Source organism: Esox lucius, chromosome 8 (assembly GCF_011004845.1).
Source record: "Esox lucius isolate fEsoLuc1 chromosome 8, fEsoLuc1.pri, whole genome shotgun sequence".
NCBI lineage: Eukaryota > Metazoa > Chordata > Actinopteri > Esociformes > Esocidae > Esox > Esox lucius.
Window position 1 is genome coordinate 26,439,674 of NC_047576.1, and position 107,367 is coordinate 26,547,040.

The 107,367-nt window shown below is 42.6% G+C and overlaps 1 protein-coding gene across 4 annotated transcripts; it reads left to right on the forward strand.

Annotated features, from left to right (window-relative positions):
- The first annotated feature begins 3,014 nt into the window (after nt 1-3,014).
- On the forward strand, nt 3,015-91,493 carry adcy1a (adenylate cyclase 1a). Of its 4 annotated transcripts, XM_034293877.1 has the most exons (21): nt 3,022-4,028; nt 8,090-8,239; nt 13,353-13,471; nt 27,700-27,811; nt 35,189-35,316; nt 45,267-45,425; nt 46,899-47,040; nt 50,928-51,083; nt 56,999-57,190; nt 64,764-64,861; nt 65,085-65,169; nt 66,095-66,184; nt 67,032-67,309; nt 67,446-67,572; nt 67,980-68,096; nt 69,744-69,890; nt 70,503-70,601; nt 71,013-71,127; nt 72,476-72,600; nt 89,781-89,896; nt 91,203-91,493. In XM_034293877.1, the coding sequence occupies exons 1-21, from the start codon at nt 3,408-3,410 to the stop codon at nt 91,207-91,209; spliced, it is 3,183 nt and encodes a 1,060-aa protein (XP_034149768.1). In that variant the 5' UTR covers nt 3,022-3,407; the 3' UTR covers nt 91,210-91,493. The 4 variants fall into 4 exon arrangements, with proteins under 4 accessions (XP_019904937.2, XP_034149768.1, XP_034149767.1 ...); XM_034293876.1 differs by lacking the exon at nt 91,203-91,493 and having other exon boundaries at nt 89,781-90,607; XM_010872438.5 differs by lacking the exons at nt 89,781-89,896; nt 91,203-91,493 and adding an exon at nt 72,726-77,340 and having other exon boundaries at nt 3,054-4,028.
- Nucleotides 91,494-107,367: the final 15,874 nt, after the last annotated feature.

Consider the following 107,367-nt stretch of genomic DNA (forward strand, 5'->3'; position numbering starts at 1 on the left):
GTGACAGTACTTCTTTTGATCCACAGTTACATGGAGCTTAGATAATCTGTATTACCATTTTGAACCACATGAGATTACGGCGTGATCCCAGACAGCAGCTCTGTATGGAGATATGGTAAACTACTCTTTTTTTCTTTCCACAAATTGTGTACCCTGTCCTGACTGCTAAGACATTCCTGTATTTTACTCTAAAATAAATGAATAAACACCACATGTAAAGTGTCGGTCCCATGGTCCATGAGATGAAATAAAAGATCCCAGAAGTTGCTCACGAAAAAGCACATTTCTAGGAAGACCCTGAAAAGTGCATCTCTAAAGTCACTGCCTCATGGTTGGCTGCATGATTGCAAGGCCAGGGTTTGAATCTTGCCCGTGGATTAGCCTTGGGTCTCATGGAGGGTGGTGCAATTGACCAGCACAATTTGGTTGCCTTTCATGCTCTAGTGCCCTCAAACTCAGGTCTGGAGCTCACAGCCAGTTCCACTTTTTTATTGTAACTCTCCAATCTGCAACTTATTTAGACCTGGGTCACAAGGTGAGTGCATTTATTGATGAGGTGGAACAGAAAAACAGCAGGCTCTGGACCTCAGAGGAGACGAAGTGAGTACCCCTGATCTAGTGACTCCTCGTGGTCTCTTGGGCAGCTGTTAGCTCATTAGAGGTGGTAGCAAGATCATTACTGAGGTGCACCATGTTTTTTGCACAGTGAAATGCTGCAGATGTAATAGATTTTGAAGGAGTTTGCATTCGGAATGATGACTGCAGGAATGTCAGTGAGCTGTCTTAAGTTACTTCAGTGAATTTGACAGTACTTCCAACTGGCCTCACAATCAGAGACCACCATGTAAACACACCAGGCTAGCACCTCTTCATCCAGCATCGTCATCTGCATGATAATCTTAATCCAGCCACCTGCACAACTGATTAAAATGTGGATCGCCGCAATAGAAGAATTATGGCCAAAACCATTGGGAACCGTTACAGGATAGCTTATCTGCATTCCTGTCATCCTCACCAGGCTCTTGACCTGACTGCAGTTTGGTGTCATAACTAACGTCAGTGGTGTCATAACTAACGCTCAACTTTGATTGCCACTGGCAAGCTGGAGAGGTGGGCTTTTCACTAATGAATCCCGGTTTCTACTGTAGCAGGCAGATGGCAGACGGCGTGTGTGGTGTGGGCGAGTGTTCCGGATATCAGCATTGTGAACAGTTCCCCATGATGGTGGTGGAGTTATGACAACAAACACATTTCATAGATGGCAATTTGAATGCACGGAGATACCAACAACTTCAAGTTACAGCTAGATAATGCACAGGCCCTTGTCAAACATGTCTGAACAATTACTTGAAGTTAATAATGTTCCAGTTCTTCCAAGCCCTGCAAATTCACCAGGTTTTCATCCATGAGCAGGTTTAACTGTAGTTCAGTGAAATCTTTAAAATTGTTTACATTTTTGTTCAGATTTTTTCCTATCGGAAAAGGTAAACTCTCTGCTGTGGTGGTAGGCATGGAATGTAACCTTCAGCAACCTGAGAACCATGCAATGCTACTGGATTTCCCGGTGTCTGTGCCCATAGGCGGAAAAACTAACAGGTCTGTGAGAGACGGAATTATTTTACTGGTTGGTAGGTGATCAAATAGGTGTCATGCAATAAAATGCAAATTAATTACTTAAAAATCATTCAATGTGATTTTCTGGATATTTGTTTTAGATTCCGTCACTCACAGTTGAAGAGTACATATGATAAAAAGTACAGACTTCTACATGCTTTGTAAGAGGGAAAACCTGCAAAATCGGCAGCGTATCAAATACTTCTTCTTCCCACTGTATAGCCTACTGATTGGTCCAAGGTGGGCAATATACTAATTGAAATTCGTTTGAAAGCTCCCAAGTAAGTCGAAAAAATATGAAGTAGTCTATGCGTCTGCTGTAAGTCGCTCTCGATGAAAGCGTCTGTTAAATGATTTAAATGTAAATAGTTGTCATGTACACAATAGCCTATCCTAGGTTGGCCACTAAGGTGGTACTGCATCATTCCTTTTCTACGCTGTTATGTACATTTACAGTATAGTTTCCTACATTTGCCATGTCAATTTGACAGTTTGTTTTACCACTGCTGCTTTAATGTAGAGTATACCGTTTATACCCGTTGCAATTTAAATGTTGCAGTATACCGTTCCACACCGCTGCCATGTTAATTTGGAGTACGCTATTTATTTGAGCGACGTACATATGTTACTTAGCATGATCACTATTTCAACCAAGATAACACACAATGAATGCACACACATACACACTGAGACAAACACAGGCTTTGGGAGAAAGGGAGGGAGGGCATCCCTGCTCTCCTAGTACAGTTAACATGGAAGGCCAGGCAGATTAATATAACAGCCACCTCATGACTGATCTCCACGCGCGTTGTGCGTCAAAATCCATTTAGTGGGCCGTGATATTCAATTCAGCCCCCTAGATCTGCGAGAATTGAGTAATATACTCGCCTGTGTAATCCCTAACACCTGCCTTGGAGACAATGGGGAAATGACAAAAGGAAACAACAGAGAAACAATTCCGATTTTGTAACGGTTTTTAAAAGATCACAAGTGTACTCACGGGTCTCGCGAGCTAATTTTAGACTGGAAATACATTTGTCAGTGGGTATATATATCTAATCTATCCAATCATCTATCTATATCAATCTATTAATCGCTCTCTGTGTATGTGCGTGTGTGTGTGTGTGTGTGTGTGTGTGTGTTTGTGAGGGAGGGAGGGAGGGAGGGAGGGAGAGAGAGAGATATGGAGCCTGTTGTGCGTTGGTGCTTGTTTATTAAGGCAAGATGGCTCTATTTAGGACCAGCTCGACATGTTTTTGTCAAATAAAAATATAATTTTCTTTTGATCGTCTTTGTCTTTGGGAGAGGTGCCTTGTTTAGAAGTGTGCACTGCGCAAGCGTTATCCCGTTGAACCCCAACCAAATGAAACGTGCAGGGATCTCCCTCCTCTCCGGTACCTCGACGTTACCCATGTCTGGGGCCAAGCTGAGACGGCGCGGCAGGTGGTCCACCTTCAGAGAGAAAAAGAGAGAGTGAAGAGAGAGAGTGAGGGGGAGGGAGAGTTGAGGGGAAGGAGGGACGTAAAGAGTGAGAGAGGAAAAGGCGCTCCAGCAACGAACATTGGTTCAGGCTACTTTCTCGACGACAAAACAGTTAACCTGTCGATAGCAGCGCGTGCAGTGAGGATATTAAATTGCCAGCTCCGCTGTCACTCCTGCTGACACCACCTCCACTCAAGCTCGTGCCGCAGAAATCAAGTAGGGGTAGTCTATGCATCGGCTGCAAACGGCAAATGAAATTCCTGAAAAAAAGGACCGACGCAAAGTCTGTGCGCGCGCGGTAAACCCGCTTTATGAATGGCCCGAACATGGAAGAAATTCCGTTTGAAAGAGTCCAGACCCAGCGGAAAGAGGGTCACTGTCCGGCCGCCGCGGGTACAACCATCGGCGCCATCGCATGTGAGGACGAGTTCGACAGCAAAGAGCTCGAGTCGCTCTTCCAAAACTACAACCTGAAGCTGGAGCAGACCTCCACGCTCAAAGCACTGGCGGTGCTTATTGTGGCCGCTTCGTCGCTTGCGCTGATGGAGCTGCTTTCCGGTCCTAGGCTCACGGTGTCCAAGGGCTCGCACCCGGTTCACTGCGTGGTGTTCGTTTCGCTCTTTATTGTCACCAATGTGAAGTACTTGCAAGTGACGCAGCTTCAACAGATAGCGAAGCTCGCGTTGCTCTTTAGCTTTACCTTCGCGCTCCTATGCTGCCCGTTCCCCCTTGCGCTTGGCGCAGCCGGCGTGGAGGCTCCTGTCGCCCCTGAGCAGGGTGTATGGCAGCTCATGCTGGTCACTCTGGTTGCGTACCTGCTGCTGCCGGTGCGGACGCTGCTTGCGGTGCTTTTCGGTATGATGGTGGCGGTTTCCCACTTCATTGTCACAGCAACATCGGTTACGGACAGAAAACACAAGCTCTGGAGACCGGTAAGACCTCGCTCTGTACTCCTAGTCAGGCTCTCATTAGAACCCCCTGATAGTCGGGGGTATTTCAATTAGAGGGATTTCTATCGACTTAAACCCGTAACCAGCCCTGCATAAGCAAGTCCCACACTTTTCTTTTTGTTTGTTGGTTCAGTTGAATTGTTGGACTGTTCACTGTTTTTACTGGCTGGTGTTTTGTAATGCTGTTGTCCGTGTTGGGGAGAAAGGCCGTTATACTTTCCCAGGTACGCTTTAGTGTTCCAGCTACACGATCCTCCGACTATTAAACTACAAACAGCGGGCGCTGACCACTCGCTCTTGTGCTGAAATCCTCAGCGGAGGGTATGCGCCTCATATAGCTTTTCAGTCGTCTAATATTATACAATGCAAAATAACACAGACATGTACACATACAATGTAAACCACTCACAGTCTAAAAGATATATATTAGGGCCTTTTGAATGCATTCTGGTTGTGGCCCCCTTTTGATGGTGGAAAGAAAATGTTAGTTTGAAATAAAGTGTTCTGCAATTAGACAATTTTTGCTTTGCTTAGTGTACATTGACAGCCAATTCCCTGCAATTGTATACACATTGCTATCAAAAACCATTTCATAAGAGGGGAAGGCAGAGCATTCAATTGAGTCTTCCCTTGTGGGGAGTAGGCTACAAGTTTAGGCTGCTGGATACACTAACTACCAATCTGCAAATGTTAGCTGAAATTACTAATTGAGTGACTGTTGAAAAAACGGCTGATGCACACCCACATTTCTAAATATTTTTATACCTGGTTTACATTTTCCCCACAAACATATTTAATGTGTCTTCTTATGTGGCTGGTGGGCCCTGATTTATATAAAAACAAATTCAAAAACAAAATATATTTTTTCAGGATTTATTCATGCATAGGCATACATTGGATTATGATGACATCATCATATCCCTGAGTATAAATACTTGGGCCTAAGGATTAACCATAGGCTTTTCTTGTCAAAGCATATTTCTAGTTCCTTAAAAAGTGCCTGCGTTTCATACTAGAATCACCAAGACAAATTACCCTTGATAGTACACAGAAATGCAAATGTCTACACTCACTACTGTAAGTCATTGTGATTAAGAGCTCTGCTCTTTAAATGTAAATGCAAATATTGCAAGTTTGTAAGCATTCTAAATGATTACAGAGTTGCTAATCAGGCCATCAAATTTGAATTTGAATTATTTATAAAAATGTACTGATTGATCTGGAGGGTGTATATACTGTACATTCTTTAGTTAAACAATACTGTATTGACTGTAAAACATGTTGCTTGTCCATCCAATTGCCCACCCATGCAACACCTTCAATTAAACTAATTGAACACATGCAATCACAGACCTCAACTGAAGTCCAGATTCAATGACCTGATTGTTGCCAGTGTTATCACATTCAAACAGAGAATGCAGTGCAGTAACCACCATAAAGTTAAGTGACAAAGGGAATGGAGCAGAACTAAAAAGGACTTTTCACATCTACTGCTTGGCTATGCCTATTGAAGGATCTCAACTCGTTCTCTCATCATTTTCCATTACTTACATTTTGTTATATTTTCAATTGCAAGATGAGTAGTGATCAGTGTTAGCAGGATTTGCTATAACAACGTGGAGGTAAAATTATTCAATACAACCGAAAATGGGACATTGTTCGGACAGTGTTATTTACTGCCTCAGGGTTTTTTCTAACAAATCGCAGGCACATTGATCAGTACTCCATATCATAATGCTTTTGTGTTTATTACATGTGCACACAACACTGCACTGTTAAATAAATAAGTCTGTCCTTCTATAACGAGAACCAGGCAAGCCTAGTTCAGCCAGCATTCAATAGAAAGTGTCGCTATTCTCAAGATTCAAACCCGGGTCCCCCACGTGAAAGGCTGTGTCATTAACCACTACACCACGGAGCTGTACATTTGTGGGGTGTCAGTATAACCTCTTGTCCCTATCCTGAACCAGTTAATTGGCCATTCGTGAATGACATTGATACAGTTAAACTGACTAACATTCCTTACTAAGTTTACCTCTACCACAAATAGCGTCCATGAATGGCGTTTGCCACTGGCCGTTTTCAGAGTATTAGCCAGTAATAAGCTTTACCGGAATCTACTAACTTACTGGAATAGTCATAAGAATTGAAAAATTGCTAGCGAGTCTGCCAAAGCTATTTAGTTTCATGGCATAAGAACATATTTTGTTCTTTCATGGCAAAACGACACCTTTTTTTTCCATTTGTGACTGACATTTATACAATAACTATCAATAAAGGCAACGATAACTACATTTTTCATCAAGTGAAAAGATGAGAGAATCGTGGAATCTACCAGAAATAATTAATAAACGTCACTGCTCTCAATAGATTTCGAACTTAGGTCTTCCACGTCTAACCACTACGCAATGGCATTACAAGTTTCAGCAGTCGCTAGACTCCATTGAGGATTGTGTTACACTGACTAAAATTTCTTATTAAGTTTACCTCCACCATAGCGCCTATGAACTGTATTGCTTTTGCCACTGGCCGTGAACAGCTTATTTGCCAGTAACAGGCTTACTAGTATCTACTAACTTCCTAAGAATAATCATAAGAATTGAGCAATTGCTAGCAAGACTAAAGATGGACTTTTCCATGCCAGAAACAGTCGCAATATAACCGTATACAGTTTAAGTTAAGGCTTACTATAACGTAACTAATGTATATTGTAGCCAGCAAATGTTTGTCTATCCTGACCCAAAAGCATGCACGGATGCGTACTTCAAATATCCACCAGAACAGTCGCAACATAACCGTGAACTGTTTTATTTCCGGCTTGCAATAATGTACATACTGAAGGTTTTAGCCAGCAAAGTTTTCGTCTATACTGAGTAATTCATAATACATACTTTGCTTTGCCTGCGAGGAGATACGAACTCCTGACCTATAGTTTACAGTATTGTTTATTTAACAAGGTGTACTGTGTCAGTCAGTCACTCAGCCAGTCAGTCAGTCAGTAAGACACATTCGCTCTTCTTGGCAAAAATGCACGCATTGTTATCCTATAATATTACGATATACCAGACACAGTTACAGGGTTTGTTAACTTTAAAGATTTTTTCAATCTCAGTGAACTGTGTAACATTTGCCTTCTATTATTTCTCACTTTGCAACAGAAGAATGACCCTTACTCTAACGTGTGACCGAAAATATAAATATACATTAACCCAGCACCACTACTAAGCCTTAAGTTCACTACAGGCTTAAACTAACCACCTGTTAAACCATTTAAACCATTTAAAAGTTCCCTGAAGTATCCCATTTAGCTAAGAATGCTTGACTAGCAAACGTTTCATAAGGAAATCCAGGGTTCCCTGAGTCACTGCTAATTATGAGAATGTATTATCCAATCTGAATGGCATTCATATCTACATTAAACTGAAAGCTAATCATTATGTTGTTCAGATGTCCAATTACTGTCATGGTGATACAGGCAACAGAAGGTTCTTTGGGATACACACTGTGGTCTTCCATCAATATTCGTGTATCCTCTTCACTTACAGACAAGTAGCTGACTGAACATAAAGAGCCTTTTAAGTGGGCTTCATTTATACCACACATACAGACAACTAGGCTGCATTTGAAATGGGTCAGTTGAAGTGGTTTTGAATAAGCATTTTGATAGATTTTATTTTAATTTGCAAGTTGACTTTGGGATCAATGTGGTTTTTACAGTTCATAAATGAAAGGAAATATTATATACATTTAGACAGACTGGATGAAGGAATGAAAAGCAGATCAGAAAGACAGAAAAAAAGAATGTTAAGCAATTCTTCATTTGAAATCTATTTATTTTGTACTGAGAAATCACAATACTAAGGAAATCACAATTCAGCCTTCACATTAAGCAAACACACACACAAACAACAAACAAACAAACCAGTTTAAATAATGCTACATTAATAACTAATGGTAACAATAATAACCCCTCCTAACCCACCTCCTTACCCAACCCCCCCCCCCCCCCCGGCATGTCTGTTCCTGTCCTGTGTGATTTGCAGCTGGTGGCCAATGCTGTGCTGTTCACCAGTGTCAACCTGTCTGGCGTGTTTGTCAGGGTGCTCACTGAGCGTACCCAGAGGAAGGTCTTCCTACAGGCTAGGAACTGCATAGAGGAGAGGCTCCGACTGGAGGATGAGAATGAGAAACAGGTGAGTTAGAGGCTCTCATGGCTGTAAAAAGTGTCACTATTTTAATACATGGAAACACAATATTGTATAGAGAGCTTACACAAACAAATAAACAAACTTGCAGCAGACTAAGTCACAATCACATACAAAGAAAAGGCAAGTTGAGCAAAGCTAGCGTTGTGGCTAGCAAATACAACCCACCACCCCAGTGGTGACTAGGAAGACAAATCTATCAATACCCTAAACAAGGACAGGGCTATGGTGCATGCTAACCAAACATACTGTCATTAGCCCCTCTAATCTAACAGGGTTAGGATAGGGTAAATGAACACAATAAATGAACCATGTTGTTCTTATCAGTTCTCATGCATGTTGCACATAATACTGCTTACGGACCTCAAGTTCAGAAATGTGTCAGACAGTGTTTCATTATTTTTATTATTCTCCGATTATACATACTAACCCAAACATTCCCAGTCACAGATTAAGCCAAGTCTTAAAAATATCTATAGGAATTTAATTTTAATCGTCAATGGCACTTTAATGTCAATGGAAAATATATAGTATATTGTTTTAATTGCTACTAAATTATCATATGATATTTTTATTATAATGTACGTGTGTTCTGGGCAGTTCTGTCCTAGCTGTGTGAACGCCATTCTTAACAGAAGGTGGTGATAATCTGTCTATTAGGCCAGCTGGCCTCGTTTGTGAGACGCTGCTTCCTTTATTACTTTTAGTTTCTCCCCAGTCAACCTGTCTTACTTTTACAGATCAGATTCAAATGACATGAAGTCAAGGTTGGAAGCAAAACGGCCTATCAGAGGGCACAGGTGTTAGTGCAATGCAGTTAAATGAATGACATTATGGACAGCCGGGTGAATAAAATATGACTAGTGAGCTGAAACTGTGACGGTATCCATAACAAGGTTAAGATATATATGGTGCATTTCTGGTGAAAGCCAGTGTTCTATTAGTGAGTACAATGAACCATTTCCTCGTAATTTCCCTTCTTAGTCGTTGGTCAGACACACACACACACACACACCCACAGATGCACACACATGCATTCATTCAGTCAGCTACTCCCCCACGCCCATCCATACCCAGAGACACACACATTTGTCTTTCTATCCTTGTGTGAATCTGAGACCTGACCCTACCACTGACTCTAACCCTCAACCCTAAACATAACCAATAATTCGTAAAACTAAAACATTCCCCTCAAATGAGGACACAGTTTTCAGTTTTTCCTGTCTTTGTGAAGACACCAGGTCCCCACATTTACATATAGATGTGAATCAAAGACTGACATACATATATATACACACACAGACACACAGACACACAGACAGATGTAGATTAGCAGATGATGTGTTGTTTTCCCATTCTGGAGTTTCAGGCTGAGCTTTGACAGGTAATTATTACACAGGCAGATTGCTTTCATGACATCCACACACTGCCTGCTTAAGGTCACCATTTTATCTAGGTACTAAAATACGTAAAGCACCCTGATTAGGATCTTCAAACAGCAATGTGTCATGAACATCACTGTCATTCTACTCAAAATAGCTGAACCAGTCGGCCAGTTTGCTCATTATAGTTGAACCAGTCTACTGTTTGTCTCATAATAACTGAACTAGTCTTCAATTTGGCTCATAATAACTGAATCAGTTTGCCATTTGACTCATAATAACTGAACCAGTCTGCCATTTGGCTCATAATAACTGAACCATTCTGCCATTTGACTAATATTAACTGAACCAGTGGGATATTTTGGCCAAAATTAAAGTATTAGAATGCCAAATGCTATGTCTGGCAAAACAATGTACTGCTTATCTCCTGGCTAATGCCATCCCTATGGTGAAGAATCATGGTGAAAGCATCATGCTACGGGGATGCTTCTCAGAAAGAAATGATCATACTCATTTCTTTATCATTTCATTTAAATATGTATATATACAAATATGTATATATACACTTTTTACTGTAACTATCATACGTTACTACAATTTCATAGTTCCACAAAAAAACAGTAACTGTAATTCGTTATCAAATATAGTGTAATCGGAAGAAAATTATGATTACTTTTGGATTACTTAAATTGAAAAATAATTGGTGCGCGAAATAATTATGACACGTTGTATGTTTGAGTTTATTATTTAATGTTATAAAAACGTCGTTATTTGAACCAAAACATGAATTACGCGCCTCAGTTGTGTGCGTGTGATCATCATGCGCGTAAAGGTGGACGCGCATAACCAGTTTAGTGATGGAGGAAGCGCTAGTTTAAATCTCTCCGGATTGGGTTGGTTGGATGGCTGGTAAAAACAGAGTATATTATATGACAGAGTCATATAACATTTTATTTAGTTATCTAGACGCATAATTCTCAGAACAATGATAATTCTCAGAACAACAATAGGCCTACCTGGTGTTATATCTTTTTCAAGTTTCAAGGTTTATTTGTCAAATGCACCGAACAACAAGTCCAGGACGAGCTGCACCGAATAACTTTTACAGGAATTATTTAATAGATTAGGCAACAAAACAGGCTTAACCCAAAATCTAATGATGAACGGGGATCATTAGATTTTAGGTTATGCTAAGATAAGAAGTCAGATTCTGGAAGATCGAGGTCTATTGGATTAATTGGGTTTCTAAACCATTGCTTTTTACTTCAATATGACTGGGCTAAATCTTTACATTACACGCTAAATGTCGGTCAGATAATCAATCATTCCATTTCTAAATGCGCTGTAGCCTACACAACCCATAAGGTATAATGCAAATTCCGTTTTTTGCCAGCTACGTAAACTCTAAAATTGATTGATCCTGCAACAGGTGTTCAGTTGGTTTTAGACTGTTCCTATTTGTTTTCCAATGCCTCTTAATATGAAAGTTATCTAAAAGTAATCAGATTACGTTACTGAGTTTGAGTAATCAAAAAGTTACATTACTGATTACAAATGTGGACAGGTAACTTGTAATTGTAACTGATTACATTTTAAAGGTAACCTACCCTGTATATGTTTGTAGTTTCTCCCATCGTTCTGCCCAGTTCTCCTACTCAAAGCCATGCTTCATTGCTGCCACTCCAAGCAGACTCCAGTTGATGTTGAGATATCTCCCAAAGCGCATCCAATGTAATTCTGGTTCATGTCAAGCTGCTCGTTCAACCAGACAGGTTTTACTGGAATCTACATTCCAAAAGGAAAGCACTCTATCGCCTTCTATCTCGATTGAGCTCACCGCTGCTCGAGCCGCCACAAGGAGTCGCTAAAGTGCAACAAGGAAACCAAATGTTTTTACTAAGACCAGAACACGGATGTTGCTGGCAAAATCCCCCACCCTCTGTGGGACTCCTGGGCTAATCCATAAACATCAATGCATTCTATTTAAAATTTTAACAGCAATATAAATGGTTCATCTACAGTTCATCTGCATTGCAGATCTTGTTGCTACTGATGTGGCAAAAACAAAGTTGTTGTGCATTCTTTGTAGTGCAGTCATGGAGGTACAGTCTTTTATGCCCTTTTCTCTTATGGTATATCCTTGTGGGTCCAAACAGTTTGTGCTTTAGCTAACTCTCCTAGTAAGATATTAGCATTGGCTACATCGCATCCAACATGGGTCACATGGCCAGCACTCATTGTGTCTCAGAGTGGGAGGGCTGCTCTAGGATTCCTTCCACCCGTCCGTTTATCAATATCTAAAAACAACAAAGCACTCCTACTTGAGAAATTCTGTGATGACTAGTAGTGTTGTTGAGCTCCTGGTGGCTGTTAAGGTCAGGACTGGCATCATTCGTTAAGACCAGAGAGGAACTGGAGCATGCTGGGATTAATGTCATACTAAGTTAGGGCAGACCATCCCGGACCGGCAGACCATCCCGGACAGGCAGACCATCCCAGACTGTTCTGAAAGCACTTTACTGTTCTATGTCTGTGTTCATAGTAGTCTATATTTGGGCTTAACATTTTGCTTGTTGATTAGGATTCCCATTAGCTCTTGCTCATACCGCAGCTACTCTTCGTGGGGTTCTTAAAGAAAAATAACATGACATAATGCATTGATAGACAAGAACAGCACAAAGACCGGGTTACATTAGTTTTGTAAATGCATGCATATTAGCAACATTTAGAAACGATAGAAAAGACAGATCTTATGAAAGAAATAGCTGCATTTTGGGAGATGCTACCCAACTTGTAAAAATTAAAGAATCCCATTAATATAAACTATATTAAAGATCATAATCAATTGCATTATGAGAGATCAAGTCAATGGATTCCAGACATTTTGATATCAAATTATTTATTTTATGAAATTTTACATGGCAGCAATTTCAAAGCCCACTTGACCCTTTTTATATTTTTTATTATATTGAATACTTGCTCTCCCTTTGGGGTGGGACCACCAAAAGACAAGATGTGCCAAAACAAAGAGCTTAGTAAGGAATGTGGTGTTTGAGCATTGCCTTAAGGTAGGGACAGGCAGTTCCCCTTGCTCCTCTGTAGACAAGCACCATGGTCTTGTAGTAGATTTAATTGTCAACTAAGTGCCAGTGGAGTGCATGGAGGAGCAGGGTGACATGGGAGAACATGAGAAAATGAAACACCAGACAGGCTTGTGCCTTTGGATCAGTTACAGGGGTTTGTGCCCTACCAGCAGTGAGTTGCTGTGTAATCCACCCGTATGAATGTTTTGTAGCATCCACCTGTTGTGAACATCAACACATTACTATTCATTTTCTGAATACAGAAAATATTAAACACAGGACAATGGAACAAGATAGGTGACGATTTTTTACGTGACTGGCGAGTTAGTTTGATTATTATCGAATCAAACACCAAGAGTTACTATAATTAGACCCTTGTTCCATCTCTCTTTTCATGTTGTTGCCTTGCACTGTGTGTAATCCTCAGCAACATATCTGCTCTGATGAACCCATGGACCAAAACTTTGACCCATGTACCATTTCCCAACGTTCTCCCCTGGGTGTTGAGTCATCGTTTCATACTTTTTCCCAGTTGTAAAGCCCGGGAGGTAGCACGCATAACTAAACATTTTGTGTTTAGTACACTGCTCTAACCAGGACCCACTCTCCCTGTTGGCTTTTCCCCTCTTGCTTTAGGAGCGCCTCCTCATGAGCCTGTTACCCAGGAATGTTGCCATGGAGATGAAGGAGGACTTTCTGAAGCCTCCGGAGAGGATCTTTCACAAGATCTACATCCAGCGTCATGACAACGTCAGGTACGTAAGTGAATGAAACTATGTGGGATAAGAACGTCTGTCACGGACATGCGTTAGGGCGTTTGATGTTGTCTTGTTCTTCATCCACGGCGGCGTCACGCGATCAGACTGGCCGATCAGCGCAGTGTACATTCGCAAATGCTGGATCTGTATGACAAGTCGGACCAGGGGAAGTCAAGATGGTGCCACTGTCTGCGATATATCGCTCGGGGCTTCCAGGACTCACGTCCCTCACCTAAATTATGGGAACACTACATTTCAGTGTCAGATAGATTAAGAGATCTCAGTCATATGGTCGATATCAATGATCTTGCATATGTTTAGTCTTGGTAGCGTATGATTTTACCAATTTATCTTTAAGTCACAAATATCCAGATTTTTATGCATTCATGTGCCGGTTGGCCACAGTGGCGTTTGACCGGGGGAAAAGGGGTACTAAGTATATAGGGGCCTAACATGTAGAGGGGCACTCAAAAATGTTTGTATTTTGAATAAAGAGGAGTGGGGCCCTCAGAGACCTCCTATGTACAGGGCCCAGAATAAGGAGGGTAGGGGCCCTCAGAAACCTGCTATGTACAGGGCCCAGATTAAAGAGGGGAGGGGACCTGTGTACAGGAGATGTTGCTACACCAGTGGGTGGCCATTTTGTTTTTGGTTCTAATATGAATTATTTTTGGTTATTCAGTACCACTGGAGGAGCATTTCAGTTCTTCCACCAAGTACATGTATTTATTGATTTAAAATGTTATACATATTTATGTATTTATTTATTCTTTGTCTTTTAGGCATGCAATGATGATACATATTGGGGTGAAACGTTTAGTTAGGTTAAGCTGTTTTGACTGGACTACAGTGTTATATGCTGAAAGTACTGTTTTTGGACACTTTACACCCAACTGGCAATGTTCTGCCTAATAGGTAGTTACAAAATGACTATGTTTGTAGTAGATCTTAAAATTGAGAAGTTGCAAGTGGCAGATGAAACAGATTGTGAATATCTGAGCATGATTTGTTCACGAGGAATGTGTGTGCAGGGAGGTTGCAGTGTTAACAGATACTTTTGTTGACAAGGTTGTTGGAATGTTGTTTACAAGGGACAGTGGGGAGGTGTTATATTAGGTAGACCACCTCCATGACATGCCATGAATGCATTGAATTGGTATTTAAAACCTTTTATACAGGCTAAGCGTTTCAGGCAGTGACTGTTTATTTTACACAACCCAGGGCTGCTTTACAATATGTCTTTTGGACACCAAATATGCTTTGGGTTTGGCTCAGTCTTCAGAGCACGTTTTTTAGTGAATGGAAATAAATAGCATGGAAACGTTTAGTACTTGTCCATTTTCAAATGAGCTTTTACAAAACAAACCATATTTGGGCACAGCTTTAAGGGAAGTGAAAGACAACCATGGCAGTAGGTTGTGAACATAACAGTATGTTGTTTTTAGAAGTTACACAATTAGACAAGGGATGTGTCTACCAATGTCAGACAGTAGACTCAAATGAAAATGCCTGTTCCTCACGATCACAATCACACAAGCCTGCCTGTCTCCCAGACTGGCCAATCACAATCACACAAGCCTGCCTGTCTCCTAGACTGGCCAAACACACAAACCTGCCTGTCTCCTAGACTGGCCAATCACAATCACACAAATCTGTCTGTCTCCGAGATTGGCCAATCAAAACACACAAGCCTGCCTGTCTCCTAGACTGGCCAATCACCATCGCACAAGCCTGCCTGTCTCCTAGACTGGCCAATCACAATCACACAAACCTGCCTGTCTCCTAGACTGGCCAATCACAATCACACAAACCTGTCTGTCTCGTAGACTGGCCAATCACAATCACACAAGCCTGCCTGTCTCTATTTTTCGGGAGAGGAGTCACTTGCGTTTATGGAATATAATAACCGCAGCAACCTACTAATACTATTTGGTTTGGGAAAATCTGTATCTGTAGGCAACATATTTGTAACTTTGTGGATGCAGCAAAGTCAACATTATGCCAATGACTCAGCACCCCTGCTTCCCGTCTTTGTATTTTAATCTATATACTAAATCAATTCTATGGGAAATATAGGAGAATGGTGCTGGCGCAACACATACTGACACACACTCCTCTGACTTTCTCCTCACTCACTCCATACTACTCAATCTGGCTTACTACCTGATAGTTAGCAGCAGGTCACAGTGAAATTATAAGACAGATCTTTTTAAAAAGCAATGCCATGGTGGCCAATGTTCAATTTAGAAGCAACCCAAAAATCTACCTGAGACCAATATAGTTTCAACTGCAATGTGGTTTTCAAAGTAGCCTGATTTTAAGAAATATGGTGGACATAGCAACAGTGAGCCTTGATCCTGTGCTACTTGATTGACAGCTCACATCTACACTGCACTGTGGACTGCCAAATCCCTGTGTTCTCAGTGTGCACTGAGGAATAAAGCACAAAGCACTGTGTAAAAGTCCTAGGTAGCTGAAATAGTATTAGTTCGACTTTCAGGTGCCTAAGAATTTGTCTAATTGAGTGCTAAGTGTAAATACAAATAAATACTGTGCCCTTTCTCGATTATCGATTATTGATTATTGATCATTGGTAAGATCAACACAAATCCATTAAATTATCATTGTTTATTAGGTTGATCTTCAATTAATCTTTAATTCAGGCGAATTTGATCAAATTGAAAACTGACTGTTAACCAACCATTTTTTCAAATAACGTGTGTCAAAATTTAGACATTGTATACATAGACGTTGTTATTATTAACCAAATCAAATAGTAGGATTTTCAAATTTATATATATTGTTTTCAAGTGCATCTGAGTCACAAAGCTTTTAAGATGTCATCCTTGATTGTTTTACTTAATTATAAATATGAGGTTGTGCCAGACAAAAGCCCCTACTCTAATCAAGAAATATGTCAGCCTTCAAGAGTTTGTTACATGGTATTGCAGTTTTGATTGGAATGAGGTTGTATGGACATTGATCTTGGTGGGCTAGCTATCAAATATGGTTGTCTGGCCCACTTGGCTCTTTGTGGCACCTATGAGCTGATACAAGGTAGAAGACCAGAGAATGCATTCCCTCTGGCGCGTAAGGTTTATAGTACAGACTTCCTGCTTGAGCGAGCTGCGTGTTAAGAACTAGAACGGCATTGCATTTGCTTCAGAGGGCAACAAGTGAGTGTAGATATTGTGTCACGGCTTAGGTTGAGGAAGCAAGGAGGAACCGGAGAAGGCGTGGCGGATGAAGGTTTTTATATATGAATAGAAAAAGATAAACAGAACGAGCGTCTTTCATAAACGCATACAGCTTCTGACAGTGGCAGAGAACAATCACACACAAAGACAGGGGGAGCAGAGGGAACATATATACCGGGGGAAACAGCGATGATGAGGAACAGGTGCACTAAACGAGACACAGGTGAAATGTATGATGAGACAGTGGTGTCAGAAGGCCGGTGACGTCGACCGCTGGGGCCCGCCCGCTGCAGGGGGAGGTGAACCAGCAGAGGTCGCAGTCGTCACAGTACCCCCCCTCTGACGCGCGGCCCCAGCCGCGCGACGACACCGGCCCCGGGGCCGACCCGGGGGGCGCGGAGCAGGGCGATCCGGCCGACGCTGATGGAAGTCGCGGACAAGGACGGGAGCCAGGACGTCCTTCACCGGAACCCAGCTCCGCTCCTCCGGGCCGTACCCCTCCCACTCCACGAGGTACTGGAGGCCCCCCGCCCGGCGCCTCGAGTCGATGATGGAGCGGACAGAGTACGCCGGGGCCCCCTCGATGTCCAGAGGGGGAGGGGGTACCTCCCGCACCTCACACCCCTGAAGGGGACCATCCACCACCGGCCTGAGGAGAGACACATGGAACGAGGGATTAATACGGTAGTCGGGGGGAAGGTGTAACCGATATGTTACCTCGTTGACTCTCCTCAGGACTTTAAAGGGCCCCACAAACCGCGGGGCCAGCTTCCGGCAGGGCAGGCGGAGGGGCAGGTCCCTGGACGAGAGCCAGACCCGGTCGCCCGGCCGATACACCGGGGCCTCCCCGCGGTGGCGGTCCGCAGAGGTCTTTTGACGGCGGACAGCGAGCCGGAGGCGGGATTGTACTGCCTCCCATGTGCCCGCTGCCCGCCGGAACCAGTCGTCCACCGCAGGGGTACCGGTCTGGCTCGGCGTCCAGGGTGCCAGGACCGGCTGGTAGCCCAGTACGCACTGGAAAGGCGTCACGCCCGTGGAGGAGTGGTGCAGAGAATTCAGTGCATATTCTGCCCACGGCAGAAACTCTGCCCACTCCCCCGGCCGGTCCTGGCAGTAGGACCGGAGGAACCTACCCACTTCTTGGTTTACCCGCTCCACCTGCCCGTTGGACTGGGGATGGTAGCCCGAGGTCAGGCTGACCGAGATCCCCAGGTGCTGCATAAACGCTTTCCACACCCTGGACGTGAATTGGGGACCCCGGTCAGACACGATGTCCTCGGGCACCCCATAGTGCCGGAAGACGTGTGTAAACAGGGCCTCCGCGGTCTGTAGGGCAGTAGGAAGGCCGGGCAGAGGCAAGAGGCGGCAGGACTTCGAGAACCGATCCACAACGACCAGGATGGTGGTATGGCCCTGGGAAGGGGGGAGATCAGTCAAAAAATCAACAGAAAGGTGGGACCATGGTCGTTGTGGAATGGGCAAGGGGTGCAACTTGCCCACAGGTAGGTGCTGGGGTGCCTTACTCTTGGCGCACACCGAGCAGGAAGAGACGTATACCCTCACGTCCTTGGCTAAAGTGGGCCACCAGTACTTACCGGCCAGGGCGCGCACTGTTGGCCCGATGCCAGGATGACCGGAGGAGGGAGATGTATGCGCCCAGTAGATGAGGCGGTCGCGGACAGACGCCGGCACATACGTACGGCCCTCAGGGCATGTGGGCGGAGAGGGCTCGTCGCGCTGCGCTCCGGCGATGTCCGCGTCCAGTTCCCATACCACCGGTGCCACGATGCATGACTCCGGGAGCACAGGAGCATCATCCACTGGCCTCTCCTCCGTGTCATGCTGGCGGGACAGCGCGTCAGCCCCGATGTTCTTACTCCCCGGCCTGTAGGTAAGAGTAAACACAAACCGGGTGAAAAACATAGCCCACCTTGCCTGGCGAGGGGTCAGCCTCCTCGCTGCCCGCATGTACTCCAGGTTCCGGTGGTCAGTCCAGACGAGGAAAGGGTGTTTAGCCCCCTCTAACCAGTGCCTCCACGCCGACAGGGCTCGAACCACGGCCAGCAGCTCACGATCACCTATGTCGTAGTTCCGCTCCGCCGCACTGAGCTTCTGGGAGAAGAAGGCACAGGGACGGAGCGTGTTACGACACCCCGTCCGTTGGGAGAGGATGGCACCGAGCCCACAATCGGACGCGTCCACCTCCACGATGAACTGGAGCGACGGGTCGGGATGGGCCAGGACCGGAGCGGTGGTGAAACGGTGTTTCAGTTCCACAAACGCCCGCTCCGCCTCCACGGTCCACCGCAACCGGGTCGCCCCCCCCTTCAGAAGGGAGGTGATCGGAGCCGCGACCTGGCTAAAGCCCCGGATAAACCTCCTGTAGTAATTAGAGAAGCCTAAGAAACGTTGCACGTCCTTAACCGTGGTTGGGGTCGGCCAATTACGCACGGCATCAATGTGAGGCTCCTCCATAGCCACACCTGCGCTGGAAAAGTGATATCCCAGGAAGGACACAGACGACTGGAAAAACAGACACTTCTCGGCTTTCACGTACAGGTCATGCTCCAGCAGTCGAGCCAGCACTCTGCGCACTAACGAGACATGTTTGGCGCGGGTGGCAGTGAATATCAAGATGTCATCAATATACACTACCACTCCTTCGCACAACAAGTCCCGGAATACGTCGTTGACGAAGGACTGGAAGACTGAAGGAGCATTCATCAACCCATACGGCATCACTAAATACTCGTAATGGCCGGACGTGGTACTAAAGGCAGTTTTCCACTCGTCTCCTTCCCGGATACGCACCAGGTTATAGGCACTCCTGAGGTCTAATTTGGTGAAAAAGCGGGCCCCGTGCATCCTCTCCACCTCCGCAGAGATCAAAGGGAGAGGGTAGCGGAACGGAATGGTGATCTTGTTCAGCGCCCGGTAATCAATGCACGGGCGCAAACCACCGTCCTTCTTTTTCACAAAAAAGAAACTCGAGGAGACCTGTGACTTGGAGGGCCTAATGTAGCCCTGTTCCAACGTTTCCGTAACGTAGGCGTTCATAGTCTCCGTTTCGGTGCGGGACAGTGGATACACGTGACCCTTCGGGAGTGCGGCTCCGTCAACGAGGTCTATCGCACAATCCCCCAGCCGGTGTGGTGGCAACACAGCAGCCTTGGCCTTGGAGAAAACCGTAGCCAAGTCCCTGTATTCGGGGGGAATGGGCACGGCGGGAGCACTGTCTGGACTTTCCACCGAGGTCGAGCCAACGGAAACACCCAAACACCTACCCTGGCACTTCCGCGACCACCCCGACAGACGTCGACTAGACCAGGAGATGACGGGGTCGTGTAGGGACAACCAGGGGAAACCTAAAACGACTGGGAACGTGGGTGAGTCGATGACGTGAAATGAAATGGTTTCGCTGTGTCGGTTGTCGGTAATCAGGAGGAGGGGAACAGTGCAACTCGTGACCAGACCTGACCCTAGTGGCCGGCTGTCTAAAGCTCTCACGGGCAGGGGGGTGTCGAGGGCCTGGAGGGGTATGCGTGACCGCAGGGCAAAAGACCTATCCATGAAATTCCCAGCTGCGCCTGAGTCTACCAGCGCCTTACACCGGGAAAGCCGTGGAAAGCCGGGGAACCTAACAGGGACAGTGCACATAGAGAGGGAAGAGGTTAGTGGCGAATGTGCATGTGCTACCTGGGGTGACGCGGAAGTGCCATGCCTGTCGCCTCTCGACTCAGGGAGGGAGGTGCGGTGTGGTGCCGTGGTACGGCCTCGTTGTCCCTTGGAGGCACTCCGCACCTGCCCTCCCCGACATCTGCCCGGCAGTGCAGCCGCCCCCAATTCCATGGGGACGGCGGTGTCGGGTTGGCAGGGTGGAACGGACGGGCCTCTTCCGGGACGTCCTCGGGCAGCCAGCAGGTTGTCGAGACGGATGGACATGTCAACCAGCTGGTCGAAGGAGAGGGACACGTCTCGACAGGCTAGCTCCCTCCGGACGTCCTCGCGAAGGCTACAACGGTAGTGGTCGATTTGAGCCCGTTCGTTCCACCCTGATCCCGCTGCCAGGGTCCGGAACTCCAGTGCAAACTCCTGCGCCGACCTCGTCCCCTGCCGAAGGTGGAACAGCCGTTCACCCGCCTCTCTTCCTTCGTGCGGGTGGTCAAACACGGCTCGGAAGCGGCGGGTGAACTCGGCGTAGCTGCCCTGGGTGGGCTGCTCGGTGTTCCAGACGGCTGTGGCCCACTCCAGGGCTTTTCCGGAAAGGCAGGAGAAGAGCGAGGTGATCTTCTGTGCCTCGGTCGGCGCAGGGTGCATCGCCTGGAGCGCGATGTCCAGTTGCAATAGGAATCCCTGGCAGCGGTCCGCCGCCCCGTTGTAATCCCTAGGCAAAGGGAGATGCAACGGCCCCATGGCTGGTGGCGAGGCTGGGGCCGGCGGAGAGACGGCCGGTGTTGCGGGGTGCTGCTGGCTCAGCTCTAGGCGCTGCACCGCTTTCAGAACATTGTCCATCGCGGCGCCTAGGCTGGCCAGCATTGTTGAATGCACCTGGACCGCCTCCGCAACACCGACCTCGCCTGTAGCTCCTTCGGGCTCCATATCCTTGCTGTTTTCTTGAAGAGGTATGTGATTCTGTCACGGCTTAGGTTGAGGAAGCAAGGAGGAACCGGAGAAGGCGTGGCGGATGAAGGTTTTTATATATGAATAGAAAAAGATAAACAGAACGAGCGTCTTTCATAAACGCATACAGCTTCTGACAGTGGCAGAGAACAATCACACACAAAGACAGGGGGAGCAGAGGGAACATATATACCGGGGGAAACAGCGATGATGAGGAACAGGTGCACTAAACGAGACACAGGTGAAATGTATGATGAGACGGTGGTGTCAGAAGGCCGGTGACGTCGACCGCTGGGGCCCGCCCGCTGCAGGGGGAGGTGAACCAGCAGAGGTCGCAGTCGTCACATATTGCAGGATCTTATAGTAATAAATGAAATGCACAGAAAAATATCACACACATACTTTACATTGTTGAGTTTTAAATCATTCCTTTAATTTCCCCCCACCTGCCTCCACCAAGTCAGTTTCGGCTAAGCAGCAAAGAAGGTAGAAGAGTAGGAGTGGAGTGCAGGTGTATATGGCAATCAATCAGTCAGAGTCAAGTGCAGCACTCTAGTCAATTGCTCTCCTATCCTCTTTTCTCTGCACTTGTCAAATGAAGGGCACTATATAGGGAATAGTGTGCCATTTAGGACACTACCTATATTCTCTGCTGAGTTCCCCACCTGAGATCTACATCTCTGTCAAACTCCCTTTTACCGTCAGTGCCTCAGAAGTTCAGCATTTTAGGTGAAATGGAAAAAGAGTGCCTGTGATGCAATTTTACACTTTTTGACATTAACAGGGGAAACACCCTTTTTCAAAATCTTAACTCCTCTAAAATTCCTGGATTGTTGAACAGTCTGAAAGATAACCTCCCCCTACAGTTTTTGTTATTTTTGTCAACACCATAATGTGGGAGATTTAGAGTGTGTTTTTACGGCATCACATCAAAGCAGCTGCCCAGTGCTAAATATTCCTGAGGAGTTTGAACTTCGACAGATGGACAGATTAAGGAAGGATGTGTTAACCAATCAGTAGTCTACTTACAATAATTTTTTTTGACTCACATTATTATATTTTTCAGGTATAATATAAAAAAAAAGTATTATTTCAAGTAACAACGCTACAGATGTTTCTTTTGTCAGCCTTTTTACTAAATCTGAAATTCCTACCCAATCATTTCAGTAATTTTCTTATTTTTGAGTGGATTTCCACAACAGTGAATAGAAAATCCATCCTAAATTGCACAATTTCTATTGGTCAACAGAAGGCGCAACATTCTGTTCTCAAATTGAAAAGCTGCACACTCCCTCTGTTCCATTGGCATCATTTAGACACGCAGTCACCTCTCCACAAATGAGCAATGGCAGACAAATGAAAGCAAATTCCCTCTGGCATTTCTTGGTTGCTAAAATTCTATAATGTTCAATTCATTTCTGTTAAAGTGAGAATAGAACTGAATGGTGTAGGGAATTGTTGTGTCATCTAAATAATGTTATTTTTAATTGAAATATCTAAAAACTGTTTTTGGAAGCCGGTACACCAAAAGTAAACCTTGCAGAGTAACTGAGAGAGTTGGTTTGAATGCATTGCTGCTGTAATTCAACACATTTCTATGACCTAGACACAAATTAGGGATATCTACTTTAACATTGCCCTGGCCAATTTTACCACACCAGTCCACTTCAACCACAAACCTTGTATTTCATCATTCAGTCAAAAACAAAGTATTTGATAGAAATATTATATATGTTATATATGCACTTTTAGAATGAAAAACCATTAGACCTTTCTCTAAGGTATTGTCTTAGTTGTAAAGTTGATGCTCATTTACTGCATTTTTCTGTTTTTAAAACCGCACAAAATACTATACCATGAGTTTATCATTGTATGCAAACAAACAAACCTGAATGAAGCTCACCAATGATTGTACAGTAATATAACATTCACATTGATTATAACATACTTGCATTTCTGTACTAATATCAGTGATGTAGTGATAATTGGTCAACTATAAACTCCAGGAGACCATTGAAGTAAGACAAAACATTATAATAAATGGACTTTGGACAGGAGGACTTTGGACAGGGACAGCAACGAGTCTTTAGAGGCTCATACTCCTGACATGTGTTGTATTCCAAGATCTCATGTCCTCCTAAGTATAAATGGAGCAGGAGACAAGGAAAATATAGAGAGCGCATTCCTTAGATTAACAAGGATTTACAAAGAAGCAGGAGAACTGACCCTACTCTCCTGGCACAATAATATAGCAGCGTAAAACCTTGGGGCTGAGACAGGGGGGTCCAGTGACACTATGGCCCTATCCGGGGGAGGCCCGACAGGCAGGAAGTTAATCCACCCACATTGCCAAGCATCAATCAAAGGGACACCATCCAACCATAACCACCCTGAGGGCCGAGTATTGCCCAGAGTTCACTCCCAATGCTTGAGGGCTGCAACGGAGAAACAACAGTAAGCCAGTGACTCTGCCCCCGAATGGCGTTAGGGAGAGGGCATCCCAGTGACAATGAGAGCCCACCTGGCAAGACAGAAAGGGTGGACAGTATCAAGCCTTTCCGTTCACCTTCACACCCCTGGGCCAGACTGCACTTAATCATAGACCATATACAGTTAGGTCTGGAAATATTTGTACACCGACACAATTTTCATAATTCTTGTTCTGTACACCACCACGATGGATTTTAAATTAAACTACTGAAGATGCAGTTGAAGTGCAGACTTTCAGCTTTAATCTGTGGGTCTTTCTGCGTTAGGTTTTGTCTTCAGCAGGTGAAAGGCATGGTCGATCGGGTTGAGATCTGGTGATTGACTCAGCGCTTGCAGAATATTAAATTACTTTGCCTTAAAAAAACTGGGTTGCTTTCGCAGTATTTTGTGAGTCAGTGTCCATCTGTAAAGTGAAGCCCTGTCCAATCAACTTCGCTGAATTTAGCTGAATCTGAGCAGACAACATATACACTTCAGAATGAATCTGTCTGCTTCTGTCTTCTGTCATATCATCAATGAACACTTGTGACCCAGTGCCATTAGAAGCCATGCATGCCCATGCCATCACACTGCCTCCACATGTTTTACAGATGATGTGGTATGCTTCGGATCATGAGCCATTCCAAGCCTTCTCCATACTTTTTTCTTCCTATCATTCTGGTACGGGTTGATCTTAGTTTCATCTGTCCAAAGAATGCTGTTCCAGAACTGAGCTGGCTTTTTAGATGTTGTTTGTCTAATATGGCCTTCCTATTCAATTTCTATCTTGAAGCTTATGAATGGTTTGCACCTTGTGGTTAACCTTCTGTATTTGCTCTCGTGAAGTCTTCTCTTTATGGTAGACTTAGATAATGGAGAGTGTTCTTCACTTGGCTGGATGTTGTGAAGGGGTTTTTCTTTACCATGGAAAGGATCCTACGATCATCCACCACTGTTGTCTTCTGTGGACGTCCAGGCTATTTTGTGTTGCAGAGCTCACCAGTGTGTTCTTTTTTTTCTCAGAATGTACCAAACTGTTGATATGGTCACCCCTAATGTTCTTGCTATCTCTCTGATGGATATTATTTTGCAGCCTAAGTATGGCCTGTTTCACGTGCATTGAGTGCTCCTTTGTCCGCATGTTGTGGGTTCACAGCAACAGCTTCCAAATGCAAATGCCACACCTGGAATCAACTCCAGACCTTTTACATGCTTAATTGATGAAGAAATAACAAAGGAATAGCCCACACCTGTCCATGAAACAGCTTTTGAGTCCAATTACTTTTGGTCCCTTAAAAAATAGGGGGTTACATAGCTGTAATTCCTAAACCCTTCCGCTAATGTGGATGTGAATGCCTTCAAAAATTAAAGCTGAGGGACTGCACTTTAAGCATATTCATTATTTAACTGTAACTTGAATATATTTTGATAAACAGCCAAAATAACAAAACTTGGGTCAGTGTCCAATTATTTCTGGACCTAACTGTATACTTTTGTTCAGTAATTATACCTTTTTGTTTGCATTTTTAGGAGATGACTGTAGATGCAACATGTCTGTATATAAATGTGCATGCAGGCAATGTGCAAGTTGATGCAAACTCAGAATATATCAAATTGAATTACAAATATTGGACAATGAAAATACATATTGCCAGACCAAATAAATGCTTAACTACGAAATTGCATTATAGCCTGAAAATTTTAAGCAAATAAAATGTGGCCTACACATCAAACAAACTATTAAAATATACAGGCCATCTACACTCACCTAAAGGATTATTTGGAACACCTGTTCAATTTCTCATTAATGCAATTATCTAATCAACCAATCACATGGCATTTGCTTCAATGCATTTAGGGGTGTGGTCCTGTTCAAGACAATCTCCTTAACTCCAAACTGAATGTCAGAATGGGAAAGAAAGGTGATTCAAGCAATTTTGAGTGTGGCATGGTTGTTGGTGCCAGACGGGCCAGTCTGAGTATTTCAGTATTGCTCACTTACTGGAATTTTCACGCACAACCATTTCTAGGGTTTACAAAGAATGGTGTGAAAAGGGAAAAACATCCAGTATGCGGCAGTCCTGTGGGCGAGAATGCCTTGTTGATGCTAGAGGTCAGAGGAGAATGAGCCAACTGATTCAAGCTGTTAGAAGAGCAACCACTCAACTCCACTACAAATAGGAAAAAGAGGCTACAATTTGCACGAGCTCACCAATATTGGACTGTTGAAGACTGGAAGAATGTTGCCTGGTCAGATGAGTCTCGATATCTGTTGAGACATTCAGATGGTAGAGTCAGGATTTGGCGTAAACAGAATGAGAACATGAATCCATCATGCCTTGTTACCACTGTGCAGGCTGGTGGTGGTGGTGTAATGGTGTGGGGGATGTTTTCTTGGCACACTTTAGGCCCCTTAGTGCCAATTGGGCATCGTTTAAATGCCACGGCCTACCTGAGCATTGTTTCTGACCATGTCCATCCCTTTATGACCACCATGTACCCATCCTCTGATGGCTACTTCCAGCTGGATAATGCACCATGTCACAAAGCTCGAATCATTTCAAATTGGTTTCTTGAACATGATAATGAGTTCACTGTACTGAAATGGCCCCCACAGTCACCATATCTCAACCCAATAGAGCATCTTTGGGATGTGTTGGAACGGGGGGCTTCGTGCCCTGGATGTGCATCCTACAAATCTCCATCAACTGCAAGATGTTATCCTATCAATATGGGCCAACATTTCTAAAGAATGCTTTCAGCGCCTTGTTGAATCAATGCCACGTAGAATTAAGGCAGTTCTGAAGGTGAAAGGGGGTCAAACACAGTATTAGTATGGTGTTCTTAAGAATCCTTTAGGTGAGTGTATGTTTACCCATGTCATGCAAATATTATTTGCAATGCATGCGTTCATACAATGCTTTATTGTAACACATGATAAAGCACTGTATAGTTGGCAGATGGGAATTTTTTTTGTGGGACAATGCCGAAAGAACTTACCAGTAGCCTAGTCTATATCCACCCCCAAATAACCCATTCTCTTATTACCTTAAGCCTTTTTCTGTTCAACACAATGAAACCCTGTAAACAGGCTAACGTGCAGCTGCTGCCACATGGCCTGTGTGACTTGAGACATCTTTTCTCTGTTTTCCTCAACCTATGATTACGGCACCTCTGTTTTCTCAAACTTATTTGGCACCACCTTTCCAATTCTTTCTGATGGTGAACGGAGAGGTTTTGTCATCACACCGTGTCCCACTCTCTTTGATCTGCATTTGGTTTTGAACATGAATTTGAGCAACCTCAGCTCATCCAATCAGATGATCAGGCTGACACGTCTTTGAATGGAGGTTGCTTAATATGGATTATTATAATGTAATTAAAATACTCCCAAATGCCAACGTTTCAAAACAATAAAGTCATATACGAATTACACATCTTTTTTTTTGCGGTGGGGAGCAGCCAAGTATTTTCCCTCCCTTTGGATTTGCCAGGATTGCCAGGCGGCCAATCTGCCCAAAGTCACCAGCATTTCTAATAGTGTAGCGAGAGCACATACACACAAGCACACATCTATAACACCTTGTTGTACTAACCATCTGTGTTGTGGACAAACAGCTTAGGGGATGAGTAGCTTTTAACATACTGTTATAACTAAACCAACACTGTCTGGCTAAATTCATTTGATGTTCTCTTTCTTTCATCCCTATATATTAGACTGGGAGCAAGTCCAATCTCGTGTTTCTTAAGCAACGAGAAAGTGTGTTCACATTCTTCAATCTAGCTTCAGACTTGTCAACTTGACTGTACACTAAAAAGTAAACACAGGGCCCTTGGGATTTGACTAGACATTTTTAGGTCATCAGTGTTTTGTAATATGTTCTAATTTGTATATTTCCAAGTTGAATCTCCCATCTGTTTCTCTCTGTCTCCTCCCAGTATCCTGTTTGCAGACATCGTAGGGTTCACCAGCCTGGCGTCTCAGTGCACGGCCCAGGAACTGGTCAAACTGCTGAATGAACTCTTTGGAAAGTTTGACGAACTGGCCACAGTGAGTCCCTCCCAACCTGAGTGTATCTGTCTGCATGTCTGTGGGTCTGTGAGTGTCTGCGTCTGCACGTGTGTGTGCCTGTGTGTGTGTGTGTCGGCCAAGGCCCCACCCTTTGCTCAGACCTTTCGTGTCTCTCTTCTAGGTTTGTGGGGTGAAGTGGGAGAGAGCTGGGTGATGCGGGTTTAATTGTATGTATGTTTGTATGTACTGTAAGTGTGTGTGTTTGTGTGTATGGGTGTTTGTGTGTATGTTTGGATGTACTGTGTGTGTGTGTGTGTGTGTATGTTTGGAAGTACTTTGTGTGTGTAGGTAGGGTGTGTGTGTGTGTGTGTGTGTGAAGGTAGGGTGTAGTGGGAAGCTGTTATCCTTGACACATGCAGTATTAATATGATTACAGTAGTCTGGCAGTAGATAGTGTATCACACTCTTAATCTGATTTCCCAGCCCACAGCTTTAGATAGGCTTACTGAACTACACCCAGAATCTACACCATACATTACACTGTCTCCATCGTTCTCTCTGTCTGTCACACACAAATACAATATGCAAATACACTCCCACACCAATGCGCACACGCAAGCATGCCTCCTTAATTTCCTCCAACTGTATTTCTGTCTGTACTTGTTCTGTGCCCCTCTCTTTAGAATAATTTTTCATATCTCCATATCTCCTTCTCCAATTGTCTTCTATCAGATTATTCTTCCATCTCTGTCACTTGCTAATTTCCTTTCCTCCTTGACCTTTTTATCTTGCCCTTTCTCCCTCTCCCTGTGGCCTGAGACCAGCCTGCCAATCGATACATTTCCTGAGGTAATGAAGTAGGAAAATCCTTCTCAGTTTTGTGGGATTTGCATTTTTGCACTGAAAAAAGTTTGACCGTCAAGGCTGGAATTGAGCTAGATTTGTTTATTTTAAATCTGTTCAAGTATTCAAACAAATCAAATGATTGTGTCTCAATGTAGTCAAGCTATGAAATGACTCAATTTAACTCTCACTAGATCACATTTAGACCCTCTCCTCAGGAGAGTTTAAAGTGAGCAAGTCTACACAGTAAACAGTAGTGTTCAAAAACCCATTATTGCAAAGTTCCAAACCTTATTGATTGAATCAACATATCAGCCCATTTTCAATGCAACAAACCATATTAACTTTTCTAAATTGTGCCTATGATTATATATGACTATAATTGAAACCTCCTGAATATTCAAACCCACCAAACCCAGCTTTTATAAATAATAGAATACAATAGGTACAAAATTGGGGTTGTGGATCATCAGTTTTTCAATGGTTATGTCAGTCGTTTGTTAGCTGACAAATAGCCATGCACATTTTTAGAATAGATGTTAATCTGCCCAGCCATCTAAACTTGGAGTAATCTAGGCTGAAGACTGACCAGGCACAGCAGAGACACTGACCTCCAGTGGGCTGCCATTGATATCGTAGTAACATTGCATAAGCCATGTAAATGTGTCTACAACTGTAGACATTTTCCTATTTGTTGTTTAACTGTAAAAACAAATTTCAAAGATCTCTGGACACGCTTACAGAGATGATACTTTTCCTGTAGTTCTTGACCAGGTTTGCACACACTGCAGCAGGGATTTTGGCCCACTCCTCCACTCCTCCTACAGACATTCCCCAGATCCTTCAGGTTTCGGGGCTGTCACTGGGCAATATGGACTTTCAGCTCCCTCCAAATATTTTCTATTGGGTTCAGGTCTGGAGACTGGCTAGGCCACTCCAGGACCTTGAGATGCTTCTTACGGAGCCACTCCTTAGTTGCCCTGGCTGAGTGTTTTTCGGGTCGTTGTCATTCTGGAAGACCCAGCCATGACCCTTCTTCAATGCTCTTACTGAGGGAAGGAGGTTGTTGGCCAAGATCTTTGGCCCCATCCATCCTCCCCTCAATACGGTGCAGTCGCCCTGTCCCCTTTGCAGAAAAGCATCCCCAAAGAATGATGTTTCCACCTCCATGCTTCACGGTTCGGATGGTGTTCTTGGGGTTGTACTCATCCTTCTTCTTCCTCCAAACACGGCGAGTGGAGTTTAGACCAAAAAGCTCAATTTTGTTCTCATCAGACCACATTACCTTCTCCCATTCCTCCTCTGGGTCATCCAGATGGTCATTGGCAAACTACAGACGGGCCTGGACATGCGCTGGCTTGAGCAGGGGGACCTTGCGTGCGCTGCAGGATTTTCATCCATGACGCGTAGTGTGTTAATAATGGTTGCTTTGGTCCCAGCTCTCTTCAGGTCATTGACCAGGTCCTGCCGTGTAGTTCTGGGCGGATCCCTCACCTTCCTCATGATCATTGATGCCCCACGAGGTGAGATCTTGCATGGATCCCCAGACCGAGGGAGATTGACCGTCAACTTGAACTTCTTCCATTTTCTAACAATTGCCCCAACAGTTGTTGCCTTCTCACCAAGCTGCTTGCCTATTGTCCTGTAGCCCATCCCAGCCTGTGCAGGTCTACAATTGTATCCCTGATGTCCTTACACAGCTCTCTGGTCTTGGCCATTGTGGAGAGGTTGGAGTCTGTTTGATTGAGTGTGTTTGAATTCGTTACCTTTTATACAGGTAATGAGTTCAAACAGGTGCAGTTAATACAGGTAATGAGTGGAGAACAGGAGGGCTTCTTAAAGAAAAACGAACAGGTCTGTGAGAGACGGAATTCTTACAGGTTGGTAGGTGATCAAATACTTATGTCATGCAATAAAATGCAAATAAATTATTTAAAAATCATACAATGTGATTTTCTGAATTTTTGTTTTAGATTCCGTCTCTCACAGTTGAAATGTACCTATGATAAAAAATTACAGACCTCTACATGCTTTGTAAGTAGGAAAACCTTCAAAATCGGCAGTGTATCAAATACTTGTTCTCCCCACTGTATACACACACACACACACACAAGGTTACATCATGTATATAGTCTTGTGTCTGACAGAGTGTCAGTAATCAGTCCTGTCTTAAGAAAGAGAGAGAGAACATATACTGTATAGGGAGGAAGGGAGTTGATTGAATTTAAGAGTCTTAGAAGAAAGAGATGTAGTATCACACTTACCTGCCAAAATAAAAGGAAACATTAGGATAAGTAAAGGATCCAAAGTATGAAATGCACACCCCACCATGCGTAGTGACAAAGTCTAGGCCGGCACAGCTATAGGTTTGTTAGAGATCTCAGCTTTTTTTTCCTGAATACTATTTTTGCATTCAGTTTTTGCCATAAGTGGTCTCTAACTGACTGAGTGACTGAGTGACTGATTGACTGACGGACTGCCCCTTGTTAAATATCGTAGTGGTTAGAGACGTGGACCTGCAGACTATAGGTCCTGAGTTCGTATCAACTCGCAGGCAAAGCAAAGTACACATTATGAATGATTCCGTATAGACGAAAACTTCCAGTGTCTTCATTATAGTAAGCCTGAAATAAAACAGTTTACGATTATAGTGCGACTATTTCTGGTGGATTTTCCAAGTACACATCCTTGCATGGATTTTGGTTCATGATAGACAAACGCATTTGCAGGCCACAACAAAGGCTACAATAGTTACGTTACAGTGAGCCTTAACGAACACTGTATACGGTTATATTGCAACTGTTTCTCGCATGGATATTTTCGTATTCAGTCTCGCTAGAAATTGCTCAATTCTTATGATTATTCCTAAGACGTTAGATCCCAGTAAGCCTATTACTGGCAAATAAGTTGTTCAAATGGCCAGTGGCAAAAGTTAACAGTTCATAGACGCTACTTGTTGTGGAAGTAAACTTAATAAGAAACGTTAGTCATTTTAAAATGCTCAATAGTGTTTAGCGACTGGTGAAATGCGTAATGCCGTGGCGTTATGGTTAAAGACAGCGCCTCTCTTGTGGAAGGCTCAAGTTCAAATCTATTGTGAACAACAACATTTATTTTAATTCCACGATTCTCTCACTGTTTCACTTGATGAAAAAGTTTCTTATTGTCACCTTTTTTGATAGTTATTGCATCAATGTCATTCACGAATGAAAGAAAAAAGTAAGTTGTTATGCCATGAAAGAACAAAATACATTCTTATGCCATGAAATGAAATAGCTTTGGCAGACTCGCTAGCAATTGCTCAATTACTATTCCAGTAATTTAGTAGATACTGGTAAAGCCTATTACTAATAAGCTGTTCAAACGGCCAGTGGCAAGAGCTAACAGTTCATATACGCTATTTGTGGTAGAGGTAAACTTAGTAAGAAACGTTAGTCAGTTTAACTGTATCAATTTCATTCACAAATGGCCAAATAGCTGTAAAAACGGCCAGTGGCAATAGAGGATTTGCTCATAGACACAAGACGCTATACTGACACCCATTGAACATAGAGCTCTGTGGTGTCGTGGTTAACGACACAGCCTTTCCCGTGGGCGACCCGGGTTCGAACCTCAAGAAGGCAATACGTTCTGTTGCAGTCCGGCTGAACTAGGCTTGCCTGGTTTCTTGTTTCAGACAGTGTACACTGTGAGTTAATGCTAGCAGAGGGAGTTGGGAGAGCTAGAAATTTGTGGGCTGGATGATCGCACCAGAACATGTGCCGTGGAGGTCTGCTCTAAGGCACAACGTGATGCAGAGTGCCTGGATTCATTTCCTGGCTGTTGTATGTTGGCTGTACACCAGAAACTTCATGTGTTATTATTAACCTGTTACTAACGAATAATGGATCTTGTAGATAATCAACATTTAGTATGTGAACAACCCAGTTTATAATTATATACATCTCAGGTGATATAGAGTATAAAGCATTTTAAGATAATTTCATCACTAATGTAAATAATCACACTTGACAATAGGTACTAGTGTCTAATAGATGTAATTTCCGACTGAGTTAGTATTCAAACTTGGTGATGCTAAATTCTGACAGTGTTGCTGATGTTAGTTTCTAAGGAAAAGTCATGACCCAAAATTAGTCTATGTTACATGCATTTCATATATAAAAAACAGAATTACAACATAAAATATTTTACTGGTTGTTTAGCGTCTGGTTGGTCCTCAATTTCATCAGAATTTCTGCCAGGCCATCCACCCAATCCATACCTTGGTAAGTTGTGTCCATCCAAGGCCTGTAAGAGTCAATAAATACAAGTGGGCTGAGTCGTCAGGCAGAATCCCGATTAGCTGGACAACCAGGTGAACTTTTGGTCAGGGACACGGTACCACAAGATTCAACAAGAACACAGTAATCAATGAGAGCATTCCTCCCCACTTTGCCATGCACAGGACCTAAATGGTCTCTGACTGCAACCACTCTGTGACCAGAACTGGTTACTATGCCTTATCCAAGTCATGGTTAGGAATATATAAATACACAGTGGCATGTTTGGGATTAGTGAGAGGTAGAGGTTTGAGGGATCAGTATAAGGATAAGTGGCGTACTTATTTCAGGATTTTTAGCCCTGCAGTGTTCTCAGCAGTTGGGGCCCAGAGTGAAACATCATGATCTACAACACTGATGGCCAGAATAGGGAACACAGGGCGTGGCAGTGTACCTGAAGAGAGGTTGAGATAGGAATGACAACATTCACCTGCATTCCCCAGCTTTTACTAAATGTAGGCTGCTGTTACTGTCATAGTCATGTTTATTTATTTGCCCTTCACCACGCTTGGCATGCAAGTTCTTCGTAGAACCCCTGAGAGAAAGTCAGTTTGAACTTTTCTACTCTAAAATGAATGAAATTAAAATGAGGCTTGTGTTTGTAAAGCAACTGGGATTCAAGCTTCAAGTCTCAGAAAGACAATAACCCTGTCTCGTATTGGACCCATCTGTCAGGTTGATATTCCCTGCTGATCACCTTAAAACAATAAAGTGCAGAGGATAAAAGGAATGGAACATTTAAATGGAGCCATATAGAGTCAGGTCAGGTACAACTATTAGTAATAGAATAAGCCCAGATATTGGTTTTATTGAAAAAGGCATGTATGATATATGTGGACTACATACGTGCATTATCAGCCTGTTCATCCTTCAATAAGTTATGGATATTTATATAACAGAGTAGATCTTTTTTTTTAAGTCTGTGAGTGTGAGTTTGTGTTAGTGAGAGTGAGAGTGTGTGTTGTAGCAGCTGTGGTCTAATTGAGATGTAGTCCCTGTCGTGTTTGGCCGTTAGGCCAGGAGAATTTCAGTCTCTAAGCGTGTCTGTCACAGCCGCTAAGCCTGTCTGACTTTTATACGTGACACACACACACACACACACACTTGCACTGAGATAATGATCCAGGTTGTGATTTCTCATATTCTTCCTCCCACGCCGGAATTCTTCTGCTCCTGTGAGCGGAAAACTGGAGCATCTCTTTTCCTCTCCTCTCTTTTCCTCTCCTCTCTTTTCCTCACACTGCAGTTGCCATTCATTGCTTGTGTGTAAGATGGGTGCCTGCAGGCTATCCCAGTTCTCTTTTCTGCAGATTTGCGTACCTGCTTTCATGAAGCCATATGTCTGTGTTTTGTGTGTGTGTACAGTAGTTGTGTTTTTGTGTGTGTGTTGTTGCGATTCTGCACAATCATCTGTGTGTTTGCACCTCAGTGCGTACGTGTGTGTTTATTTGATGCTGGTAAATTTGTGCTCTGTGACAAATAGCTCGTCTCAGTGGGAATGTGGGGGAGGGATTCTACTTCAAGACCATGTCAAAGCAACTGAGTTGGAACACACGCACATTCATATAGACAGCAACTCTATTAATTCATGTTTAGAGTGTCAGACTAAAATAAACTGAACTGTACACTAATTAAACCTGTGCATTCTCTAGAAGACAGTGTTATTTGTGAACTATCATGGAAGCACTGTGATTTTTAGAAACGTCTTTGTACTTCCCTAGACTTGTTTAGGCAAGGCATTCTGAAAACCCCTCCCTCCCGCCGTCTCGTGGTCTTCCTCCCCATATTTCCAGTGTTCTGTCTCTCTTGGTCTTCCTCCCCATATTTCCAGCGTTCTGTCTCTCTTGGTCTTCCTCCCCATATATCCAATGCTCTGTCTCTCTTGGTCCTCCTCCCCATATATCCAATGCTCTGTCTCTCTTGGTCTTCCTCCCCATATATCCAATGCTCTGTCTCTCTTGGTCTTCCTCCCCATATATCCAATGCTCTGTCTCTCTTGGTCTTCCTCCCCATATATCCAATGCTCTGTCTCTCTTGGTCTTCCTCCCCATATATCCAATGCTCTGTCTCTCTTGGTCCTCCTCCCCATATATCCAATGCTCTGTCTCTCATGGTCTTCCTCCCCCTATATCCAATGCTCTGTCTCTCTTGGTCTTCCTCCCCATATATCCAATGCTCTGTCTTTCTTGGTCCTCCTCCCCATATATCCAATGCTCTGTCTCTCTTGGTCCTCCTCCCCCGCCCCTCTCTTTAGGAGAACCACTGCAGACGTATTAAGATCCTGGGGGACTGTTACTACTGTGTGTCAGGTCTGACCCAGCCCAAGGCTGACCACGCCCACTGCTGTGTGGAGATGGGCTTGGACATGATCGACACGATCACGTGAGTCTGCACTGACCACTTGAAACGGGACTCATGCTATCTAGCAAGAGATTGTCATTATACCCAGGTCACACAGTCAGTGAGACGCGCGCGCACACACACACACACAGTCAGTCAGTCAGCGAGGCTGTGTTTCACAGTGTTGATAACATCCTCCAGAACAGGGAGCAGAGCAGGTGTTTTGCTGTCGTGTTGTTTTCTTGTCTTTCTGTTGACTGAAGTGGATGTCCCTGTTGGAGCTCCTTATCACCCAGGACAGTTGCTACTCTCCTCCATCTATTTTACGTCCTACTCTCCTCACCCTCCCTCACACAAACTCTCTCCTCCCCCTCCCTCACACAAACACTCTCCTCCCCCTCCTTCACACAAACTCTCTCCTCACCCTTCCTCACACAAACACTCTCTGCTCCTCTCCCTCACACAAACTCTCTCCTCACCCTCCCTCACACAAACTCTCTCCTCACCCTCCCTCACACAAACTCTCTCCTCCCCCTCCCTCACACAAACACTCTCCTCCCCCTCCTTCACACAAACTCTCTCCTCACCCTTCCTCACACAAACACTCTCTGCTCCTCTCCCTCACACAAACTCTCTCCTCACCCTCCCTCACACAAACTCTCTCCTCACCCTCCCTCACACAAACTCTCTCCTCACCCTCCCTCACACAAATTCTCTCCTCACCCTCCCTCACACAAACACTCTCCTCTCCCTCCCTCACACAAACTCTCCTCTCCCTCACACAAACACCCCCCCCCCCCACTCACACAAACACTCTCCTCTCCCTCCCTCCCTCCCTCACACATTGACCTCACCCTAGCCTCACACAAATACACTTATCTTCCCTCCCTCACACAAACACTCTCCTCCCCCTCCCTCACACAAACACACCCCCCCCTTCACACAAAGTCTCTCCTCACCCTCCCTCACACAAACACTCTCCTCTCCCTCCCTCACACAAACTCTCCTCTTCCTCACACAAACACTCTCCGCTCCTCTCCCTCACACAAACACTCTCCTCTCCCTCCCTCACACAAACTCTCTCCCTCCCTCCCTCCCTCCCTCACACAAACATTGACCTCACCCTAGCCTCACACAAATACAGTTATCTTCCCTCCCTCACACAAACACACTCCTTCCCCTCACCCACACAAACACACTCCTTCCCCTCCCCCACACAAACACACTCCTTCCCCTCCCCCACACAAACACACTCCTTCCCCTCCCCCACACAAACACACTCCTTCCCCTCCCTCACACAAACACACTCCTCTCTCCTCACTCAAGCACACACCTCTTTTTTTCGTCACTCAAACACTCCTCCCTTACTCAAACACACTACTCTCTACTCCCTCACTCATACACAATTCTACTTTTTCTCGGTGACCGTCGTCACTGTGACTGATGAATAGACCTGTCTCTATATCGTATTGTCTTTTTCCCCCCTCCCCATCTCCTTCCGTCTCTCTTCCTCCCTCTCTCACCTCCCATCCCTCCCTTTACCTCTCCCGGTTTTCTGCCTCTGGAGGATTTGCATACTGATTTGGAGGAGAGGCTGTGGTGGAAATTGGCCCGCTTTATCTCCTCAGACAGAGAATGCAGACACATGCACCCACACGCATTTGAAATACTTTAGTAGAATGCACAGATCACATTAAAATCCAGAAGATTCTAAAAGTTTCTAGGTGTTGGATATCATTACACTTATGTCTTCCCCGTATGGCCAGGCTGCCCATGGCCACTGACACAGAACAGTATCTCACTCGTTGCTTTGGTTTTAGAAAGGCCTGCAGTCTAGAGCCTCCCAAATGCCGGAATCACACGACTACACCGATAACCAAGGCTGTTCAGGTGTGACACGAGTGGCTGGCCAAGTGAATGTAGGCTTCTTGTAGCAGCCAAATGGGCAGCCAACTACCAAGACAAGCACTTCCTCCTGGCCTCCCCTAGAACAAACATTTCTGGCTTTTACCCAGGAAAAACAACTACCATCAGCATCAAACCAGGCTTCTCTGTCAGCTGTATGAGTGCTATTGGTGGTCATGCATGTCAATGTAAAAGTCTTTATATAAACAGCAAGAGACTCTATTCCATTTCAGTAAGACACAAAAAGGATTGGTTCGTTTTTAGTGTACCAGAGCGCTAGATTGTGTTTTGTTGGTAGAAGCTGTACACCATAAATCACAGAACACAACTGATTAAATATCCAGGATACTGGAATGTTTGGCCTCTGGTTGTAAAAGTAGCGTTTTCGAGTCAAAACAGACCCCCAAAAAGGTGCCCTAGACTGCAACTTTAAGAAGAATCCTGTTTAATCATACCATAAAAGGAGGCAGTTTCTGTATCTTCGTATCGCTGATAATTAATGTATAACCGAGTGTCAAAACACTGGGTCAAAGGTCAAAATCTGAAACACTGGGTCAAAGGTCCAAATCTGAAACATTGGGTCAATGGTCCAAATCTGAAATCAGTATGCTGAAATAGGCCCAAGACATAAGAATGTATGACTGCCCTACGTGTCACAACTGTGTTCACGTGCATTTTGTTAAAATAGAACACCAATATTGACATTCCATAATAGAAGTGATTAACTGTAATCAAAAGCAGGCAGAATAAATCACTGCATTCATATTGTATTGAAATCAATAGAACTGGGTCAATAAAATGTGACAATGTATTGTTTGAGCTCCTTTAACAGATAAGCCTGAATAAGTTTGGTATACTGCCTGCACCAATCCATTGAAAAGACCAGAGAAGTAGACTGCACCAATCCATTGAAAAGACCAGAGAAGTAGACTCTAGTCACATGATTTCGATTCGAGTGCGACTCGAGTCACATATTTTTGCGACTTGAGACTTGACTTGATAAAAAGAGAAAACACTTGCAACTTGACTTTGAATTGATGCCTATGCCACTTAACTTGGACTTGAGCTGTATGACTCGAGGGACTTCCCAGCACCTTCCTCGCATCCTCTCTCATCTCTGTCTGCTCGCGGTGCCCAACGCTCAGGGACCTAGTGTTCCAAGTGCTCAACATGCACCCATTGGGTGAGTGTGGGCGGGATAAAACAACAAGACTTCACTAGTTTCACTTTTCTCAATGTCCCTCAAACTAGACCTAGCATTCAGCTGTCAGCGTTAGGTCATCAATTCGGACGTGATTGAGAACTCGCTATCATGGCATCTGGATGGGTTCTGGTAATAGTTCCATTTGGATTTGAGGATTTGCGGAGGAAAATGCTTTGCCTGTCTAGCTAGGGAACGTGTGTAAATGTCAGAATGAGATACTGTTAAAATAACGTTAGCGAAACGGGGAGATGGGAAACTGAATTCTATTCAAGGAATTTCCTGGTAATTAGTTAAGTGGCAGCTTGATTCATGGAAGGTTATATAGTACGTTCCTTAATTATCATTATCCTATGAGATTCCTACGGCATCTCCTAATTTTTTAAACTATATATTTCTGGTATTATCTCGAATTTACTAGCATGCAATGGCTCTCCCTAGCATTTTAGTTATTAGTTTATGACATCCTTAAATAGGCTTTCTATTAAAAACATATATATGACAAGAAATAAATACATAAAGACAACCTTCTGAATAACATTAGGTTCCTATCAGCTAATTCAAAAATGTAACAACAAAAACAGATTTGATCATCTACATCATATAACACAACGTTTCTTAACATAATGACTTGATGACATGAAAGTAAAAATTAGGGGCTTGTGACTCCATCTGAAATGTGGAACTTGGGTAGGGTGACCAGACGTCCCGGTTTCAAGCTGGGTGTCCCAGGTCCCGACAAATATCTGTAAAACACTATAATGTCCTGTTTCCGACATTCACTACCAAATTGTCCCGCTTTTCACCACAATTATAATAATACTGTAATGTTTCCACGTATGAGTGGGAGCCAAACAAACAACTGTGTAGAACTGCAGAGCAAAGCAACAATTCTCATCAAAGCCCTTCGTTCCACCAACCACAAGCACGCATGATGACCAACGTGTGCAAAAGCGCATACATGTGCGCGTACATTAACATGCGTTTACACAAGGGTCCTGATTTTGGGATTTGAAAATGTGGTCACCCTAAACTTGGGGCTTACTACAGAATTGCCCATCATTACACTTAGGACTTGACTTGAGACATGGAGGTTAAGACTTGAAACTTAATTGTGACTTGCAACAATGTGGCTTGGTTCTAAGTCTGGAAAAGTCCCCCTACTATCAACTCGTATCTCTGTGAAGAAATGTTTATTGTACATGGTAAATGAGGAAAAAGAGACAACACTGGATCATTTCAAAGAACCCAGCATACTGTACATAACGACAGGGGTTGGGATTCATTTGAGTGTTAGTTTGACCCTCAAGTCCAAGTGGTATAAAAGCAAGAAAGATTTGTTGCAGATCTGGGATCTTAATGTGACCCCTTTTGAATGATTGACTCCACGTGGAGACTAAATGAGATTTGAGGGTTTCTGTTGTGTTTATCTGAAACCGCAAAGTCGATTTAATCTAATTTGCATCTTATCAATCAATCAATCAAATGTATTTATAAAGCCCTTTTTACAACAGCAGTTGTCACAAAGTGCTTTACAGAGACACCCGGCCTTAAACCCCAAGGAGCAAACAACAGTAGTGTTGAATTTCACTTACTTGTGGATCAGGAAAATGTTGTGTAACAACAGAGTGGTCAAATGAGTATGACAGATGTAAGAAGAAGTAGAAAAAGCATCCACATTGTTTCTCTCCAATATGACCAGGAAAATGAAAGCAGAGTTTAGCCATTGGCAGGCTGGTGCTAAACCAAATATTACTGTTTTCAACAATTGATTTTGTGTGGTCTGGAAGCTTCTATACTATCATCATCTGTATACTGTGGTTGTAACCTTTGGCCCACCACACAAACATTAGCATAATATAACAATGAAATGTCAAAATAAATACATGTTCTGATATAGGATGATAATAAAATAAACACACTTTTTTGCAACCACCACACAAAATGCTTCAGAACCCAATTTAACTGGGTGCTCTAGATGAGAGCTTCCTCCTTGCCCACTGTTCGTTACAGGATTTAGCCACACCTCCAAAATCATGTCATCACCACACCTCTCATGGAGCTGTGGTATATGAGACAGTACAGGTGCTGGTCATAAAATTTGAATATCATCAAAAAGTTTATCATCAAAAAGTTGATTTGAATATCATCAAAAAGTGAAACTTGCATAATGTATACATTCATTCAACACAGACTGATATATTTCAAGTGTTTATTTCTTTTAATTTTGATGATTATAACTGACAACTAATGAAAACCCCAAATTCAGTATCTCAGAAAATTAGAATATTGTGAAAAGGTTCAATACTGAAGACACCTGGTGCCACACCCAAAAAACCTGCAAAGGCCTTTAAATGGTCTCTCAGTCTAGTTCTGTAGGCAACACAATCATGGGGAAGACTGCTGACTTGACAGCTGTCTGAAAGACAACCATTGACACCTTGCACAAGGAGGGAAAGACACAAAAGGTCATAGCTAAAGAGGCTGGCTGTTCACAGAGCTCTGTGTCCAAGCACATTAATAGAGAAGCGAAAGAAAGGAAAGATGTGGTAGAGAAAAGTGTACAAGCAATAGGGATAACCGCACCCTGGAGAGGATTGTGAAACAAAACCCATTCAAAAATGTGGGGGAGATTCACAAAGAGTGGACAGCAGCTGGAGTCACAGTCAGTGATGGTTTGGGGTGCCATGTCATCTGCTGGTGTTGGTCCACTGTGTTTTCTGAGGTCCAAGGTCAACGCAGCCATCTAACAGGAAGTTTTAGAGCACTTCATGCTTCCTGCTGCTGACCAACTTTATGGAGATGCAGATTTCATTTTCCAACAGGACTTGGCACCTGCACACAGTGCCAAAGCTACCAGTACCTGGTTTAAGGACCATGGTATCCCTGTTCTTAATTGGCCAGCAAACTCACCTGACCTTAACCCTATAGAAAATCTATGGGGTATTGTGAAGAGGACGATGTGATATGCCAGACCCAACAATGCAGAAGAGCTGAAGGCCACTATCAGGGCAACCCGATCGACTCCATGCCACGCTGCATTGCTGCAGTAATTCAGGCAAAAGGAGCCCCGACTTAGTATTGAGTGCTGTACATGCTCATACTTTTCATGTTCATACTTTTCAGTTGGCCAACATTTCTAAAAAAAATTTTTTTTGTATTGGTCTTAAGTAATATTCTAATTTTCGGAGATCCTGAATTTGGGATTTTCATTAGTTGTACGTTATAATCATCACAATTAAAATAAATAAACATTGAAAATATATCAGTGTGTGTGTGTAATGACTGAATATAATATACAAGTTTTTTGAATGGAATTACTGAAATAAATCAACTTTTTACATTTTGAGGACCGTGACGTCACACGGTATGGCGCAGCCGGGGCCCCACCCTGGAGCCAGGTCCAGGGTTGGGGCACATATGCGAGCGCCTGGTGGCCGGGCCTTTCCCGTGGGCTCACCACCTGCAGGAGGGACCATAAAGGGTCGGTGCGCAGAGGATTGGGCGGCAGTCGAAGACGGGGGCCTCGACAACCCGATCCCTGGACACGGAAACTAGTTCTAGGGACGTGGAACGTCACCTCGCTCGCGGGGAAGGAGCCTGAGATCGTGCGTGAGGTTGAGAGGTTCCGACTAGAGATAGTCGGGATCACCTCCACGCACGGCTTTGGCTCTGGAACCACACTCCTTGAGAGAGGATGGACTCTTCACCACTCTGGAGTTGCCCATGATGAGAGGCGGCGGGCTGGTGTGGGTTTGCTTATAGCTCCCCAGCTCTGCCGCCATGTGTTGGAGTTTACCCCGGTGAACGAGAGGGTTGTTTCCCTGCGCTTACGGGTCGGGATAGGTCTCTCACTGTTGTTTGTGCCTACGGGCCGAACGGCAGTGCAGAGTACCCAACCTTCTTGGAGTCTCTGGGAGGGGTGCTGGGAAGTGCTCCGACTGGGGACTCCATCGTTCTACTGGGGGACTTCAACGCCCACGTGGGCAACGACAGTGACACCTGGAGGGGCGTGATTGGGAGGAACGGGCCCCTGAGTGTTCAGTTATTGGACTTCTGTGCTAGTGACAGTTTGTCCATAACGAACACCATGTTCAAGCATAAGGGTGTCCATCAGTGCACGTGGCACCAGGACACCCTGGGCCGCAGGTCGATGATCGACTTTGTTGTCGTTTCATCTGACCTGCGGCCGTATGTCTTGGACACTCGGGTGAAGAGAGGGGCGGAGCTTTCAACTGATCACCACTTGGTGGTGAGTTGGATCCGATGGCGGGGGAGGAAGCTGGAGATATTGAATCCGAGTGGACCATGTTCTCCACCGCCATTGTCGAAGCGGCCGCTCTGAGCTGTGGCCGTAAGGTCTCCGGTGCCTGTCGAGGCGGTAATCCCTGAACCCGGTGGTGGACACCGGAAGTAAGGGATGCCGTCAAATTGAAGAAGGAGTCCTATCAGGCCTGGTTGGCTTGTGGGACTCCTGAGGCAGCTGACGGGTACCGGCAGGCCAAGCGGACTGCAGCCCGGGTGGTTGTGGAGGCAAAAACTTGGGCCTGGGAGGAGTTCGGTGAGGCCATGGAGAAGGACTATCGGCTGGCCTCGAAGAGATTCTGGCAAACCGTCTGGCGCCTCAGGAGAGGGAAACAGTGCCCTACCAACGCTGTTTACAGTAGAGGTGGGCAGCTGTTGACCTCAACTGGGGATGTCGTCGGGTGGTGGAAGGAGTACTTCAAGGATCTCCTCAATCCCGCCGTCATGTATTCCATTGAGGAAGCAGAGGATGAGGGCTCAGAGGTGGACTTGTCCATCACCCGGGCTGAAGTCACAGAGGTAGTCAAGAAACTCCTTGGTGGCAAGGCACCGGGGGTGGATGAGATCTGCCCTGAGTACCTCAAGTCTTTGGATGTTGTGGGGCTGTTTTGGCTGACACGCCTGTGCAACATCGCATGGCGGTCGGGGACAATGCCTCTGGGATGGCAGACCGGGGTGGTGGTCCCTCTTTTTAAGAAGGGGGACCGGAGGGTGTGTTCCAACTACAGGGGGATCACACTTCTCAGCCTCCCTGGGAAAGTCTATGCCAGGATACTGGAGAGGAGAATACGGCCGATAGTAGAACCTCGTATTCAGGAGGAACAGTGTGGTCCGGGCCGTGAAACACTGGACCAGCTCTATACCCTCTACGGGGTGCTGGAGGGTTCATGGGACTTTGCCCAACCAATCCACATGTGTTTTGTGGATTTGGAGAAGGCATTCGACTGTGTCCCTCGCGGCATCCTGTGGAGGGTGCTTCGGGAATATGGGGTCCTGGGTCCTTTGCTAAGGGCTGTCAGGTCTCTGTACGACCGAAGCAGGAGCTTTGTCCGCATTGCTGGCAGTATGTCAGACTTGTTCCCAGTGCATGTTGGACTCCGGCAGGGCTGCCCTTTGTCGCCGGTTCTGTTTGTAATTTTTATGGACAGAATTTCTAGGTGCAGCCAGGGGCCGGAGGGTGTCAGGTTTGGGGACCACACGATTTCGTCTCTGGTCTTTGCGGATGATGTTGTCATGTTGGCCCCTTCAAGACAGGACCTTCAGCATGCACTGGGACGGTTTGCAGCCGAGTGTGAACCGGTGGGGATGAAAATCAGTACCTCCAAATCCAAGGCCATGGTCCTCAGTCGGAAAAGGGTGGCTTGCCCACTTCAGGTTGGTGGAGAGTGCCTGCCTCAAGTGGAGGAGTTTAAGTATCTAGGGGTCTTGTTCACGAGTGATGGAAGGATGGAACGAGAGATTGACAGACGGATCGGTGCTGCTTCTGCAGTAATGCGGTCGATGTATCGGTCTGTCGTGGTGAAGAAAGAGCTGAGTCGCAAGGCGAAGCTCTCGATTTACCAGTCAATCTACGTTCCTACTCTCACCTATGGTCATGAGCTTTGGGTCATGACCGAAAGGACAAGATCCCGGATACAGGCAGCTGAAATGAGCTTTCTCCGCAGGGTGGCTGGGCGATCCCTTAGAGATAGGGTGAAAAGCTCTGTCACCCGGGAGGAGCTCAGAGCAGAGCCGCTGCTCCTCCACATCGAGAGGGGTCAGCTGAGGTGGCTTGGGCATCTGTTCCGGATGCCTCCTGAACGCCTTCCCGGGAAGGTGTTCCGGGCCTGTCCCACCGGGAGGAGACCCCGGGGAAGACCTAAGACACGCTGGAGGGACTATGTCTCCCGGCTGGCCTGGGAACGCCTCGGTCCCCCCCCGGAAGAGGTAGAGGAAGTGTCTAGGGAGAGGGAAGTCTGGGCATCTCTACTTAGACTGCTGCCCCTGCGACCCGGCCCCGGATAAGCGGAAGAAGATGGATGGAAATCAACTTTTTGATGATATTCTAATTTTATTACCAGCACCTATATGCCACAGGTATGACATGACATCCAATTTTTACTGCCCTAATTAGGTTGGGAACTGATTTATAAAAACAATCAGGCATCTCGGGTTTGTAATATTCTGCCAATATACAGGACTGTGCCAGTCTAAACTAATGCCATTTATTTGGGTAGTAAGTGTTTATCTGTAAAAATAAAATAAAATAAAAAAATGTAATTAATGTATTCATATATATATCATTTTTAATTAGAACACTTACTTCCCAAATAAATGGAATTTTTTGACTTTCAGGTACCTAAGAATTTTGCACAGTATTGTACCTCGGCTAAGCGCTGTGTCCAGGTATTCTGCGATGCGTTGTGCATAAGAATCACACCCTCTCGTGCTTTATTGCTTACATGTGCCAGAGCTTTCAGTCAATCAGCATTCAGGAATCAAACCATTCAGTTAAAAACTCTGTTCTGTGGGAGCTCAGTGCTGTAACAGTCGTGATACTGAAATAGGAACTCCACACACCCATGTCTCTATCTCTTTGTAGGTCTGTGGTGGAGGCTACAGAGGTGGATCTGAACATGCGTGTGGGTCTGCATACGGGTCGGGTGCTCTGTGGAGTTCTGGGACTCAGGAAGTGGCAGTATGATGTCTGGTCCAACGATGTCACTCTGGCAAATGTGATGGAGGCAGGAGGACTGCCTGGGTATGTATGACTCTCCCAGTCTATGGTCCAGTCTGCCTTGTCCTGTAGAATTCCTCAAGACTATGGTCCAGTCCTAAACAAACAGAGAGCATGGAGGCCCATGAAGAACCTACATATAAATAGGGACAGTGTCATTTGGCAAGCACTGATTGAATGCAATGGACATTTGTTATAAATAATGTATCAAATTTGCTTGGGAAATAAGTGTCTTATGACTGGAAGGACATCTTGCAACTTGTCATATTTATTAGCTACAATCACACACTTTTAAAATAGACACCATCACATCCAAGTTCAATCATTAGCTGTTTTATAACTGGAGCTCCAAAGGGCATTGCATAGTTGGTCTTGCCCTTTCTAGGCTAACGGAGGACTGGGAGGGCCTTCGTTTTCTTTTAGCAATCTTGAGACATTTGGTGCCTGCAATCTGACCGAGTTTGAGAATCAAGCAGATGTTGGTTCAGCTCGTTTAGAGAACAGTGCTCAAGGCACAAGCTTCATTTTTCTCTGGTCACTGGAATTTTTATTTAGCAAAATCACATTCAAAAGACAATTTCATTTTAGTCATTTAGCAGACACTCTTATCTCGAAAAAACCTACAGAAGTGAGTGCGTTCATATTTTTTTCTCTTTAAGGTCCCACATGGGAATCACACCCACAGCTGCCAAGCTTTTACAACTGAGCAAAACAGCACCACCGCAACCAAAATAAAATCTCTCAAATAAATGTATCGGCCTACACCTTAACATGCTAGATCATTTTAAGGCTAATCAATTGTGGGTTCACCCTGTCTTACATAGCCCATTTGTTTGTGAGAGAATGTGAATGGGATCCAAATTGGTTGTTTTAACCTGGGCTTACTAGTCCCACACGTTTGCAATCTAAAATGATTACTGAGCACAACGCAAAGCTGCAATCTCCCACAAAACACTTAAAAGGCCCGAACGTGGATAACCTGTCATGCTGTCTGAATGTTCACATTCTGGTCACTTTAATTCAAATCCTGGCAACGGATTCTGGAACGAAGTGAGACAGGACAGATCCTTGTAAGGCATGATCCAGCTCATTTAACACACTGGGAGAGGTTGCGATGAGACAAGGTCATAACTACAAATTTAATACATTGGAATTGGGGGAAAAAAGGGGTAACATTTTAAGAAAAATTTCTGTAAAACTTGTTTCGATATTCAGACAGAAAGATTTTCCAACGGAAAGAACCAACTAATGAGAAGAGAAAGCGTTGTAGGGATTCATTTCATTCTAATTACAGCAAGCTTAGTAGATTAACTGAGATTCAATTCAATCTCAAACCTGAAAGGGGATGAAAAACTGTTTTCTTGTGCTCCTTAAATAAATTGCAAGCCAGTAATCTACCACATTTCCTCTATCTCCCTACCATCTACCACCCTGTTCCCTCCCTGGTCTCACGCCCTTTCAATTCTCTCCCCCTTCCTCTGACATTTCCCTCCATAGTAAAGTCCATATAACGAGGACTACTCTGGAGTGTCTAAATGGAGACTATGAGGTGGAGCCTGGCTTTGGCCATGAGAGACACGCCTTCCTAGAGAAACACCACATCGAGACCTTCTTCATAGTACCCTCCCACAGACGGAAGGTACACAACCACACAGTACATGACCTTTACACAAACAGACAACAGCCACTTATAATGTGACCTACTTCGACAGAAGGAGACAGTTAACTGAAATGATAACAAAGCATACTCCCTGCCACTGTTTTAGTAAAAAGCTGTTCATACAATTGCGTTGAAATATTGCAGTTGCAGTGAGGCTATTCAGTGTGTTTGGTTCTGGTTTCTCAGACTAGTCAAGCATATTTCTTCTACATTGGCACCTATGATAAGATGTGCAAAAAAGACTGTTGTTGTTTATCAGCTTGAGAAATCTAAATCTAACCTTTATCAAACGTTTAATTACAGAACAAATTCTTAAGACAGAAATATAAAAAATAAAAATAATTGGTGTCATCATTTTTAGCACACCTGGGAATTCTTATGAACCAAATGTGACATAAGTATCTTCTCATTGATATTTCAAAAAATTGCCATTGAACCCCAGTAAAACAGTAAATCGTGTATGACCACAAGAGTTCCAAATGACTCTGAGGAATGTTTGTTGTCATATTCAGGTGCATCTCAAAAAAGTTTTATATCATGGCGAAGTACATTTTTCCTTCATTCAAATCAAGAAGTGACATCTTGACATATTCTAGATTCATTACACATGAAGTGAAAAATGTCAAGCCTTTTTTGTTTCAATCTTGATGATTACGGCTTGCAACTCATGGAAATAAAAAATCCAGTATCTCAAAATATTAGAATAAAAATGTACAACACAGAAATGTCTACCTGAGAAGAGCTCTAATCAGCTAATTAACTCCCTGATCCTTCAGTATACACAACCACAATCATGGGGAGGACTGCTCACTTGACAGTTGTCCAGAAGACACTCATTGACACCCTCGAGGAGGGTAAACCACACAAGGTCATTGCTGAAAGTGCTGGCTTTTCGCAGAGTGCTGTATCAAAGCATGTTCATGGAAAGTTGAGTGGAAGGGAAAAGTGCGGTAGGAAAATGTGCACATGCAACAGGGATGACCGCAGCCTTGAGAGGATTGTCAAGCAAAGCCGATTCAAGAATTTGGGGCAGCTTCACAAGGAGTGGACTGAGGCTGGGATCAATGCATCAAGAGCCACCACGAACAGACTTGCTCAGGAAATGGGTTACCAGTGTTGAATTCCTAGTGTCAAGCCACCTCATGATTCCATCTGCTAACAAGCTTGATGGAGATGCTGATTTCTTTCTCCAGCAGGACCTGGCACCTTCTCCACTTTTGCATTTTGCTAGTATACTTGTCACTACTGGTAGCATGATGCGGTACCTGCAGTCCATTCAGGTTGACAAGTAGTTCAGCTCCTCCAGGATGGCACATCCATACGTGCCGTCGCAAGAAGATTTGCTGTGTCTCCCAGTACATGAGCATGTCTCATGAGCATGGAGGAGATACCAGGAGATGGGCTGTTACACAAGGAGAGCTGAATAGGGCTGTAGAAGGGCATCAACCCAACAGCTGGACCAGTATCTGCTTCTTTTTGTGAGGAGGAACAGAAGGACAAAACCAGAGCCCTACAAAATGACCTCTAGCCGGCTACTGGTGTGCATGTTTCTGGACAAACTGTCAGAAACAGGACCGTTCTCTAGTGGGACCTGTGCTCACAGCCCAGCACCATGCAGCTTGATTGGCATTCACCAGAGAACACCAGAATTGGCAGGTCTGCCTTTGGTTCTCTTCCCAGATGAGAGCAGGTTCACACTGTGCACATGTGACAGACGTGAAAGAGTCTGGAGACGCCATGGTGAACGTTATGCTGCCTGCAACATCATCCAGCATGACCAGTTTGGTGGTAGGTCAGTGATGGTCTGGGGATACATATACTTTAAAGGCTGCACAGACCCCCACGTGCTAGCCAGTGGTACATTGACCGCTGTTAGGTACCAGGATGTAATCCTCAGACCCATTGTCAGACGTTGGTGCAGTGGGCCCAGGTTTCCTCCTAATGCTGGACAACGCCCAGCCTTATGTGGACAGAGTGTGTACGCAGTTCCTGGATGACGAAGGCATTGATGTTCCCCAGACCTGAATCCAACTGAGAACCTCTGAGACATTAAGTATCGGAGCATCCAATGCTGCCAAGTAGCGCCACAGACTGTCTAAGAGCTCACCGATGAAGGAACCGAAAAATGTCAATTCTATGTTTTGCCTTGATCCAGGTCTGGGAGAAGATCCCCCAGGTCACCATCTGCCATCTCATCAGGAGCATGCCCAAATGTTGTTGGGAGTGCATACAGGCACGTGGAGGCCATACACACTACTGAGTCACATTTCGAGTTGCTGTGATGAAATTGACGCAAGTTGGAACAGCCTGTGATTTCAATTGTTTACGGCCTGAGTTTGAATCCAGCCCTTAATGGGTTGGTGATTTTGGATTCCAATGACTGTTGTTACCTCATTTTGTTCTCAACAGATTACACAATGTACAGTAAAGATTTTGATCTTTAATATATTTCATTCATCGAGACCCGATGTGTGATTTAAGTGTTCCCTTAACTAAATAGCTTTTGCAGTGTTCATCCCAGGACCCTGACCTAAACCTCATTGAAAGCATGTGGGGTGAGCTGAAGGGAGACAAGAAGCGAGGACCAAGGACTCTGAAGGATCTGGAGAGATTCTGCATAGATGGTGATGGATTCCTTGCTATGTGTTCCCATCAAACTTTTTAGGAGAACACTCAGTGCTGTTATCTTGGCAAACGGAGGGTGTACAAAGTACTAAATGCCAATAATTGTGACTGTTTTTTGCAAGAAATTTTAAGAATATGAAGTTGTCGACAGTGTGGAGCTGCGAGGAACTACCCTTTGGATCCCAGTAATGCTCCATGTATGCGGAACATGCATGCATCATACTATGACACTATGACCTAGGCATTTAAATCAGTTTAAGCATCAGCCAATTAAAATAATTAATGTAGGTGCCCATGATCAAAGCTATGTTAGCAGTTCCCATTAGAAATCCTTACACATTTAGATCTATGCTGAATCCATAATGTACTTGGAAAAGACACAAAACTTATGCATCCTTAAGAAAATGTTAGTCAATTCTGATAGTCAAAGAAACTCCATCACATAATATTTGACTAATTGGTCTAATGGCTCTCTGTGTAGAATGTGTAATTCTTGCATATAGCCAACAGCTGGTAAATTAAGATGACAAATTCAATGGAGAGTACTGATACATTTGATTGAAGGATTCTTTTTGGCACGCTCCCCTTCTAGAGCAACTGAAAAAAAAAAAAAGTTAATTATTACTGGCCATGTTGATCCATTGTTATTAATACCATTTAATTGTGGATAAAAGAATAAGTTTCGACAGGTTGATGCAGATTTTGTTACAAGAAATAATCCCAGCCACCTTTGGGGCCGGTTTCGCAGACACAGATTACGCCTAGTCAAGGACTAAAAAATCAAGTTCAATAGAGAACTCCATTGAGCTTGTTTTTCTAGTCCTAGATTAGGATTAATCTGTGTCTGCGAAACCGGCCCATAGAGTTTAGCAAGGGCTACATGTACAAAGCCATGCTTGTATAACCTTAACAGGGCTGTGTGACTAAAATAGAATCTAGCTAGAGCACACACACACACACACACACACACACACAAACTCGATTGATCACTCTGTTTTCTGGAAATGTACTGGGGGTTAAACTTTTACCTATTTTCTTCTCCTCTCAGGGCATCATAGCACTCATCAGTGTATTCCTGTGTCTTCCTTTCCCACAATAATCCACTGTTTTAAAGAGTTAACTTTGCAGTTGTTGATCTTTCGCTGGTGTTTCTCTCCTCCCCTTTCCCTCCCCTCCTGCTCCCCACCCCCTTATCCAATCTGTCCACTTCATCCCACCCTCTCTTCACCTGTTCTCCTCAGATATTCCCAGGCTTGATTCTGTCGGACATCAAGCCAGCCAAAAGGATGAAGTTTAAAACCGTTTGCTACCTGCTGGTTCAGCTCATGCACTGTAGGAAGATGTTCAAAGCTGAGATCCCATTCTCTAACGTCATGACCTGCGAGGATGATGATAAGGTGTGTGCATATTATTCAGATTTCTGGGAAAATATATGGCTAAACTGAAACCTTTTTGTTTTGATTATTATGTGTAGCACTGAAAAGTTGCATGGTTGTTTTTCAAAAACAACACATTAACACACAATTTATGTTTTACTATCCTTGTAAACATTAGTTCCATTTAAAAGCCCTAACCCCTAACTATGAATAAAAAAGCCTAACCCTCAGCTCAACTCAGCTGTTAGATCATGGCACTTTGTCATGGTGTGTTGTAAGAATGAGATCAGGCACAGGATAAGCGATGAACGGGAGTCTACTAAAGCAGACTGTGCGTTAGACATATAGCATACAATACACTGAAACAGCTTCAGGCTGGTACAAACTAAATGGCGCCCGTAACAAGAGAAATACATGAAACACACGGTGACATAACCAACACAATACTCCACGAAGACTCCAACAAACACAGGAACAGATATACTCTGTAGTGATGGACACCAGGTGTGCATAATCATGGTGAGTCCGGGTGTGATGACAATCAGGTGTGTGTTACTGTGGAGAGTCTGGGGGTGTGTTGTCGATTTGATTGCTGACCCCTGGAAGAATGGACAGAGGCAGCTAATAAGCCGGCGACAGGGAGCAATGTGGTCGGGATTCCCCAGAGGGAGGCATGACCATGGGAGGCGTGACCACACTTGCAAAGCCAGAGCTGTAGTTTTGCTTTTGGCAGGGGGCCAGTATGATAATATATGACTCACTAATGTAGGTTGTACCAGATAAGAGGGTCTGCTCAATAATGTAAATTTAATCCTAAACCCCAACTGTAGCTTTTACTCTAAGCCATAAATATCGTGTCCTCATAGAGACCGGTGAAATGTCCCCCTAAGGTCAGGTTTTCTTTGTTTCAGCATCCCTGCGGAGGGTTTAGGTCCCCGAAAATATAATAAAACCTGTAAACACACACACAAACACACCCACACCCACGAACTGGACCACCTCTTTCATAGGGTCAGTTTTAGAAACACTGGTAAATGTATGTGTGTATAATTTTCAACTCTAAAAAATAAACTGGTATTCAATAGGGTTTGTGCATGTATGTGAGAGAGATATTTTGTTTGTGTGTGCGCACACAAACAGATCAAACTAAATATCATATTACATTAGATGTTTTTCATGTGGGGAAACATCTGTTTGATTTTCAAACCATTAGGAGCAATAGTAAGCACTTTTACATTAAACTAGCAGTTTGTTAGGCTTTGGGGGTTTAATCCACCAATTATTAAACAATTGGTGGATTGTTTAATAATCCATTCTCTGAGTCCTAAGGCTACATGTTTAAGACCAGGGGTAATACAGCAAATTCTCCAGGGGTGAATCAACAATTATAGTGTAAAATTTTACACTGGGCAAGTGTGTACATGAGTCCACACTTTTAAGTGTAAAATTTACGCATTGCTTTTTACTGACGTGGTTATACTTGTCAATAGCAATGTTTCCATTTAGAAGTAATTTTATGCAGTGAAATTCTGACGTGTTAATAAAAATAAAGTCGAACAGATTTGCTTATGGCTTCATACAGCCCATTGAATGCAGTATTGTTGGCAGCAGGCAACAATGGCGGGATATACAAACATCAGCGATAATGGATGAAAACTATTGGTCCTGATTTTACTATGACATATTCTAACTCAGGCAAGGAGAAACCTGAGTCTTCCATTAAAGGTTGCTGAACAATTGTTGTTGACAAGCAGTAGTACTGTTGGTGCAGTGGCAGTGGTACTGTTGGTGTCATAATGCTATCAGTGACAGTAGTGCTGTTGCGCTCATAATGCTAGCCGTGGCAGTAGTACTGTTCGTCTCATAATGCTAGTCGTGGCAGTAGTACTGTTGGTTTCATAATGCTAGCCGTGGCAGTAGTACTGTTGGTCTCATAATGCTAGTAGTGGCAGTAGTACTGTTGGTGTCATAATGCTATCAGTGACAGTAGTACTGTTGGTGTCATAATGCTAGCCGTGGCAGTAGTACTGTGGTTGTCATAATGCTAGCCGTGGCAGTAGTACTATTGGTCTCATAATGCTAGTCGTGGCAGTAGTACTGTTGGTGTCATAATGCTAGCCGTGGCAGTAGTACTGTGGTTGTCATAATGCTAGCCGTGGCAGTAGTACTGTGGTTGTCATAATGCTAGCCGTGGCAGTAGTACTGTTGGTCTCATAATGCTAGCCGTGGCAATAGTACTATTGGTCTCATAATGCTAGTCGTGGCAGTAGTACTGTTGGTGTCATAATGCTAGCCGTGGCAGTAGTACTGTGGTTGTCATAATGCTAGCCGTGGCAGTAGTACTGTTGGTCTCATAATGTTATCAGTGACAGTAGTACTGTTGTTGTCATAATGCTAGCCGTGGCAGTAGTACTGTTGGTCTCATAATGCTAGCCATGGCAGTAGTACTGTTGGTGTCATAATGCTATCAGTGACAGTAGTACTGTTGGTGTCATATTGCTATCAATGACAGTAGTACTGTTGGTGTCATAATGCTAGCCGTGGCAGTAGTACTGTGGTTGTCATAATGCTAGCCGTGGCAGTAGTACTGTTGGTCTCATAATGCTAGCCGTGGCAGTAGTACTGTTGGTCTCATAATGCTAGCCATGGCAGTAGTACTGTTGGTTTCATAATGCTAGCCGTGGCAGTAGTACTGTTGGTCTCATAATGCTATCAGTGACAGTAGTACTGTTGCGCTCATAATGCTAGCCGTGGCAGTAGTACTGTTGGTCTCATAATGCTAGCCATGGCAGTAGTACTGTTGGTGTCATAATGCTATCAGTGACAGTAGTACTGTTGGTGTCATATTGCTATCAATGACAGTAGTACTGTTGGTGTCATAATGCTAGCCGTGGCAGTAGTACTGTGGTTGTCATAATGCTAGCCGTGGCAGTAGTACTGTTGGTCTCATAATGCTAGCCGTGGCAGTAGTACTGTTGGTCTCATAATGCTAGCCATGGCAGTAGTACTGTTGGTGTCATAATGCTATCAGTGACAGTAGTACTGTTGGTGTCATATTGCTATCAGTGACAGTAGTACTGTTGGTGTCATAATGCTAGCCGTGGAAGTAGTACTGTGGTTGTCATAATGCTAGCCGTGGCAGTAGTACTGTTGCGCTCATAATGCTAGCCGTGGCAGTAGTACTGTTCGTCTCATAATGCTAGTCGTGGCAGTAGTACTGTTGGTTTCATAATGCTAGCCGTGGCAGTAGTACTGTTGGTCTCATAATGCTAGTAGTGGCAGTAGTACTGTTGGTGTCATAATGCTATCAGTGACAGTAGTACTGTTGGTGTCATAATGCTAGCCGTGGCAGTAGTACTGTGGTTGTCATAATGCTAGCCGTGGCAGTAGTACTATTGGTCTCATAATGCTAGTCGTGGCAGTAGTACTGTTGGTGTCATAATGCTAGCCGTGGCAGTAGTACTGTTGGTGTCATAATGCTAGCCGTGGCAGTAGTACTGTGGTTGTCATAATGCTAGCCGTGGCAGTAGTACTATTGGTCTCATAATGCTAGTCGTGGCAGTAGTACTGTTGGTGTCATAATGCTAGCCGTGGCAGTAGTACTGTGGTTGTCATAATGCTAGCCGTGGCAGTAGTACTGTGGTTGTCATAATGCTAGCCGTGGCAGTAGTACTGTTGGTCTCATAATGCTAGCCGTGGCAATAGTACTATTGGTCTCATAATGCTAGTCGTGGCAGTAGTACTGTTGGTGTCATAATGCTAGCCGTGGCAGTAGTACTGTGGTTGTCATAATGCTAGCCGTGGCAGTAGTACTGTTGGTCTCATAATGTTATCAGTGACAGTAGTACTGTTGTTGTCATAATGCTAGCCGTGGCAGTAGTACTGTTGGTCTCATAATGCTAGCCATGGCAGTAGTACTGTTGGTGTCATAATGCTATCAGTGACAGTAGTACTGTTGGTGTCATATTGCTATCAATGACAGTAGTACTGTTGGTGTCATAATGCTAGCCGTGGCAGTAGTACTGTGGTTGTCATAATGCTAGCCGTGGCAGTAGTACTGTTGGTCTCATAATGCTAGCCGTGGCAGTAGTACTGTTGGTCTCATAATGCTAGCCATGGCAGTAGTACTGTTGGTGTCATAATGCTATCAGTGACAGTAGTACTGTTGGTGTCATATTGCTATCAATGACAGTAGTACTGTTGGTGTCATAATGCTAGCCGTGGCAGTAGTACTGTGGTTGTCATAATGCTAGCCGTGGCAGTAGTACTGTTGGTCTCATAATGCTAGCCGTGGCAGTAGTACTGTTGGTCTCATAATGCTAGCCATGGCAGTAGTACTGTTGGTGTCATAATGCTATCAGTGACAGTAGTACTGTTGGTGTCATATTGCTATCAGTGACAGTAGTACTGTTGGTGTCATAATGCTAGCCGTGGAAGTAGTACTGTGGTTGTCATAATGCTAGCCGTGGCAGTAGTACTGTTGGTCTCATAATGCTAGCCGTGGCAGTAGTACTGTTGGTCTCATAATGCTAGTCGTGGCAGTAGTACTGTTGGTGTCATGCTATCAGTGACAGTAGTACTGTTGGTGTCATAATGCTAGCCGTGGCAGTAGTACTGTTGGTCTCATAATGCTAGCCATGGCAGTAGTACTGTTGGTGTCATAATGCAAGCCATGGCAGTAGTACGGTTGGTGTCATAATGCTAGCAGTATTGCCAATAGATCTGTCATAATGCTAGCAAGAGAAGTAATACTGTTAGTGTTGTATTGCTAGAAGTAGTGGTAATACTTTTAGGGAGCATTATTAAAGCAATAGCAGTAAGGATGTTGATGTCATCTTGCTATCACTGGCAATAATACTGTTGGTGTCATAATAGCTGTGGTAAATTGGATAATGGAAAACAACCCAAACAATGGTTACACATGGGGAAAGTTCACCAATCTCCTCATTGTCCGGCAGCAAATTTTGCCTAAATTTAGACTGTTATTTGAATAGGACATTCATTTCACATTATGTTGAGGTGTGGATATTTGTATTGATTTAAGTCTGAATGTGTTCATCTCATTGTCACATGTCTACTGCAATACAGTTAGCAATGTAGCATTAATAATAGTAATGCAGAGTCACAGAGTTTAGCCAATGTGATTTTGGTCTCTGACTGATTGTTTGTGAGAGCGACACTTTGGTGATTAATGATTCCGCATTGTGGTATTTATATCTGATAGTTTGCAACATCTACAGTATGAACAGGTCCAGATGAATAAGATATGCAGAACATCGTAGTCATACAAGGGTGGTCAATCCAGTACCTTGAGGATATATAAATAATTGCTCACAACAATCTCAGCATTTGATTGAGCTATGAAGAAATAATCAACTGGTGCACTGCAAGAAATGTTGCCAATGGAACAAGACAATTTAATTATTTTTGAGGACATATTTTCTTGAAATAAGTGAAATAATCTGCCAATGGAAGACAAGTTCAAAAAATGTTTTCCTTATTTTAAGGATGATTAGATTTTTTAACCTGAAAACAAGTTAAGAATACTTGATAAGACAGATATTTTTTGCAGTGTGGGAATGTTCGATATTTACTTATTGGTCAGAAGTAAATTCTTACTTATAAAAGCGCTATGATTCCTGCATAACATTTCATTAATTATTCAGTTAATTGCTTATGACAAAACTATATAAGACTTAGGGCGTGTAATTTTATACATTTGGAATGACCATGTGTAAAAAGGTCCTTGGAATGACCATCTATGAAAACGTGCTTGGAATGAGCATGTGTAAAAAGCTGATTGGAATGACAATGTGTATTACGGTGGGAAGACAAAAAAGAAAAACAAGTTCTCCTGTTGTTGGGAGTTTACACCCTTGTGACACTGATCCTGCTGTAGTGTTAACATCTTGTTCCGTGTCCCTGGGTTGTGACAGAGACGGGCGTTGCGGACGGCGTCTGAGAAGGTCCGTAGCCGCACATCGTTCTCGGGAGCTGTGCAGCACCCTCCAGGTACACGGGTCAACCGCTACATTGGCCGACTCATCGAGGCTCGCCAGACAGACTCACAGACCACCGACCTCAACTTCATTACACTCACCTACAGGAACACAGACAGGGAGCGCAGGGTAAGTAGAATACACACGCTTGCACGTACATTATACACACACATACCGCCCATGCATGTTTACAAACACACAACGCATACACCTACCCATGCACGTTTACACGCCTGTACATACATACTACATACAGTTGTGCTTAAAGGTTTGCATACCCTTGGAGAATTTGTAATATATGTACCATTTGTAAAGAAAACATGAGTGAGCAGGCCAAACACGTCTTTTATTTCTTAAGGGATTCACATTCAACTGTGGGTCATAATCGAAGCGCAAAATCATAAAAAACATGCCTACAAACCCTTAGTTCTTAATACTGTGTATTGTCCCCTTTAGCATCAGTGACAGCATGCAGCCTTTTGTAATAGTTGTCTATGAGGCCCTGAATTCTTGCAGGTGAAATAGCTGCCCATTCATCTTGGCAAAATGCCTCCAGGTCATGCAAAGTCTTTGGTCGTATTGCATGAACTGCAAGTTTGAGATTTCCCCAGAATGGCTCTATGATATTAAGGTCAGGAGACTGTTATGGCCACACCAGAACCTTCACCATTTTCTGCTGTAACCACTGGAGGGTCAACTTGGCCTTTTGCTTAGAGTCATTATCGTGCTGGAAAGTCCAAGAGCACCCCAATGCGCAGTTTTTGTGCATAAGAATGCAAATTGTCTGCCAGTATTTTCTGATAATATGCTGCATTCATCTTGCCATAAATTTTCACAAGATGCCTTTAGAGCCCACACACCCCCAAAACATCAGTGAGCCACGACCATGCTTCACAGTGGGGATGGTATTCTGTTCACTACAGGCCTTGTTGACCCCTCTCCAAACAGCGCTTATGGTTGTGACCATAAAGCTCTGTTTTGGTCTTGTGTGTCAAGTTGTTGTCGGGCATAGTGTAACCCGGCTTTTATGTGGCATTGGCGCAGTAAAGGCTTCTTTCTGGCAACTCTTTGTGGCAACTCAACCATGCAGCGTATGGTATCAACCAAGTATTGTCGTATTATGCTCCTTGAAACAACACCTTTTTCCAGAGCAGCCTGTATTTCTCCTGAGGTTACCTGTGGGGTTTTCTTTGTATCCTGACCAATGCTTCAGGCAGTTTTGGCTGAAATCTTTCTTGGTCTACCTGTCCTTTGCTTGGCATCATGAGATCCCTGAATTTTCCACTTCTTAATAAGTGATTGAACAGTACTGACTGGCATTTGCAAGGCTTTGGATATCATTTTATATGCTTTTCCATCTTTATAAAGTTCCATTACCTTGTTACGCAGGTCTTTTGACGGTTATTTTCTGCTCCCAATGGCTCAGTTTCTAGCCTGCTCAGTCTATCAACATGAGAGGTAACTCATTGACTATTTATACTCATTTGACTTTAATTGCCATTTTCACCTGTGTGTGTGACCTTGTGTGTCTGTAACAAGGCCAAACATTCAAGGGTATATAAACTTTTGATCAGGGCCATTTGGGTGATTTCTGTTATCCTCATGATTTAAAAAGGAGACAAAGAACTATGTGATAAATGGCTTCATATGATCACTATTCTTGAATAAAATACAGTTTATTTATCAGTCATATTTTCAATATCAATGCCAATTTCACAGTTTCTGCCAGGGTATGCAAACTTGTGAGCACAACTGTAGATACAGTGCATACTACATATCTGTACATACAGTACACACCCACATTCTCATGCACGTCCATTTGCACCATAAATAATTGGGTCCCTAACTCCAAGCCATAAAATTAAGACTCTAACCCTTACCTTAACCTTGACCCTAAACTAATAACCTAACTTTTTCCCTTCGATTAACTTAGCCCTAATGCTTAACCCTAACACGTAATGCATTCTCTTGATCCTAAGCCCCAAAAGATTTAATATTCTAAGTGAGGACCGGCTCCCACTTTCACAACATGTTCTCAGATACACACACACACACACACACACACACAGTAAATGGTGCCTTCTCACCACCTTTCTTTCTCAATGAGGGGGTGGTAAAGGAGAGGAATGCTTCGTGACTCCATTTATCTTCTATTTCTCTCACACGCACACTTTCTTTTTTGTAGTCCCTCCTCATTCTTTTTTTTCTCTCACCGTTCCCCCTCCTCGCTTTTCTTTCTCTCTCTTTCTTCCCATCTCCTCCTCTCCCACGCCTCTTGTGGAGGTTAAAGGGATCCACCCACCCTCTCGGGGGGGGGGGGTCCTGCTAATGATTTGGGTGCATGTGAAACACATGCGCTCGCCGGATGACTTTATCCTGCGTGTGCGTGGGAGTTGGACACACTAAGAACAGAAGAACTGTGCGTGTGTGAGAGTGGCGGGGGGGTATTTTTTCCAAAGGAAGGGCGATATCGAAACAATGTGTCGTCAGAGAGAAGTGTGGCTGACGGTTCTTTGAATACAGTATTAATGTAACTATTATTTGTTTAACTACAACTCATATTATCTTACCCTCTTACCCCCCCACCCTCTCTCTCTCTTTCTTTCTGTAGATGCAGTGTATATTTCTGGTAATAAATCTTATCATTGTTATCCAAAACCTGTTATCAGATGAGGTTACCTGATGTATTTGACACAGCAACATACACTCACCTAAAGGATTATTAGGAACACCTGTTCAATTTCTCATTAATGCAATTATCTAATCAACCGATCACATGGCAGTTGCTTCAATGCATTTAGGGGTGTGGTCCTGGTCAAGACAATCTCCTGAACTCCAAACTGAATGTCAGAATGGGAAAGAAAGGGGATTTAAGCAATTTTGAGCATGGCATGGTTGTTGGTGATAGATGGACTGGTCTGAGTATTTCACAATCTGCTCAGTTACTGGAATTTTCACGCACAACCATTTCTAGGGTTTACAAAGAATGGTGTGAAAAGGGAAAACATCCAGTATGCGGCAGTCCTGTGGGCGAAAATGCCTTGTTGATGCTAGAGGTCAGAGGAGAATGGGCCGACTGATTCAAGCTGATAGAAGAGCAACTTTGACTGAAATAACCACTCGTTACAACCGAGGTATGCAGCAAAGCATTTGTGAAGCCACAACACGCACAACCTTGAGGCGGATGGGCTACAACAGCAGAAGAGCCCACCGGGTACCACTCATTTCCACTACAAATAGGCTACAATTTGCACGAGCTCACCATAATTGGACAGTTGAAGACTGGAAGAATGTTGCCTGGTCTGATGAGTCTCGATTTCTATTGAGACATTCAGATGGTAGAGTCAGAATTTGGCGTAAACAGAATGAGAACATGGATCCATCATGCCTTGTTACCACTGTGCAGGCTGGTGGTGGTGGTGTAATGGTGTGGGGGATTTTTTCTTGGCACACTTTAGGCCCCTTAGTGCCAATTGGCCATTGTTTAAATGCCACGGCTGTCACGTCCTGGCTATGCCCCTAGCCATCTCTGCGCTGGGCTCGGGGCGTAGTCAGGACAGGACAGGAGGTGGCACATCTAGCCACCTCCAATCCTTTTGGTTTTCCCAATTGGAGGCAGGTGTCGGTCGTTGCCTCCAATTGGGGACCCCATTTAAGTCCCTTGTTTTGCTTTGCCAGTGTGGTTCATTTCGGTTTTGTCTGTGTATCAGTTAGCCCACGTCACTGGTTGCTGCTTTTTGTTTTATTTGAGTCCTTTTGTTTAATTAAACATGGATTATTCCTGTTATTTCGATTCTGCGCCTGTGTCTTTCCACAACTCAGCTACTGACAACGGCCTACCTGAGCATTGTTTCTGACCATGTCCATCCCTTTATGACCACCATGTACCCATCCTCTGATGGCTACTTCCAGCAGGATAATACACCATGTCACAAAGCTTGAATCATTTCAAATTGGTTTCTTGAACATGACAATGAGTTCCCTGCACTGAAATGGCCCCCACAGTCACCAGATCTCAACCCAATAGAGCATCTTTGGGATGTGGTGGAATGGGAGCTTCGTGCCCTAGATGTGCATCCCACAAATCTCCATCAACTGCAAGATGCTATCCTATCAATATAGGCCAACATTTCTAAAGAATGCTTTCAGCATTGTTGAATCAATGCCACGTAGAATTAAGGCAGTTCTGAAGGCGAAAGGGGGTCAAACACAATATTAATATGGTGTTTCTAATAATCCTTTAGGTGAGTGTATAAGGGTTTTAGAGAATGAACCGCTCCATTCATATCCTGCTGTAACATCTCAATTAAGTTTAAATGTGACTTTGACTAGTTCATTTCAAAACATTATATCAGTTGCTTTTCAGGTGTTTTGATAAAGACTTGCTTGTGTGTTTTCAGCATCAGCCCACAGATGCATGGCCAGATACACTTCTATACAATTTTTAGATACAGACATGTTGAATGCAACACTGTCCAACAAATAACAAAGCTTGTTCAGGGTGAATTTTGTAAAGGTTCTAGAAATAAAAAGCTTTAATTAACTTGAAATATAAAATGTACTTTAGACAAAACCTAAAATTAAATAAAATAAGTTAATTGAATAATATACAATCAATATAAAATCTGGATGTATTACGCAGTAAACAGGGCACCACTTACAGTGCATTTATTTATACGTTCAGAAGAAACAATCTTCAAGAAAATGTAGTGGCAAAATAGCATTTATTCCAATTATACTCACCAAATTACACTCACCGTCAACTCAACTCATTTCATTAGGAACACCTTTCTAGTACCGGGTTGGACCCCCTTTTGTCTTCAGAACTGCCTTAACTCTTCATGACATAGATTCAACAAGATGCTTGAAACATTCCTCAGAGATTTTGGTCCATATTGACATTATAGCATCACCAGTTGCTGCAGATTTGTCAGCTGCACATCCACGATGTGAATCTCCTGTTCCACCACATCCATGATGTGAATCTCCTGTTCCACCACATCCATGATGTGATTCTCCCGTTCCACCACATCCACGATGTGAATCTCCCGTTCCACCACATCCATGATGTGAATCTCCTGTTCCACCACATCTACGATGTGAATCTCCTGTTCCACCACATCCACGATGTGAATCTCCTGTTCCACCACATCCATGATGTGAATCTCCCATTCCACCACATCCATGATGTGAATCTCCCGTTCCACCACATCCATGATGTGAATCTCCCGTTCCACCACATCCCAAATGTGCTCTGTTGGATTGCGATCTGGTGCCTGTGGAGGCCATTTGAGTACAGGGAACTCATTGTCATGTTCAAGAAACCAGTTTCAGATAATGTGAGCTTTGTGACATGGCACGTTATCCTGCTGGAAGTAGCCATTAGAAGATGGGTACACTGTAGTCATAAAGGGATAGACATGGCCAGCAACAGTACTCAGGTAGGCTGTGGCATTCAAACAATGCTTAATTGGTACTACGGGGCCCAAAGTTTGCAAAGAAAATATGCCCCACACCAGTAGTTTTCAAATCTGTACCTCGAAGCCAGTTCCACTCCATTTTTGGACTCCAGGTGGGAGCAATTAATGGTTAGGTTGAACAGAAAACCAGCAGGCTCCGGACCTGATAGGGTAAGATTTGAATACCCCTGCCCCACACCATTACACCACCACCACCAACCTGAACCGTTGATACAAGGCAGGATGGATCCATGCTTTCATGTTGTTTACGCCAAACTCTGACACAGCAGAAATCAAGACTCATCAGACCAGACAAAGATTTTCATTCAGGCATTGAGTTGCTGCCACGTGTTTGGCTGATTAGATATTTGCGTTACCGAGCAGACGAAAAGGTGTCCCTAATGATGTGGCCGGTGAGTGTATAAAGTCATTACGTTTATTTCAATCTTCTTTTTGCTATTAGCATTAAGGCGTTTTCAAGTTGAACATTTCTGTAATGCAGACAACCAGGGAATCTATTGCACATTAGAGCTTATGCACATTACCAGAGTTTAATTTAGGTTAACAATACATTGTTTGAGATTGGTGTAGGCAATTCACTTTTTTGTTATGACCACATAAATATCTTAATTGATGCAACTTACCTTCGAAGGTAACAAGCCACCCTTCTCCAAAAGGTACCCCCCATAGTTCACTGTGAATTTATTGTTGCCCAATGAGTATTCACATCACCACAGTAGTGGTGATATGAACAGGTAAGTCCCTGGATGTGAATAGGTAAGTCCCTGGATGGGAATAGGTGAGTCCCTGGATGTGAATAGGTAAGTCCCTGGATGTGAAAAGGTAAGTCCCTGGATGGGAATAGGTGAGTCCCTGGATGTGAACAGGTAAGTCCCTGGATGTGAATAAGTAAGTCCCTGGATGTGAATAGGTAAGTCCCTAGATGTGAAAAGTCCCCATGATGACAATAATTACTTCCCCTTGCAAACATTATTTATCAAGTTTAACACAAAAAATTTGAATGCAACACTATCAATCTTGCATGGTAACCTAGGATACTGTTTTCAAAGACAGCTTGGCTGCCTATCCCTGTTCCTGGAGATCTACTGCCTACTGTTCTGTTCAACCTCGTTTGTGACTAACCTGATTTAGCGTTTCATCCAGCTAATTATTAGATGTAGGTGTGCTAAATTACAGTAGAGTTGGAGAGAAAACCTACAGGACAGTACATCTCCAGGAACAGGGTTGGGCAGCCCTGGCTTACAACAAGCAATAAAAAAAAAAAGTGTGGCACTTACCAGATGATTATCATTTGAAACCAGTCTTGTTAAAAGTTCTTATTAAAAAGGCAGCTGTTAACAAATTCAGACAGATGGCTCAAAAAAGGTGTGTAAACAAAGAAAAGTCTGGTTATTTCTTCTCAGTTAGGGACATGTCTGTGAGTCTTCTGAAATACCTAATCATGTCATTTGCACCCACAGGGCAAATTGTGATTGGCTGATTCCACAGTAATTCCAATATGCTGCTATAACACATTTGAATGGCAAATTATGTCTTTTGAGATCCTGAACGCCTATCCCTAGCCAATAAAAGCTGTCTGAGATTCCTCAAGATAATAAAAAATATTCGGAATGGATTTTATATCGTCTTTGGTATCAACCCTTCTCTTTCCAAAGCAATATGAAGACATTTATCAGAAGACCATTGGAATAATGGAAAAAATATTTTTATAGAAATCAGCCGTTTCTTATAGTGGTTGAAATAATGATTGCGTACCCGGTCGTCAAGGGAGAGAGTAATTCAATTATTTATTGCAGCATTTGATTGTCCATTCTTCATGATGTTACATATTCGATACTCAGTCTTACAAACTCAAGCTCATTTCACTCGATCTCAAAGAACTTCCGGTCATATCTCAGCTTATAGACATCCCAAACAGAATACACATCCCAGTACTGTAAGCCCATTGGCTGATTACTGTTGCTCTTTGAATGAACGTGACTTCCTGTGTACAGATGTTTTTTGTTATCTAAACATAACCAGCATACATTCATACACTTCAACAAGGGCTACTGAACTGCATGTCAGTAATTGCTATCTCTCTTTGTCTTTTTTTCTACATTTTTCTACCTTCCTCTCTTTTTCTTCATCTCCTCTCGCTCTTCTTTTCTTTCTGTCCCTCCTCTCTCTCATCCATGTCTCCTGTCACCTCCCTCTCTTTCTCTCCCCCTCTCTCTCCCCAGTACAACCAGGAGTATGATGGCAACTTCATCAGTGCAGTGATTGTCTCCCTGGTCCTTGCGGCTCTCTTTGGCCTTATTTATCTTCTCATGATACCACAGTACGTACGTACGTATGTACTCGCATGCATACACACACGCAAATACACACACGCGCACATTGGGAGAAACCAAGAAACACAGTAACGGAGTAAGATAAGTCACTATGCACTTAATGAAAAAAAGTTAATATTCTAAAACTCAGACTCAATCCTTTGCTTTAATTTTTAAATACCATGATTCATTTTTCTGCTTGTCTCTTTGTCTTCCTTTCTGGGTCTTCAGGGGACTGTTGGCACTGCTGTTGCTGGTACTGTGTATGTGCTTCCATATGGTCTGTGTGATGTATCTGTACATCACAAGTGTTCAGGTAGGCAAGTGAAGTAGAGTCTGTCATAGGCTGTGCCCAGTTCTTCAATGTTTTCATTTTTACAATAGTAGCTAAGGATTTAATTGTGCGTAATAAGTCACGTGTTATTGACCAATTAAGAATAAACATTTTGTTAACTATAATGAAGGCATATTTCAAGTTAATAAAGACCAAGTTACATAATTTATTTTTGCTGTCTCAATAAAGGACTTGTAAGTGGATAGTAACTTCCTGTGCGATGAGGTGCACAGTGGTATCACTCCCCACTCCATGCACATTTACTGCACAAACTTGGCCTACACGGGAGATCAGAAAGGATGATGCCTCTGCTATCAACAAACAATATCAAGACATCTGCCTTTAAACACAAGAACCTCTTACCAACCGTAAAGCATGGAGGTGGTAGCATTATGGTTTGGGGCTGCTTTGCTGTCTCAGGGCCTTGCCAACTTGCCACCATCGACTCAACCATGAATTCCATATTGTACCAGATATTTCTTGAGGAAAATGTGTGAATTACTTGAAGCTGAACCGAACATGGATTTTGAAACAGGAGAATGTTCCATAACATGTAAGCAAAGCTATAACAGAATGTCTCAAAAAGAAGAAAGGGAGTCAAAGCTCTGATCTCAATTCTATCGTCATGCTGTTGGGGGGACTTGCAGCGAGCTGTGTGTTCTGTAAAGCCCTCGAACATGACAGTTGGTTGAATCAGTACTGTAAAAAAGTGTGGGGAAAAAATCCTCCCAGTCCAAAGGAGCAAACTGCATTTTCTCAGAGAGTCATTCTTTTCAGACTCTTCTCTACTCCTCAGTAATTAAAGGATAGATTAAGGATTTTATTTACATGGTACTTCAATTGCTGTCTCTCTCCCTGTTCTTCTGTCTGTTCCTCTTTCTCTCTTTCGGACCCTCCTTGACTTCAGTGTTTCCCAGGGTGTCTCACCATTCAGATTCGAACAGTGCTCTGTGTGTTCCTAGTCCTGCTCACCTACTCTGTCACCCAAGCCTGTGTGGTAAGTTTGTGTCTTTACAGTCATTGTGTAGCTTTAAAATCATGCAGCTCTTTGGCATGTTTTAAAACGAAGGAATTCTTCTTTAGGTCAGCCAGGTTTTTTAGACCTGAACTTGCACATCAAACATGTGCTGTGTGTACATATCTGTATGATATGTTGTGTTTACTATAACCACTAGGGGCAATGCTGAGCGGTATTACATTTAAATATTGGTGTTATAGTCTGGATGGTGGATGGGCATATGAGTTTTAATCCATGAAGAAAATTAAGTATTATTTATTTAAAATGTAGTATTATTAAAGCTTTTCTGTAACTGTGACTGTTAAATGTACTATTCTTAATTTTTCCTAAGATATTTCTAGTGATATTTGAATGCCTTATTGGATAGGAACAGTTATGCAAGATAGTGAAGAGAGTTTTTGAGAGCAGTGGGTTAGATTCTAACCCATGTTGCAGGAGTAGAAGAGACATGTGTAGAAGAGACAGAGGCTTAAACTGCTGGACTAGTCTAACCCACCATTTTACCATACCAATTTAATTTACAAAAGTTAACCCTAAATTTAGATTTTACCATACAGTACATTTAGTAAATTTGAGTCATATTGTACAATTGTTATTAAAATTCTATGCCTAATGATATGTAACCAAACACAATGTAAGTAGCAAACTAATGTGAATGTGGTGTCTACACTGAATGTGGTGTCTCTGGAATATGTGCAAGATGCTACAAATCAGCCAATGAGGCCGGGTTGATTGGACCGAAGCCACACCCACCCAATCCTAATCCTCTCTCTTAAAATCTAACCCCACTTGTTGCACCTACACCCCTTGCCTCCCACACATCCAGGTGAGTTGCCTAACCTGGGCCTGGATGATGGGAGGTAACTCCACCGGTATCTCTGTGGTCTCCATGGACACGCCGGATGGATCAGGGACAGTGAATGGGACGGTATCAGACAGGGTGTGTCCGGGCGTTCCCTATGCTCTACTCTCTTGCGTGGCCGGAACACTGACTGTCATCCCTTACCTACACGTTTCCTCATTACCCAAGATCCTACTGCTCTTCCTTCTCTCCGTCCTCTACACTGTAACCATGGAAACCAGCGGGTACCGTATTAGCTTGGGGTAAGAGGGACGGGGTAAGCGGTATGGGGTGAGGGGCATGGGTGTGAGCGGGTGAGGTTGGGTCATTCAGTATGGGCAGGGTATGCTTCGTGTTTGTGTGCTTTTTTTAACAAGGTGTGTGTGTGTTTGTTTCTAGGGGAGGTCTGCTTCACTCTCGGGGGTATGATCCGGTGCTGGGTCTTCTGTTGTTTGCGGTAGCTCTGGCCCTACATTGCCGACAACTGGACCTCAAACTGCGCCTTGACTACCTATGGGCCACTCAGGTGAGTATGAGTGTGTGCGTGTGTGTGTGTGTTTGCGTGTGTAAATCCAACATCTTAGACTGAGGGAGGGATATACAGTACAAAGCGAAATAACCTTCTGTAAAGATTTTTTAGTCATTACCGTCCTCTTGTGGTAGGTAAAAGCTATTACACCTCTAATAAGAATCCCTTAGGAGACCAGCTTGAGCTTCAAGTTAAGACCAAGACCCTATGCTGAAAATTTGTACCTCTAAAGGCCTATCATTCTGTTATTTTTCTTGGTTATTTATTTGTTTATTTTTAGCAGATACTTGTCAGTGGACAGAAGTATTGGCCACCAATATCCTGGTCCGCCATTCGGAACACCGTCTCCAGAGATATTGTGATGTGCCAGCAGCTACATTCTTTATCCCTGTGTATTTTTTCAGGCAGAGGACGAGAGAGGCGACATGGAGAAAGTTAAGCTGGACAACAAGAGGATCCTGTTCAATCTCCTACCTGCGCATGTAGCCCAGCACTTCCTCATGTCCAACCCCCGCAATATGGTGAGTCTCAAGGCTGTCCCTCCAGCGTATTTTGCCGATGTCACACCGTCCCAAGCTGGGTCCATCAACCGGAATGGGTCATCTCCTGGTCATGTTTGGGTAGCAGTGCATGTGACTGGAGTTGCTGCTGTGTGATCAGGTCGTTTGGAGGTTGTGCTTGGGTTGCACAACCACATGTTTTGAAGGCGTCTGATACATTTTGAGCATTCATTTCTTGTTTGACATTGAAGGTCAAACAGTGATGGACGTTTGGCTGTGGTTTGGTTGCATGTGTGTTTAATGTTTGGCCGGTGATTTGATGTTTGGTTGGCTTTTGGGTGTGATTAGTTTAGGTTAAATGTGACAGGTTCCCTGTTGTGGTGTCCACTAATTGAGCAATATTTTACTATTGTCTCTTCCTCTCCCAGGCCCTTTTCTTTCCCCCACTCTCAAACAGGAAGTGATGAAATCAAACATCCTGTAGACTTCCCAACCAGGAAATGTGTATTCCTGTCACAAGGACTGGATTGTTTTGTAAACAGTGTAACCAGGAAGTGTCTTTCCCAGAAAAGATGGAAAGACTCTAAAATCTTAATTGGTTATATCCCTCAATCCCAGATATCCTTATGAGAGGGTGTGTTAGATAATACATTTTCCTTAATATAACACACACAGTGCAGAGAAACACACATAGAAAGACCCATCAATCTACTAGTTCCTTGTCTGCAGTACCTTCTATTCATGGACGGGTACTTTTAACACTGTAATACTGTTTCTTGCAACTGTTAACACACTTTTCGTGAACATGTACTGCCTTCACCAGCTTTAATGTGTTAGTGATTGTGAAACATTTAAACTCAGCTCTTTCTCCACTGACCTAGCACTGGTACTGTTCATTCTTTAATAACTAAACCCTCTCTCCACTGACCTAGCACTGGTACTGTTGATTCTTTAATAACTAAACCCTCTCTCCAATGACCTAGCACTGGTACTGTTGATTCTTTAATAACTAAACCCTCTCTCCACTGACCTAGCACTGGTACTGTTCATTCTTTAATAACTCCACTGACCTAGCACTGGTACTGTTTATTCTTTAATAACTAAACCCTCTCTCCACTGACCTAGCACTGGTACTGTTCATTATTTAATAACTAAACCCTCTCTCCACTGACCTAGCACTGGTACTGTTCATTCTTTAATTACTAAATCCTCTCTCCACTGACCTAGCACTGGTACTGTTCATTCTTTAATAACTAAACCCTCTCTCCACTGACCTAGCACTGGTACTGTTCATTCTTTAATAACTAAACCCTCTCTCCACTGACCTAGCACTGGTACTGTTCATTCTTTAATTACTAAATCCTTTCTCCACTGACCTAGCACTGGTACTGTTCATTCTTTAATAACTAAACCCTCTCTCCACTGACCTAGCACTGGTACTGTTCATTATTTAATAACTAAACACTCTGTCAGTTTAACTTTATCACAACTGTCCCAATACTTGTTGCTACGTTTTTAAGATGTGTTACTACCCATTCATACCGATTAAGACCTGTCACTACCCGTTAAGACCAGTTATGACAAGTTGAGACCTGTAAATATCTGTCACTGACTGTGTAATAGTCCTATCCACGTGCAACAAATGTTCCCTGTCTGAATCTGTTTCAGGACCTGTATTATCAGTCCTATAGTCAGGTTGGAGTGCTGTTTGCCTCCATTGCAAACTTCAACGACTTCTACATTGAGCTGGACGGCAACAACATGGGAGTGGAGTGTCTCAGGCTGCTCAATGAGATCATTGCTGACTTCGATGAGGTGGGACAGTAATCACATCCCAGATGGCACCATTCTCCAGTTCTGACCGCAACCCACATTGCAGCCCATCCCCTATACAGACCAGTACTTTTGACCAGGACAATAAGGCACACTGCATTTTCTTTGTAGTCCAATGCTTTCAAACCAGATTCCTAGTAGTGCCTTAAACAGGGATTGTGGTCCCATTTGGAAAGTCTTCTTGTTCCGTGTACTGTACACTGGCAGGCTTCATATTAATTGGTCAGCAATCAGAGTGCTGGTGTGATCCTAAAATGAATTGTGCTCGCCAAGGAGAGGTATACATTCATGTGGGGAGGAGGTTGCTTTGGTTGAAACTTTGTTACAAGGGTAGGTTACATTCCAGTTGAAGTCCATTCAAGAGAAACAGAAATTCCAATGAAAAATTGTTTTTATTGACTTCTGAATAAGCTGAAAAGGATCATCTATTTGTGTCAAATCCTTTTCCCATTTCCACATTATTAAATCAAATGACATCCCAAACATGTGTTTTTCACATTTTTACAATGCTTACTAATCTCATGTCTAAAAACTTTACATATGTATATCCCACCATCAGTGTCTATCCCTCTCTTTCTCTTTCTTTCTGTCTAGCTGATGGATAAGGAGTGCTACAAGGACATTGAAAAGATCAAAACCATCGGTAGCACATACATGGCTGCAGTAGGCCTGGTACCTACTACTGTCTCCAAGGTACCGACACTAAACTGCAGTATGTGACATATTGTGTGTGTCTGTGCATGTCCCCTGCCTGCATGCTTGGGTTTACAGATGTGCATGTCTCGAAAATGTGTGGTGATCAGAAACAAAGAGAGCAAAAAGAGAGATAGAAGGGGAGACTGAAAGAGAGTATTACTTGGGATTGAGTATTACGTTCCTGTTGCTTCAGCATATCTACCTCCCTTTAAAACCCTCTGATGGCTTACGTTAAACCACAAGACGGAAAAACAAAGCAAACATTCTGAGTCTTAAAGCAAACGTCACGGTGCGTAAGCCGGCATTACTTTTAAATCCTCATGGTATGTGCATCGTGGGCAGCGTTAGATAGCTTACTTCAGAACTCATTTTCCATGTATTTCCTTCCTTTTGTCTTGTGATTTTAAGACTAAGAAGTCCACTGCCTCACACTTATGCACGGTAGCGGATTTCGCCATTGAGATGTTTGATGTGCTGGATGCCATCAACTACCAGTCATACAATGACTTTGTTCTCAGAGTGGGTGAGTGAATACGCATCGGCACAAAAGCACAAACACGCACACACATATATGACCACACCGCTTGATTTGAGAGTCCCTGCTGTCACCTTCCGGACACTTCCTAGCACGGCTGTTTCTGTGTTCGTTTGGTTCACTCTGAAAGGAAAAGCATCAGAGACAGAGTTTTGTGACAGGCAACACGTCATAGTCAAACCTGAAACCAAGAGTTCTATTGTATTCAGTATCCTGTGGGGAATCTGCCAAAGAGGAACATGTTTAGTCACTGAGACTTGATGTACACACTGCCATCCTGTCTGTCTGTCTGTCTGTCTCTGTATATATGTGTGTGTGCGTGTGTTAATGCGTCAAGGACAAGGATGTTGGGGTGCTGAGAGTGCGGAAGCTGGAGGTGTCATTTCCTCTGAACAAACATTTCATATTTGGACAACTGGTAACAAGGATAAAACCTCCTGAGTCAGCCAGGTGTTGAAAGCCATGGGTGCCTGTTTGGGCCTGGTTGGGACTGGTTGGGCCTGGTTGGACTTTGAGACATGAATAGTATTAGCAAAAGTTAACTAGCCACATAGATCCTACAAATAGCTAGCAAGCCAGGCAACTAACATTAGCAATGACAATTTCTTTATAAGACATTAATAGTATTAGCTAACATTAGCTAATCACCTAAGTCATACAGCTAGCTAAATAACGTTTCCTAGCTACCGTTGAAAATGTCTTTATGAGACATAGGCTGCTTTAACACTTGCCCATGTAAGTAGATTAATGATTCACTGCAGACTGAAATGCCTTGCAGTATGTATTACAGACTTAAGCTCTCCATGTAAAAGTAATCCATCACAACAGATCTTTGTCAACAGCACCAGCTTAATGCAGGACAGTAGTATTGTTGAGAGCCGTAGCAACACGCTTGGTGTTCTTCATTGCTGGCTATCTTTGAGAACATTCTCTCAGTACCCATACAGACAAGGGAAGCAATATAAACATCTTTAGGATTAAACTCCTTTAAGAAACAATTGTATGGTGCTATCTGATCACTGTACCTGCTGAACATCTTTCACCCTCCGTACATATACATGAATCATCTCATATTGTTGAATGCACCTCCCTGTATATACTGCATCATCTCATAATGTAAATCATCCCTCTGTATGTACAATAAGTATCACTGCACATGGTGTTAGTGTATTGACCGGACATCTTAGAGTTTTCCCCCCATTGTTTCTAGTTTCTTTTGGGTACTCTGTTGTAACTTTGTGTTGTCTTGCTCCGTTATGACTTTGGCCAGGTTGACAATGACAGTGGGTCATGTCATGTATTTTCATTATTTGTGTGTGTGTGTGTATCCACTCAGGTATTAACGTGGGACCGGTGGTAGCAGGAGTGATTGGAGCACGGAGGCCCCAGTACGATATCTGGGGGAACACAGTCAACGTGGCCAGCAGGATGGACACGACTGGACTACCTGGCAAGATACAGGTACACAACCCCCCAAAAAACACACACACGCGCGCACCCACGCCCCCTGGTGGACGCGGTCACAATTAGTCTGACGTGGGAGATCTTTCAGCTGTCACAAATGACGCTTCCTGCATTGCTCTCAGGTGACGGAAGATGTGCACCGCATTATCAGGGTTAACTATGACTTCGTGTGCCGCGGGAATGTCAGCGTCAAGGGCAAAGGTCAGATGCTCACCTACTTCCTGGAGGGCCAAATCTCTAGCAGGGGCTCACAGCACCAGCCCAGGAGTCTGGAATGTTGCCGGGCGTCTCTGTTCAACCGCTCAGCCGCCGGTGGCGTCCACACCAAACTGAGCCCGGCCCCGGCTGTGAACACCTATGCCACAATGCGGAGGCCCAACCCTGGCGTGGTGAACGCGGCAACCGCCTCAAACAACAGCGCCATCCTCTACCTGCCCTCTGTGGCTGTTCCCATGGCGACGGAGGCGTGAGGGACGGGCTGACAAGGAGACCGTCTCCATGGTGACACAGGATCCCTCCTTGACAGAGTAGATGGAAAGTGGAGAGATGGAGACAGAGAGAGAATCAGATAGGAACTGACTGAAGTCTAATAGAGATGAGAGGGGGAGAAATGTGGGGGAAATATGTGTATTCCACACTTTATAGACTGTCAATAGGTCCCCCTTTTTTAAAGAATGTGGTTCCACAGTATAGACATCCAAAGATATAGCCCTGGATTGTTTCCTTTATCTCTCTGTCAGGAAGCTACGGCACTCAAGGAATTTGGGCTCTGGCCAGCCTGACAAAAGACCATGATTTCTACTAGCCAGCGGTCTAAAATGTCTACCATGCAAATTTCACTTGCCTGCGGGCCTAGTTTGGGACATTTACCAGTTGGAAAGTACCTCTGCTGGCTTGACTTCTGTCCCTGTGGAGGAGTTGTTAATTGAAGGGATGGATCTATGTAATGAATATTATGGCACTGACTGTGCGTGGACCTTTGGGCCTCAGGTAGACTTCCACACATGATCTGACTGGATCTGAGAAACGTATTGATCAACCCCACTGGCTGTGGACTGGATCTGCATGCTCCAATCAACACCAACTAATGATCTGTTGAACTCTCTGGTTAGATATTTATCTACTGGGTTACTGCATCAACAGATCACTGGCTGCAGCTGAATCCGTCCCTGCAACACCAGGTCACTGATGTACTGTATGGTCAAATGTCTTCAGGGCAGAGTCTCCCACCCTAATCCACGATCAAGCACACAAAAAAAACAGCATATAACATTATGTTTAATTGCACTGTATTATTCAACTAATTACAGTCACTGTTCTTTACGCACAATGCATAATTCCCCAGTTAAACCCTCATGCCCATTACTTAACCTAACCATGGTGTAATCTAATGCATGCCTAAAATAAGAACAAATTCATCTAGTTATGGCAGCTGTTTCTGCATCAGAATTCTGCATTATTTTTCGGGGGGGGGGGGGGTGTATTTGGAACATGTGAACATTTTATTAACATCTGTTTGGTGTATTTGATCTGCATACCTGATACCACCCATCATTCATACCTGATACCACCCGTCATTCATACCTGATACCACCCGTCATTCATACCTGATACCACCCGTCGTTCATACCTGATACCACCCGTCATTCATACCTGATACCACCCGTCATTCATACCTGATGTCACCCGTCGTTTATACCTGATGTCACCCGTCGTTTATACCTAATACCACCCGTCATTCGTACCTGATACCACCCATCATTCATACCTGATACCACCCATCATTCATAACTAATACCACCCATCATTCATAACTAATACCACCCATCATTCATACCTGATACCACCCATCATTCATACCTGATGCCACCCAATGTTCATACCTGATGCCACCCGATGTTCACACCTGATGCCACCCGATGTTCATACCTGATGCCACCCTTCGTTCATACCTGATACCATCCATCTTTCCTACCTGATACCACCCATCATTCATCATTACCTAATGATTAATGAATATGCTTTACTTAGGCATTTATTCACCTTGCAGTACCTAAGGTGAATACACCTAAGCATTAATTCACCTTACCTGATCATTCATTCAAGCAGCTCACCTTGTGTAACCATTGCACTCACCTAACTTGACCAAATTCAATCCTTCATTCTGGATGTGAGATGCGATGTATCTCACCAATACAAACCGCTGGTCTTTACTAAAATGTTTTTGCTGTAAAAGATTCTGATTTTCACAGCTATTGAAAACAGTAATTACCTTTGAAATAGGGGACTGTTGGGAAGCAGTGATTAGTAGGGGGTCAGCGATGCCCACCAGTGTTGTTGGATGTGTGAGGACATCTTCCCGCTTCATTGGAGTCCAGTTTGCAGTGTGTTTATATTGAAGTGGATAAATTATGCTTAACCAGAATCTTCCTTATGACTTTCCAGTTAATTCCAGTAAATGTGTAGCAATAAAACTGCTTGTGTTCTTCTGAAACAGAACATCTCCTGCCTTGCCATGCCTGCAAATAGTAGCAGAGTTGCCAATGTTTTTTCAATGAAGACGACTTTTGGCTCCTTGATTTTTAGCTAGTTGTCTTTAGGTAATGCTCTTCCGTTGCCTCAGCATCAGGTGGCTCAGTCTCTCAGTCCTAATTGGATAGTGTGGTTAATTGTAAGAGCGTCCTCATTGGATAGATGTTTATTGTATGAGCATTCTGATTAGATAGCTGTTTATTGTAAAACCATCCAAAGTGGATAGTGCTGTTTAAGTGCATCCTGAATGGAAAGTGATTTTTACTGTAAGAGCTTCCTGATTCCTAATTGGATAGTGCTGTCAACTGGATCATTCTGATTGGTTAGTGCTGTTAACTGGCTCATTCTGATTGGTTAGTGCTGTTAACTGGCTCATTCTGATTGGTTAGTGCTGTTAAATTGTAAGAGCATGCATTACTGAGTTTGTATTTCTGTGCAAAAAAGAAAAGCATGTCCTGGAGAGTTCTTTTTTTGTGTTGATTGTAGTGAAATTTCAATTATTTAATGATTTACAACATCACAAATTCTGTTGTTCACCTGGTCTGTATGAGGAGAAAACACAGACCAACTAACACATGGATAAAGACTAAAAGACCCATGGACCCAGTCAGACAGACACACATGGAAACGGACAGACACATGAATAAAGACTAAAAGACCCATGGACACTGACTGAAAGACCCATGGACACAGACTAAAAGACCCATGGACACAGACTAAAAGATCCATGGACACTGACTAAAAGACCCATGGACACTGACTAAAAGACCCATGGACACAGACTAAAAGACCCATGGACACTGACTAAAAGACCCATGGACACTCTTCTGTTCTACTCTAGTCCTCTTGCATGTTCAAACTATGCTAAGGAAAGCAGTGCTCTCTGTGTATGGTGCTTCTGGACCTGTGACTTCTTTTGGGCATTGTTCGTTGGTATGGTCGACAATTGGACTGACAATTTGATGTTTTGCGGCAGGCAAACAAATCATGTTGAATCTAACTTGGATCGTATTCCTCTATGACCATAATGATATGGAGTTGATGATGTTTCAATGTGCCAACCTATTCAAATAGTCCAAAAATACTTACTGGTATGAAGTAGGTGATGTTCTAATGTGCCAACCTATTCAAACAGTCCAAAAATACTTATTGGTATGAAGTAGGTGATGTTCTAATGTGCCAACCTATTCAAACAGTCAACAAATACATACTGGTATGGAGTAGGTGATGTTTCAATGTGCCAATCTATTCAAACAGTCAAAAAAATACATACTGGTATGGAGTAGGTGATGTTTCAATGTGCCAATCTATTCAAACAGTCAACAAATACATACTGGTATGGAGTAGGTGATGTTTCAATGTGCCAATCTATTCAAACAGTCAAAAAAATACATACTGGTATGGAGTAGGTGATGTTTCAATGTGCCAACCTATTCAACAGTAAATTTCTATTTCGTACATACTGCACTTAGTTCTGATCAAAATTAGTGCACTATAAAGAGAATAGGGGTGGGATTTGGGATTTTCAGTCATTTGGATTGCTACAATGCTTTGCCGACTTTTTCTGTTTGTTAAAAAATGCCTGTATTTTTATTGTATTTATTTTTATTTGTTTAAAGGGGCTCTCAGTAATTTTGTAATTCAAACGAGAAAGTACGTATTTTGATTAGAAAAAAACTCTGTAGCACATTGGAACACTGTAGCACAATAATATTAATAATTGTATTTTATTAACATGGAAGTGATTTGGGATATTATATAATTTCATCCAGTACATTTTAGGGGGACATCTGAAAGATGACTCCTTCCTCTCTCAGAGTCAGATCTGATCTGTCTTCATATCGTCATATCAGTTTATGGGGGAGAAAAACAGATTTTATATGACTTTGCTTTAGACAGCCAGTGAGAGTAATGGACAGGGGTTCTATATTCTATATTTCATGGGAATTAGAGATTGATATTTTCATATATGATACGGGTTGTAATATTGTGATACGTTTAAATATTATTGACTTTATGTAGAAAGATATTACACACAAACCGGAATGATAATTACATATTTTCAATGCCCAGTTCTTTCTTTTGTTAAGTATTGAACTATATGTTTATGTGAATGTACATTTCTTATGGAGAAAGTATTTTATACTAAGTGTTTGCACTGCTATAATATTGATGTAATATGAAATATAATTGACACAGGCTGTGGCCTCAGTCTCTTTGACCATTATTTTCCCTAAGTGTGCATGTGTGTGTTTGTGTGTGTGTGTTTGTGTGGGTGTGTTTGTGTGGGTGTGTTTGTGTGGGTGTGTTCGTGTGCTGTGTCCGTGTGTGAGGCAACCAGAGTGGTTGGATACATGGAGAGGTCACTAAACTCATAACACACTGTTACGTAATGCTGGGTCCAAGAGAAGAGAAAAACAGAGCTGTAATGAGAGAGAAGGACATCAACGCATCCCAACATGGGGTCAGAGGTCCGGGGTCAAAGGGTGCCTATCCCTTTCTCTATATTCTGCTTGGATCGTTGTCAATCGATGGATTTCACTCGGGCCAGACATGGAAAACGTGCTTGGAATTTTGTACAGGGAAGAGAGGTCACCTGTCAATTACCACACGACACTGATCCCTTTGAGCAGAACAATGAAGTCCATTCTTATGCCAAGAGAGCTTGGACGCTGGGGATGAATAAACACACAAAAACACTCCTGGCAATTCTTCATACATATACACACAGGCTTCCTCGTACACACACACACACATTTAGTGTGTAGGTGTCATACAAGGCCGGCGGAAGCTCAGCCGGACGACCTCACCGGAGTTAGATCTCCACTGTCGTGGCCAGTCACTGCTTTGTCAGCCTCTCTGCCCTCCCTCTCTCACCCCTACCAATCCCTCTCTGCCCTCCCTCTCTCACCCCTACCAATCCCTCTCTGCCCTCCCTCTCTCACCCCTACCAATCCCTCTCTGCCCTCCCTCTCTCACCCCTACCAATCCCTCTCTGCCCTCCCTCTCTCACCCCTACCAATCCCTCTCTTCCCTCCCTCTCTCACCCCTACCAATCCCTCTCTGCCCTCCCTCTCTCATCCCTACCAATCCCTCTCTGCCCTCCCTCTCTCACCCCTACCAATCCCTCTCTGCCCTCCCTCTCTCACCCCTACCAATCCCTCTCTGTTCGCTTGTGTTTCTGACTCTGAATCTGCCCATAATGAAAGCAAAAAGGATGAAAGTAAGTAGAGGTCGTATTGGCAGTGCATGTCTGTGAGATGGGAGTGAAGGGGATGTCTCAAGTTGATGCCAGCGTGTCTATGAGATGGGAGTGAAGGGGATGTCTCAAGTTGATGCCAGCGTGTCTGTGAGATGGGAGTGAAGGGGATGTCTCAAGATGATGCCAGCGTGTCTATGAGATGGGAGTGAAGGGGATGTCTCAAGTTGATGCCAGCGTGTCTGTGAGATGGGAGTGAAGGGGATGTCTCAAGTTGATGCCAGCGTGTCTGTGAGATGGGAGTGAAGGGGATGTCTCAAGTTGATGCCAGCGTGTCTATGAGATGGGAGTGAAGGGGATGTCTCAAGTTGATGCCAGCGTGTCTGTGAGATGGGAGTGAAGGGGATGTCTCAAGTTGATGCCAGCGTGTCTGTGAGATGGGAGTGAAGGGGATGTCTCAAGTTGATGCCAGCGTGTCTGTGAGATGGGAGTGAAGGGGATGTCTCAAGTTGATGCCAGCGTGTCTGTGAGAAAGATCAAGTTGAGAGAAGTTTGCCAGAGGATGAGGCTCATTCAAAACATCCTGCACAGGTTGGTATGTTTGAAATAACTGCAGGTGGTGTGTGTTTGTACATGTTTTGTGTTTCCTTTAAACAATCAGCAGATTTTTCCATCATATAAAAGTCCCTCAACCTATATCATTCCCACATTTCCCATTCATCTTGCTCCTCTTACATTATCCTTCCAACTTGCTCCTCCTACATCATCCTTCCACCTAGCATCTCCTGCATATTTCTTTCAACCAAGTACTTCAACCCCAATTCACCTCAGCTTTTACTCTAATGGATGCAAAGAGTCACAAGGATGTTTGCTACCTTTGTGACATGACCTGACAAGATAGCAGGACCCTTATGGTGTCCCATTCAGGAAATATGTCTTGCATTTCAAAAAACACATCATCACCACATATGACTAAAATACATAACCAAATCACTGCCCAAAATGACAACACAACACCTGGTTCATTATTCAGCGAATAGCTACATATACCTAGTTGAGTGTGTCATGTCAGTTGCAATTCTTACTCCTGCCTACACTACTCTCTCTGAGAATCACAGATTTTCCTTGACAGCTTTGCTATTTATTTATCTTGTTTTATTTGAGATGGTTAGTTGATTGTACCTGGCTGGGAAATTGTACAGTGTGGCTGGGAAAACATCTGTACTCTGGGGGCTGGCCCTTCAAATTCTGGATATGCCAGATGTTTCAATTGTTTCAAATATTGTTATTAAACACACATGACAAACACAAATGGCTAATGCATCATACCGCATGGTGTGTGTCTTCTCACCTTTAATAAATGCAAGCACCATCTACCAATTCAGAAAACACCTCCACAGAGAGATGCCCCTTCCTTCCAGACAACACCCATCCACCAACTACCAACGAAGTAAAAACACCTCCACAGAGAGATGCCCCTTCCTTCCAGACAACACCCATCCACCAACTACCAACGAAGTAAAAACACCTCCACAGAGAGATGCCCCTTCCTTCCAGACAACACCTATCCACCAAGTACAAACAAAGAAAACACCTCCACAGAGAGATGCCCCTTCCTTCCAGACAACACCCATCCACCAACTACCAACGAAGAAAACACCTCCATAGAGTGATGCCCCTTCCTTCCAGACAACACCCATCCACCAAGTACAAACGAAGAAAACACCTCCACAGAGAGATGCCCCTTCCTTCCAGACAACACCCATCCACCAACTACCAACGAAGTAAAAACACCTCCACAGAGAGATGCCCCTTCCTTCCAGACAACACCCATCCACCAACTACCAACGAAGTAAAAACACCTCCATAGAGAGATGCCCCTTCCTTCCAGACAACACCCATCCACCACCCTTTGCCTTGAAATACTCTTTGAAGGGATGGATGACATATGGAAATGTCGGGCCAAAAATAGCAAAATGTCAGTTGGCATTCAAAATAATCACAGAGGTAGCAGAGGGTGCAAAACTTAGGATCCTGGGGAGAGAATTGACATTTCAGTTGGCTTTTCATATGCCAGTGTTATAGCTAGGCTATTGTCAGCAACAGCATGTATCATTAGGCAGTATCAACAGTCAGTGACTATTTAGTAAGTACGCCCTTCTAGCACCAGGTCAGCCCAGTGATCTGGAATTCATTGGACCAGGCATTGTTTTTCCACTCCTCAATATTCCAGTAGTTGTGATCGTGTGCACTTTGAAACTGCTTCTGGTTGTTTTATCTTATAGTAATATAACCTGGTGTGGTTGACGGCTGCAGTTGCTTATCTGTGACAAGATTCGTTGAATGGTGGCCTGACGTACTGTTTGAGAATCTCATGGTAAACCTCAGAATTCATGGTTCCCTTGATGATGTGCAGCCAATCAGGTCAAAAGGAGGAAAAGCAGCCCCAGATCTTGTTATTCCGTTTTGGTCACAATCATAGCGGTATTGATTGGGACCAAAATGGTCAGTTTTGGACTGATCTGTCCAGAGAATTTACTTCTAGAAACCTTCATTTAGTCTCTGGCAAAGTTAAGTAAAGTTTATTTTAAAAATGTTTGACAGCCGAGGCTTCTTTCTAGCAGCCATGCCCTTACTGCCATTTCACTTCAGTGTTCTTATTGTTGAAGCATGCACAGTAACCTGAGATGCAGCAAGAGAGATGTTATCTCCTGATGTTATGTTTGGGTTGGCATTTACCTCAATTATTATTTTTCTTGAGGATATTTTGGAAGAGCATCCACTTCTGCGCATAGTTGCTGTCATGTTAAATTCTCTCCATTTGTAAATTCTTTGCCACACAGAGGACTGATGGAGCTCGAATCTATTTGAGATGCTTGTATAGCCGGCCTCCTACTGAAAGGCTATGTGCTGTAGTCTCTCTTCCTGATATTCTCTAATCTGTCTCTCAGCATGGTGGGTTTTCATTAACCTGTATGGGTAACATCAAACTGACCAGATTTTTAAAATCTATTTATTAGGGTCCCACCCGAACTCATTCCTACAGGACCCTCCTTTGATTGGTTCATTTGGTATCCAAATATTTACACACCTGATCTACCTACAATGATTTAACTAACTTTAGGTTCACTTATTTGGGGTTCTTATTTTTGCACCTGCAATAATTCCTTTTATAATTACTGTAGCATAGCCAGTTCAGGCAGGAAACCCAAGTGGTCATTGATCAGCAACATATCAGCTGACTCTGGGGATTGCTCTTATCACCATATCCGATTTCATACTGACTATTTAATCGTCAGGTTACTCACTCATTTTAATGCGCTCTGGACTCACTAGCATGCAGGTGCGAACCCACCCACCACCCCTGCCTCCACCTGTTACCCACCCACCACCCCTCCCTCCACCTGTTACCCTCCCACCACCCCTGCCTCCACCTGTTACCCACCCACCACCCCTGCCTCTACCTGTTATCCACCCACCACCCCTGCCTCTACCTGTTAACCGCCCCCCACCCCTGCCTCCACCTGTTACCCACCCACCACCCCTGCCTCTACCTGTTACCCACTCACCACCCCTGCCTCTACCTGTTAACCACCCACCACCCCTGCCTCCACCTGTTAACCACCCACCACCCCTGCCTCCACCTGTTACCCACCCACCACCCCTGCCTCCACCTGTTACCCACCCACCACCCCTGCCTCTACCTGTTACCCACTCACCACCCCTGCCTCTACCTGTTAACCACCCACCACCCCTGCCTCCACCTGTTACCCACCCACCACCCCTGCCTCTACCTGTTACCCACCCACCACCCCTGTCTTCACCTGTTACCCACCCACCACCCCTGCCTCCACCTGTTACCCACCCACCACCCCTGCCTCTACCTGTTACCCACCCCCCACCCCTGCCTCCACCTGTTACCCACCCACCACCCCTCCCTCTACCTGTTACCCACCCACCACCCCTGCCTCCACCTGTTACCCACCCCCCACTCTGCCTCCACCTCTAATACTCAGCTCATATACACTCACCTCACTTAAAAACAAAGCTCAGCAGAGGATGTACTTCCTGTGGTAGCTGAAAAAGTTTAACCTGCCAAAGACTATGATGGTGCACTTCAACACTGCCATCATAGAGTCCATCCTGACCTCCTCCATCACTGTCTGGAACACACCTCCAAGACGCAAAGGCGAGCGTCAAAGATTGGGGCTGTTCCCGCTCACCCTGGAAATGGGCTATTCAGAACTCTCCTCTCTGGTAGAAGGTTGAGGTCTATCAGGACCAAAAGATTAGTTTATTTCCTGCAGCAGTAGGCCTCATGAACATGCCCCCACAGCCAAACTGACTATAGCCCGCTCCCCACAAACACACACAACCCTCAAATGGACAAATCTATAACCCCTCCCCACATACACACACAACCTCAACTGGACAAATCTATAACCCCTCCCCACATATACACACAACCTCAACTGGACAAATCTATAACCCCTCCCCACATACACACACAACCTCAACTGGACAAATCTATAACCCCTCCCCACATACACACACAACCCTCAACTGGACAAATCTATAACCCCTCCCCACACACACACACACAACCTCAACTGGACAAATCTATAACCCCTCCCCACATACACACACAACCTCAACTGGACAAATCTATGAGCTCTCCCCACATACACACAAAAACCTCAACTGGAAAAATCTATAACCCCTCCCAACATATAAACACAACCTCTACTGGACAAATCTATGAGCTCTCCCCACATACACACAAAAACCTCAACTATAGAGTGTGTACTGTATTTATGGCCCATAAATACAGGACACACTCTATATGAAGCATACATACAATACACCCTCTATATGACCAATACATACAGGACACCCTCTATATGACGCACACATACAGTACACCCTCTATATGATGCATACATACAGTACACCCTCTATATGACGCATACATACAGTACACCCTCTATATGACGCATACATACAATACACCCTCTATATGACCAATACATACAGGACACCCTCTATATGACGCATACATACAATACACCCTCTATATGACGCATACATACAGTACACCCTCTATATGACGCATACATACAGTACACCCTCTATATGACGCATACATACAGTATATGCTCTATAGGACCAATACATACAGTACACCCTCTATATGGCCCATAAATACAGTACACACTCTATATGACGCATACATACAGTATATGCTCTATAGGACCAATACATACAGTACACCCTCTATATGACGCATACATACAGTACACCCTCTATATGACAAATAAGTACAGTATACGCTCTATATGACCAATACATACAGTACACCCTCTATATGACAAATACATACAGTATACGCTCTATATGACCAATACATACAGTACACCCTCTATATGACAAATACATACAGTACACACACTATATGACCCATACATACAGTACACCCTCTATATGACGCATACATACAATACACCCTCTATATGACCAATACATACAGGACACCCTCTATATGACGCATACATACAATACACCCTCTATATGACGCATACATACAGTACACCCTCTATATGACGCATACATACAGTACACCCTCTATATGACGCATACATACAGTATATGCTCTATAGGACCAATACATACAGTACACCCTCTATATGGCCCATAAATACAGTACACACTCTATATGACGCATACATACAGTATATGCTCTATAGGACCAATACATACAGTACACCCTCTATATGACGCATACATACAGTACACCCTCTATATGACAAATAAGTACAGTATACGCTCTATATGACCAATACATACAGTACACCCTCTATATGACAAATACATACAGTATACGCTCTATATGACCAATACATACAGTACACCCTCTATATGACAAATACATACAGTACACACACTATATGACCCATACATACAGTACACCCTCTATATGACAAATACCTACAGTATATGCTCTATATGACCAATACATACAGTACACCCTCTATATGACAAATACATTCAGTACACCCTCTATATGACAAATACCTACAGTATATGCTCTATATGACCAATACATACAGTACACCCTCTATATGACCAATACATTCAGTACACCCTCTATATGACAAATACCTACAGTATATGCTCTATATGACCAATACATACAGTACACCCTCTATATGACCAATACATACAGTACACCCTCTATATGACCAATACATTCAGTACACCCTCTATATTATCAATGCAGTCCATTATACTGGTTAATTGCGAGGCAGACCATGTCACCTCCATGCCATGTGAAAGGCCTGCTATCAACATTCTCAGTGTGAGTCAGACTATGGCAGGTGGGTGGGTTTGATACAGTATACAACAGGACACGACAGGGATGTGGTCATGTACAGTGGGTCAGATCAGGATTTAGCTACGTATTAAGGGTTCATGTTTTACTACTGTTTACCCAATGAACCTCTGTGTGTCATAAGTTAACATCCCTTCCTGTAAACGCTAGAAGAATGTGGAACATGGGTGGGTGTGATGGAGGGAGGTAGAAAACAACTGCATATTTCCCAAGAGTGAGTTTACATGTTGGCTTTATGACCTTGTTCATTTGTATGTGTGTGTTTTGACATAAAACAAACAAAACAACCCGCAGAAAATGAATGACGTGTTACGTTAGTGTACACAGGCGCAAAGGCACACACACAGAGACACACACACACACAGAGATGTACACATTTACTTAACTATCTAAATCGGGACACTAAAGTTGATTGTCTTTAAAGAAATCCTACTTGTATTCATGCTAACCCTACCCACAACCCTAACTGCCTTTTTCAAGTGGGGACAGGAATAATGTCATTATTAGTCAGTGCTTTCGGATTGAACCACAGTTTTGGGACATTTCCTCGTCATATACTTACAGTTTTTCTCGTTTGCTTACAAGCATCGGTCAATACTGAAACCACAATAACAAAACTCTTCACACAGTGTGCATTCCCAACATGCATCATTGCAAAACAGTTAATCTCAACCCCAAAACTCACTAAAACCACCAAAACACTTCATACATGTCTCAAAACAAGCTTGTTCCACCAAAACACTGGCAACAAAAACACACACTGTCACTCATAACACACTGACCTAAAAAAACATTAACAACAGGAAGCATTACATAAATTATTAAGTTTTATCTTGTAGGTTTTTTTTAATAATTTTTCACATGAATCATTATTTGATCATAGAATAAGAAAAACACCTCACTTGAATGACTGTACTAAAGTATATGGAACAAGAATGAATCACAAACTCAGCAATTTGAAGGAATATCCTTTATTTTTTCTACATCTTAGCATTTAGTGATCATGTACTTTTCATCTCCAAGAGGAGAAGAATTCCTCAATTGGATTCAGGAAAGGAGAATATGGTGTAAAGAACACCATCCTGAAATGTGGGTGATTCTCAAACCACTCTCGCACTAGTGCGATTTTATTGAGGAGGTTTAAAAAATGTAGGAGCCTTGCTGTGTTGTATGTGCGACAACACCAGTTGTAGAAATTGTGGCACAGAGAGTGATGTTGCCTCCTCGTTGTCCAGGAACATTGACTGTAGCATGATGGCCAATCACATTTCTCCCTCTTCTCCTTTTTTTGTGAAGATTGAAGCCTGCTTCATCAATATACAGTTACTCATAATGAGTTGCGCTGCTATCCAACTCCAAGATTCTCTAGAGTAAAAAGAACACAAGCTACAATACAGTAAGTTAGTGTTTTGCAGTAATGGCATTGATTGCTTTCAATACTACTGTGAAACTGTTGCTGAAGTTTGAGTTCACACTTTGAAGCAGCAGTATACATAGATATGCCTAAGTCTTTTCACTTACAGTAGCATGGAATTGTTTGTGGACACATACTTAAAATTCAGGAAAAATATATCTTTGTGTTGACAGTAAAAGTGCAGTAATTGGGTTGCACATACTTGAACAAACTGGAATCGCAACTCCTTCACTCTAACGGAGTTCCTCTCAAAGGGCACTTTGTATACTTGCTTCATTCGGATTGCATTTCTCCTTAGAACACGATCAGTTGTGGAGAGACTGCATTGGTGGGTATTGTGGAACAGTTGATTGTCCTGTGTTATTCTTTGCTGAATTTCTTTGAGGCGGAGGGTGTTGTTCTGGACCACCATGTCAACAATGGCATGCTCATGTTCAATTGAAATAAGTCTTGTTCGTCCACCTGAATGTTCTCTAACTTCAATTCAGAATTTTTTTTGGACGACCAGGAACATTTACTGTAGAAATCTAGACCTATGTCAAACAACATTACATGGACTCTCATTGTAGAAGTAGAATGATTTAGTTACTTACCGGTTTTCCCTCTGAAATGTGCGGATAATTGAAGCCACTGTGGATCTGTTTATATTGGGCTGAACTCTATACCCAGCTTCTCTCAGTGAGAGACCATGATTTATGACAAGGTCAATAAGTGTGGCTCTGATTTCATTTGAAATATGTGGGTACCCTATCCTTCTACCTCTCCTCCCTCCTCTTACACCTTGCCCTCCTCTTACAGCTTGCCCTCCTCATCCTCTCTGTCCATCTCTTCTTATATTTTCTACTCTTTCTTTTTCCACTATAGCATTACCCTCCAATCTATCCATTTCTTCTCCCTCTACTCCTCTATATTCTCCTCTTCCTACATCCTCAGCTCTTCTTTCTCTTTGTCTTACATCATTAGCTCTTCTTTCTCTTTCTCCAACATCCTCAGCTCTTCTTTCTCTTTCTCCTACATCATTAGCTCTTCTTTCTCTTTCTCCTACATCATTAGCTCTTCTTTCTCTTTCTCCAAAATCCTCAGCTCTTCTTTCTCTTTCTCCTACATTCTCAGCTCTTCTTTCTCATACATCCTCAGCTCTTCTTTATCTTTCTCTTACATCCTCAGCTCTTCTTTATCTTTCTCCTACATCCTCAGCTCTTCTTTCTCTTTCTCCTACATCTTCAGCTCCTTCTCCCTCTCCTCTTCCTCTTCTTCTCCCTCTACCCTGTCCACCACCTCTCACTCTTACACCTCTTCCTTTTCCACTGCTCATTCTTCTTCTTTTTATTGTCTTTTCTCCTCATTCGTCTTCTTTGTTGTTTTTCTCTTCCCCTTTTGTAGTTGTTGTAATTAAGACAGCTGTGTGAACAATTGGGAAATTTGCTTTTTCTGTGTTCAGTGGATTACTGACTCATCAGATATCAATTTGGGGTCAATTGAGGACATAAGGTGTGCAACTCACTATTTTACAATTCACAGAGTTTTGTTTGTTGTGTTTTGAAAATGGTACAAAAATGCTTGTGATCTTTGTGAAGACCAATGAAAAAGCTACAAATGTTTTTCCTGATATATTAAAGATTTGGTGGGCTGTATGAACTGCTGTGATAACATTAGGGAATTTTGTGCACAGTGTTTTGAGAAAATTATGCTTTTGATTTGTAATTTGTATGAAATGAAGGAGAATTTACTATCTGTTTAGGACAATTACAAAGAGAAATGTACCAAATCGATTGAGGAAAATTCCTCTCTGTCCTGGGACATCCATGGTGGCTCTCTATCCAATCACATTTCTTCCCCTGCGGCGTGTTTTTGCCAGGTTGAATCCAGCTTCATTCACAAAGATACATTTATGTGCCGTTTGACTGGCTTCCATCTCCATTACTCTCTAAAAAAAAAAAAGTTAATCCATAGTTTTACAGTACTTGACATTATGTGTAAATGTGTAAATTCCTGTTTGGTTATATATTGATACCGGAGTTCTTTCACACATTCGCCGTTTCTCTCAAAGGGCACAGTGTACAACACCTGGGTTGGTTTTCAGTTGAAACTGCAATCAACTGTGTTTGGATTGACTAAATATTCTAACATAATTAACATTTTCTAACAAATATCAAACACTTTCTTTATATTTCAATCTGGTTACTGCACACCAGTTGCCATCATTCTGTTTTGAATGTGTTTTTAACTGTTTTGGGAACAGTGTATAAGCATTTGAGAAAACGTGCTATGCATATATTGTTTTGTCGGTGGTTGAGTTTGAATGAGAAAAGAGTTCATGGATTTTGGGGAATGTGTTCATTGAATGCATTTTGTGTGAAAGCAATGAGAAATGATTCACAGTTTGGTTTGCATACACTTCCATTTGCTGACTGTGTGAAGAGTTTTGTTACTATAACTTCTGTATTGTTCGATGCTTGTAAGCCATCGGGTAAAACTGTAAGTCAGAAACACACAAACAGGCATATTCCAGGGTATTACAATGGACTGACATATTATGTAATAATACTGACCACACAAAACACCCACATCATGTAACCTTTTTCTCAACACTAAGATAACTACAGGACCAACTATAACCCTTCTCATTATGATCCACAGGCACATCTATAGTAAAGTGACTACAAACCCTGTTAGTTTTTTGTTAGGCAACGAGCATAAAAATCTGATTCAATCTATTGTTACAGCAAGCTTATCTCATATTTTATTGCTTTTCTTTAAGGACTATAGCCCTAAAGGGCCACCACAACCCAACATTGCTAAATGCAATTTGTGCACCTTGAAAACTATAAGTAATTTTTGACCTGTGGGCCCTGGTTCAAAGCACTAGGGAAGTGTTTAATAGTCATTTAAAAATATCTAATGTCGCTAATACAATGGATAGATTGTTTTGTCAGCAGAGTTTTATCGAATCACAACATATATTGATAGCATATAGATAGTCATTATTTACCACAGCCACAAAGTCATAAACCCCACCAAAACTATATAGAGCCGACTAGATCTAAAATGTGCATCCAATTAATCAACATGTCGAAACAGTTTGAAATAGTCCAGCACTGACAGTAACCAGTACGTTTGCTGTGAGATTAATCAATGTGTATGTGAAAACTGCCTGTGAGTAAAATACAAGTGTATAAGTGAAGCTGTGCAAAGTCATCAAAAAATTGATGACGGATATTTGCTTACTCGCCTCTAAGGTAATCAGATTTACAAGGCTATGAAATGTTCAGAAAGCCTGGTTTAGTACCGGGTCATAATTTTCTTGTTTGTCAGGTTTCTACCAAAAGTAGAAAGTTCACTGCTAATAAAACAGCAGAACTGTAGATGCTTATTCTATCTAGATAGAACTGTACATCTATAAATGTGTATATAAACTATAAAACAATGTACAGGATATACTCTGACTGCTAGTGTATTTTCTATTAATATTTCTGAAGAAATACTGTAAACCTGCTCCAAATACATTTATAAATGAATTTCATGCATTAAAATGTGTAATTCATGAGAAAAATCATTTTCCCAAACAAATTCTGAAAAAACAAAAAAAAAAGCAATTTTAAATGTTACTGGTTTTTTGAATGTGACTGATTGTACTGTTGTAGGAGGCTCAAGAGATGGTGCAGTTTGAACCAGAGCTTCCTCCTCCAATGACATGGCCCTCCATGAAGCGGCTGTCCCACCTCATCAAGACCAACCTCCACTACCCTGAGAGTTACAGGTACCCATCCATCCATAAGAGGTCATACACACACACACACACATACAAACACACATACACACACACACACACACACACAAATGGGCTACAGCCCCAAAAACTTTTGCGGACAGACTTTTCAGGTTTTACCATTTGTTTAGGGACATCATGCACCCTCAGACCTGGATCACAAACACTCACACACACACACAATAAACTAAACTAACTGAAGCCATTGATTAATTCACATGTCCGGAGAAATTGACTACTGTGCTTTTACCTCAAACTGGCCTCAGTGGCGATGCACATGCTAGAGTATGTTGTAATGGCATAGATACACAGATGAAACATACGTTATATCACTGTGGCACAAAGATTTAACTAGACAGGTTGAATGGGCGCCAGTGGCAGATTTTGAAGGCTCTTTCATCCGTACTCATGGAGGGGGGTGGGGGGGGCAACGTGAATCATCCTCCAGTGACGATCTACAGAATAAACCAGGGAGCAATGATGACACTCCGCTCAAGGTGTCATATCATAGCTGACTTTAACTTATCCTTTCGGCTTACATTTTCTCATCAGAATCTAGTATAGATATGTAACAGTGCTTAATGTCATTTAAAAAAAATATCTTTAACATCTGCACTGTACATGTAAATGTGTTTTAGTAAAATATTTAGTGGAAATTGTTAAACATGTCTTTGTGCTTACAGTTGTATGGTTTGTTGTTTTACATTTTTTTTAATTTTCAATATATTGTTTTTGTTTGGCATACAATTTACAGTTTTTCCCGATTGCTTACAAGCATCGAACAATACAGAAGTTACAGTAACAAAACTCTTCACACAGTCAGAAAATGGAAGTGTATGCGAACCAAACTGTGAATAAGTTCTCATTGCTTTCACACAAAATGCATTCAATGAACACATTCCCCAAAATCCATGAACTCTTTTCTCATTCAAACTCAATCGCCTACAAAACAATATATTCATAGCATGTTTTCTCAAATGCTTATACACTGTTCTCAAAACAGTTCAAAACAGAATGATGGCAACTGGTGTGCATTTCTGCAGTAACCAGATTGAAATATAAAGAAAGTGTTTGATATTTGTTAGAAAATGTTAATTATGTTAGAATATTTAGTCAATCCAAACAAAGTTGATTGCAGTTTCAACTGAAAACCAACCCAAGTGTTGTACACTGTGCCCTTTGAGAGAAACGGCGAATGTGTGAAAGAACTACAGTATCAATATATAACCAAACAGGTATTTACACATTTACTCATAATGCAAAGTACTGTAAAACTATGGATTTACTGTTTTTTTAGAGAGTAATGGAGATGGAAGCCAGTCAAACGGCACATAAATGTATCTTTGTGAATGAAGCTGGATTCAACCTGGCAAAAACACGCCGCAGGGGAAGAATTGTGATTGGTCAGAGAGTCACCATGGATGTCCCAGGACAGAGAGGAGCTAACATCACAATGTGTGCAGCACTGTCCAATGATGGTTTGCTGTTACACAAACCACTCATTGGTCCCTATAATACACAGAGGCTAGTGATTATACTTTGTTTGTTTTTGTTGCAGCCTTGGAATTTGGGTACATTTGTTTTTTGTTTGAACTTATTATTTTTCAAAAGTAAAATTTACTAAACGCTAAGATGTAGAAAAAATAAAGGATATTCCTTCAAATTGCTGAGTTTGTGATTCATTCTTGTTCCATGTACTTTAGTAAAGTCATTAAAGTGAGGTGTTTTTCTTATTACGTTATCAAATACTGATTTAATAACCTACAAGATAAAACTTAATTTATGTAATGATCCCTGTTGTTAGTGTTTTTTGAGGTCATTGTGTTATGAACAAGCTTTGTTTTGAGACATGTATGAAGGTGGTTTTAGTGAGTTTTGGGGGTGAGATTAACTGCTTTGCAACGATGCATGTTGGTAATGCACCCTGTGTGAAGAGTTTTGTTATTGTGGTTTCAGTATTGACCGATGCTTGTAAGCAATCGAGAAAAACTGTAATAAGTACATGGGAGTCTCAGTATCATTCTGTTATGGAGGAATTGCCACTAATTAAGTTTTGAGGTTTTGCCTTCTCCTGCTCTTTCTTTCTCTCTCTGTCTTTCTGTCACTCTGTCACTCTCTCCCTCATTTGAGCTGTTGCATCAAGAGGGGGTGAGAGTGTGAAAGAGAAAGAGAGAGGGAGGAAAGTGCAGGAGCCATACAGAGAGAGGAAACCAAACACAATGGATGCTGGTGCATGGGAGCCTGGATTTCCTGGGTTTCCCACACAAGTATGAAAACACACACACACACGTGTACAATCACACACACACACACACATGCATGTGTACAATCACACACAGATTTTTGCCAGAGTGAGTCTAAGATAAGAATGGCAAGAAAATGATCAAAGATAAGATAAAGGGCAAGAAAATCAAAGATTCTAAAAATTAATTTAAGCATTTCACCGCTGTGTTTCTACTACAGTATTTTTGGCAGCTGTTTGTTTGAAAGCTTGGTCGTAATTGAGAACATTTTAAATTGAGTTGAGGTTTGCTAGAGAGCAGTGGACAGTGATGGCCGATGGCTAGTTAAGCAATTTGACTTCACCGGGTATATGTCCAAATTCACAGAAAGACATAACTAATTTAAATGCCTTTTCCAAACCTTACCCCTTAACCACTTGGAATGAAAATCTAGCATTTCCCTAATCTTAACTTTACCCCTAACTTTAACCATACAGAATTAATACCCAACCAGAACCAAATGTTCACACCAAAACTATTAGGTTTTTAATATCCCCATGCTTAGAACATGCCCATGCTTATTTGAAAACATCAAAGATCTTCTTTCATCTCTCCTCTAAAACATATGATATATATGACGTCAGTTGAAACATCTCAGTCTGACGTACGTTTTGGAGTTCATGATGAATCTATGTTGAATTAATGCCTCAGCAAATCAAGATCCAACCAACAAGCTTCAGCCCTTCACCACTTCAGTGACCGCTGAAAAGATGCACCTTGACAAGTTACAAAGGGGAATATAATGTCTGGATCAAGAACACTCTGAGTCACCCACATCGAAGTGTTGCACTCATATTCACAAGGTGACGTAGTCCACATCAACCATTATGACGAAAAACCACGAAGCCCGTTTAGGTTTTGTAGTTTTTAAACTAAAGGTTGGAATTACAAACAAGTTTGGGTATTGATCTTTAATAGGACAAGGATGAACTACTCCTGCTGGGTTGATGACCACTGGAACAGTCGCCAGGGGCTATGGCTGTGTGTGTGTTAACTGAACTCGCTGACCCGATAATGCAGAGGTCTAAAGGTTGCGATAATGCAACCTTTAGACCTCTGTAGTCCCTAACTCAACATAATCTGATATAATAGTATTATTAGCCACTGGAAAGCTGGGATTACCGCTTCATATTTTCACTCTCAATGAGCACTAACAGCAGAAGGAAAATATATTAAACACAGGCTGAATTAAAATAATTTGTTGGCAGGGGGTGCCAGAACATAATTATAATAATATATGTTTTAAAATTGAACATAACTAAGTAAAATAAAATATATATTGTATTTAACAATAACAATAATATTATTTCTGATGACATATAACAAGACGAACACATATCTATTATTTCATTTGTGGGAATTTCTCAGTTTACAGTCTTTCTTCACTAAATATATATCACAGCTTGCCTGTTGCTTACCCCTGCTGTAAATGTTCCACAGGGATATTTACTTTATGTGACAGAAAGAGAGTCTAAAAACGTTTGCTTCTATCAGTGTCAGGGAAGGTCTCTGTGTGTGTGTGTGAGTCTCTCTGTGTGTTTGTGTGTCTCTGTGAATGTTTGTGCGTGTCTCTTTGTGTGTGTGTGAGTCTCTGTGTGTTTGTGCGTGTCTCTGTGTGAGTTTGTGCGTGTCTCTGTGTGTGTTTGTGCGTGTCTCTGTGTGTTTGTGCGTGTCTCTGTGTGTGTCTCTATGTGTTTATGCCTGTCTCTGTGTGTGCTTGTGCGTGTCTCTTTGTATGTTTGTGCATGCGAGTTCTTGCGTCTGACTGTGGGTGTGTTTATGATTTAGATCACCTCTGTTTTTGCTGGCTGATTGTCCTCGGTTACACTGGTTTGTACGTCATGTTTAGTCATAGTTACCTTGCCATAAATGGACAGTCTGTTTGCGTGTGTTTGTGGTGGTATGTCAACTATTTAGTGAAAGCAATTCAGTTGGATAAGCTTCAGTGCCAACTTTCTGATTGTGTAACTAATGCTGCATTCATAACCAAGATTTGGGAAGTCATAAATACCTGTTAGATACTTTCCCATCCTTTGATGTCATTGTGAAATGCTGATTGGCTAATGGCCAATGAGTTGTGTCAGCCATAACGGAAATACAGCAATAGTTCCTGTAAACATAAACTTTAGCATTAACAGAAACATGTTTATCTACCTTTTATTATATTACATTTAAAATGTATTATATATCTGGGGTTTGATGTTACCCCCTATTATTTCAAGGACAACTTGAACGTACAATTATGGAAAACCCTTCCAGTTTCCTTGTTTAGAACAATTCATTTCATTCCTCCCACAGTTGCTTTATCTATTTCGCGATCATTATCTCAACCACCATAAGAAACAGCTGATTTCAAACAGTACAGTGCTTTTGTCTCTTATCTGCCTTGAGATGTCACTTCAACATATTATACATGACACAATCCGTATTTGGTAGCAAATTAAAGAGCAAGATCTGGTCAATTGGCATTCCTGCTCCTTCCAACCTAGATAATGTTTTGAATCACTGGGGATTTACAAGGATGCTACAATACATTCTATGAAGTAAAGGGTGTTTTTCTGGTTCTTAATTACTGATGGAGGGACTGTGAGTAGTGTTGATTGCTAATAAAATGCCTCACTGTTTTTTAGGGAACGTGGTCTGTCTATATCTGACCTTAGATGACTGGGCAATATTTGAAAGTTCACCTGAGGTACAGTAAGTCTAAACCTAATCAAAGTGATAAGTTAGACGTGTACAATGATGATTTTCTAATCTGGTAAAATAGTCTCATGGTTTTCTTACAAAAAGTTAAAATATTGTGCTTTCACTCTCCTTGTATAAAGTAATAGAATGAAGAATCCACTTGTTGATAGTCTTTAATGTTAAGAAAACACGTTGAGTCTCATGAGGACTGAATTTGAATCCAATATATGCATAGCCTATAAAGCAGGGTAAAACAGCTAAAGTGAGTTTACGCCCCACAATAAAGTTAGATGTTGTATCCTAAATGCTGAATTGGGTTTGGTTAAATAATATAGTTTCTCTTTTATTTGTGTTTACCAATGATAACTTAGATAATACTTGTTTTAAAACCAATGCCTGGTACTCCTTAATTGACTAATGAACAAATAAGTTATTGATGTAACAGTGTATAAGGCCTACATTGAGTGTCTTTTTGATTACTCATTGTACCTTGATTTTAGTGACATCATACATCTGTTAGCTGTCAACATCACCATTCTTATGAGTTTTCTTTATTTCCGCCCTAATGTAGAGTTGCTGTGTAGATATTAGAAGCACATGTTTACAAACTGCAACAATATTAGATGGGTAGGACAATAAATCTGAACCTTCACCTAACAAAGCATATCGGCTATGTTGAAAGAATAACATATCTTGCTACAGAGAGTCTGATGGCCATGTCAGATTTTAATGTGTGGAAACTTCAATTTCATATACATTAAACAAAGCCTTTTTAATGGCTCACCATAAGTGGGTAAAGCTAAGGGCTCCAGGAAGGGGTGACCCCCAACCATAGAGTGACCCCAACCATTGTTTCCCATTACATCACACTAGCCAATTACTGAGGGTTAAATTTGAGGGCTCAGACTGGTCTCACCTATGGTAATTTCCCTAACATTAGCATATTCAGTTTTGGGATGATCAAATATTAAGCTGAGATTGAAAGCTAATTATATTTTCCTCTCAATAGCTTTAACATCGAAATGTATGGTTTTGAAAGTGAGGGTATGGACCAAAAGTCATCCCTCATTGTTGAGGATAGAACAATCTTAATGTCAATAGAACCACAGATGTTGTGAAATTATGCATAAAAGTTGTGATTTGGGTTTGGCTGACTGCCACTATTCGGAATAAAATGAATAAAAAAGTGGGTAATTTCCTTAAACGTTAAGGGTAATCAAGACATTGTTTGTCAAGATGGAGTTTGCCCATTACCATGCGAAAAATGTACACTTCTGTGCTGTAGATATGCTAATCCAATTACCCTGGTGGTTACGGTAGGTAAACCACTGGAACATGGGCTGGAGTTTTCTCTTCTACAATTTAGTTGCACAGCTTATCCCCTAGTGGGCAAACCAATTTTGTCAGGCATGAGCCAAGACACTACAGGATATTATAAATGCATGATAGTCAATTTTGTGGAACTGTGTGAAGGTGCTGATGTAAAGTTAAATTGAAGGGCCATGAATGAGCTATGGAAGACACATTTGTTAATAGGTTATGTGGTTTATGATTCCTTGCACATTGATGTCTTTGATTGTGTTTGTGAATGTTTGTGTTTAACATTTCCACTTTGTTTTTGATGAATATACAGGATGCAACTCCATATCAAATGGATTCCAGATCCATCCCTATTACCAATTCTCTATTTTTCATCTGTCAGTAATGATAGCCAGTGCGGGTTCAGGATGGCGCCTCCTGTGGCCGTATTTATCATTTTTCTGCTTTCACTCATGGTGTCACTTTCCATTGACTTAGTAAAGTGAAAGCAGGCGGGATGTATGATATGATTATTGATTATAATTGGACAGAGTTGAGCTTAGAGCTCAAAGCAAATCAAACTGGTACTTATAAAGCGTTACTTGAAAATTTGTTTTTTGTTGTTTGCATAGTTATAACGGGCAACTGGCATCTGTTATGTCTTACATCTTCCATTCACAGGATTTGTTTTTAATTTGTTTATTTGGAAATAGTTTTGTTTGATGTAAGGTCTAAATTTTTAATGGTTAAATATAATAGATCTAACCATTTCTGATTTGGCTAAGCAAAGTCAAGTCTGACAATCTTATTCCACTGCTAGTTGCTTTCGGGCATAAAAATTGCACAAGGAATCAAACACCAACCAAGCCAGTTCTGGATGGATAAGGACATTGCATAGACTATTATGGAATCTTGTTTTAATGGGGTGTAAGCTTCACTCTAATGATTGAACTTCTGAGATCCACAAGTTTTCAGGACTGATGTATTGTTTTCATTCTTGGTAGTTGACAGAACAATACCCAGTGGATGAAAGTCCGATGGACTGTAGAACCACACTAATCGTTGTTTTGCAGTTATATGTACAACAGATAAGGAAATCACAACCCCTTTTCTGATGATACATCACATCACTGACTGGACACAGACAACTGAGTTTGTGAGTACCAGCAACATGTTCAAGAAGGATTTCTACAACTACACTGGTGGAATCTGTTCCAAATCTTCCTGACCACTCACATGACAGAACGATGCCAGGGTCAGATCACTTGGCTTCACACTACATTTCTAGATGAATCGTCAACAGCGAGATGAGGGGAGAATCCACCTGAGTCCTGAAGGACTCCACATACTACAGGTCAGAGTACCACGGGCCAGTTGACTGGAAAGGTCACATGGTCCCAACACAGTGGAAGACACTGTAGTGTTAATCTTGAATTAGTGAAGTGTTGGAAACTCACTACTCCACTACACACCTACACTGACTTGTTAGGACAACCAGGCAATTTGCTGGGTCCACGTCACACTGACTCCAATAACTGATATTGGAACATTACTGATACAAGACAGAGAAAACTGAAGACACCAACTACAGCACACTTGATTGGAAACCTACTTCTTTCCTTACAATCTAAGATTTTCCTCAATTAACTGATATGGTGATTTCATATGTATGAAGGTCTGTTTCTCGCAAGACAAGTGTACGATGACAATCCCTGTACAATGACAAGAAATTGTACGATGACAATCCCTGTACGATGACAAGAAACTGTATGATGACAATCCCTGTAAGATGACAAGAAACTGTACGATGACAATCCATGTAAGATGACAAGAAACTGTACGATGACAATCCCTGTACAATGACAAGAAACTGTACGATGACAATCCCTGTAAGATGACAAGAAACTGTATGATGACAATCCCTGTACAATGACAAGAAACTGTATGATGACAATCCCTGTACAATGACAAGAAACTGTATGATGACAATCCCTGTACAATGACAAGAAACTGTATGATGACAATCCCTGTACAATGACAAGAAACTGTATGATGACAATCCCTGTACAATGACAAGAAACTGTATGATGACAATCCCTGTACAATGACAAGAAACTGTATGATGACAATCCCTGTACAATGACAAGAAACTGTACGATGACAATCCCTGTACAATGACAAGAAACTGTATGATGACAATCCCTGTACAATGACAAGAAACTGTATGATGACAATCCCTGTACAATGACAAGAAACTGTACGATGACAATCCCTGTAAGATGACAAGAAACTGTACGATGACAATCCCTGTACAATGACAAGAAACTGTACGATGACAATCCCTGTACGATGACAAGAAACTATACGATGACAATCCCTGTAAGATGACAAGAAACTGTACGATGACAATCCCTGTAAGATGACAAGAAACTGTACGATGACAATCCCTGTACAATGACAAGAAACTGTACGATGACAATCCCTGTACAATGACAAGAAACTGTACGATGACAATCCCTGTACAATGACAAGAAACTGTATGATGACAATCCCTGTAAGATGACAAGAAACTGTACGATGACAATCCCTGTACAATGACAAGAAACTGTACGATGACAATCCCTGTAAGATGACAAGAAACTGTACGATGACAATCCCTGTACAATGACAAGAAACTGTACGATGACAATCCCTGTACAATGACAAGAAACTGTACGATGACAATCCCAATATTGGACTTTGACTTATTTTGTGATGATGCTTAATGATCAACATTGTTGGCTATCATGGTATGTTTGGATAGTGAATCTTTCCTTATTTAAAGGTAGAATTTTTCAGAGGCACAACAGGATATGCACAAGTCTTTTGTATGATATTGTAGCATGGATCATGATACGAGTGGGGGGGGGGGGGTTCTGATTTTCTGCTGAACACCATTAACACTGACAGTAACCTGTTGATGTCAATATGTTTCACAACCCTTATAATCTGTGGTGGGGGAGGGATAGATGACTGTCTTAAATTGAGTTACAGTGGGGCAAAAAAGTATTTAGTCAGCAACCAATTGTGCAAGTTCTCCCACTTAAAAACATGAGAGGCCTGTAATTTTATCATAGGTACACTTCAACTATGAGAGACAAAACGAGAAAAAAAAATCCTGAAAATCACATTGTAGGATTTTTAATGAATTTATTGGTAAATTATGGTGGAAAATAAGTATTTGGTCACCTACAAACAAGCAAGATTTCTGGCTCCCACAGACCTGTAACTTCTACTTTAAGAGGCTCCTCTGTCCTCCACTCGTTACCTGTATTAATGGCACTTGTTTGAACTTGTTATCAGTATAAAAGACACCTGTCCACAACCTCAAACAGTCACACTCCAAACTCCACTATGGCCAAGACCAAAGAGGTGTCAAAGGACACCAGAAACTAAATTGTAGACCTGCACCAGGCTGGGAAGACTGAATCTGCAATAGGTAAGCAGCATGGTGTGAAGAAATCAACTCTGGGAGCTAGTCAAATTCATCTTCCACTTTGTTTAATGTGTAGGTGTAGGTGGAAAGAGTCTGTAACCATAACTGTACAAATAAAAAAATAAAAGCATACAAATCAATTACACTTAATGAATAGTGAAAAGGCAACCCGATGAACTGATAAACAAAAGATCCCAAGGCCTAACACCGAGAGGAGATTTTGGAAAAATACTAAACATTTTTCGCCTAGTGAACAGGCTACGAAAAGGCATTAATTCAAACAATAGTGCATAGGTCCTTGTTTAAGCACATGCATCGTTTGTCTATATTTGACATGAATAAGGTAACAAAACGTTGCGTCTTGGCGGATCTCTCCCAGGGGTTCATTTCAGCACCAGTGCATAGGTCCAGTCTCCTTGTTTAAGCACATGCATCATTTGTCTATAGGCATGAATAAGGTATTTAAGAACCGAGAGGTGTTTTTGTAAACATACAACTTCAGTTTCGCCTAGTGAATACGATATTATCATATGTGTATTATTAAACATGATTTTAATATCACGGTTATCATCAATACAAATATATTGTGACAGCCCTAATTGTAAGTCTTTCCACATAAAATGTAAAAATGTAATCTCAAACCTTACCGTAACCACAAAGAAAAAAATCTGCTGAGGTGTTGTACCTGGTTGATCATTTGGTCAGCATTGGTGGTCAGTTTAGTTTTAAGCTAAAGCAGGCCCCATTTTGCAATACTTTTGAGCACAGCCTGAGTTGGGGTTAAATAGGGAATAGGTTGCCATTAGGAACATAGCCATGGTCCTCAGGCTCCACTGACCAAATCTTTTGACAATCACCAATTTCAATAGGCTATCTGGTTTGGAGGATTTTTTAAATAAAGTCAATTCTTAAGGCAGATTGCAGACATAATCACAGTGACAACAGAATAAGGAGGCAATCCTCATTCTCAAATCTAATACTATTTTCAGACATATAATGCAGCTTAAGTAACATTTATATACCAGCACCTGATAACCTTTCAGACAATTTTATGTGAGAATGCTATTCACAGACTTCAGCTCAGCATTCAACACGGTCATCCCCTCTAGGCTGGTCAACAAACTCTGTGACCAGGGGATCAGCCCCTCTCTCTGTAACTGGACTTTCTAACCAAGAGACCCCCAGTCTGTCAGGTAAGAAAACTTCACCTCCTCCACCCTGATCCTGAACACTGGTGTCCCACAAGGCTGTGTGCTGAGCCCCCTCCTGTACTCCCTCTTCACCCACAACTGTGTTCCTGTACACAGTTCCAACACCATCGTCAAGTTTGCTGACGACATCACGGTGGTAGGCCTGATCAGTGACAAAGACAAGTCAGCCTAACAGGGAGGAGGTCAAGCATCTGGCGCCATGGTGCGCTGACAACAACCTGGCCCTAAACGCAAAGAAAACCAAGGAACTCATTCTGGATTACAGGAAGTCTCAGGCTGCAGTCATGCTGTTGCACAAACCACTCATTGGCCCCTACAACACAGAGAGGATAGTGATTATAGTATACTTGTTTGTAATTATTGCAGCCCTGGAAGTTTGGGATGTTTTTTTTTTAATAATTTACAATATAAATAAAAATAAAGTATATTCCTTCAAATTGCTGCATTTCTGATCCATTCTTGTTCCGTTTATTCTATAATCAAATACTGAATCATGTGAAAAATAATTTGAAAAACTTACAAGAAAAAAGTTAATAATTTATTTAAAAATTTAAATGCTCCCTGTTAGTGTTTTTTAGGTCAGTGTGTTATGAGTGACAGTGTGTGTTTGAGAGTGAGAACTGCTGCCAGTGTTATGGTTGATCAAGCTTATGTTTTGGTGGTTTAAGTCAGTTTTGGTGGTGAGATTAACTGTTTGGCCAAGATGCAGAAATGCAGACAGTGTGAAGAGTTAGCTATCGGGAGAAACTGTAATACGTTTTACAGTAATATATGCTTCCTTATGAAACTTGCGTAGCCGCAGTGCCCAAATAATGTATGTTTCACATAGCCATGCTTGCAAATAAGAGTTTGGGGAAACCATGTCCGGATAATTAATTCACCCATGGTAATAACCAAAAATGTTTTTGCAATATTAATTGGTTCTACCAATGTATAACAAAATGCTCATATTAAATAATGAATTGCCAGCTCCGCGCAGGAATTTAAATTAAAAGGACCGCACCTCTGCCAAGTCCGCTTATCTGCAGAAGTTGGCATGATGAATCCCTCATTAGTAGTCCTGAATTGTTATTTGGAGCAAACAAGCGTGTTCTGAAATAAACTTGGTCATTTTGATGACTGAGAGGAATGTCTTACCACACACTTACAGTAGGCCTAAGTTTGTAATCTAATAGATTTTCGGTTCTCAGTTTTACAGTGTAAAATTTGACACTTAAAGAAGCCTTTTGTTTGTGCAATATGAAAAATACTATTTAAGTCTGTGGCCATGTAAGATAATGAACAATTACCTGAAATACATTTACAAAAAAACTAATTTTCCCCACACCCTTTAAATTAGTGCAGCTTCTAAAATCTCTTATGCCACTCTACAAATACAAGGCTTTATAATAAAAACACTAATTGCATACCTTGATCTGAAACTTCCCACTCACCGACTTTTGCCCTCACAGTTTTTTCTGTACATTTACAAATTAATTACTGGTTTTCATTTTAATTTAGGCTATAGGGGACAGTCACTAACTTTTCTTTCAGGTGTTTAGGGAGAGTCACATGGAAATATATTTAGACTAAGGGAGAGCCATACGTTTTCAGTTCAGAGTGATCTGACTTCTGTGATGGGAATCTGACTTTATATTCTGTACTTTTCCATTCTGTTGTCTCAGTATATGTCCACGGCTGTGCTTAGGTTCCTCATGTTTCTTCAAACTTTTATAGAGACCATTCTGTGAGTGAAAAATGGTTGTGAGACTGTGGAGGCTGGGCAAAGACGAGGCCAGTGGTGGAGTCGGGACAGAGCAATGCTTTTTGGGGATGTATCATACAAACACCAAGCAAAGAGTTATACGATCATGTGTAAATTGTAAATCATTAGGCACTGTTTTGTCAAATGTTTCTAGAAAGTATGTTGTATTTTGGAATTATTTATTATTCTTTTTGTGCATGGAAATTTATCTACTTCATCATAGTTTCATCTTTTTGGTTTTACATTATTTTATTTGTTACATGATTTTATGAGTTCTTCTAATGTATTCGAGTTTACAGTGTAGAATAGAATAACGTTTGGGATAGCCAGCACCTCCTGATTAAGAGTTTCTCTGTTAGGATGAGATTGAAGCTTGTCAAATCTAGCCACATGCAACCATAATAAAGAACAACAGATGTGTCTTTCCACCTCACTCCGTTTCATCATCTTATTTTGGGTTCTGATATCTATCATCTAGGTATATCTAATTATAAATAGCATACCCTCCCTTACTTCTGCATACCTGCACTGTGCTACTGCACCTTTTGGACCCTGGCTGATGCAACCCACTTGCCTACACTATGGGCGAAGGGCTCTGAGTTATTGGTCTGGAGCACATTTTTGCAGACATCGTACCTGGTTCTCACTTCAATTGCTTTTTTAAAGATCAAGCTGATAAAGAACAAAGATATTTTTTCACAGCTTTTTTGTTCATATCTACCTAGTTCTGCAAGGTGCTTTGTAATGTAACACTACAGTGAGTTTTTTTTCTTTTTTCTTTAATATTTTGCAGTTTGACAAGTTGGGCTATTTAGCTTATTCATTACCATGGTGCAATTGCTAGATAACCAGTGCTTGACTTGGGCTGGAACAGTCTAGAACAGCATTCCAATACTTCTAATTTTAGGCGAACAGGGTTCCGGTTCTTTTTTTAGGCAAAGGAGCCATCTGGGAAGTCTGGGATAGGAACACGTCTGATTAAATGGAACAAGCCTTATTAACACATACATTTTGATGAACATAGTCTAATGTACAATTTGTCAGTTCCTGCATGTAATTTTTATCCCAAGTCAAGCACTTTAGATAACATTGCCTAACTAGCTTGCAATTTGAAACGATAAAAGTATTTAAATAGAGATCGGTTGGCCTCAGCCCTTTATTGCTACTGAATTGTTGAAAACATGGATGAAGTCCAAGGCTTACAAATGGTATGTAACTTGATTTTGAAATTAGAGTCTTACTCACCAGTGTTGCATATTTATACCAATGTGATGTTGTATGCACTTGTAACAGGTTTAAATATATTTGCAGTTACGTCTTAAGACAGTGAGTCAGTCATTTTATTCATCCAGAATGAGAATCACACAACGACCGAACAACAATCGTTCCACTGCTCCAGGGTACTGAGTGATAAGACCTTGACTCCACTACATCTTCACAGTCTACCGCGTTCAAACAATTCCATAAAATTGTATACATTTTGTACATGCTCTATTTTCTTATTTCACTACTAAACCAATGTAGGTTTTTAACTTGATAACCACTGATTCGTAGCTTCGTCATGATTCATCTTTTTTAGTTTGGAGTCCATACATGCATTGATTATAATTCTTTGGGATACTTTGTGCATTGCCAAAACACGGGGGTTGAAAGTGTATCACCATAATGCTTTAAATACATTAGAAGCTATAATGTATGGATGATTAACATGTAAACAGAGGACACCCAAAAAGGAAAATGCAAGTGGCAAATTATTAAGTAACTAGAACTTATATTTGCTTGCCATGTTTATGCTGGCTTGCTTTGGGCTGAACAGTTTTAGCTAGGCTAACTGTCATTAGTTCCTGCTTGCTAGCCTCAGCATTGTGACATTTTATAGGTTATAATTGTTTGATATGACACACCTTGTGCACAGGGGTAGTTTTAAAAGAACAAAAAAGGTATTCTAATAATTTAACTAGCCTGGGGCACCGTCTTGAAATCTGAAAGAACAGCCCTTTAACAACAACTATTAAAACCCCTGAAAGAAAGACTGACATGGCCGTTGCAAAATTTAGATTTTTTCATTTTATTGTGGATCTAAATAGGTGAAGGATCCTTATAGAGATCCATTTGAAGGCATGTCCAGCCTCCTAGCAGTGGCAAACACGTTTCTGTGTCACGGCTGAGGTGTGGCAGGACACGAGACGCCGAGCTGTAGAACATCCTTTTAATGGTTTTCCCAAAGCAAAACAACAAAAGGAGTGTACAACCGTGAACTGAGGAGCAGCAAAACACAATGCTAACTAAAGAAACAATGACCAACCAACTGAAAGGCAAACAGAACAACTTAAATAGGGTCCCCAATTAGAGACAACGACACGCTCTAATTGGGGAAAACAGAAAACAGTATTGCAGAGATGCCTAGAGGCACCTCTGTGGTTAGGTCTTGAGTGTGGCACATGGAGATTCCTAGAGGCACCCAGCCAGGACCCCTCCCCCCCAAAGACGTGGGCTCCCGACCGCAAGATGGGACCATCCAAGACAGGGAGGGCGGGGTGCCAGGTGGAGGCTTCGGCCCCATACCAGTGCCGGGACAGGTGGAGGCTCCGCCCCTGGAGCAGGACGCGGTGCTGAGACTCTCCAGAGCCCAGGTGAATGTGGAGTACCGGGTCTTCCTCCTCCAATGACTCTGGGTACTACAGCTCCCTGGCTGCAGGGGCTCTCTCCTGAGCCCCCACCAGTATGGCATTTTCTGACTCTTATAAATATGCTGTTTGTATGGAGTTGGTGTTTGATTGCAGATTTGGAGACTTAGAGAACTCAAGATTCAACCCAGTTCTGTAACTCTTCAACTGGATCCCTGGGATTTTTCCTTGCTTTCCAAACCATCCAAGACACAGTTGCTTCTTTGATTCCCGCATCTACATGCAGAATTGCTGCATGTGTCACAATGTAGAAAGGTGACCGGTTCCTCTGGATCTGGGTTGAGTATACCATGGGAAGTATAGACCAACTCCCATGGCCTGCTTTACGTCAGTAGTGGCAGTCTAATATAGCATAAGATTACTTCTCCAGCAAAAACATTTATATTCTGACTGGGGAGACAGGCACGTTGTCAGGATAGAAACAAGATCAAATAATGTACTTAACAAACTACAAACATTCATCAATCACTGCGTCAGATATCTTCTGGGAGTCCACAGGCCAGATACCATCAGTAACATCAAGCTGTGGGAAACTACAAACAACAACTAGTAGAACAACAACAACAAGAGGAAGTGAAGCTGGATAGGACACACACTTGAAAAAACAATAAGCCAATCAAAAACAGACCCTAACATGGAAACCACAAGGAAATCACAACAGAGGAAGACACAGAACCACTTGAAGTACCGAACAAGACATGAAGGCAGAAGAGCAAACATTGCACCAGCTGAGGTTGAAGGACCAAGAACAAAAGGAATTGCGAAAAATCATTGATGGCCAGTGTCTTCAAGGAATACAATGGCCTAAGAAAGTTCTAAACTAAATCACTGCAGATTTAAGGGTAAATTAAATCTTATAATCATCAATAAGCCAATGAAGGAACTTTATATATAATAAGTCACATCGGTGACCTAAGCAAGAATAACATGTAATATAGATAGTACCATCTGCTGAATGATATATGGTTGGTTTTGAGGAGACAGATTAAACCTAGTCCTGGACAGAAATATCCAACTCCGTGGATGTCTGGGCCCATAGTGTTTTTTAATAATATAATGCCTGTAGGTATGCAGCGCACACTGAGGACCCATTGTGGTCATTATATTGCTGTTTGTCTTGTGAGTCCATTGATCCTGTAAGTGATCGGTTGCCAAGTGGCTTCAAGAAAATAAGAATTCTAATCAAACATAATTCAATTGTACGTTTGTAAGTTATACTCATGTGGACATTCTTGTTTCATGTAAAAGTTATTGTAATAAGCCGAGTGCATTGTTTCAGAATAAACACAGAATAATTTTGCTTTACCCACAACATCTAATGTGCATGCATCTGCTACTGCTTTAAAACTTGACAAATGGCTTTAAAACATGAGCTTACATAAAACCAATACACCACATGGAATAAAAAAAAATACTTGAGCTGCATTTTCTAATGTTAGCCAGCAGACAGGTCATGCAGTTTTACCAGAAATTGACTCATTAGTAACATTAGTAGTGACACAAGGCTCTGGTTGGTGGTCTGCCTAATGCACTATGGGTAATAGGGTCTGATTCAATTGTCACTGTCCACTAGGTATAATTCTGAGCTATTCAATTTAAATGGGCTTGTTAATTTCACTCTAAAGGTTGTGGGTTTGAGTGGATGGAGAGAAGAAAAAAAATTATTTGACTCAATTCGTATACAGTATGTGCTGCTGTCTATTATTTTTTAAGCCTTTCCTAATCCATAACCCTTAACTTAACCATTCAGTACCTACATACCTAATAGTAACCTCAAAACATAACCCTAACCATAATCCTTACCTGTAATACCTAAAACATATACCGATGACCTAAGGTTTTCACTTCATCTTGACACATTTCTAAGTTAAAACGCTACCTATAGATAATTATCTAGATGATTATCTCACAGTGGACCAATTTGAACACTAGTGTGAGCTATAAGTATATTTTGTTTAAAGCTGCGGTATTCTGTATTACTTAAACCTCATATCTGAGACACAGACTCTTGATAAAAGAAATGCACATTAATAGGATGCCATAGGTCTCAAATGTACAAAATCTTCATCATGTCTGTCC

Bases quoted from the DNA above. Each gene is read 5' to 3' on its own strand.
- adcy1a (XM_010872438.5), top strand. From the start codon at position 3,408: ATGAATGGCCCGAACATGGAAGAAATTCCGTTTGAAAGAGTCCAGACC. The intron at 45,426-46,898 runs GTATGTATGACT...TTCCCTCCATAG, and splicing joins GAGGCAGGAGGACTGCCTGG to TAAAGTCCATATAACGAGGA. The intron at 72,601-72,725 runs GTACACAACCCC...CATTGCTCTCAG, and splicing joins GACTACCTGGCAAGATACAG to GTGACGGAAGATGTGCACCG.